The following is a 130,151-nucleotide window of genomic DNA, read 5'->3' on the forward strand; positions in this document are numbered from 1 at the left end:
CACTCGCCAGACGCGGATTATGCAATCGCCGACCGAGAATCTGAATCTGAATCTGAATCGGAAGAGTCAATATAGGCAAGGCGAAGATAGCATCGGGCTATTGTCTGTGTTTTCTGTTCGCATTTAAGGCTTTTGGCCAGACAAACAGTCGACTCCCATAAGTCGCATGCAAATTTTACAGCCGTTACGGGATATGACACACTTAACGATATCGAATTGCAGTAAAAATTCACATTAATGCTATTAAGAGTCATGCATTTAAGACATTGACTAATGATTATTATATCACCAACTTTTGGGCTTTTAATACGAGCCCCGTTTTGATAAAAAATATTATTTTAAAATTGTAACTTACCTAAGCCCATGATTGTACAATGGCATTATCTGGCCAGATGTCGAGCGAAGCTGACCAAAATATAAAAATAGCATATGGCCAACTAAAGCAGCCATGATTCATAAGTTTGTGTAATAATCGCAATACATTTTGGAATTAACCAAATAAGGCGAAAACTCAAATCGAGTTCCCCGATCCGACGATGATGATTCACAGGCGTAAACATTTCTCAAAAAAACGTCGGTGTCACTAAGAAATGTTTATTTATTTTTATGCGATTTGGCGTCACCTGCTGACCCTTCCCACCACTTGATTGCGATGCAGATATAAATAGCCCATAATTGATGACCATCAAACTACTCCAAGCCGATTCTGGCGGTTGACGTTGACCGATAAAAATGACACCTATGTTGGCACTCAATTAATTAAAAAATGCCTACATACCAATTTAAAAATCTTCTAAAATAAATAACCCATAAACTAAATAAATGTATTTCGAAAGCTATTTTTAACAAAATAATTTAGATTAAAGAAAAATGATAAATAAATGAATACAAACTAAAAAGTAATATTTTAAAATAAATAATATAGTCTTGATCTTCTTAGAGTTCTTAGTTCTTAGAGCTCGCCATATCAGTTCCAAGAGTTCAATTTATTTATGTACGTAGCGGCAAATATGTAAACAGAATCAATATAATCAAAGTCCAAATGTCGTCATTTCGTGGTATATGACTATATGGTATACAGCATAGACCGATGACGCGATAGTTGAGGGAATTTCGAGGCGGCGATTAGCCGCACTCCCATAATTACCCAAAACGGAGCCATATGAGTGGTGAGATGATAGGTGCCTCCATATGGACGCACATACATAAACTGCTAACGGGTTGCCGTTTCCGTTCGTCAGATACACCGCGAAAAATTCGGATGGTTTTCCTATTAATCATTTTTCATGTTTTATATATTTGGGAAAATTTTTACAAGGTATTTTATAGAGGTTTTAGAAATAACTAACATGAAAATGGGTCCAAAAATTGATGAACGCTAAATTGAAAATTTTTAATGCAGATTTTCAGAGAATCGAATCACAAGTCTTTAGAGGTATGCCACTTTGGAATCGGATTAAATTTGGAAAAGTTATGGACTCTAGAAGTCCAATTTTGGGTCACTGTATTACAACACATCGCAAAATTAGAAATAACTAACATGAAAATGGGTCCAAAATTTGATGAACGCTAAATTGAAAATTTTAAATGCAGATTTTCAGAGAATCGAATCACAAGTCTTTAGAGGTATGCCACTTTGGAATCGGATTAAATTTGGAAAAGTTATGGACTCTAGAAGTCCAATTTTGGGTCACTGTATTACAACACATCGCAAAATTAGAAATAACTAACATGAAAATGGGTCCAAAATTTGATGAACGCTAAATTGAAAATTTTAAATGCAGATTTTCAGAGAATCGAATCACAAGTCTTTAGAGGTATGCCACTTTGGAATCGGATTAAATTTGAAAAAGTTATGGACTCTAGAAGTCCAATTTTGGGTCACTGTATTACAACACATCGCAAAATTAGAAATAACTAACATGAAAATGGGTCCAAAATTTGATGAACGCTAAATTGAAAATTTTAAATGCAGATTTTCAGAGAATCGAATCACAAGTCTTTAGAGGTATGCCACTTTGGAATCGGATTAAATTTGGAAAAGTTATGGACTCTAGAAGTCCAATTTTGGGTCACTGTATTACAACACATCGCAAAATTAGAAATAACTAACATGAAAATGGGTCCAAAATTTGATGAACGCTAAATTGAAAATTTTGAATGCAGATTTTCAGAGAATCGAATCACAAGTCTTTAGAGGTATGCCACTTTGGAATCGGATTAAATTTGGAAAAGTTATGGACTCTAGAAGTCCAATTTTGAGTCACTGTATTACAACACATCGGAAAATTCGAAATAACTAACATGAAAATGGGTTCAAAATTTGATAAACGCTAAATTGAAAATTTTGAATGCAGATTTTCAGAGAATCGAATCACAAGTCTTTAGAGATATGCATTTTTAAAATCGGATGTCTGTAAGAAAAGTTGTGAGCTTGGAAGTGCTGTTTCTTGGCACTTTTCTGCAAGCCCATTTTTCCAAATGTTTGAAAGGGAAAACACTTTGAAGTTTTTCCCAGTGCTTTTTTGTCCACCTCCCGGAGTGCAACCAATTATTGGGCTAATCGAATTGCAATTAAATATAAAATTGATCTTTTCACAATTGTAGATTGATATCAGTAATATATCATTTAAGATAAAAAACATAAATAAATTTGTGAAAGTGGACCGAAATAAAAATGTTAAAAAATAATTAATATGGTTATACGCTTGGAACTTTGAAGATGAATTAAAATGAACAAGAAACAATTGACACAAAACAATTGGCTACCTGAAGATACACAACTTATAAAGGCCACAAATTCTTGTAACACAGCTCTATTAATATGGAAACAATTTATTGGGGGTATTTTTTGCATTTATCACATTTTTTCGTCGCCCAATTTATGTTGAATGATCTCTCATAACTCATGGGTTTTTCTGTGGTTTGGCAAGGGGGGAATTTTTATGTGGGGGACATATCGTATTGCTTATGCCTGCCAGCTGTCCGCTTAGTGGTTTTTGATCAGGTCCGGTGGGATTTGGCTAAAAATGTGAAAAATGCAACGGGTCACAGCGCATTTTGGAATTTCTTTTCGACTGCATTATGAATCATCTTGCCATTGGCACTTTCGCCGACGAAAAGGTAACCAGTTTTCCTCGCCGGCGTTCCAGTTTCCTGAAAAGCGAGAGTGAATACCGAATTATGTGGGTTTTTTTGTATTATGTAGATTTATGTAAATTTTAAAAGTATGCTTAGAAGATTTAATTATTCACTTTTATTTTAGAATAACATTATTTCAAGTTCTAAAAGAATAATGCTGCGTATAGTAATAAATGCCATTAATTTTGTTGTATAGCAAACACTACGATGATGAATATTTAAAGTATATTTTGAGACCTTATAGTACCCGAACTGACAACTTAAGTTACTTAAACGCCAAGTAATTTATTCCTTTCAACAACCATCTTTGCGTATGAGTAATAATTAATTATAATGTTACAATTAATATAAATGAAATATAGTGCAGCCAGGGAAAAGGTTCTCCATGTCTGAAGCAACGAATACAAAAACCTAGATAAACCATCGGTGGTCACATGGATCCATCCAATTGAACGCTTAATTCAAGTTGAAGGCTTTGCAGCGGCGGCTAAACAAACGCACCTTGGCTGCCAATTTCAGTGTTAATTTGTTTTTTGTTTCTGTCGTGTTTTATCAACATTGTTTTCTCTGTGGTATTTACCTTGCACAGTCGCAGCTTTTCGACACCCACAGAAATGAGGGAAAAAGCTGAAAAAAGAAGCCTAGACGCCACACGTGGGTCGCCAATGCCCCGTGGTAAAAGTTCAAGGCCTTTTCAGGTTTGGGGCTTTGCAACAGGTAAACACAAGAGGCAAACAGAGAGTGGGTTTACCTGGCATACCTAGCAGATGTGCATGGATATCACTCTTTACAATACTTACTTTTTCATTTTTTTGCAACTGATCCATCTGCACAGAAAAATGTATAAGATATAACTTAACATACAAATAGTATTTAAAATGTATCAAAAGTTAAACTGAATACAATATACATATTTAATGTTGAAAAAACATTTTGAATTTGCGGTGCCACTAGGAACCAGGGACCAGGGAATACCACCAGTTGCCTGTGAAGATTTCCCATAGATTTTAGGCGCCGTTCGTGTACGTTGTCATACTACTTTCAAAACACTGTGAATACCAGCTAAAGCGAATAAAAATTGTGTTCATATGAAAAGAGAAAGCCGCTGGTTTTTAACTTGAAATGATTAGCAAATTATCATGTATGAAATTTAACAGGATCTGACAAGTTCCATTTTTATTCAATATACCATCGCTAAGAAATCAATTTAAACATTTCTATGGACTAAATGGTGTAACGGTCTCAGGTATAGATGTTCGACTGTATCACAGAAACCATGGCTCGTGGGATGCGGAATGCGCGGCAATTTGTCTGCTGGCACTACTGATACCGCTGCAATGTTGCCGCTGTTTTGTTGCATGCAGCATGCCATGTCCACGTCCATGTATCACTTCTTACATGACGTGGGCGGCGGCATTTCCTCGATGAGGTGCACCCAACCCAAAATGCAGACCCGGAAAATGTGCAAGAAACTGCTGCACGAACCACACCAGACCGTTATGATTGCGTAATTACGGCTGAACATCGAGAAAATTGCCAAGTTCAAAAGCTTGCAACGCTATAATTGTAATTGGTGTACATGCTTTGATCACTTTCTGGGACTTAATAGTACAAAGTCTATATGTACATGGTGAGAGCGCTGGGCTGGATTAGACGTGGCCATTAACAGCAGTGCTTAATGCTTAATCCGTAATGCTTAATGCTATGCGAGTCGTACAAAACAATGTTTATGGTTAATGGCTATCGGTTAGAACGAGGGGCAAATGTAACAGGGGCTGGTCCTTGAATTGGCATCCGAAATGAATCAAGCGAAGCTGGCGCGTCGTGGAAGATATTTGTGTCTGTATCTGACTGTGTTTCTGAATCCAGATCCTGACCTGCGTATTTGGCATGACTGTTGCGCTTGAGGCCCCAGCTCCTGTTAGTTGCTGGCGGCGGTCACCGATGCAGCGGCCTGCTGCTTGAAGATCACACCAGTTATCTCGCCGTCCTTCTGGATCACACAGCGTCTAGATACAAAGAAATGGATATGTACATAAACCTTTTTCAAATTTATCATATGATATAAACTATGAAAACTTGTACCAAAGAGGTGAACCAATGGTAAATACCTTAAAAAATGTTTTCATTGGTAACAAACTTATGTTGACCGGTTCAAGAGAAGTAAAATGAACAGCTTTAAAAGAGGTAATGCTAGGCAAAGGTTCTCCAAATAGGTGCATCCACTCAGATAAGCTGAATTGCCAACTTACTTGTTGCCGCTGTACAGGCAAATTGTGGCCGGAACCGTGTTATTGGGCTCGAGTTTGGCCACCTGCTCCGAAATGGCCATTCCGATGCCGGACACGTTCGGATCGATGTCGCCCTTGGCTGCAAGAGTCCATCGGCATTATCGAAACTGATTAAGGCCCCCATATACTCACTGCCCAGACACAATCCCTGACGATTCGCCAGCAGAGCTCCCACCGTTTCCTGTCGCGCGGCGCTGCAAAAAGGGAGTATTGATTGCTAGTGGGGTTTACGGGCTGTACGGGATTCTTACATTTCCGACAAGACCTTCTCTAGTTGCTGCTCCATGGGCGAGGTTTTAAATTCACGACGAAGAACAAATCACCAGTTAAAAAAACAAAGCCAGAACCAAAACAATGACAAGTGTGACCGTTCGCGATAAAAACCATAAATACCAAATTCCGTAATACAGTGGGCATAATTTGGATACACCCAGTCAAAATGTTAAATTAAAACTGAGTGTAATAGCAAATATTATTTATTTAGATGATTTTAATTTTCCCAAATCAAATTTGTTTCCTTTTGCTTTAAAAAACTAAAATGTCTTCCAAAGTACATTTTTTAATAATAAACTGTCAATATTAATGAATTATAAAACAAAAAAAATACACCTGTTTTCAGTTTTTGAATGTATATTATATATAGTTTATTCATAGCATTTTACATAAAAATACTCCAAATGAAGGGGGTGCGACTATGCGCAAACAAAACACTGCAATTGCCAACTAATTGCCTTTAATTTATTTTATACCGTTATACGCAGCGCGTGGAGTGCTCAAAAATTAGTTTAATGATTTTCATTAGTATCAATGATTTTCCGCATTTTTGTTTTAATTACTCGCTCTGAGAAGCTGTTCGCGCCATAAATATCGAAAGTTTGAAACATATATAAAAATAATCTTTAACATGCTGCAGCAGTGGAATCAATCGTATCGAATCGAAACGCCCTGGAGAAATAAAATGGATTTCTATGTATATTTATGTACTACTTAGGTGGGCGGGGCCGGCGGCTTGGCCTACACGATCTCGTACTTCTCCACGAACAGAATGGATTCGCTCGAGTACTTGACCGCCGTCTCGCTATCCACCTGCACCACATCCTGGGCAACGACGCCCGCGTACGGCGTTTTCGAGACAAAGGACACCTGCAAGGGGAAGAAGTCGCCCGGAATAGAGGCGCTGCAGCTGAACTCCATGGAGCCGGACTTGTTGGCGGCATCGATGATGGGGATGTGCCACTGCAGAACGTGCTTGCGTGCATCGTAGTTGTAGGTGCCATCGTACTCGGCCACCGAGGGCTGCACATTCATTCTGAGGAGTTGGAAAGCAAATAAGTAATCCTCTCAATATTGATACCAATGATCTACTCACGGTAAGGGTATGACAATTGCCACGTCCTGCAGCTCCAGCTGCTGCGCCTCCAGTTCGTACTCGATGTTCACATCGCAGCCACCCTCGCCATTATCTGATGGCCAGCAATTGACTAAAAAAGAGCAAGAAACACGGACACGAAAGTGAAAGAGAAGAAAATGGTGTGGTTCGGATTAACATACTGGTCAGTGGAATGGCCGACTCGTCCTGCGAGACGAAGCGCCACTTAAGCACACCCACGTCGGTGTTGAGGGGGAACGGCTTGCCCAGGTTCTTAAGTCCAATGGTGGTGCGCGACTTGAACAGCTCCTTGTCGACGTTGGGGTGCGTCTGCAGCTGCAGGCCCTGTACGTGGTTGGGAGACAGCTTAAGCAAGATGCGTCCGTAGGCATCGTCCGAGATGCGCAACGTCAGCAGGCCGGAGTTTTCGAACTGCTGTACTCCGCCATCGCGTCCCAGGCGCACAATCAGCTTGTCCTCGATCTTCAAATGCACACTGAACGAAGGAAGAGTTTCAGCATTAGATAAGCTATCGTATGTAGTTATTAAAACCCACCTCTCCTTGTGAATATCCGCTGAGATGGCCGCCTTGGCTGCTGCACTGGCGCTGGCTGCAGCACTGGAGCTTCCTGCAGGCGCCGCCGGTGCCAAGTTGGCAATCTTTTCGCCCTCACTCTTAAGCTGGTCTACAAAGCTGTCTACGTCCTTGGACTTGCCGCCCAACTTGAGGGCATTGCGCGAGGTTGGCTTGCTGCTGATGAAATCCCCACAATCATTCAAGAAACCAGATGAATAGCAATAAGAAAAGATGACTTACGCAGCCGCCTTGGATTTCGTCTCTACATCGATAGTGGTGATGCCGATGGCGGCGCTGGAGCCCGCGGAACTGCTCACGCCACTGCTGCCGAAGCTGTCGGCGCTGAAGCCGCCGCTGCGTCCGCCCATTCCGCCAAGCGAGGGACCGCCCCGCTTGCTGGCCTCCATGCGCTGGCGCTGCAGCTCCTTGGCCTTCTCGCGCATTTTCTGGCGCGCCTCGCGCTCTTGCGTCTGCCGCACCGCCTGGTAGACCTTCTCCTCGTGCGAGTCCATCTCAACAAAAGTCTTGATCTGCGCCAGATTGACGCTCTCCCTGTAGCCCAGGGCCACGATCTCGTCGAAGGCGAAGATCAGGTTAAAAGCGTTCTCCACTATCTCTTTCTCGTCAAGGGAGTGGCTATACTCGGGGATCTGCAGATGGTGGGGTAATTAGTACTAAGTTTTCTGGGTTTTATACACTTCGGGCCTGAACACACCACTTTTGAGAAGAGGCGCAGCGTCTCCAGATCCTCCAGGATGTTGCTGGCCTTTGTGGTGATGAGCAGCATGTAGAGCTTCTCCATCGGCTGGTAGACATAGCGCACAGAGTCCGTCTCCACGTATGTGTGCTGCTTGCCAGCGGTCATGAGTTTGGGAAAGGCGGCCAGGAGTCCCTCAATGCGTGCCTTCGTCATTTCGACGAACTGACGTGAAAGGATGACTGTGCGTATACGTTATTTGTTATTTTCTGGTTTCTTTTTACAGGGTAGTACGAAGCACTTACCTTTGCCATTCTTCGTGCAGACTGCCGCAGCAATAAGTACCTACAAGTCGAAGAATAATAATGATAATTCCGGAATACCCGATTAGCCACAAAATCGCCGACGTGTATGTGTGTGTGTGTGTGTATGTTGGCCGGGAGGCTCTTACCATTTTGCAGCTGCGTTTGACGTTTAGGTCGGAAAATACTTCGCGGATCAGATGCGGGCGGAGCAGGATGGACTGCTGCTACGGATCGGATTTGCGGGACGTTAAAAAAGTCGGTTTTCAATTAATCCGCGTAGCTGACGTGTTCGGTTCTGCGACTAAATGTTTACGCTGGCTGTGTGTGAGTGCGGACCGGTGTGACCAGAGTCACAGCGCAAATGCACCGTAAAATCCCTGGCGATGGGGTGCACACCGACTAGACGATACCCTGCAACATACAAAGCTTTTTTTTTTTTTTTAACCAATCCCTTGTGAATCATAACCAAGATATACTAATTTCTGACTACGAAAAGAAAATCAAGTCGGCTTACTAGTTATACAGAGACCATTATGAATTTATGCTCATTTATCCTACGCATAACTTTTCCTATGAACAACAATACAGATTGGAGCTGTATGTTATTTATTTATTTAAATAGCCTTTACTTCTTCAATCAAAGGTCAAATTTTGTATATGTCACCCTATACTACATTAAATTTATGTTTTCCAGCGACGACTATGTATAAATGAGTTACACAACACTGACGTAAATGTCCGTTAAAGTTTTTGCGTGCTTTGCTTGTTAGAAAATAATTTAAGATCATAATTTAAAATACATTTAACAAAATATACATGTTTATTTATACATCTTATCTTTACCTTTATGTTTTTTTGTAGTAACTTAACTGATTATTAATTCATTTTAACAGAAAGATAACAATTCTAAATTTTATGAATGAGTTGGTAATAAAAATAAAAATGAAAAAATGGAAAAACTCATTGGAGAACAGTCCTTAACTGGTTGTGTCTAGATATAGCTAGTTGAGCTAATCGCTCAGAGTTAGCGTTTCCACTCGGCTGGCGATCGACGCCGCTGTCTCTCCCGTCGGCTGGACCTTCTGTTTTGCGTACTCCACGCTGAGGATGCGCATAACCTGGGCGGCGGTCATATTTTCCCGTTTGTGCTTCTGGAAGTTTTCTTTGACGAACTTTGCGAATCCCTTGGCCTCTCCCGCCGGCGTAGACACGGTGTTTCCCTGCTTGTCTTTTTTGTTCAGAAACAATGTAATGGGGCCCCTGCAGATCCTGCACCGCAGGTCCTCCACTTTCCGGGATCGGGAGTGAGCATGTGAACTGTGGGGCACAGAGGCAATTACGTTAGAGAAATATCCGTAATTTGCAATTGGCAACTTACGCTTTGTCGCAGCTCAGGCACTTGTAGGTGTACTTAAACTCTATGCTGTAGTTGTGGCAGACCTTAATCTGCGGCAGATCGGGAAACTTGTCGTTAGCCCGCTGGGCCCACATCTTCCACACCCTTCCATGGCCACCCTCTCCATTGAAAACCCATGCGGCGGCATGGCATAGTTCGTGGATCAAGGTACACCGCAGGCGATCCGCCGTGGTCAGCACTTTGACGCTTAGTTCCACCACACTGCTGCGCTGGTTAAGTCTGCAAATGGGACAGAAATTTGGTCTATTAGGCACATCCTGGCTGGCAGGGATCATTCCCACTCACTTGCGTTTGTTCATGCACCGTCCGGCTGTGTTGCGCAGCAGTTTGGACCACGTGATGGGGACATCCAGCTCGTTGTTGAACACCTGGGCGTTGAACATCTTGTAAAGATGCTGGGCCAGCAGATCCTTGTTCTTCGCGAAGTTCTCCCGATAAAAGAAGGCCTCGTTGTCCGCCCGATCCCGGCTCACCTGTCCCTCCAGTGATTTTAAGAAGCCGCACTTTCCCCCGGTCATAATGGGTGGCTGTTCCTTTTGCTTCTTGGTCTTGCGGGCAGTGGATTTGGGTGGGGCTTTGGTTTTGGGCGGAGCAAAGGCTTTGGGCGGCGCAGTTTGCGGGGTGAGCAACTTAAGGATCGGACTTTCCTGGGGTGTTGTCTGTACCTGCTGACCAATGCCAAGCTTCTTCTTTATTTCCTGCACTCGCTTATGAACAGGAGTGCCTGGTAGGTAGTCGCCCTCCAATTCATCCAGCATGTCCAAATCCAGTGCCTTGTCCACTATCGCCTTAGCCTCCGTGTCGTCCTCGAAGCCAGCGTTTGGTGTGAAGAGCTGGCGGCGAGTTGTGGCCTGGGTCGCTGGAGTGGCAGGCAGTTTAGCCTTAACGCTGGCGCGACAGGAATGCAGAATGTCGTCCAGGCGGCGATGGAACTTGGGCGCTATGAAAATGAAACGCATCTTTTGAGTACGGCAAAATATGAATAAATATTTGGTTGCTCTTACAATGCGAATCCTCATCGGGGTTGCTGACTACCTCCACCTCGTCATTGGTCAGATCCAGGTATGTAATATCACCGCCCTTCTCTTTGCCCTGCTCGTCCGAATCGCTGTTGCTATCACAGCCACTTTCGCTGAACGTGGCATCCGCATCCTCGTCGTCGGAGGCATCTGTGCCGCTTTCTGAATCTATTAGCTTCCGCCAGCGATCCTCGTCCACATGATTGGTCCGAGGCCGTGTCACTGGCTTTTGCGTCCTCGGACGCCTCTCCGTTTGGAAAGCTCTCACGGGGGGCAGACGAGTGGAGTTCAAGGGAGTATCATTTGTCCGCAGGGCACGCGTAACTGCGGAAGAAAATTGGTGTTACTTAGGGTTTTGAGGTTAATGTCTATTTCTTACAAATGCTGAAGTCACCAAGTGCACTTTCATCTGGCCTAACGGGCGGAGGACGAGGCTTCTTCTTTTTAGCGGTTGTTGCCGATGTTGGAAGAATATTCCTGGGCCGTAAAGGAGCCGTTTTACCGCCACTGCCACTAGAGCGCTTTAGGGTGCGGATCACATCAGGTGTCTGCCAGGACTTGCCATACAACTGGTTAAGCAGCTTCTCGGCATGGGTGAGGAACTGCTCATCCTCGGAAGCATCACCCGTGGACAGCATGGATTTTTGGTGCACCGATCGTTCTTTCCGTCGCTGCTCCTGGTGCTGCACCTCCTCTGAGCTGGCCAAGGACTTGATGTTCCTGGGCGAAGGATACTGCTGCTCCTCATCCGACGTCGAACTGGACTCCATAGTGGGAATGCTTATTTTTATGTTGATCTTGGCCGAGATATTAATTCTGCTCACTTGGAAAGAACCAAGCTCATTTTCGCCAGATATTGACGAAGCAGGACTGGGTTTCTTTGGCGTCGGTTCGCCCTCGCTACTGGTTTCCGGTATCTCAACTGGTTCCTCCGGAACGGGCTGCTCCTCGTCGTTCAGCGTCGAGTTGTGACTGTTGGAGCACAACGTGTTGAGTTCCGTATCATTTTCCGCCAGTCGCTTGCTGCCGTCTCTGGATTTGAGATCTTCGGATGCCAGGGTGTTCGCCTCCGTTTCGTCATCCGCCAGCCTCTTGCTGGTGTCCAGTTGAGTCACCTCCGCCGAGCAGATAGTATCCACCAGCGTTTCGTTGTCTGCCAGTCGCTTACTGCTGTCTATCGGTCTGGTAACCGGTGGCTGCCAGTCCTCGTCGTTGGGTGACATGGATTCGGTGTCGGCCTCTGCTAGCCGGGATTGGTGCTTAGTAGACGAGAGGGGGGATGGTGTTTGGGGGCCATTCTGCTCCATCTCGCGTCGCTTCATGGAGACATCGCGCAGGAAGGCCTCAATGCGCTGAACCTTCTCGTTGGTAAGTGTGGGCGGCGGTATGGCTTCCTGATCGGAATTGAGTGCTCGATCGCTAACAGCCATGCTATCGGGGGGCAGGGGCTCATCCTCGTCTTCGTCCTCGCTGGAATCGGATATTGTAATGCAGGAGGCGTTCTCGTCCGTCGTGGAGGAAATGCAAATGGAAGTCTCTTGATTGGAGGGTAGCTGCTGCTCCTTTGGCTGCATTGTCAAATTGCTAATGCCGGCGGACATTTGCTCTACATCCGGATCCGCCACATCCTGGCTACAGCCGTCGCCGCTCAGTTGCAGGGCGTCCATGTAATCAGAACTATCAAGATCCGGTTGCGTGTCCTCCGTATTTTCTGGGCAGGGCGGAGCACCAACATTTCCGCGCATGGTATGAGTTTTCTGCAGACTTTGCTCCCGAGGATTCCTCTTTTCAGTGTGCTCCTTTGGATCCAAGGATATCTGTTGTCGTTTTTTGTGGGAGGATAGCGTCAAATTGGCAAATTTCTGATTAAAGGGAACTTTTACTTTGCTGGGATCGACCGCATTGAAAAGCTTATACTTGTGATCCGCCATTTTGAGGGCGTCGTTGGTGGAATTAACGGTAAACTTATCTTTAAGAATATGCTTTTAGCAAATTCGCAATTTTGTTTGGATTTTGTGCGCGTCGATTTACTGTCATCGTTATCGATATCGTCCAAAGACTTCCGTCAGTGCTGGCAAGGATCTAGCTAAAGCCTGAAACAAGCTAATTGACTTCCAATTGCAAAACTAAACGATCTTTGAAAATGTTTCTGAAAAACATTGATTGTTGCATTGCTAGTAACAAAGTATTGAGGTCCCACAACATTTGTTTGTTGGTTGTATTAAAGCCAGTTCAAAAATAGTTTAAGAAATTAAGCAACATTGAAAATTAATTTAGAGGCAGATGGCTAACTCCTTGAGCCTGGCTTACCTTTTAAATCGGATTTAAATTTTTCAAGTTATAGGACTAAGAAGATCACTATTTTTGTCCCTTTGAGGCTGGCGTACCTTTTAAATGAGATTTAAATTCGTCAAGTTATGGGGCTGAGAAGATCCTATTTGTGTCACTTTTCTGGCAGTAATCGGCCAACGATAAGGTAATGGTACTGTTTTACGCAAGAATTTTGAAATAAAGTTCCAAGCTAATAAATCGCAGAAATAGCAGATATATTTGGATGAAGAATCTGATCAGCTCAATAAAGAATAGAAAGTGGGTTGGAATTTAATACAAAATAATAAATACTAAAATATGCAACATATTATTTGAGGCTTTTCCTTATGGCAATTTTATTTGAAAACAAATATTTTGAAATGTCCACATGTAGGTGGGGACCGACTCCAAAAAAAGTCACATTTTAAGGTGGCCACACCGATTTAAGAGTAGCCGTGTAGGTTACTACTAAGAGGAGCACTTAGGCAGTATAAAAAACCGATAGTTACCAACACTGGAGTACATAAACATAAACAAAAAGCGGAATTTGCAGCCACTACTTAAATTTCACTGCAGTTTCAAATAGTCAATTCGCAAGTCTCCTTTGCCCGCGATGAACAACCGGTTCCTGCCAAATCTAGAGTACTTGCTGCAGGGATCCATTCTGGACTCTGCCGTGGAGCACTTGATGCACAGGTGGGCTAGTAAACGTTAACCCAGATTTGAGCCATGTAATCCAATCCATCTTAATCGCCAATACACAGGCTCAAGGGACTCTGCGACAATGTAGATACATCTCCGGAGCCCTTCCACGACCTGGAGGTGTGCATGAGCCTGCGCCAGCCCAACACCCCTCAGCCATTGCTGCTCCGCGTGCGCCGGGCCCTCGGACGCGACGCTCCCTTCCAGATGCGCTACCTGGGCAACCCCGAGGTGGACCAGCGACGACCCACGCTTGTGCGCAACTGCATGGACTGTGCTTGTAGCAATGGCATTCTTGAGTTCCTCACGGAGATGGGTTTCCGCCTGGAGTTTGAGTACATAGCCAAAGGTAAAACTCGCCTGTTTCTCTCTCTTAACCGATCTTACTAACGGATCAAATCAACTCCCTCCAGGCTACATGTTCCGCAAGGGTCGCATGAAGATCACCGTCTCCAAGCTCATCAAAATCATACCCGGCAAACAGCAGGACATGGCCAACGAGCCAATCTCGCAGAGCTACATCGTGGAACTCTCCGTAGTGGCGCCCACGGGGCAGGAGGACGTCGGCGAGGAGATGCGGGTGTTTGCCGAGCAGCTGAAGCCGCTGGTGCAGCTCGAGAAGATCGACTACAAGCGGTTGGGCGGCATGCCGTAGTGCAAATAAAGGTGCACTTCGTAATTCTTCAACAGTAATTTAATTGCATAGAGATTAGGACATAGAAAAATATACAGACATCAGGAATCGAGAGGGAATGGTTACAATACCGGCGTGAAATATGTCTCAAGTTCATAGATACCACAGAAGTTTTTAATTGCTTACAGATTAAACCATAGAAAAATAAACATGACAACAAGTGGATTTCCAAACACAAGGAAGGAATAGCTGAAGCCAGTTAGTCCTTGAATGCCTCGTTAAGGGCCGCCAGATTACGATCGCTCACGTGGCCCTGGAGATCGCTGCGACCCATTAGCGAGATTACCATTTTGACGGTACTCCAAATAGACTCGGACATCTGGTTCTGTCCACTGCTGGTGGCCGCCATCGCCGCATTGGGTAGCTCCCGGGCGGCGTTGGTGTGTGCCTGCATGGTGAGCGCCGTCAGCAGGTGTTCCACCGCCTCCTTGTAGGCCTTGAGGTTCATGCAGCATACGCCCACGTTGTAGCGCACCCGGATGAAACCTGGCTGGAGCTGCAGCGCCTGCTGGTAGGCCTCCACCGCCTCCACAGAGCGCGATCCGTTGGCCAAGCTGGCGCCCAAGCGGTTCCAGGTCTTGGCATTCTGTGGATCCACCTGCAGGGCGGACTGGTAGCAGTCCACTGCCTTGTCAAACTCTCCAGAAAGATTGTAAAGCACGCCAAGGGCCTCCTGGACTTCGGCATCCACTTCCGCCGGGTGTTGGCGCACCGCCTCCAAGTATATCTGCTGCAGATCACGCAGCTTGCTTGGGCCAATCAGCGACGAGGCCAGCGAAGAGCCCTCGACCTGCAGTTCCGGATGGGCGGCGACCAGGTGCTGGTACTTGGGATGCACTGACAGCCAGCTGCACAGCATGCGCACGGCGTTGTTCTGAAGGCCCTCGTTGGTGTAGCAGACGGCCAGGGCCATCAGGACCTGCTGGTTGTCCGGTTGCAGGTCATAAGCGCGCTTCAGCGCCGCAATGCCCTGGGGATCCATTTCGTTTTCCGCTTGCGAAGTGCCAAGCAGCTGCCAGACCTCGGCGCGCTCCGGCTGCTTCTTTGCCGCCACCTCAAAGCAAAGAACGGCGCTGGGAATGTCACCCTTTGCCAAATACTCCTTGCCCTTCTCGAACGCATTTTCCAACTCCGACATGGGGTTCTCCTCGGCGAAAACGTACTCCTTGTACGCGTCCATGTTGTCGTTGTACTCCGACAGCCAAGGATGCTCGTTTTCGTCGGCCAGCTTCTGCCACTCGTCCTGCAGGCGCTGCCAAAACTTTTCGTTGAAGTTAGAGGCGGTCTGCTCCTTCTGCTCGGAACTGCGCTGGTAGTCGGTGATCCAATCCGCCAGCGACTCGCCTTGCGGCGCCTGGGGAAGGTTGTCCGTGACGATTGTCTCCATGGTTGAGTCGAAGAAGGGGTCCTGTAGCTGCTGACCGGCCGTAATGGCCATAAGGGGATGCTGCTGCAGCGGCCGGAAGTTCCGACTGCTAATCAGCGGCTCGTCGAAAAACTCCTGGGCGTGCTGCAGGTCTTGCTGCTGGGGCTGCATGTGGATCATTTTGTTCGGCAGGGCGGGTGCTAGGCCGCGTGCAAAGTCCTGGCCCCACTGCTCCGCCTGCTGCATCTGCATCTGCTGTTGGGGATTGCTGTGGATGTTGATGTCCCGCATCTCCTGGAGCAGTGTGTCCATCTGGAAGGACTGCGGCGGGGCGGCCACTTGGCCCAGAAACTCGTTGATTAACTGGTCCTCGGGTCGCGCGCCCCGCTCGAACTGGCGCTGCACATATCCCTCATCCTTGTGGGCCACATCCCGGGTGAACTGGCCGCCCAGCTGCATCAGCGGATTCACGCCGCCGCAGTCGCCCTCGACCAGCGGGCGGAACGACATGGTACTCAAAGTGGAGGTTGCTACTTAACTGTCGTAACCGGGCGATAAGATGCCAAGCCAAGGCAAGTCCACAACAAAGGTCCAAATGTCCACAGAGATTAACTGTGTTGGTATTAGTGTTGTCAATTTAGCTATTAAATAGATCAATTTCGAAACCGAAATTGTTCGCAACACTGGCCTTATCGGCTTCCTCGCAGTGTTGCACAGTGTCTTAAACAACTTGCCCTGGGGCAAACATTAAACATGGGAAACATTCAGTTCCAATTAAAATATCACAATATATTTACTTTTTTTTTTTTTAAGTAATTGCCTATATTTTTACCACCAATTTGGTCGATGTCAAATTATATACACTTAATTCAATATCACAATAAAGTCACTTTGCAACACTGGCAATTTCCGCAATGCCGCGCAACCTTTGGAAAACCGGAAAATAAACCTTAATCCCGGCCTGCGCCATGGATTACGATTTGTTCCAGTCGGATGAGGACGAGGAGATTCTGACTGCCTTTACGCAGGCTACCCAAAAGCTGCAGCAGGAATCCCTCAAAGGGCAAACGGAAGTGGACGATGCCGATGAGGAGGGACTGGATTTCCTGCCAGAGTTCTGCTGCAGCGGCCGGGACACACTGAAGACCCAGTTCCCGAGCGAGGGTTTTCTGCGGAGTGGCTATGCTCAAAAAGATCCACCTTGTTGTCGACTGGACAACCTCTGCTTCGACTTTGCCCAAGAACAATTAACGGTTATCGCGGTGAGGAACTACCTGTTTGGCGAGGCCTGGTGAGTCCTTATCTTCTCATCATCTTACATCAATGAGGTTATCCTTCCTCCCATCCCCAGCAAGAATGTGCAGAAACTCTTTGCCGCCGTGGCGGGTCAACAGCAATTGCAGGCCCCATCCGCCTCCATTAACTCTGGTTGGTATCGGTTGCGCCAGCAGGTCACCCACTTCTTCCACCTGCTGCTCCGTCTGCGCGAGAACGACCTGCTGCCGGGTGCGCTGCGGTTTCTGGAGGATCTGCGACACTTGCTCAACAATCAGCTAGACGCGGACAACTGGAAGGTTTTGTATTTTGCGGAGCACAGCAAGGGAAACGAGTGCCAGGCACCGGCCTACCACCTGTATCACGGCGTCCTGGAGTGGCGCTTCTTGGATCTGCACATGCTGTACCCCTCTGGGGAGGATCAGGGCTTCCTAGGGCAGCTGGAGCGTACGCTGGACGATCTGATAGTGTGTGCCGGCCATAATTACCGTGGAAAGCACCGCCCGGAGCTCATCCATGCCTCCCCCTTCATGTGCCGCTGCACCAAAGAGCTGTGGGTGCTGCTCAAGCATCTCATCCCCAAATGGCTGGGTGAGAGGGACCTGGACTTTTGGACGCTCTTCCACAAGGCCATGCAGAGGCATAGGACAAACTATTTCCATGGTAAACGGCTGATCTAGACCCGTTATGTAGTTTCCCTCCTTTAATTATGGACCTTTTCTCCTTCAGGTGAGAACAATTCGGTTTCCTTGGCGTACCACGAGTTCTACGCCTGGCTAAGACTCGGGTTGGTCCGCTTGAACGAATACAACAACGAGGGTCAGTACAAGCCGGGGCTTATGCTCAGCCCGCAACCTGACAACTTTCAAACCGCCAATCTGCTGAAGCAGTTTCTGGCCAGCCAGCCGGACGAGCAGCAGCGACGTGTTTACCTTTTGCTACTCTCGCCCCTGCAGCTGCAGCTTGGTCAGCCGGACACAGATGTGCTGTGCCAGCTGTGGGAGTACCTGCATCGCTCCCTTAACTGTAACTTCAGTGCGGGAACTGAACTGGATCAGCTGCCGCTTACCTGTTCCAACGGTGCTGCTTACGTGGAGCGCTACAGCAAGCTGTTGGCCAAGTCCCAGCTGGATGATCTGAATCTCAGCAGTTTCACCATGTACGCCTGGATGCTGGGCCGGACTTTGAAGATGCTCCCACAGCAGGGCCGGAGCAACCAGCGCCAAAAGCTGCTCGGTCGTATCTTCAGCAAGTTCAGTGCCGCGAAACTTTTGGCTCTTAATGAGCCCGGTATTCACCACGTGATCGAGCTTTTCCTGTGCCTGCTGCTCTGCCAGGAGGATCTCACCGAGCTGGCGCCCAAGCTGCGCGAAATGCTGCTCTGTTTGGCCCTTGATAAGCTGCCACCGGTGCGGAGGACTCTAGTGGCCAAGGGCCACATGGCTCTGCTCCTCCTGCATGCTCAGCATCGCCTGCCCATGGAGGACTATGTGGGTAAGCTTCTTAACCAGTTGGCCATCATTCGAAATGATACGGAAGTGGGCGCCATCTATGTGAGCAGCCTGCAAGCCGTCTTCGATCTGGCAGATGACTTTAATCGCGGTGAGCAGCAGCTCTTGGGACCCTGGCTAACGCACTACGTGGAGAAGAGTGGCCAGGCATCGCAGGATCGCGTGTGGCAGGCCATTCACTCGCTAATCCTCCGTCTTGGCGACCCGAGGGCTGTGACAGGCAATGCCAATGGTATCAAGGAGGCACTCCAACAACATATTCTGCCACTGCTGAAGGTGCAGTACACCAGTGGCCATAGTCCATGGCTCCCAAAGCTGGCAGCCAACTTTGTCGCACTGGACAAAGATCGGGACAAGCTGTTGCTGGGTTTTCTGCACGGACCGGAACCTATTAACATGGCCGCTTCGGCGCAGCTGATACTCCAGGTGCTGGAAGACGACGGCCGGCCTGCCAGCTCCACGATCATTCAGGTTTGGGTCAAGTCTCTGGTTCTCCTCAACGCGCAACATGAGTCTGTGCTGGCTTTAACATCCCATGTCACCCAGCTGGAGGAGTTCCGATTGCTGGCCATTGATCCTGCATCTCTGGAAGGGGGGCGTGAACCGCTCTGCGCCTTTTTCGGGGCTCTGGGAAGGCGTGCCCAGCAGGAGGAGGCTGCGGCCCACGTGCGCATGCAGATGAGCCAAAAACTACATGCCTATGTAAATCACTTCGAGATGTGGTTGCCTCCGGATCGCCTGCGTTCCGAACTGGGATCCCGATTCTACAGTTTCCTGGCCATCGTCATCTACAACTGCCCCACTCTAGCGTACGTGCGGTCCAAGCCCAGCTGCTTTTTCCACCTGGCCATGGTGCGGTTCCTGCTCACCACCCAATTGCAGGCGGGAGTGTCGCCTGAGGGTCGCCTGCCGCAGATGGTTCACAAGATCTTCCCGGTACTGCTGCAAGGGATTGGTCGAATAGCCTACCGCACGGACTCCTACGTGTCCAGGACACTGGAGCAGCTATTGCAGCACTGGACGCCGCACTTTAGCTTCTCTCCCAGCGCCAAGCTGGTGGCCCGTCCGTATGCCACACTTCTCCAGGCGGATGTGGACGGTGTGCTGGCGCAGTTTGTGCTTCAGCTCCTGGTGACCCAGTTTCTGGTGGTGCAGCGACGAAAGGCTGGGCAGCATGCGGGTCTGGTGATCACCATCATGCAGCAACTGATTGAGGGCACGGCCCCGGAGCAGGAGCAGCACCTGGTTACCCTTCTGCGCGGCGTCCACATCCCTCTGCTGGAGCACGTGATGTTCGTGGACGAACTGGACCTCAGTCGCAATCAGGTGTTTGGACTCTATCGCGTGCTGGTCTCCCACGAGGCCTTTAAGCGCTCTCGGGTTGTCCGGGAAATGTGCTCCAATCACTTGCGAACGCTGGCCGAGAAGCATCTGGCCCACTGCACTTACTTTTATTTCCAGATGCTTATCAAGCTGGCGGAGCTGGCGCCAGATCTGGTTACTCCACTCCTACCTTTTGTGAGGGAGCAGGCAAAGCAGGTGGAGCTAAAGCGCGGCGCTGGCGAGGATGTGGGCATTCGCAAGTGCCTGCAGCGGCTCCAGAAGGTTTTAGATATACTTTAAGGGTAGTATTAGCGAAAACTCATAATTTAGATATAGTGTGTAACTTTAGGTGATACTTATTAACAAATATATATCGTTTTTATAAAGATTTTGTAGGATCAAAAGATGAGCGTGCCTTTTTTTTTTTAGAAAAGTATGGTAAATAATGCTATTATCCATTTTCTTTGATTTTATTAAGAAACCTTGTATGGCATTCTATAAAAATGTTATTATTTCAGTCGGAAGTCTCGAAGATCCTCCTCCTCTTGAGATTTACTTTAAAGTGTGGCAATAATTTACATGGTAATTACAATCACTCGATCTGAGCTTACTGATTTACTTTAAGGCTTGGCAATAGATACACTAAGATTGCTTCTCATCCTGGCAGTTGGGGGGGGGCCACTTGGCTAGTAACTAGACCACGTTTTTAGCGTCCCGCGGAATACGATTGGTAAGCAGTGAGGCAGGCATAAAGCCGGAGTCGCCCAGGTACTTAATGGACACGTTGCCTGACGGACTGATGGTCAGCCATGTGATGGAGGCGTGGTTGATGCTGATGCGCAACCAGCCCTCGGCGGGGAATTGCAGGGCGCGGCAGACAAAGTACCGAATCACATTGCCGTGGCCCACGATCAGGGTGTAGTTCTCCTTCTCCTGGTCCGGATAGGCACGGTGGAAGTATCGCCGAAAAGCAGCCTCGATGCGCGTTCCGTCGCGGAGGAACTGCTGCAGGGAAATGAATACCGAAAATTAGAAAGGACTGAAATGGTCCGACTTTTTCTCGACTTACAGATGCCTCCGGCTTCCAGTGCCCCACCGGCGGCTGGGGGGGAATGGGGGCTCCCTCTCGCAGAAAGGCGCAGTTCACCACCTTCTCCTTGTCGTAGTCGATCTGCTTGAGTATAATGTCGGACGTCTCCTGGGCTCGCACCATCGTGGAAGCCACCACCTTGTCCCACTTGATGCCCAGCTCGAGAAGCCTTTTGCCGGTGAACTCCGCCTGCTTACGCCCACGCTCCGTAAGATGGTGGGTGGCATCCGAGTCGCCTGCGTCCAGGTACTCGCCGTGCCGCACCAGAATGATGTGGCGCGGCTTCTTAGCCTTGGCCTTCTCCAGCTCCGCGTTGTAGCGGTTCTCCTCCTCCGGCTGGCTGTTCCGCAGCGGGCGCACCAGTGCACGCGGCTCCCGGCAATCCCAGTTGCTGTCCCAAAGGGCCCATGGATCCACCGGCTTGTCGCTGTTCGTCCACGAGTTCTGCACCGCCGTCTGCGGGTCGCGCAGTCGCTGCAGGTAGTACGCCGCCAATCCGGCTCCTGTGCCGCACACGAAGCTGGTAAACTTTCGCATCTTATGTGGGGATCTGTTCTTTATTATATCTGTTCTTCTTTATTTGTTATTTCGCTGAATAAGAAGTGGGTATTTAAATACTGTACTTTCGGTATTTTTGCCTATGTAGTATTTAAATAGTATGTAAATACCACGTAACGGTATTTTGACTTCATTTAAAAATGCCCTCACGTATAAGAGCTAGCCAAAGCTTATATTAGTAACTATTAGTTTTCTTTTGAAAACCGTCTTACCTCTTAGAAACTCTTTAAAAAATGTACGAATTGAACCCACATTGTATTATAACAACTATCTTCCCAAGCAATTTCATTTCTAGGGCAACTATCTAACCATAAAGCATAAGGACCATCCGCGGGATTCTTAAGAGCCTGGTATAGTAAATCCAACTATCTATCTTTCGTCTTAATTTTATTGAGTTCTGTAGCGAAGAAGAAATTACTAGCTACGCAAAATTCTGAACTCAAAAATTTTCACTTCAGATAATAACATACCAGAGTTTAAAAATAGCGCGTTCATATGAATTTATAGCAAAGAATTCTTCAATAAATACTAAATGTTATAAAAATGCCAAAGCAGCCACTCCTTAAAAACAATCGAAACGACGAGTATCTGGCAACGCTATGGTGTGAAAAATTGCAATTTTTTTCATTTCACACACACAGACGCGACACGCACGCCAGCAGCGCAACGAAGGACCAAAAAAAGGCCGCAGAAAAACGCCCAACTAAGCCGAGGGTTACGGTAAAGGATATCTAAAGGATACACCCGTATCAGGACCGCCAAAAAGAGGCAGCACAGCGACGACATTCCAGCGGAGCAGCAAGAAGCAGCAGCAGAGGAGAAGAAGCAGAGGCGGGGGCAAGAAGAAGAAGAGGAAGAAGCCGATTCCATCGACTCGACGTTTATCAATTATGAATTTCCTGGGTTTCGGCCAGTCAGCGGACATTGAGATAGTCTTCGATGGAGCGGAGCACAAGACGGCGGAAGTTAAAGGGGAGGACGGCAAGGTGGAGAAGATGCTGCTCTTCTACGACGGGGAGACTGTATCCGGCAAGGTGCGTTTTGTTGATCCCAGCAGGGGGAGTTCCCCTAATCTTTGCCAGAGATAAATCCCAATCCACCCCCTATTCATTCAGGTGAACGTGACACTCAAGAAGCCCGGCAGCAAGCTGGAGCACCAGGGCATCAAGATCGAGTTCATAGGACAAATCGAGCTGTTCTACGACCGGGGAAACCACCATGAATTCAAGTGTCTAGCGAAGGCGCTGGCCCGTCCGGGCGATCTCATCCAGAACAACAGCTACCCGTTCGACTTCCCCAACGTGGAGAAGCAGTTCGAGGTGTACGCCGGGTCGAACGTGCGTCTGCGGTACTTCCTGCGCGCCACCATTGTCCGTAGGATCAGCGACATCACTAAAGAGGTGGATATCGCCGTGCACACACTGTGCAGCTACCCGGAGATGAACAACCCCATCAAGATGGAGGTAGGCATCGAGGACTGCCTGCACATCGAGTTCGAGTACAACAAAAGCAAGTACCACCTGCGGGACACGATCATCGGTAAGATTTACTTCCTGCTGGTGCGCATCAAGATCAAGCATATGGAAATCGCGATTATAAAGCGAGAGAGCACGGGCACGGGTCCAACGATGTTCAACGAGAACGAGACGATCGCCAAGTATGAGATCATGGATGGGGCGCCCGTCAAAGGCGAAAGCATACCCATCCGGGTCTTCCTCGCCGGCTACAATCTCACGCCCACTATGCGGGACATAAACAAGAAGTTCTCGGTCAAGTATTTCCTTAACCTGGTGCTAATGGATACCGAGGACCGACGCTACTTCAAGCAGCAGGAGATTACGCTGTGGCGCAAAGCGGACATTCCCCGCTACCACGGAGCCCAACAGCAGCAACATCAGCATCAGCAGCACCAGCACGTCCCGCTGCACGCTCCTCCACACCTGGTCAGCGGCCCGGCGGCGCCCACAGTGGCCCACTCGCTGATCAGCTCCAGCACGGACAGCGGCGAGGCCGGTGGAGCTCCTTCGGCAGCGCCGGGTACTGCGGGATCCGAATCCAAGATGGGGCTGTTCACCAGAGAGAGCCCCAACCAGGAGTTTAGCCAGCAACAGATGGACTCGCCGCCGCTGACGCCCACGCCGGCGACGGCTCCCGCTTCAGTTCCAGTCCCCACACCGGCGACATCGGCTCTAGAACCGGCTCCCGAAAGGGGCATGGGCGATGGAGCCGCAGCGGCCACCACAAGTGCCTCGCCCGTTGCCATGCTCTCCAGTTCGCCGCCGCCATTGCTGCCAGCATCGCCGCTCTCCCGTTCTGATGGCGATTCCTCGGAGCAGGTGCAGCCAGAGGATGATCAGGCCGAAGATGAGGTAACGGCAGCTGTGAAAAAGGCCAGCGTCACACCGTTGGCCGCCGATTGAGTGGAAATCTGGAAAGGATCTCCATCACCACAGGGGGATTAGCATTAGCTGCTGCTTAGGCAACAGCAAGAGCAACAACAGCAGGCGGAACTATTACGCATATAATCGTATACAGCAGCAGGAGGGCAGAGAAGCAGCAGCAGCAGCAGCAACAAATATGCATATATCTATTTTTTTAAAGTTAATTTAAAATTGTTACAAAATGTTTTATTGAGGTTATGCGCATCATTTACCAAAAGCAAGCAAAACGCAAATGATAGTATCGAAAAACAAAACGAAACCTAGGACAAATGAGACAGGAGGTGACCTCTTAGCTATAACCAATCTCTAGGCGTTTCCAATAGTATTGTTGCTAAAGAAAACAAGGAGATGGCGAAGACCCCGAATCACAATCCAAATCCTAATCTCTACCCCCTCCCCCTACCCAAAAAACAAAAAATAGTTAAACCCCCTAGTATTCAGAAGACCATTCCCTATCCTCGGGGCGTTTGGAAAATATGATTTTTCAATTTGAAAAATATTGAAATTGCTTTCTAAAAGTGAGAATCCCTGAAATTGAAATCAAAGTGTGCATTAAACTAAACAAACTCCAATACAGATAAAAACAAGACAAAACACCCATTAAATAATAAAGTTTTAGTCTATAGCGTACTAACGAATCGATGCTGGGACAGTTCTGATTATGGCCGGACTCCGGACAATCGGAAGTGGAGACGAAGAAACATGTTACATGCCTTGCATATGTACATATACATAAAATACACGAAATATTGAAATATATATACACTTAGAAACGCAATTAAACGAATAAAAGCGACGTGAACGCCAAACACGAAACAAACAGAGAGAGAAATAAGTTTGAGTTGAGCCAAGTACAGTGCGTTTCAGATGTGTAAGCGGGTCGGGTTTAAAATAACTTCTCCGATCTTGCAATTCTTAAGTGCAATAACAGATATTTGCTTTTCATGAATCAATAATTGTAATGGTTTTGAACAAACCTTGTTATCTTAGAAAGAAAACTAAACTGTGCCAATTCTTTTCAATCGATCTTATAACTGGATATTAGATAGAAAGATTTGATCAGTGTCATGGTTTTAAGTAAGAATCAAACAAATATATATCGACGTCTGGTGTTGAAGAATATATATTCTGATTAATGCAAGTAGAAAGTTTGAAGTATACCAAGATACTCAGATGAATCAGGGCGACCACTAAGTGACGAGGCTTAAAAGTCAATCTTTACAGATTATAGCGAAAGATATAGAAAATCTGAATCAAAATGTATGTAAAGGCTTTCATGGAGAATACTTAAGCTAATGAAAAGATAGAGACAATCTAAATCAGGGTGTTCACCAAGTGACGGGCTGACATGCACTTATCCAGTGGACATTACATAATTTATATAAAATCTATATTTATTTAACAAGTAACGCGGGTTCAACGAGCGGAGCAGAAGCTAGTCCCAAGCTTCCTTGATCTTCAGCTGGTTCAGCCGTTCCTCGATGGTCACGTGCGGCTTCATCTTACGCAGCGTCTGCTCGTCCGTCCACTTGGCCACCAGTTTCTCGCGCTTCTGCAGCTCCTTTGCGTGTCCGGCGGACTGTTCCTAAGGGCGGAAAGGATGCGATCAGCTCTGGCTATCAATATATATTCCAGGGACACTCACCAGGGTCAGATAGGGATGCCGGAGGAGCAGCATCACCTGCTCCTGGCGCTCGTACTCTCGGGTCAGCGTGTCCATCGCCCGCTGGCTGACCGGCTTTACCAGGCGCCGCTTGCCACGGAATATGTGACCCGGCACGGTCTTCTTAAACAGGTTAATTAGCGTCAGATGCATTTTATTCTCTTATTTCGTAAAAACAATACAATAAATCTCGGCTATTTATTTAATTCGGAGTTGCACAAGATTGGCCAAGAGTGACCGTGGTTCGGCGAAATACCAAAGTAAACACTGCGCCGGAAAGAGCGAACCCTCCAAATAATACATTTATTTCTTTTTTACAAATGTGACAACCATTTAAATATTATTTTTGAAGGAAAACAAACATAGAACCGTCTAACTCACTGCCGCATACTATCATTTTAAAACCGGTGAATTCAGGATATTCCCCTTAAAACAGATAATAACCGTTAGGACCGTGGGCATCTTTGAACTTGCGCACATTGGCCACACCTCGGCAAACCGCGCACGTGTAAACTTAAAATAAAAACACCGGGAATTAAGCAACTTTTTGGAGCAAAAATGGGAGACGCCGTGGAGGCCTTGTTCATCAGCACGGCCAGCGAGGACAACACGACCTGCAGCGTACAGGACCTGCGTACGGGCACCGACCTGATGCGCTACAAAGGCGGCGGATGTGCCCAACACAACGGCCTGGCGATGATCCATCTTAACTACGTTTTTGCCGCCAACTCGGCGAAACCCCTGCTCCACGTCTGGCCCATTAACAAGCAGGAGCAGATGGCCGGCCTGCGGTTCGTGGTGCCCGGCAAGGTGAACGCCATGGCCCTAACGCCAGATGGTAACTTCCTGGTGGCCGCCATCCAGGAGACCATCTATCTGTGGCACCTGAACTCCGGCCGCATGCTGAACACCCTGTCAAAGCACTACCAGGCGGTCACCTGTCTGCGCTTCACGGATAACGGCGAGCACTTCATCAGTGGCGGCAAAGACGGAGCCGTGTTCGTCTGGGACCTGACCTTCTCGGCCGCTCCACTGGACACGGGCGGCGGCAAGGACAGCACGGAGCCGCTGTACAGCTTCAATGATCACGGACTGGCTGTCACGGATCTGTACTCGGGCATCGGCGGTATACGCTCCTACCTATACACAGTTTCGCTGGACCGCTGTTGCAAGGTGTACGACTTGTGCGGAGGCGTCCTGCTGCTCAGTGTGGTGTTCCCGGTGGCCCTGCACAGCGTAATCGTCAACAAGATGGAGACCAAGGTGTACGTGGGCTCAAGCGACGGCAAGGTGTTTGCCTTTCACATGGAGAAGGCGCCGCGCATGAAGGTGGGCTTTCCTCTTGCATATCCTCCCCTTAGCAAACTAATTCCCTTGCTTTCCTAGGAATACCACTTGGAGGAGGAGGAGATCCAGGCCTTTGTGGGCCACACCAGCGGCAAGGCCATAACCTGCCTGGCATTGAATTTAAGCGCTACGGCGCTAGTCTCCGGCGGCGAGGACAACCAGGTGTGCGTCTGGGACGTGGGCAGCCGGCAGCTGATCAAGAGCCTGCCCCAGAACGGTTCGGTGACAAACCTGCGCATCCGCCTGCTCAGTCCGAGCATATTTCTGCCCGAGCACAAGCAGCCGCAGCTGTTCGCCGACAGTCTTAGGCGGATGATCAGTCCGCGGGACGAGAACGATGGCATCGAACTGCTGATCGATGAGGAGTACTCCAAGGGACGCAAGACTCCAGAGTTGGACCTTACCCAGAGTTATCCGGGTACGGATGAGGAGATCATACGCAAACTAATAGCGTCCATGAGTACGGGAAATGATGAGGAGGAAGAAGATCAGGAAGCTGAATCTGAAGCGGAGGAAGATCAATCAGAGCCAGAGGAAGCCGAATCTGGAGCGGAGGAAGAGGTTGAATCCGATGCGGATGAAATCCCCGATGTCGACGTGTCGTTGGAGGACTTGCAGTCCGCATTAGCGGATGACGACGACAGGCCAAGCACCTCCAAGGAAAACGGCATAGATGTACAAAAGCTGCTGGCCGAGAATGCCCGCCTAAAGGAGGAGTCCAATCGCATGATGGAGATCATGTTCAGGTACATCTCCAGCAATGCCGTCGCCCAGGGCGAAGTCTCGGAAAAGCCGAAGCGCAAAAAGGCGCGCCAGAACCAGTGACCCTTAATCTGCCTTCAATTACGTTTACTTAGGTTAAGAATCAATAGTACATGATAATAGACAAAAAAAAAAACAAAACACGGACAGTGTGTATAAACGATTATGTGTTCAAAACAATAACTGGTTGCATGTGGTATCTACTTGGATGCATTCTCGCTGGCCGACTGGCCGTCCATGTTGTCGTCGCCCGATTCCGGAGCGTTGTCCTTCTCCTCGGCCAGCAGGCGACGGATCTCCCGGTTGGAGTTGAGCAACTCCCTCAACTGGGACATGATGTCGTCCGTGCGCTGCTCCACGGCGTCCAAGGCGCAGCTGAGAGCGTCTAGGCTGTTGTTCACGTCCTCCATCTCTGCAGGGGTCATGCCATTAGAGCCAATCCCCACGAGAATCGAAGTGCAACGAATCGCCAGTGCAACTCACCTTGGAGATCCGCCTCCTGGACCTTCGCATTGCCCGAGTCGCCAGACGACGACGGGTCGTGGTTATTTTTGGGTGACATTCTCCCCGGACTTTTCACCGGATTTTCCCCGTTTGTTTTTTCCAGTTGGATTTATTGTCACGGGATAGCTATTAATGCTGGAGATGGACGATTGCAGTGTTGCAAAGGGAACGATAGTTATTTCCAATTGGATAAATCACTTATCATAGAATAATAGGGGAATTCCTGAAATTTAGAGTACAAGTTTTGTAATTTTTGTGTCTTACATTATACAAGTGACAAAGCTCTGACTCTTGCAAGAAAACAGCGCGATTTCCCATTTATAATCTGCATTGAGGTTTAAATGAACGGTCGCCTTCTACAGAGCTATAGATATTGGACAAATTGTGACTGGAGGCATGCTAAATGTTGCTGACTACGCCCCTGTGTGCTTGAATGCAAGTAACGGTGGATTTTAATAATAATGGAGCTGAGTTCTTATTGGCTGTCCAATCAGAATCGGTTGAGTGGCGGCCATCTTAAAAAAAACAACTGATCGTTCAACACTTGCCTAGGGCGCTGGCTACTTGCTATGCATTTCTGTTCGGCTGGTATTTCAAAATGGGATGTTTCCATAGGAAAAATTTGGCTCGGTCGGTATATTTTGATGATTTATCGGTTTAAAAAACTCCGATTTAATATGAATGCTGTTTTTAAATATGGATGTTAAGCTTGGTAGTGAGTTTGAGAATATTTTTTTAAAATAAGAATAAATATTTTTTTTTTTGAGTGCCCATAATGTTTTTTTGAATATACTGGGTATATTTCAGCATTCCAAGCGGTCACACTGCTCACCTGACATAACATAACAACATTAGACAAATCGAAATGAACAAATGTTTTAAATACCAGCCCCGCATATTGCTTTCCCAACTCAGCGTGAGTCAATAGTTCACCCTAGGGTATATTGGTATATTTGATTTACGAATTCTCTATATACACAGCTACCGCGATGCTATGCCGCCGTCCAAACGGAGCCACCGCCTCCGGGACAAAAGAGGACCGTTGTGGTGGGTCTGGCCCACAAACCCGATCCGAAGTCGGTCAAGTGCGACTACATAGGGCCACCGGACGCCGAGTCCAATCTGCGGCCATATGTGCGGCACTACGACGACGATGAGACGCGGCTGGCACGGAGTCTGCGGCTCAAGCGGATCGAGGTGGAGGCGTGGAACACGGACTTCTGGACGCGGCACAACAAGCGCTTCTACGAGGTGAGATCAGAGATCAGGGCGCGTGCCAAGATCCCCTCTGCCATCTCTTTCTAATTTGCCATCTCTTTCGTTTTCGGTGCCCAGGAGAAGGAGGACTTCATCCGCCTGCACAAGGAGAGCGGAACCGCCGAAGTCTCGGCGGATCAGATGAGCCACTTCTACAAGGCGTTCCTTGACAAGAATTGGCGCATCCACATGATGTACAACTTGTCGTGGTACCTCAAGAACTTCGACATCCTCTCCATGGCGGCCGGTGTCCAACTCCAGAGGCTTCTTGTGCTGGTCAAGCGGCGGAGAACCTGAGTTCCAAATTCGTAGAGTGCTGTCCCCATTATCCTTAATTTTCTTTTTGCAATAAGTTGAAATAAAACATTTTTTGTGTAAAATGGTGGCATAAAATTTACTTAGTTATTAAAGGGGATGAAAAATACACGTTGCTCGGAGTTGGATAATGTACTTAAAGTTAATTGCAAAACTAGTTAAATAAAATAAAATAAAAATAGGTATTTATATCCTTATTGGCGTATATGTATATTCAAAGAAGATAGTACATGTATGCGAATATCGAAAATAGCCACTACAAATATGATAATAATGATAATGGTAAACAGAGGGGAAGGCACACACGCATTAAGTCAAGTTTTGGGTTGGCCATCGGGGAATCTGTCCTCATGATGGGTGTGGATGTGGAGATGGTGCTAAAACAAAAAAAATAAGATGCTCCTGCGGCTGTGTGAGGGGGGATTGGGGGTCAGAAATACATTACAGGGGCGTGGTCATGTCCTAGCATTAACATTTATATTCTCTCTATATAGAAACGAATGAATGATTGCTAATTCAATTTAAACTATGAAACACTCCACTCCCTCCACTTCTCCACCTACGAGCGATATTTGTGGGATACGAATTAGCTACAGTGGGCACATATACATAACTTACAGGGTTCTATGCTCGCCTCGAGCATATCGGCATATATATATATATAATTGTATATATGTACACGGTCTATACTGCTTAGCGATTCTATCTATTTGATCAGATATAACAATTCCTATTCCGATTCCGATTCATCTTCCTCTTCCTCTTCCTGTTCTTGTTCCGGTTCACTGGGAGCGACGTGGACGCCGCTTCTTTCGCCTCTTCTGCTTCTCCGGCAGAGGCTCCGGCTCCTCCCGACTCTAGTTCATCCATTTGCGGCAGTTGGGCGCCCCGCAGGCACAAGGTATTTTGTGCGACTCGTCCTCGATGTCGAACTTGTAGTCGTACGATAGCTGCAATATACACAAGACACACAAGATTACAATCCGATACGGTCGTATTAATCCAAATGCGAAACCCACCTCTTCGCCGCGATAGATCTTCCGCTTGGCGAATATTATGATCCGCACATCGCGATCCACCTCCACGATCTCCGTTACGCAATTGGGATTGCAAGAGTGGTTGATGTAGCGCGCCAGGCCGCCGCTCAGTGTGGCGTCCACCACGCGATCCTCGTCCAACCGGAACATGTAGATGCCGCGGTTCTGTATGATTAACGATTAGTCATACCCCTAGATAATCAAGTGATCAAACCCACCTTGGACTCGTACTGCTTCTCGCGTATCTCGGAGACCTCGGTGCGGATGACTTCCCCGATGTACTCGATGATCATGGTGTGCTTCTCAATGTCCCGAGCGGCATACAGCCCCAATCCCTGGATCTTGGACCTGGAAGAGGGGAACTTGAGCAATCGGCGGGCTTGAGAGAGTGAATAGTATAGCTGACCTGGCCAGGTAGACGTTGTTGCGCCACTCCTGCTTCATTTTCTTGTACTGCGAGCTCTTGGAGTGGACGAACTGCTTGCTGTACGGACAGGCCACCTCCCCGGCGATCGCCGCAGAGTTGGCCATCCGCTGGGTGCTGCAGCTGCCGGCCGTGCGCTGGGTGTGCGGCTTCCGCCAGACGAGCAGCTGGCGCTGCTTCGGCTCCGTGCGCGCCGCTCCGGACGGATTGATGGCCAGCGGGAACTCCAGCAGCGGGTTGCGGCCGTACTTGAAGCGGTAGTCGGTGAGCGTCTCTATGCCCGGCAGGCTTTCCAGGATCCGGACGATGGCCGGTTCCGTCAGGCCGAACAGATCCTCGCCGCTGATGTGCTGCGGGAAGAGCTGCAGCCACTTGTGCACCTTGCGCAGCCGCGTGATCGGCTGCAGGATCTGCTGCCACACCGCCGAGGGCGTGCTGTCGCGGAACTCGCGTTCCGGCTCCTTGTCGCCGGCGTCCTGCACCAGGATGCGGAACTCGGGTTTGCAGCCGGCCTCCGCGATGCTGCAGATGTAGCGACACCTGCGATTCGGTCGTCGTACGCACCAGTAGTAGCGACTCTGAGGGAATAGGGGGATCGTTGGTTGCATTTGCAGGATAGTCGGACGCACAGGGATACTTACCACCTTGTAGCCAATGGGATATATGTAGTGGGGCGTGTGAAAGGCCTCCAGCTGGTGGGGCAGTAGCTGACCCACGTTCAGGAACGTCATGTTGCCCACGCGGAGCAGGTTGCTCAGCTCCGAGTAGTGCATGACGGTGGCCACCTGCCGGTTCTCATCCCGATCGACGAAAACCCTCCGATGGACGACCAGCGAGCCCAGTTCGTTTTCCGCCACAGATCCCGCCACTCCAGCGCCAGCCGTCGAGCCCGCCCCCGCTCCCATGGCTATGCCGGCATGCGCGTGGGCGTGGCCATGGGCGCTGCAGTGGACGGACTTGTTCTTGTAGAAGACGCACTCCTCACGGATGGCGCAGGGCAGGTGGTACAGGCTGTTGCAACGCGACTTGAAGCACTTGATGGTGGCGCCCAGTTGGTGGCAGGCGCTGCACACCTGGTTCAGTCCCGCCTGCAGAGCCGTCTGAAAGTTCATCAGCGCCCCTGACACCGTCTCGTAGACGCCGTTGGACCAGAGGGCACAGTTCAGGTGAACCTAAGGGCGAATTGAAATTAGTCTGGGATGCCAGGGATCCGCTTGAGTCCGGCACGGCACACTCACCCATTTGTCCACATCAAAGTTGAGGAGTCGCGACGGCCCATCCGCCTGGCCATCGCCCCGCTGATTGCAGAACACGCACTGCCTGGTGTCCTCCAGCTGCAGTCCGCTAGCCTCCGATTCCCACACCGTATTGTTGGCTGCTCCCGTTCCAGTTCCCGATCCCGATCCCGCTGCTCCGTCGAACTCCAGTTTGATGGCCGGCGAGTCCGTCGCGAAGCAATCGGCACTAAAGCACTTGACGATGCACTTGCGCTGCACGGGGAGATTGGTGGGGGTGCCAGTGGCCTGCTTGTGGTCTGCCTCGTCCTCCGGTTCCTGTTTGACCACCGTTTCCGCAAGCGCTGTGGAGCTAGTGCCAGAGCTGCTTGGCGAATCGCCCGTGGAGCTGGCGGTCGAGGTGGAGCCGCACGCCGGCTGCAGCAACAGACTGGCCGCCTCCGACTGGCCCTCCTTGCCGCTCCACTTGAATTTCGCGAAGCAGGCGCGATCGCAGAAGAAGACGAACGGCGGGGGAGCCGACTTCCTGGGCAGCATGGCCATCAGTTGGGCCAAGCGGGGCTGCTGCTCCTCGAGCGCAGGAACACTGTGCCGGGGCACTCGCAGGCCAGTGGCTTGGACCACGTTGCCGCAGCTGCGGCACAGCTTACGGCGTCCGTTGAGGATCTTCATCAGGTGGCTGTGGCTCACGGTCAGCGGTCGCTTGAAGGAGTCCCGGTGCTTCTCCTCGTCCTGGTCCATCGACACTGAATGATCCTCCAGCTTGTCACCCATCTTATCCTCGATGATCTTGCAGGTGAGGGCGGGTGCCAGGTGCAGCAGATTGGCCAGATCCCGCAGCACGCCGGCTATATTCTCAGAGGCCGAGGCGGGCAGTGCGAGTATCACGTTCTGGTTCTTCTGCTGGTAATTGTTGTTGTTGTTGTTATTGCCGAGGGATCCCATACCCAGTTCCAGCTGCTGGGCCTTGCGCAGCTCCTCGCCGCAGGAGCGGAGCAGCGGCGACACGGGCACCCGCATGGTCAGCGGATCCTCCGGCAGCGCCACTGGCGACATTCGTCCGTGGCACCGGCTGTTCCCATTCAGGAGTATCAGTCCTGGATAGCGGGTTAGTCGCGGCAGGGCCGCCCACGCAGCCACGGCCTCGCTTTCCACCAGATCTATGGTCTCCAGATTGCAGTCCTTGACGGCGCCAATGTGTCTAAGCAGGCGCTCCCGCGGATTACGCTCCATATGTGTGGAGAACTCCTGGTCGTAGAAATCGTTCTGGATGCTGGACATTGGTAGCGCCTTCTCAGCACCATCTCCCGGCGAAACGGACGACGGCGAGGGTGAGCGGGTGGCAGCAGAGCCTCCCACCAGACCCCCGCTTCCGCCGAAGCGTTCGCTGTCGTACAACGAGGGAATCCCCGGCAGACGCACACGCCCGAAGCGGCCGAGGATGGCGCCATCGCAGTCCTCCAGTCCCTCCAAGTGCCTGCTCAGCGGCCATCCCCGGGTTCCCAGCGATCCTCCCTTAAGTTTACCACCTCCGGCCGAAGATGAGCCGCTGGCCGATGCCGTGCAGCTGCTGGACGATGGCGAACCACCACCAGACGCCTCGTTGCTTCCGATGAGGAAGTGAAAGTTGCGATTCAGGTGCGGCTCCAGCACTTGGAGCGGCTGCATCTGGCGGATGTGCGTCAGCAGTTTCTCGGTAAATGCATCGTAGTCCTCCTCCACCTTGGAGAACTTGCGCACTCGCTTCTTGAGCATGGGCGAGGAGCCGGCTCCCATTCCGCCAAGGCTCACTCCTCCTTGTCCGGTGCTGGTGATCACATGACCAGTGCCCGGTGCCGCCCCTTGGATGTACTGCGTCCCCGGCGGCATCCCTGCCAGCTGGACCATGGCACCTGCTGGTAGCGTACCTGTTAGATCCTTGAGAGCTCCAGCCGCATGTCCGGCGTTCAGATTCGTGCGCCTGGGCTTCTGCACCTCCCGTTTGCGGCGCTTTCTTTGGTCCCCCGCCTTGGTTTCCATGGTTGGCACGGGGATGGGCACGGGGCCTTGTCCTGCAATTGGAACCGGAATCGTCGGCGGCTGCTGCTGCTGCTGTTGTGGTTGTTGTTGTTGGTGGTGGTAGTGCTGCTGCTGCTGCTGCTGCTGCTGCTGATGCTGCTGCGGATGCACGGCCACGTGGAGCTGATGCTGTTGCACCTGCAAATGCATCTGCGCGGGTATCTGCCCGGGGATGTGTCCAGCGACTTGTCCGGGAATCTGCCCAGCCAACTGACCCTGCATGGCCGCCTGCATTTGCGCCTGCATCTGTACCTGTCCCTGGCTTTGGATCTGGTTTTGGTTCTGGTTCTGAATGGGTTGGGCCTCGCCAGGTGCTCCGGATTTCTTTACATAACTGGCAATCGCAGAAATGAGCTGTACTTTGTCCGATCCAGTTTGTCCGGTGGGAGTGGCTGGTAGGGGGGCACTGATGGGCATCTCCACCTGTTGCTGCAGCTGCTTCTCGTCCAGCTGGGGATGCATGGGCAGCTTACGTTTCTGGGCCTCGCCAGGCTTAAATGGTATCTTCGTGGCACCCACGCCCGCCTCAACGTGATTGCTATTGCTCCATTGCGCGGCCACAATTGCTCCGCCAGTGTGAGATAATCCTCCCGCTACAGTGACTCCCTGTTCCGGATGAGGTGGCGGTTCCGCTTGCTCCGGCAGCGATTCCTCGCCCTGCTCCATGGGCAGCGACATGGCAACCGCCTTGGGCTTCATCTGCAGCTCCTTCGGCGCCGCCTGCTTGGTGGAGATGGATATGGTCACGTTCGATATGGGCGCAGTGGCCAGTTCGTATGGCGGCGGAGGCAGCAGTTCGGCCGGCTTTGCAGTGGCTTCCGTCACGAGTTTATTGGTCGCCACAGGCCCTGAGATAAAGGATGTTTCCTTGGACACAATCTGCACGGTCTGCTTGACTTGGTGGGGTGTCAGTTGCAGCTGTTGCGATTGCTGCGGCTGTTGCTGCGACTGTTGCTGCTGCTGCTGCAGAGCAGGCGCAGGTGGCGGTTGGGGAGTCTGGTTTTGATTTTGGTTCTGGTTCTGGCTCGTAATGGTTGCAACCACTAAAGGCTGGTCGGTCTTCTGCTCCAGCTTCGGTTCTCCTCCCACGCCAGGTGTGGAGACTGCTACTGCCGTAACTGGGGTTCCGGTCGCCGAGGCAGTGGCCACCACCTGCTGGCTGCTGGACCCGCTGGCCACCGTTGTGGTGGTGGTGGACGTGGCCACGGATCCGCCGCTACTGCTGCTGCCCGCCGCCTGCGTGGCCGTGGGCACCGGAGGGATCACTGGACGCGCCAGTTGCGCCTCCAAGCTACTGACCATTCCCATGCTGGGCGCCCGCACATTGATCACCTTGCGGGCGGAGAGGGGCGCCGTCGTGTTTGCGGAGCCGACGTGGGCCGAGGGGATGCTGATCGTGTTGAGACTGTGGCCGTGGTTGCTGCTGCTGTTCTGCAGGAGCTTCTTCAGCAGTGCATTATTCGAGTCCTCCGTGCCCGAGCGCTGGTTGTTGGTCGGTGTGGCCGTGACTGTGGCGCTGGCCGGAGGATTGGGCGTGCTGGGATTCGAGGCGGTTGAGGTAGGAGTGGCCACCTGAACTTGGTTTGCAGTCTGATTCTGCACCTGGCCAATGGGCGTCATTGTAGTATTGGCGTTTAAACGCTTCTCCGTCGTGCTTGTCTCCTCGCTCCGCTCCTGTTCGCTGGACGGAGTCCCAGCTGCATCCTTTACGGCCGCCTCCTGTTTGAGCAGTAGCTTTGCTTTCGGTTCGGCGGCAATCTCCTCGATCTTGGCCACTTCAGGGGCCAGACTGACGTTGAGTTTGGCGGGCGTGGTGGTCACGGTGGTCAGCTTCAGCTGCATGGATCCCGCAACTGCTGCGGCTGCTCCCACGGAAGCTGATCCAGAGGTTGCAGAGGGGACCGATCCCGATCCCGAACCCGCTTTGTCCGCATTCGAGTCCTGGACTAGGGCATGATGCATCTGCAGCGCCGAGTGGCTGGCCAGCGTGGTGGTGGTGATCATTTTGGGCTTTTGCTGGGCCATCGTCGTCTTGGACAGCACCAGGGATATGTTCTTGTTCCCAATGGAGATGATGGGCCGCGAGCCCATAGTCATCGGACTATTGATGCAGATGGTGGCCGCCGACACGGAGACGGTCGAGGTGGTGGCCAGATCAGAGCCACTCCCCGAGGCCGGCGTCATGGTCAACGTCACGGGTGTGCCTGCTCCACTGCCCACAGTGGAGTGCGTTTGGTTTTGGGCGGCCTGCGAGTGCTGCTGCTTGAAGAAGTTGAAGGCGGACGGGCAGTTGAGCGTGTTCTTTTCCAGCGGTTTGATCACCACGCTGTTGATGTTGGGGAATTCGTCGGATCCTCCGCTCTCCTGCGCCTTGCTTTTGTTAAGGATCTTCTGCAGGTTCTCGGTGTAGGTGATCTTCCGAGGCGCCGGCGCATCTTCATCTTTAGAATGGGAGGCTGCTCCCACGGCCGTGGCATCCTGGACCATTGCGTAAGTTTGGCTGGGATTGGCGGTGGTGATGGTTACTATGCCGGTGGGCGGGGCCAAGCCCGCGCCGCTGGTCACCTGCAGCTGTTGCTGAAGCTGCTGCTGCTGGAGCTGCTGCTGAAGCTGGAGCGACATCTTCTTGCCAACCACCTTGGTGGCCACGATCTTGGTCGTCGCCGGCTTAATCTGCAGCCCCGAGAAAGAGACAATTGTGCCAGAGTTCTTGGGCACCCGCTTGATCAGCTTGGTGAAGCTGTGATGTGCATGTGGATTAGCGTGCGTATGAACGTGTTGGTGCACCTGCTGCCCTCCGCCCGGCTGCGCGGCACTCATCACGGTGGTCACCTGGCCACCCTGCTGCAGCAACTGCTTGCTCTCCACAATCGTGGCTCCTCCGGCGGTGGCCGCTCCACTCATCAGCGGCTTGAGCAGCGGCACCGATATCGTCTTGTTGCCAATGGACACCTTGGCCGTGGTCTGCGTGACCTCCGTCAGCTTCTTGGCGTTCACCACCAGCTGCGTCTTCATCTTGGTCGGCAAATTCACCCGGTTCAGCAACGTGGTGGGCGTTTGGCTGCCTGTGGCCGTGGTGTTGAAGATATTGTAGTTTGCGTGGCCGGGCTTCTGGGTGAGGATGGTGGTGGTGCCGGCTCCACTGGCTCCTGTGGCCCCGTTGTTGGTGTTCAGAATGATGGTGGAGGTGGTTTGAACGGGCGTTCCCGTGGCGTTTCCCACGGATACGGTGCTATCCGCCACGGCGGCCGGCATCAGCACGAAGTCGAGGAGGTCGTCTGCCTTGCCGGGATTGTTTGCCTGCTCATGGACTGAGCCGCTGGGTTCGATGGAGATAATGGAGGCGGTGGATGAGGAGGACGAGGCCGACGAGGAGGCGCCCTCCTTTTTGGTAAAGCTGGCAAAGGCTGTGTTTCGAGGTGGAGGTGCATTAAGTGGACTGTTCCTGGGAGGAGGACTTGCTGTGCACTTACTCTGCTTGTCCGCGTCCTCCGCCTTAATCTCGGCGCCGGAGCCGAAGTTGCGCACTATGATCTGCTGGTCACGGGCGTCCCAGGCGACGTCCTCCGACTGGGCGTCCTGCGGATCCGACGCACCCTTTACCTGCGCCTTGACCTGCTGGCCAACACGCTGGTAGAGGAGCTGCTGCGGCGGGGCGGCCGATGCTTTGGCGGGCAAACTAGGCAAACTGGGCAAACTGGGCGTTCCGAGCTGCAGCTCCGTCTTGGCCTTCTTGCGCGTGGGATCCTCCGCCGCTGTGGCCGGGTCGTCGGCGCCGCTGCGCTTTTGCAGGTTGACCGCATTGAAGGCTGCGGCGGCCACGGATGCCACACGTTCGGGTTTCGCCTTTTCGGCGGCACCAAGCGATGTTGTCACCTTCGGTATATTCATAACAAACACACAAGTGGGAGCGCTGGTCGCGGGATGCGATGCGCTGCGATTCGTGGGACGGGAAGGGCGGCGGTCTAGCTAGCTAGGGCTCGCGCGGCCTGCGTTGTGCATACGGATTGCGAGCGAAAACATGCACGATTTTGTCAAAAAAAATTTTTATTTTCGTGTATGCAGTACAGTGTGGCCGTTGCGCTGGCGATTCGGTTCGTTTAAAAATGTCAGAGCACACTGGAAAAATATACTGAAATACTGCGAGTATACCGGAAAAAAGGGCAGGTCGAGGTGCAGAACTCGGCTACCTTCCGATAGTATCGATGGCCAGGGAAAGATAAGAAGTTATCGAAGAAACAGACATCTCAAAAGACTGTTGGCGTAGAACCTGACTATGATAAGCATCTGGCAACGCTATTTCTTGTTGATGCAACACATTTTCGGAAAAACTTATAAAATATCTCTATAGTTAAGTGAAAACCTGCAATGCTGGGCCTAAAATCAGTCTCACAGCTTTTCAAGCAAACCCTGACAGGTGAGTGAGGCGTCTCCACGCCAGACCTCACAGAGGATAAAGCATTTCTAGCGACTTTTTCTAACTTTTAGCGGGCAACATAGCAGCAGTCAACACAGCCGGCCTGAAATACTTCGCCCCGCCCATTAAATATCAGAGTAAGTACCTCCAACTCTGCAAGGATAAATACAAGCTAACCACACAATCGCACCTTCCACAGATGTGGAGCAGCCGGAGCGACCCAAGCTGAGGATCATGGAGCGCCAGCCGCAGTTGCCGCCGAACATTCGTCCGCCCAAGATGCAGAAAAGGCTGCGCTACATGCGCGGTCCGGAGAAGGTGCACAATACCCTGCTCCACAAACAGTACGCGATCGTGGCCACCGGCGGCGGCCGCCTGCGCTGGGGCCACTACGAGATGATGCGCCTGACCATTGGACGGAAGATGAACGTGGCCACCATGTTCGCCACCTGGCGCGTTCCGGCTCCTTGGCAGCCGATTACCAAGAAGGGCCAGGGCCAGCGCATGGGCGGCGGCAAGGGGGCCATCGACCACTACGTGACCCCCATCAAGGCCGGCCGCGTCATTGTCGAAATCGCCGGCAAGTGCGAGTTCGTCGAGGTCAAGCAGTTCCTGCAGCAGGTGGCCAACCAGCTGCCCTTCCAGGCCGCCGTCGTCTCCCAGGAAATGCTCGACGAGCAGCGGGTCGCCGACGAGGAGCACGCCCTCCAAAACGAGAACCCTTTCACCATGAAGTACGTCATCCAGAACAACCTCAGCGGCTGCCATCGGTGGCTCTCACCCGTGGACCACAAGTGGTTTGGCAAACACCTGTAAATGAACACTTCCCCCGCAAATAAAGCAATACCTGTTAATCTGTTACAAAACTAATTTTAATTGGAGGGGGACCTGTACTTGTCTTCTTATTACCATCCCAATCTAAGCCCCATTTCGAAATAGTACTTTAACAAGAAAGGAAAGCTAACTTCGGACGGAGCCGAAGTTGATATACCCTTGCAGAATATTCTGTAAATTATATTCTTCAAAATTATTAATTTGATGCATTCTTAATACTCATAAAAACTCCAAATTTCATCATTTTAAAAACACCAAAGTTATGGCATTTCCAATCGTTCAGTTATATGACAGCTATAAGATATTGTCGGCCGATCACTATGACATTTGGTATGTCGGATTTATTGGCCAAAAATAAAACCCAGGTATAGAAAATCCCAACTTCTTAACTTTACAAACATCAAAGTTATGACACTTCCGATCAATCAGCTATATGGCGGCTATAGGATATAGTCGTCCTTATGAAATTTGGTAGGTCGGATTAATTGGCCAAAAATAAAGCTCATAGAAAATCCCAACTTCCTAACTTTAAAAACACCAAAGTTATGGCTTTTCCGATTGTTCAGTTATATGGCAGCTATATGATATAGTCGCCCGATCCGGCTCGTTCCGACTTATATACTACCTGCAATAGAAATTCAACTTTTGGGAAAGTTTCAAGCAGATAGTTTTAAAACTGAGGGACTAGTTTGCGTAGAAACGGACGGACGGACATGGCTAGATCGACTCTCCTGGTGATGCTGATCAAGAATATATATACTTTATAGGGTCGGAAATGTCTCCTTCACTGCGTTGCAAACTTTTGACTGAAATTATAATACCCTCTGCAAGGGTATAATTAAGGACGTTAGCTGTCCGGCCATGGACCCCCTTCAACAAAAAAGGGCCTACGAAGAAATGCTGCACAGCCGCCATTTTGTTTTCGATTTATTCGAAAAAAATTTATTTTGTACTTCGCATCTAATATTATAAAACCTACTTTACAAATTTTTGATTGGCTTTTTCATTTGGCCAAAAAAAAATTCCAGAAAATCCGTTTTTTTTCCAGTTTTTCAGATGTCCACCCTTAAACGAATTTTGAGTCCCAAAATCAGCACATGGAATCACAAATGAAAGGCTTTGGAAATGCAATTTTATATAAGTAATTTTGTGCTCTTAGTTTTACTTACAAAACATTACAGAACTGTAATGAACTGGCCTTCCGATTCCCATGACAACAAATAAAAAGAACACCATGTAAAGGGAAATGTACGAGTTCTATTGCAAACATTTGTTTAATTTTCCATGTCGTTTATGTGGATAATATGTAATGCATCATATAATATGGTTTTCTCGCCGCTGCGTCGCATTATAATTAATATATAATATTATTTTTGGGGTCGAATGGAATCTCGACCCTTACCCTTAGCTCGGCTCGTATCGTCTAACAGTCGGTATCGTACCAGGCAGCCAAATTGTTGTTGTCATTGGGTGGCGTCGGCATGGCGTCCAAATCAAAGTTCAATGCACCGGCATCAATCTCGCCGACGTCCATGTCCATGGAATAGGGCGATGTGGGTGCCCCGCTGGACGGAATGGAGCCGATGTTGCCACCTCCGCCGCCAGCTCCACCCACCGCTCCACCATTGCCGGCAGCACCGCCAGCACCGCCGCCGCCCACCGGGCTGCTGATCTCCAGACCCTGCATCGAATCTATTGGTAGAGTATCATATCCTGCGGACAAAAAAGAATGGGAAAGAATATCGGGAAGAATTGTGATTAGTAAACAGGATTCCTCAGGCCAGTGTCCAACTAATAGATGGTGCACCATCATGGGGACCTGCACAAGTGGATTCATCGTCTTTCGTTGGAATCGAGCTCATATTTTATCTATCTACATAACTCTATCGGTGTTATATAATCCTCAAAAGTTAAACAATAAACTTAAGCCAAACGTTATAACTTAGCAGTCCTGTAGTATTTAAGCTCTATTTTGTTCATTTTTGACAATCTAGTTTTTTTTTGTTTAACCCAATTCAAACAAAACGTAGATTCCACTTATACACGGCCGTATTTTCACATTAAACTAAAGTATCAAACAACAAAAACCGATCGTTGAATGCCGCTTTAATATTCTAAAACTAAATACGGCACGACAAGATCAGTTGATTTCGATTGGAATTCGTCCTTTCAAATCTGCATGCACACACGTCTTATAAACTATAAATATATACAGGATAATTTATATGAATATATATGACTAGGTCTATGCGTTTATCGCAGGCTACGAGACATGCAAACTGAACCGAACTGAACTAAAGTTTCTTCGTTGATGGATAACTTGAATCGTAAAAGCATTCTAATGAAATCAAACTCAAGAGATGTATAACAAAGGATAAATATTCAAAATTATTAACGAAACGTATGTGTTGCTCCATCATTCTTGGTCCAATCGATGATTTTTTCCGGCTATGAATGCAATAGTATGAAAAAGAGAACGTAACCTTTTGGCGTTGGTATCCTTTATTCACATGTTTGCTTTCGTTGTTATTTGTGGTTGATGATTTTTAGGTGTTCTTTGTTTGTGTGTGTGGTGCTAAGATTTTTAAACTACTTATTAAGTCCACAATGTTTTTCGCTTAGGGCTAACAGGGTCAGACACTTGAGAGAAATCTGAGAAAAGGGACCAAAAACATTATGCTACATAACGTGGAGTCACTGCTATTTCATGTTAATGTTATAAGTTAGTATTACAAAAAAAAAATCACTCAACAGGGGGTCTTAAACATAAACATAAACATAGAAAAATAATTATTAAAGAAAATTGTTATAGATATTTATATGCTATTTATGAATTTATAAATTCCATTCAGAATAAATCATATAAATAACACTTTTATATCTATAATAATTTTTAATTAAAATATTTTATATAAAAATATTGTAATACAAATTATTTATATAAGCCATGGACCCTTAAAAATAAAACATCTTTCAATAAGTACTGCACACAACAGCCGCCATTTTGAAATTAAATTATCGAAAAATTTTTATTTTGCACATCAATACCCACAAAATAAAACTTAAAGATTTGTGATGGTCCATTGAGCCAAAAAAATCTAAAGACGGTTTTTTCTTCAGTTAATTAGGTGTCTCCTAGCATAACTGGCGCCCAACGTGGGACGTTATTTATGTAAGCTTCATCCTAGTTAACCGAAAGGGGCTTTTAAGGGACGTCGGGCTTCCTCGGAAATCATTTAATTACATAAATGTCTTATAACAATTTCTTAAAGATTTTATTTCTCAAAAAATGAATACCATATTGAAGAGTTGCAAGTGGAAAGGGGCGAGGGTATGGTTAAATAACCATTCAACACGCACAAAAACTAAAGTCAATTACTTATGTCCTTTGCATGCAGCAGTGGAAATTAAGGGGTAACGAAATCAGGGGGATATCGAGCATGGATACAGAGTAACAAAGAGATCTAGCGAGGTGGCAGGGGTAAAAGGGTTTAGCTCACACTGGAGAAATTGATGTGATCTTAACGTTTTAGCTTCGATTATTTTGTGCTTATTTAAAAGATGAACAGACACGAAAACGATTATATGTATGCGGGGTATGGGGGGGCGGGGCCCAAGGAGTTATCAAATTGTCTGAACCTGTAAACGATCCCTTTTAGTTATTTTTTTAGTGGGGCTATGCGGGAATTCTTCTTCTTGGGGCCGAGGTTCGAGGGTCAGGGGTCAAGGTCTCTTCTTATGCATATGACATACATACCTTGCTGATGGAATGCGCGACCTCCGTGCGAACTATGCACGCTGGGCGGACCTTGTCCGTACAGGCCCTCATATGCTTCTTCGGGTCCAAGCATATCCTGTGATCGATCGATTTCGGGTTTGTTTATCGGTTTATCGGTCGGTGTGCGTATACATGTGTGTTTATGTGTGTGTATGTGCGAGATCGTACGTGTTTGATGTATTTTTTACAGTTTCGTTTTTATTTATTTGTTGGGATGGATCAGAAGTGAAAAGTTGTTAGGAAAGAAGAAGACACACGCAAACGCCAGTTTGCAAGTGAATGTGAGAGACAGGGTGAGAGAGAGGGTGTTGTTGTGGGGGGAGCGGTGTGGCGGAAGTAAGGCAGAGAGAGACAGTCGCGTTGTTTGATTGTTGTTGGTGAGATTTTGGTGCAGTGATTATCCGTCATTGATTGTTTCATTTACCGTTGCAGTTGTGTTTATAGTGATTTTTGGTTTTGTTTTTGGTTTTACACACACAAAGTAAACATAAAGGAAAAAAAGAAAAGAACGAAAAGTAAATAAAAAACGTGAATTAATTACAAAATCAAAATTAAACATAAACAAAGTTCGAGATGTCGCAGCGTATACAAATTTAAATTCATGTAAGTATGTTTCCGGTGGAGATGTTTTCGGGGGGATAAGTGGAGAGGGTTGGGGGTGTGGTTAGAGATTAAATACGATGATAAATAATCGGAATCGGTATTCGTAATCGATGGTCTTCTACAGCTACCTACTTAAAGACTAACATTAACGATCTATCGATTCGTGGGTTACAAGAAAAGCAAATAACTGAACAAAAAAATTAAAATCATATTGAAATTCAATAATAGGGTATCGAAATTGTACGCAAGCGATATATAGGTCGATACTTAATATGGATACCATTATATAATGCTTGACTAGAGTAAGTGTTCTACAAATTTACAATTTTATGTACAGAGCGCGTTCACTTCTCGCGCGAGATTTCAAATCATCAGAACACAAAAGGGGGCGTTTAAAAGGCCGGAAAACCGAGGACCTCGTATTTCCTTAGCCTACTTGGCACGCACCTGCAGATCGGGACCCATGCCCAGGTCGGCGTTGGCCCAAATGTTGTTGTCTTCGCGCAACAACGAGTTGGTCAGCTCGATGGACAGACGCTTCTTGTAGTCCTGCGGCTTATCCTCGCTCATCCGGAAGAGCACTGCGGCGGCGTACGTGGCCACGCCTTCATTGCGCGAGTGCAGTAGGTCGGTGAGCGGCCCGGTGGCGCCCTCCTGCTCGATAATTTCGGCGCCCTCCTTGTCGGCGGCCAGCTCACAAAGAACGCCAGCAGCCACGCGCTAAAATCATAAATCGTTTAGTATTCTACGTTACTACTCTTACAAAAACAGCTTTGGTCCCACCTGAATATTCTCAATTTCGTTGAACAGCAAACGCACAAAGATCGGTATCACCGACTGCTGGCGGATGAGCGCCCGGTTGTGGGACTCACGGGCCAGGATATGTAAAGCCCCCACCGTGCCCTCGACAATCTCTTCCATGCGTACTCCGTCGGCGTAGGCGGAAGGCTGCTGCGAGCCCGTGGTGGCAATCGAGGAGCGTTGCTGCAAATACACACGAATAGTGAGAATCATTATAGATACTTGTATAGCTAGTTTGGTAACTCACCCTCTCTGTGTCCTGGAAGGCGCGCATTAGAAGACGCACCAGGTGGTGGATGGCCCCATGCTCCCGCAACGGGGCGTGGTTGGCCGGACAGAGGGCCAAATTGCGGATAAGCCCGATGACGGCCTTGATCAACGGCCAGCGGGATGGTGGATGCAGTAGCTTCACAATCACCGACAACCCGTAGTTAAGACGCACGGCATTCTGGGCCAGCTCAGAGTCAACGTGACGCGAGGTCAAGTGACGCAGAGCGCAGACGGCCGGCTCGGTAATCTCCTCGCGATCCCCAGCATTGATAATAGTACGGACGAGGGCGTCAACACCGCCCACCTGGCAAACGGTGGCCTTGTTGCGCTGATTGTTGCATGTCAAATTCGAGAGAATGCCGGCGGCACAGGTGACCACGTTGACATCGGTGGAGCCCAGAACCTGGACAAGCGATTGGAGCAGGGCTTCGAGGCCCTCCACCTTGGTTGCCGCATCCGATAGATTGCGGAGCGTCCACAAGCAGTTTTGCACGAGACGCGGCGACATGTTGCCTAAATGCATGGCCAGCGCCTGCATGCCGCCGGCGTCCACGATAGCCGGCTTGTTGCTGGAGCAAACGGATAGCACTTTGAGCACCCGCGAGGTGGTCCACAGTAGCTTCTCATAGTCGTAAGAGCGCATGATGCGCACCAGTTCGTTCGGCCCGCCAGAGGCCAGGATTATTAGCTTGCTCTCCTGGTTTCCATAGGCAAGAATCTGCAGGCAGTCGGTGACGATGGCCAGAAACTTTACGTTGTTCCTCTGCAGTAGCGTAACCATCTTCTGGAGGCCACCGGCCAAGCGCACGGCCATCTTGGAGCCGTCCTGGTGCAGCAGCAAGTTGTGCAATGTGGTAATCGCATAGAAGAGCACGCTCTCCACTGGCGAGGAAAGCAACTTGACGAGTGCCGGAATTCCGCCGCTCTTAAAGATGGCCAGGAGACCTTGGCGATGGTGCGACAAGTTGTGCAGAGTGCCCACCGCGGCCTTAGTGCTCTCCAGATCGTTGCTGTTAGAGATTGCGCGCACCAAGGCGGCCACCATTTGAGGGCTGTTCATGATGGCGTGCCGCGAGGCCTCCTTCTTGGACAGCTGGTGGACCATCATGGCGGCCTGGGAAACGACCACCTGATCCTCATCGTTCAGCAGCTTGATCAACTCCGGAATGGCCCTGGTGGCCAGCTCGGCATCGTCCTGGTAGTTGATCAGATTTACCACCGCGTGTTTCAACATTTGCGACGGTTCCGAGAGACGTTGCACTGCCGTCGGCTGCTGGGGATCGAACTGAGTGGAGGGAATCTCAATGCCTTCCTCCAGGGTTTCCGGGAACATGGCAGCACGGACACGTTGGGAGCGCGTCTGGCTTAGCTGCTGATTCATATCATCCACTTGGTCCTGTGTGAAGTTTTGTGGGAAACCGGTGTCTAGGTCGAACATAAGCGGATCTCCTTCCATCTCCTCGTCCTCCTTACCGGACAGAGATGGAACCTGGGTGACGGCACCCGAGTGGATTCCGGAGTCGCCCAGATACGAGTTCTGCTGCCACATGAGAGTCTGCTCCTTAGCGGACACCATCGGCGGCAGATCCGGCGGATTGTATTGATTATTATGGGACACTGCAAGACGGGTAAAGAGTGTTTTAAAATGGTTCGGGAAATATATGTTTGGTGGGAGAAGGTTTTTTAGAATTTCCATCAGTAGATTAGAAACGTCCTAATGGATTAAAAGCCAAGGTAAGGTACAATGTCGAGGTAAACCCTTAACAGAGGGTGTCAACTTGAAAAGAAGGTTGTCATGGCTTAAAATAAAAATTTGTACTCAAAATCTCATATTTAAAGGCACCTGTATTTAAATTTCTGATGTCTTTTTGGCTCCCAATATAAAAAGCAAAGTACAAGAGCATTCCCAGTTCCGATTTTCGTTTATTTTCTGTTCAACGTATACATACATTTATTTTTGTAAACCTCTTGAAGCGCAAGAGTAGCGTAGGACAACGGAGAACATGGCCATCAGACTGAGTGCAGTACAGCATCTATATCTGGCTTCGGATTTGGATTTGAGTTATGTTTCAATGAACTCCCTTTAACCCTCACCGAACCATTTTTTTCCTTGAAGGATGGCCAAATGGGAAACGACAGCGACTGACAGCAAAGTGAGCAGCAGCATCCCAGCGTAAAGCGCAAAAAAAAATTGCAAAAGGAAAACTTTGAAGCGTGACAAATTGAACGCTGCAGGATATTCCCACAAAGTTTAGAGCTCATGGTGCTCACACATGAGAGGGTCCTGGCAAAAGGATTCGTGGGGCGTTTTGTTTGCCACTTCTGTCTTAATTATGCCGTTTCAGGCCCCGTTTTTTTGCGTTTGTTGTTTTACTTATGCGCGGACACAGAGCGGCCACGCCCCTTTTGTATGCATTTGCATTCGCAATTTCAAATTCCCTCTTTTGTTCCTTTAATACAGGCAAACCTTAATAAATCGAACTTCCGAACGAATAATAAGGGACGGATCATAAAAATATATGTTGATGTAAATTTTATAATTAAATCTGCAGTTTGTAATCGAAAAGAATTAATTTATTGGTTTACATTTACCTTTACTTTTTTAAGTCATATTTACTTTTATTTATTATTTAACGACAAAAAATGTAATTTTCTTCCTCGAGATCAGGGATAAAACCCTAATAGAATGGAATGTAATGTTTTGAATCTTCGAGTTTTGGAAGTAATTTGGCGCTGAATGTAACCACCAATAAATCTTGTTCTATAATTGTTTAATTTTGTTCACTACCAGCAAATAGGATTGTAATCCCATTTCGTTTTATTTCCCATATCGATTAGGCGCTTTTTTTTGCACTTCGAGTGGGTAATGCTCTTTGATGGAGTACAGCAAGAATGGATGGAATGGAAGAGGGGCGGAGCCTTTAAGTGGAAGTTGTCGCTTACTAATTAAATTCTGCACAGCAGTAGCACCAAAAAAAAAACAAAAGCTGAAGATGTGCAGCCAAGTCGAAAATGAGATCGTTGGACAGAGAGGGAGGACAAGGTCCCGGGAAGGGGAAACCGGGGGCGAGTGGGTGGTAGTGGGATGCCACGTGCACGTATACGAGTTCTCGAGTGTGCGTATGGCAGTGTGTATGCCCGAGTGGAACTGGGAGGGAATCAAGTTTCAAAGGGTACCAAACAGAGGCGTTTGAAGGGAGTTAATGGTATATACAGTTTGCATTAGGATAAAGTTACATACATTGAAATGGGAACAATTCTTTGAAATGTAGTTTCATTACCGGACAATGTTAAATAAAAGAAATTATGATTTCGTTGCACAGAATAAATGATAGGAATATTTATAGTCACTTGAAATGTAGTTTCATTACCGGGCAATGTTAAATAACAGAAATTATAATTTCTTTGCACAGAATAAATGATAGGATTATTTATGGTCACACTTGATTAACACAACATATTAAGCAACTTACTATTCCTTATACCCCCTTTGCAGATTTATGTGTACGCCACTGTTACCCACCAACGCACACAACGCAAATGAAGTGGCAAAAGGAGCACGGTAGAGAGAAGGAGGGAAGCATTTTCCTTCCTTCTTCATTTAGCTGCGTCGTCAAAAAAAAAAATGGTAAATTGCAAAATCCAAAAGGAGCAGGAACATTTATTATTTGGGGTAAGGGTAAAGACACAGGATACTTTGGTGGTTGCTTGTCACACAGAAAAAAAGATCATCCGAAATGGTGTATGCTCAAGCATTAACAAGTATGTAAATGTGTAATAGAACAGACATAAATTATTCATCTGGGGTGGATGGATAGGATAGTTACCCTATATATTTCACAATGTAAACAAAGGGAGCATCAAAAACAAATGACACAAGCAAATACTTTATGTCACATTTGGCAAACTTTTTAAAAACAAGCTTGGCATCTTTCATTTATTATAGAAAAAGGGGTTGTTATCGTATTTAGATACAGGAGATAATTGTTTCTGAGAAATAAAACAAATGTGTGTTGCATCCCTTTTTTATGAGATGCGTATTTTAACTTGTATTTAAAATCGTACTTATAATTGCAACTAGATTTTTCCTCACTAACATTTTTGATTTTACCAGATTTTATTTAATAAGCTAACATTTCCCGCGGTTTGAATGAATATATTAAAAATAAACGAGAAAGGAAGCTGACTTTGGCAATGCGAAGTTGATATACCCTTAATAAAAAAAAAGTTGGTAAACAAATAGGAATTCAACATATGACGCGATTAGCATCGTTTTTAATCTTGATCTCCTGCACATCAAAGATGACGATTGCCAAAGTTTTAAACGAAGCGAAAAAGTAGAAATACGGATTTTAACTCTCCTGGTGTTGTCGATCAAAAATCTAACTATGTACATACATGTATATGTATGTATATACTTCAAAGAGTCGCCTAATCTGCGTAAGAAATATCCTACCAAAATTAAAATACCTATTGCAAGGGTAAAAAATAGAAAATTCCCCAACAGTGCTTTGACTTGATTTCTTTTTTTCAGTGTCTACCATGGATCCCTTTTTTCGTACTTTCTTGGAAGTGGAGTTCAATACGAAAGGGGGACGAATTGTAGGTTTAGGGGAAGGGGAAAGTAAAGTGGAAGTACTTACTGGTTCGATTCTGGGCTGGCATGTAACTCATCTTGGTGATTAAGGCGCTTTACACCACACCTGCAAGAAAGAGACGGTGAATATGTGTATGAGTAATTTGCTTAACGGTTAGCTCGATGTTTGTTAGTGTTAGTGTGCGAACAACAAGCAGAAGGAAAACTCTAGTCAAAACTCCATGTTTCTGCAGACATTTCACAGACTTAGTAATCACCCGCTAGTCGGTTATTTTATTTGTTTTCTTTTCCCAGCTCCCCATTTCCGTTTTGGGATGCCACAGCAAAATACGAAATATGCTGCGTATAGGAAACAAGCGCTCACACATTCGAACGCAGGTAGATGTGTGTGTGTGTCTACCTGCCGAAGACTTTGGTCACAAACCTTGAGTTATTTAATTACTATGTTTGGCACTTCTTCAAATTTTATACACTCCAAAAAAAAACACAGACAAACAAAAAGAATTTATTTTTCACTGCAGCTTCTGGAAAAAGGCGCAGCAAAAAAAATTCGACCGACCAGCACGCCCGTTAAAACAGAACAGAATGGATAGCGGAGAACGAAGCACTTGCAACACGGCGCTTGAGAGAGACTGCGAGTGCGAGGGAGAGACAGAAAAGGGCCGCAGTGCAGCACACAAATGCAATGCTGCGCAGAGTTGCCACACTTCTCCCAGGTTGTGCATACACATACACAGGAAGGATTCAGGCTCCAATTCCGAATCTAGAATTTCAGATTAGATGAAATACTTGCTCCCACCGCCGATAATAAGCCTGTAATTCGGACAAACATGATTTCCTGTCTGCAGCATTGTTTACATTCCAGCGAGGAACAAAACAAGCTCACGATTTACAGGGGAGAATACATAAAAATGCCGTTTGTGTGTATCCAGCTCCAACGCACACACACATAGGCGCACGCTCTTCACCCACCTCCCACCCCCGCACCTACTTGTTTGCCCTTTCTTTCCAGCTTTCTTAGCCATACACATAACTCAATTTTCCAAACGGATTTTATCTCATCTAGGATTACTTACCACGTCCAAGGAATTTAAGTCTGCTTTAGAGCAGGATTTATTTATTTAAAACGCACTGGGACACAAATTAACAGCGAACCTCTCTCCACGAAAAAAAACTGTGTATATGGCGACCCAACTAGTGATGAGCTGCTGCTGTTCCGATAACTCTATAAGTCGATAGGTCAATGAAATTTTCAAATATTTGTATTTCTAAACAAAAAACTCCTTCGCCACACAATACAAATATCTCTTTGGAAAACTGAAATTTTTGAACTATTTCCTCGGACCACAATTTACTTTTTTCATCCTTATTTTTACACACAATAGGTTTTGTTTATTTACGGAAAGCGAAGTAATTTTTAGTCCAAGCCGTAATCTTGTTCATACCGTTTATCTTGTATAAACATTAACCCACACTATCGTCTGCATGTATGTGTGTAGGTTGTTTGGCAACTTCAGTTAATATAGAAAATACTGTTTTTTGCCTCAAACTGTGAAAACTTCTAATACTTCGAGCTACTTACCACGTCAAAAGTAATTTTGTCTGCTCAAAGGCAGGTTTCTGTTGTTTGAGCGCACTTAAATCGTAAAATTCGACCAAAAATTCCGACTGTGAAAACTGTGTATATAGGCGTTTAGCCGATAACCGATTACTTTTCCACCGCAGGTGTTTAACCTGCCAACTTGTTAAAAAATATAATGTAAGGGCGCGATTTTTTAATTGAGGAAGTATTTCATATTATTCACAAAGTTAAGTCGCAAGCCATTGTACAAACGCTTTTTCAAATTTGCTTTACATAACAACTTTTTCTTCATAAAAAGTCACCATTTCGACTGCAACTAACATTTCGGACTAGTTCTTTTTTTCTTTATTTGGCAAGACTGTTGGTGACATCTGGGGGTAATTTCATGTCAATGTCAGTATCAGTACAGCTCTACTATATTTACGCTTCTGTTTACCAAACTAGCAAGAGTGCGCTTTTCGATTTTTACAATGTCTGATTTAATTGAGCAGAGAAGTGCCATCAAATTTTGTTTGCGGAATGAAATTTCGGCTGCGGAAACGTTCGAGGATGTTGAGGAAGGCCTTTGGTGATTCTACCATGTCCCAGAAAAATGTTTATAAGTGGTACAAAAACTTCAAAGAGGGTCGGGAACGTGTTGATGACCTGGAGCGCTCCGGACGACCATCGACGTCAACAGATGACCAACACGTCAATGAAGTGAAGGAATTAGTGCTCAAAAATCGTCGGTTGACTGTAAGAGACCTTACTGTTATGATCAGAATAACAGAAGGATCTGTGAAAACCATTTTGAAAGACCATTTGGGCCCACGAAAAGTCAAAATCAAGACGACACGCTCACACTGCACTCGTTCTTCGTGACCATTTCGCATATCGTTCCGCAAGCACCGTATTCTCCTGATTTGGCTCCTTGTGACTTCTGGCTATTCCCAAAACTCAAGAGACCGCTCCGGGAACAGGTTCGAGTCGATTGAGGAGATAAAATCTGAATCGAAGAGGCGCTAATGGCTATACCGGAAAGGGACTATTTGGCATGTTTCGAGGATTTCAAAAAACCTTGGCATAAGTATATTTTATCGATGATCGATGAGGGGATTACTTTGAAGGGGATGAAATTGATTTAGAAGAATAAATAAAGATTTTTTATTTTACAAACAAATTCACCAGTACATCTACGCACTGGTCTTTTATTTTTTAATAACTATCTTTGTTGGGCAAGTAATGCTTATGAAGTCGATGTGGGTTCCTCGGAAAAGCTTACAGGAGGTGGGGGAGGATCATAGGTTTTTCTTTGATCCCTTACAAACTTAACAAGAGCGCTCTTGTGCCGCTCAATGCCATCGTAAAGCCCGTACACCTGGGCAAAACCAAAGTAGGCAGCCACAGCTGCGACACCAAAAAGAGGAACAATGATTGCGAATCCTGCCAGGCAGGCGAAGAAAACCATGGAAACTATGGTGAGAAGAGTGCCTGAAAGACGACCACTTTAAAGTGAGATTCCAATCAAAAAATAGAGGGACCCACCTTCTAGCACCAGCAGACCCGTAAAAGTCATCACCATGGTGGCTATTCCGAACCCGAAGATTATGAGAAAGGGTAGCATGAAGACGAGACCACCGGCCAACAGGCAGATGGCAATATGCGGATTCCGGGCGCACCAAGCAGCTATGGCCTCCAGAAACTCATTTCCACCCAGTTCGTACATCACAAACTCCGCAAAGCGACGCAACTGAAGCCCTGCAAGATTTTAAGGGATTATTATAATGCAACTTATGGTAAAATGTGGTTTTAAACAAAGTCTCTTCAAAGCGCACATTTTTCAGAATGATTTAAAATAATAAAAAAATAAAGTATCTTCGACAATATTTAAATAACTAAACAAACTGTACAGCCCGGATTATAAGGTTATTATGGAAGTTACACTCTAAGCCCTTAACATACATGACTTGTAGAGGGTCTGGAGCAAACTCTCCAGGAACTGGTCGCCTGTGGTTGATCCTACGTTATGATCGCCTCGCTTTTGGGCACCTTTGGCCTCCGGTTTGCTCTCCGTTTTCGTTTCCGCAGACTTCTGGGCATTCGCTTCTCTGGCGGCTTTGCGCTCCTTTTTCGAGTGAGCCTGTAGAATCGAACATTTCAATAAATATGTTATTTTATAGCGTGAAAATCGAAAGTGATTAATCGCCGGCTGCAACGCGACCTTTGGCTTCGTTGCCCGCCACTCCGGCCTTATATTCTATTCTTCCAGATCCGGTGAGCTGCATCCACAACCACACTAACCATGTTGTGCGGCTACTGCGACAATATCAGGCGATTTCTGCGGTCATTACACTTTCAGGTGAAAATACGAGTTCTCCAAGTAGTTAATTCGCCTAATTAAAAGCAACAGTAATGAAAAACAAAATAAATAAACAAAAAAATATCGATATCACAACCCTGAAATCAGAATAATCGAGGCAGAGATGCCATCCTGTCAAAGCAGTTTCAATTAACCCTCAAACGACAGCAAAATAAATTAAAATTAGGGGAATCGTTACAAACATCTAAGAATATAAAATAATTAAAAATGTTTTATGACATTTCTTTTTTTAATTGGAAGCCAATTTATAAAATTTTTATCCAAATATTCATTAAGCCTTAGTAAAATATTTCGATAATGTTAGTGCTTTTAAAGGTATTATAAAGAAACTACATAGTAGTTGTACTAAGTATATTACTTTTATTTTATTTGACAAATAATAATACCGTTAAAAAAATTTTTAAGCAAATATTTGATCATAAACAATTTGTAATATCGCCTATAGAAATAACGATAATTTTAAGATGGAACAGCCAAGTCCTTAAATTTAAAATAAACTAAGGATCATCATGCGAGGTCTTTATTCAGCCGAAAGATTAGTGGAGCAGGAACCTGAGCCCGTTAAAAGGGGGTCGCTCCGTAATTCTCTCCGCGATCAATCGCTCTCCGTGAACAGTCATTCCGCTGCGGAGTTTTGGAGCATTTAAAAAATTCAGACCGGCGGACCGCTCTTCACTTTGGAGCGGCAGCCAGCCGTAAACCTGGGACTCCAGCAGCGGAACCGCCTTTACCAGTTTCCTCTGGCGCTCCAACTGCTTCTCCGGATAAGTGTGACGCAGGTAACGCAAAGGATCCGGCGGTTGACGTTGTTCGAACTGGGCGTAAAACTTCCGGGTCAGTGGATAAACTGGAAATCAAGAGGTGGTCATCATCTCGGGACAGTGACATGAGTCTGTAGTTAAGCCCCACTTAGCTTACTCACTGCAACATTTTTAACCTTATCTTAAGGCACAGTACACTCCATTGAATTGTATGAAAATGGGAGTGCACATAACTTTTTTTTTTAAATAGTTTTTTTTTTTGTATGTTGTGACTATATAATTCATGGTAATGAGTTTAATTTAAACATTTTAAATTGAAAAAAAAGGAAGATTTTTATGGATTCAAGTTTCATAAGATTTTCTACAAAATAGTTCCCGTTTAAAAATTCAAAATTTGTCGAAATTTTTTTTGTTTACTATTTGTAATATTTTGAATTCAAATCAATCGGGTTCCTTATTGTGATCACAAAACTATCAATTAATTTAGCTTCTGACACCCTTCACTTACTACTTTTAATAACCAAGCTACTATGAGTTTGGTTTTAAATTGGTACTGCACCTTGGCTCACTGGAACAAATGTTTCGTAGAGTCGGATGTGTCGGTTGGAGCGTTCGATCAGCTCCTTTTCGAAGTCGTAGGGCAATGGTCGGGGATCCCCCTCGTGATGATCCCGCCCCTCGCCATCCTCCTCGGCCTCGTCGCTGGTTTCGAGTCCCGGTTTCATGGTGACCACGCTTCTCCTTACACTCTAGCTATACTATCCAAGGAATCCGTCCGCAGCCCGTGGCGTGCTCGGTTCGTTTGACTTGGCTGCGGACTACGCTGCAGCAAGGACACCTGTCCGTCTGTCCGACAATCCGTTTGTCGGCCGCCTGTCTTTCCGTTTCGGCAGCAACTTGTACTCATTAAAGTTTTCCCATTGTTGCCGGATGACAGGCAATGTTACCAATACTGCACACGCATCCCCACGACGCACCCACCGCCCAAGGAGTTCCCAATGGGGGTCTCCAGTGGGGGTGGGTGTGGGGGTGGGTGTGGGTGTGGGTGTCAGTGTCGGTGGTGGTGTGACCCACAATCACAGTTTCGTCAACGTCAAAGGCGCCTGTCGGGCGAATTTTCCCAAAAGTTGCTGCGGGGTGTCTACGATGGGTGCGATTGGTTCAGGAGAAAGCGAAAGGAATCCAGCCAGTGAAGCGAAATGGCTAGTGGTTGCTTTGTACCGTGGTATTTTAGAAGCTGGTGCTCTTGTGATGTCCAAAAATTTAAAGAAAAATATATATTTTTTGTTTTTTTAATTTTCACCCATATACCAAATTTTATATCGATCGGACTAATATCTTGGTCAACTTAAGAACTCAACTTCCTAAGCCGAAGAAACATTTTGTTGAGAGGGGTACAAATGTTTCTCTTTAAATTTTAAAAGGTTTTCATACCTTTCGCATCACTGTTCCCATCCTGCCAAATATTGGCTCCATTTCATGTCGTTGTCGTAATTTGGTACAAGCCAAAAAACCGAATCCTTGAAGTAAACAGCGATTTCCGAAAATAACCCATTGAAGCGATTGCCGTTGCGTGTCCAAACAATCGCAGCCGCAATCCTCTGGAGCCGGAGGATGAGGTGGCAACCACATCCGCCACTTGGCTGCCGTAATTTTTTATATCCTTTTCGGGTTGTACAACTGGCTCGAAGTCATCAATTTCAGCTTAATCGAATCTAATTGAATCCATAAATACGGAAATAAATCAATTTAATTACAATACAGCCAACAACATTCATTGCAAATATTATAGTTACCATGCACACTCAAACATACGATTATTATAGGTATATAGCCTTAGATGTCTTGAATATACCACCGCAAATGGGGATATATTAATAAATTAATTGCTGGAACAAGAAGAGCCGCTTGACTTTTGGCACTCCTAGCTGAAGGGGTATTCGCACTTGGTTCTTGCATAGTTTTTTTCTTGGTGGATGATCTTAAGTATTCCTACGTCAATTCCCGGAGGTTAATGTAAAAGTACAATAATTCCATCAAAATTACATTTGTGTTAATTAAGGTATTGAGATATACATTTTAAAAACCATAATTTAATATAAACATTTTTTAAAGGCAGTCCCTTTAATAGTATCTTATTACAATTATGGTTAATATGAAAAAGTATCATCGTTTTCAAGAACCATTTTAATTTTTCTGTTAAATATTAAAATTGTATCAGAGCTAAAAATAAAACAAAAAAATCTTTATACATTTAAAAAATGCATATCCAGTTTTGAATCATAATAAATATGTCTCGTTCTAAAACTATAATGATCGGTAGCATTCTGGGAGAATGATAGATCTCTTTCGAGATTGAGGTATATACAAATGCTCCAAAAACTTTCTTCAATCGCTATTCAATTGAACCTCGAAGGGCTAAGATCTAGTACGATCGGAAATGAAAGCTCAGTGAGAATTATATTTGTGGTTGCAGCCACCAGAGCGAATACCCCCTAACTGACTAAATATATATCTACAGATCAGTCGTGTTTAGTTGTCGTAGTGGATGGGAAACTACAGCGGCTCCGGATAGAAGTCCCGATAGGCAAAGCCCTCAATGTACTCCGGCCGGTGGCAGGCGAACAGGTGGTGGGGTAGCTCCTTGTGGGCGTGCTTCTCCAACGCCTTGCGCGTCTTCTCCAGAAGCACGGCCTCGTCGAACTTGACCCGCTGCACTGTGGTCTTCCGCAGGATGGTCTGCACGAACTGCGACCAGACCGAGCCGGACTCCTCTTGTCCCGATCCCGAGTCATCTTCCGTCAGCTTCTCCTTTCTAATCTGAGTTGGCTGCTTTGTCTCCAACTTCTGCTCCTGCTGCCCTGCCTTTTCCACCGCCTTGGCTTCGGTTTGGGCGTAAACAGTGGACGCATCCGCCTTGCTCGGTTGAGGATCTGCACCGGCCCCTTTACTCTTGGCCGGCGGACTGTCCTGCATGAGCGTCTGCAGTCGGTCCACTGTCTCTGCCATTCGTTTCCGAAAGTCCACAATTCGCCGGGCGTAGCTGAAGAGCGCCCGCTCCTCCGCCAGCTTTAGTGGTCTCATCCGTTCCTCCTGTCTTAGCTCGGTGGGTTCCAGCAGTGGGTGAATGCGTACGCCGGCCTCCGCAGTGCCACTAAGGTAGATGCGGATGGCGAACTCCTGCATCGCCGTGGTATTGACCATGGCAATGGCATAGGCATTGCGCACCTTTAAAATAACTTCTCTTATGTTGCGTAGCTGGGGCGATGAGGCATTGACCACTCTCGGCTGAAGATCCTGCGGATCTTGCTCCTCCAAGTGGGCCGGCCTATCCAGGCTGTCCAACACCTCCGCTAAGTGGCTGCGCATCCGCTCACCGTCCGCCTGAAAAGTGAGCAAGCCTAGTCCCTGGATAAGCCGTATGTTGGCCGCAAACTGCTGCTCTAGTTCGTACAGCTGCCAAAGGGATCTCATTCGAGACTCATACTCTTTTTGGGCACCTGTTCCCAGGACACTACTGATGTTGGCATCGTACAATTGCAGGCCTCGGATGAAGGCCACATCCATGGTGTAGTTGCCCATGAAGGCCAGCACATAGTTAAGAGCCTCGGAGGCGCTGCCAAAATTCTCCCGCCGCTGGGCGAAGAATTCGTCAAGATCGCTAACGGTCAATTGATTACGTGGCACCTCGCTTCTTTGCAAGCTTTCGTTCAGCTCCCGCTCTTCCCGTATTCGCTCGAAGTTGCTCACTAGCAGATCCCCGGCGGGCTGCTGAAACTCATCGAACACTTCAATGTCCACGGCCATGGTGGTGCTTGCGCCGGATTGCTCTCGTCCCGGCTCTCCAGCTCTTGCTGCTTCCTGCGCATGCACGTTGTCCTGCTCCTTGTAGAAATACTCGTAGTTCTCCGGTTGACACTGCGGCACCCACTGCTCCTGCGCTGTCACCTGGCGTTCCCTGCTTCTCTCGAAGATCGCCCGCGGACTGAAGCGCTGCAGATCCAACGATGAGTATATGTCCTCCTTGTGGGCGTGACAGCAGTGGATGGCTGACATGTCCATGGGGTGGGCCTCTGTGTTAAAAATGTAGGCACCAGCCTGCACCACGCACACATCATCCTCGGTGGACAGTAGCTCCCCTCCAGAGCCATCGTTGTGCAGGAAGTTGTCCTCGTCGAACAGGAGATACAGGTACTTGCTCGTCTCCGCCAGGAAGAACGACTCCATGCGGTTTTCCTTTTCATGGGTGACCACATTCCGGATCTGGAAGAGATGAGCAGCACGGAAATTACTATTTGAAAACCTTTAAGCGCGAGTCCAGACAACTTCTCACCGTTGCATATCCGCACTTGGTTTTGGCACTAAACTCGAGGGTCTCCAGCATGTGCTCTCCCAGCTCCAGAAGGTACTCATTCCTCGTGGCCCGATAGAGATACATGGCCGATTCGATTAGCTCCGGTCGCAGTGGATACACCTCCCGATTCGGTGAAGCCTCTCCCGCAGCGATGTTGTAGAACTCCGGCAGGAAGCCGTATTTCTTCCAGACTCCAATGTACCTCGAAATGGTGCGCAATGCCGGCTCTGTGTCTCCAACGATGCTGAGAATGCCGGGCCAAAAGGCCTCAAGGGACTGAAAAACGGGCAGGGTGACGTGGCCCTTGTTCATGCCGACCCACACGTACCAGTCCTCCTTGCGCATGTACTTGTCGATCGCCGAGCGGGCTTCGTGAAATAGCTCCAATAGTTCCGGGCGGTTAAGCAGCACAGATGCCTTTACCAGGTACTCGAACAGGGAGTCCACTCCGGCACCAATGCCCGAGTCCAGGGCTGTCCAGCGGCCACTCTGCACGTCGATGTGATTGCCGAAGAGCCCAATGGGCGAGCGATAGGCCCAGAGTGCGTGAACCGCCTGCATGGCCACCTCCTCGTATATGCTGTTGCCGGTTAACCGACTCAGGGTGCCGAATTCGATGAGGAAGGTACCCACGCCCGCCGTACATGTCACGGAGGTCTCGCCTTTGGGCACGCCGTAGCGCAGGTTCACCGTTCCGTAGGGCATGCCCGTGTTCGTGTCGAAGGCGGGCAGCAATCGCCGGGCCACGTCCTCTGCCAGCCGCAGCAGGGGCCCCTTGCAGGGCCATCCCTGCTCCAAGTCAATGCCAGCCCTTTTGGAGAGCAGATGCGCGGACAGCAGGCCGCCAACGATGCGGATGTTTGTCTCGAATACGGATACATTGATGTCCCGGTCGAAGTTCATCTTCTCCTCAAGCAGCTGGGCAACACGTCGGAACTCCGAGAAGTTTCCCATGGTGGCCAGCGTGTCCAGGGCGTCGATCAGGGTCAGGGAGTAGCTGCCCCAGGTATCGTGGCCGTCACAGGTCAGCGGGCGCAGCTCGTCGTAGTTGGAGGCGTGGCGCAGGTAACCCTCGTAAGCGTGCTGAAACATTCGGCGCACATCCTCCCTAGAGGTTGCCATTGGGAATTACTATATAAAGGTGATCCGCAAGCGATTGACCCACCTCAGTTCCAGCTTCCTCGCCTTGGAGTACTGCTTCTGGCCGCTAGCGCCGGTGGCCAGCAGAAGGATCAGGATCCGGACAAGTGGACTTGCGGCCATCTGCTGCATCGTGGAACAGTCAATCAATCAGAGCCGCTAATTCAATTATGGGCATGGTCAGTGCCCTATAGCTAGCGTGGATGTGGATGTCAAATGCGGCTACGTTGTCGCGAAATCAAAACAAGGCAAAAACAAAACAGTCGCGTCGGTTTATGAATACTCTTAACTTTTATTTGTGGCTATCTCTAACTATTTATTTGAGTTCATTTAATTTATGAAAATAAAAAAAAATTCTGGTAGACATGTCAATACAAAAAATAAATGGTAAAACCAATTAAAACAGGAAGAACTAAGCACTAAACTAAACCGGTAAGGAATCGGCTATGCTCCGTGGTAGAGTGCAATCAGCTGTTGCTGCACAAAAACTATCGAAAGGGCAGGGTGGTCAATTCGCATGAGGATAATGGTTAGCCACGGCAAATCACTGTAACATCTTAAATCAGCCACGAATAGCAAATATATTAGCCAACATGTATTTCTAAAATTTAAACGCATGTAATCCACAGTTTTAAACCTAATTTAGTGCTGAAAACCATACCGATTAATCGAGGTTGCCTTACACTGCACGCGCGCCTTTTATTCTTCTACTCGCAGCAAGTTGGCAGCACGGATCTGTGTTTTTTTTTGCCCATTCAAAAGTGTGTGTTCGTACGGGTAAAAAGTGTTTTAAATTCAAAATATTCAGCGAAACAGGCTGCCGACAGTAGAAGCAACTGCACCCAGCGGTGAGTAACTGTCCTCCGTATTTGTTTTAATCCCGGAGATCCTCCGGATGAGTTGGCGAAATGATTCGCAGCCTTTGTTGCGCCTGCGATACAACGAATCACTTTCCTGCCCATGGGCAGCGTTCGTCCTCCTCGGGGAAAAACCACCATCGGGATATCCGTAATCCTGTGGAGGAGGCAATTTATCATGGTCTAGGTGCTCTTTTATATACCCTTGCAGGGGATCCCACCAAATGCAATTGCGTACGGTTAATTGTCCGTTGGGCGAAAAGTAACAACATTGTGAGACAAAACATGTGGGATTGCCCCAGGCTGACCAGAAACCCCATTAAAACAATCCCCTGACCGTTAGACATAAGCATATATCAGTCCGGGGCCTGATTTCAGGCCCCCCGCGAGTTATCTGCAAAATTACTAAGAATTGGAGAAAAATATTAAATTTTTGGAGCAGGGCTGTCGCTGTTCGCATGGCATCGATAGCAGATCGCCCTGACCGACGGTGGCAACCCTACGCGCACACGCAAATCTATCGAAAATTTTTACCCCACGGTCGATAAAACACTTTCGTTGCTTTTTTCCACAGTCGTGTACAAAAAAAGAAGAAAAAGTGCGATTAAAACGAAAATACATAGGGCAGAGTGTACCCAGCGGAGTGATTCGATTCCCGTGGAGTGCGGATTAAAGGTGCAAATATGCCCAGTTTGGAAAAGTGGCCAGCAAAAGCAATAACAAAATAGCAAAAGCAACAGCAACGTGTGTGTGTTGTAAGGTGCTCGAGTGTTCGTGTGTTGGTGTGCTCGGGGGGTGGTGTGTATGTGTTCGCCCGTCAGAACACCCGTGTCCATAAATTAGAATCCAAATCGACATTGAAGCTCCGCCACCGCGATGTCCGTCGCCCAGGATTAATAAGCACCATCATCAGCGGACCATTAAGTTTTCCATATCGAGAGGAAACGGAATCTGAATCGGAATCGGAGGAATCACGCGCCATAGCTACCCCAATACGGAAAACGGCTGAAAAATGTTAGCTAAATGCCAAGTTATCTACAATTATTATGGTTTGTCCCTGTGTGCGTGCCTGTGCTTTAATGTGTGTGTGCGTGCGATAGCAAAAGCAAAATCCGCTCGAATTGCGATGCCAAATTGTCGCCCAATTAATTGATCTTTCAATTGGCGAGGGGGAGCAACTCCCACTCCCACTCCCCGTATTCCCTGCTCCACATGCCATACGGTGTATCCGTTCCTGGATCTCCCATCTCCGATTTTGCTACTGCCGCCGCCGCACATATTGTATAACCCTTGTTTATCTTTGGACATTCCGATTCCGAGGTGGAGTACAAGTACAGTGGAGGCTGCTTGAGGTGGACGCGCAGATAAGGGTTCGAGTGCCGCTTGTTTTGCGGCCTTATCGGCAGAGCTTTACAGGCCACTCCGATTGACATGCTCACATAAACATTGGGACGGGAAAAACCTGACAAGAAATCACCAACACGATAAAGTTCGCTTCTTAAAAGATTGATTTATCAATACGTATTATAAAATACATCAGTCAGTACAAAAAACCTACTTACCCAATACTTTCAGTTAAGAAAACCTTGGTATACCTTGTAAAAGTCCTGAGGCAGCTGCTATACTTCAGTTTATTGTCAAATCCTGTTATTGTTCATTAAATTTATTTGTTCTCATTAAAGTAGTCTTGCTATAAGAACTACGAAGCACATTTTACTTTTCCAAGAATTCAAAGTTTAGAATCCATTTATACCTTACGTAAATATTGATCAAAAAGGAGACTGTTTTTTCCTATAAACTTTCTTTATAATGCTCACAGACTCAATAGGCTTTTATTACAGACTATTTGTCTGTTAAAAAAGATATTTAATTTCAAACCTTTCTAAAGAAATAGAATTCGGAAACTGAAATTTGTTCCTTCACATGTAATTAGGTAATTAGTCTTAGAAGTCTTCCTTTCTACGGTTCTTCATATTGTAGATCTTATTCCAATAAGAATTCCTTTTCATTCTGTTTTAAACAGATATTATAAGGCCTTTTAGGCTGTAATGCACTCACAACCTTCGCTACCTGCTTGGAATACAAATTAATTGAAACAAAACAATCGAAAAACCCGAAAAACCTTAGGTGAGTCACTGATTAGCAGCTTTCACTGTACCACAGAGGCACTCGAACCCGATTTCAATCTCGATTTTTCACGCACACAGTGGTTCGCCATCCACATCCACCCTGTGGCCGTAGGCAAATGTTTACTCAAGAACCATTCTTACAGAGCCCGCAGTAGCAGCACATCGATTTACCAACTCCAGCAGGAGGAAGAGGAAGGCGGCGGAGGAGGAGAAGGAGAGGCAGCCACCGTTCAGATTGGGTGAAGCGCCACCATGGTGAGTACCAATCTGGTGGTGCCAGTGGTGCTGTGGGGACCCACGGCGCCCACTCACTGCATTTCGAGCGTGTTCCTCTCGGACGACCAGTTCACCCTGGTTACCGGCTGCTACGATGGACAGATCTGCCTGTGGCAGGTGGAGCCTACCACCCTGAAGATGTCGCCTCGCTGCTTGCTGGTGGGCCACTCGGCTCCGGTCTTGTGCCTGGTGCGGGCCTCACTCCTGCCGGAGAACAACTTTCTGGTCAGCTCGTCCGAGAACGGCGAGATGTGCACCTGGGACCTCACGGATGGCAAGTGCATGGAGGCGGTTAAGCTGCCGCAGGTGCACACCCAGATCCAGAGCTATCACACGGCCAACAGCGAGGATGTGCGCCTCTTCTGCATTGGTTACTACGCCGAGATCATGGTCATGGATCCCTTCAGTCTGGAGGTGATCTATGTGCTCAGCTCGAAGGTCAAACCGGATTGGATTTCCGCCATTCACGTGCTGCGTCCAATGCGCCGCAAGGATGACGTAGTGCTGGCCATCACCACCACCGGAACCGTGAAGGTGTGGACTCTGACAGGCAACGAGAACAAGCACGCGGAGCCCATTTACGAGAACGAGTCCAAGGAGATCCGCTGCCTGAATGCCATCACCATGAATTGCTGCGCTCAGAACCAGCGCACCGTCCTCCTTGTTTGCACCAAATACTGGCAGATCTACGATGCCGGCGACTTCACCGTGCTCTGCTCCGTGATTGCACCGGCAAGGGAACGATGGCAGGGCGGGGACTTCATCACCTCGGACCGGGTCATGCTCTGGACGGACGAGGGCAAGGGCTATCTGTACAAACTGCCCGCCAACTGCATTCCGGACAACAAGGAGTTCCACTCGAAGAGTGTGGTTAGAGATGCCCCGTATCTGTATTATGTATTGCAGCATGCGGGAGACAAGGTGTTGTCGTGCCCGCCAGCCATGAAGCTGCTCCAGGGCGCCGGGGGTCAGCACAATCTCTTGCGCGGCGACTCCGAGGGCTACATCTCAGTGTGGAATGTGCCGGAAGTGCCGCTGGACAACATTAGCATACTGCAGGCCAAGCAGATGCCGCCGCGCGTCCTCAAACCGCACGTGTGCACCTCCCTGGTGGAGGCGTGGTCCATAATGGACCCACCGCCTGTGGGCATCCTGGATCAGCTGTCCCGCATCACGGAGTCGCCGGTGAAGCTCACCTCGAGCATTTATCTGCCGCAGCAGAGTCGCCTGGTGATCGGGCGCGAGGATGGCAGCATAGTCATAGTGCCAGCCACTCAGACGGTGATGATGCAGCTGCTGGTGGGGATCAAGCAGAACTTCAGCGACTGGCCCTCGCATCAGATCCTGTACGGACATCGTGGGAGGGTCAACTGCCTGCTCTGCCCCTCAATGATTCACTCAAGGTACGAGAAGTCCCATCTGCTCTCCGGTGGAATCGATTTCGCCGTGTGCCTGTGGGATCTGTACAGCGGCAGCTTGCTGCATCGGTTTTGCGTTCATGCCGGCGAGATCACCCAACTGCTGGTGCCGCCGGAGAGCTGTAGTCCAAGAATCCTGAAGTGCATCTGTTCGGTGGCCTCGGATCACTCGGTTACCCTGGTTTCCCTGCAGGAGCGCAAGTGTGTGACCCTGGCCAGCAGACACCTGTTCCCGGTGGTCACCATCAAGTGGCGCCCCTTGGACGACTTCCTCATCGTGGGCTGCTCCGATGGCAGTGTGTACGTGTGGCAAATGGAAACGGGTCACCTGGATCGCGTGCTTCACGGAATGCTGGCGGAGGAAGTGCTTTCCGCTTGCGACGAGCAGGCAGAGGACGGCGGCTCGGGAGGCGGCGGTGGTGGATCTAATGGTGCATCCGCCAGCGAGATGGGCATGGCCAATCCGGCAGTGCACTTCTTCCGCGGCCTGAAGTCGCGCAACATGAATGCTATCCGTCATGCCACCCAGCGTGGCATTAACCAACTCCAGCAGCTTCAGGGCCACAACCAGGGAAACTTCGATTTCCTGATGAAGCACCGCAGCAATCCGCTGGTCATCCAGGGACTGCGCACTAACCCCAAGGACGCTGAGAGCCACATCCTTTTCTTTGACATAGAGGGATTGATTTTTGAACTGCACAGCGAGGAATACGCACAGATGACACCAGCTACTTTAGAATCTCTTGGTGTCCACCTGCAGAATCCCAAGGATGGCAAATCCATGCATCTGGATGCCAGCAAGAAGATCGGTGACTTCTTCAGCAAGGTCAAGAACAAGGCGGTGGATGTGGAGAAGATCTTGAAGGACAAGGACAAGCATGGACTGGTGCAGAAGTTCAAGGAGAAGACGGAGATCGTGGAGAAGAAGGTGCAGGCCAAGGTGGAGAGCCTGCAAAAGGCAGTGGAGCCGCACGAGGAGCAGCAGGACCTGAAAAGCAAGATCGCCTCCAAGATGGAGGTCACGCACGTGATGGAGGTGGCCCAGCTACTGCTCTCGCTACTCCATTCCTGGGGCCTGGATCCGCATCTGGACAAGATGTGCGAGACGCGCCTGGGCCTGCTGCGACCCATTGTGCCCATCTCGTACGGTGTGCTGTCCAAGGCCGGTTACATGTCCCTACTGCTGCCCACGTGGCAAAACAACTATGCCATACCGCCGGGCGTTCACCTTCCTTCCAGCTCCAAGAAGCGACCGCTGCCGGAAGAGCTGCAGCGTTTGGAGCACCTCACCGCCGTCTTTACATCCCGTCTGCACTGGGAGCTGAGCACCACCTTGACCACCAATCACATTCTCGCCCTGGTGGCCATGTCCAACACTCTGCTGTCGATGAGCGCAGCTTCCTTTTTGCCCGACAGCGAGAAGCACAAGAAGCTGCAGCGCTTGGCCCAGCGCACGGACTCCACGTTGAGCAACGAGGAGGAGCGCGAGGAGCTGATGGCCCACCACGTCTCCCAGATCAAGCACGCCTGGAGTCTGCTGGCCACTCACCACTGCTTCTTGCTGCCGGATAAAATTGAGGCCCTGGAGCCAAAGAAATTCAAGCGTCCGCAGGTGGAGATGATGGTCAAGCGCTGGCAGCATCACTGCATCGAGATCAGGGAGGCGGCGCAGCAAATTCTCCTGGGAGAGCTTACCCGCATGGGCAAAAAGGGCCGGAAGCAGCTGGTCGAGAGCTGGGCGCAGTATCTTCCGCTCTACACGCACACGGAGCCCATAGTGGGTGCCCAGCAACAGTTGGCCCTGATCAGTCAGCCGGCCGGAGGAGGCGCTGGATCCGGATCGGGGGGCAATGGAGGAGTAGGCGTCGGAGGTTCCGGCGGCGGTGGCGGAACCGGAAGTGGAGGCGGAGTGGGCGGCAACGTATCGGGAGGAGATGCCCACCAAGATGAAGACTACGAAGAGGAAGAGGAGGAGATCATACGCAAACCATCCAGCTTGTCGGAGCTAAAACGCAAGCAAACCACAGCAGTAATACTTTTAGGTGTCATAGGAGCTGAATTCGGCCAGGATATATCCCAGGATTCGCCGAATCACCGGGGAAGCATTAGTCTGGCCACGGGAGCCAATCTAACCAGTGGCGGAACCGGCGGAGAGCGCAGGAAATCCAGTGTGGTGGAGGGTTTTGGCATAGCCAACAACCTGGCCCGCCTTACCTCGATGGCCCTGGCCCACCTGTTGTACGCCCCACCGTCTCCGAAGTTGCCGCAGTACACGCCCCTGCGGCGGGCGGCCATCGATCTGCTGGGACGTGGGTTCACCGTCTGGGAGCCGTACCTGGATGTGTCCAAGGTGTTGCTGGGCCTGCTGGAGATCTCATGCGAGGGCAAGGCTGTGCCGAATCTAAACTACAAACTCCCACTGACCCCGCAGGCGGACGCCTGCCGGACGGCCAGGCACGCCCTGCGCTTGATAGCCACCGCACGGCCGGCGGCCTTCATCACCACGATGGCCCGCGAGGTGGCCAGGTACAACACCATGCAGCAGAACGCCCAGTCCATCAACACGCCGCTCACCCAGTCCGTGCTGCACAAGGCCAAGGGTGAGATCCTGCAGTGCGTGGAGATGCTGATCGACAAGATGCAGTCGGAGATCGCCGGCCTGCTGGTGGAGGTGATGGACATAGCCCTGCACTGCGTGGACAGCAACGAGCTGAAGAGCCGCGGCCTGGCGGAGCTGTGCCCGGCCATCTGCAAGTTCAACCAGATCTCGCACTGCGCCCAGACGCGCCGCATCGCCGTGGGCGCGAACAGTGGCAACCTGGCCATCTACGAGCTGCGGCAGAACAAGTGCCAGATGATTCCGGCGCACACGCACCCGATCACCTCGCTGGCCTTCTCGCCGGACGGCAAGTACCTGGTTTCGTACTCCTGCGCGGAGAACCGCCTCTCCTTCTGGCAGACCTCCACGGGGATGTTCGGATTGGGTCAGTCGCAGACGCGCTGCACCAAGGGCTACTCCACGGCCCCCATTCCGGATGTGTCGCGCCTGAATCCGATGCGACTGGCCAAGCTGGTGTGGATCAATAATCGCACGGTGACCCTAATGCTGGCCGATGGCTCCGAGACGCGATTCAACGTCTAAGTTGGAAGGAGGAGGCAGGTGGTCGTAGAGAGTCCTGCGGGACATGTAGCATGTTATTAGGCAATCAGCGCGGGCTTCAAAAGCAGCGAGTTGGAGGAGGAGGTGGGGTAGGAGGAGCAGAAACGACAAAACAATAATTATTCAAAAATACAACAAAAAACAGAAACGTCTGGCGTTTCGTTAAAAATAATTAAGGCAAGGGAAACCAAGACAAGCGATGCAACATTAAGTCAAAAACGAAAAACAAAACAAAATTAAGGCAAACGAAATGCTAAGCAAAATTAATGCAAACAAAAATCCACAACACATTTTTTTTATTTATTTATATACTATCCTATATATCTGTATCTGTATGTATTTTAATGTGTTAAACGATTTTAATGTGCCCTTTATTTGCTCCTTGCTACGTCCATTTTATTTTTTAGTGCTAAACTTTTACCCCTACTCTTTGAACACGTGTTTCTGTTTATTGTTACTTTCCAATGCGGAAAAAACAAAAAACTAAATCCAAATATTATCAAAGTAAACAACAATTAACCAGATGCAAGCAAAACAACCACACGAGAAACAACAAAGGAAATGAAAAACGATAAAAAAAAACAAAGAATGAAAAGCTGTTATTATTATTACACAACTATTATTATTACTACTGTATGCTACTATTATTATTATTAATATTTGTTATGCCTAATGTATTGTTATATTATATATCTAAAAGAAACCTAAACAAATGTATTGAGCAAAGTTACGAAACAAATGCGAAACAGCAAAAAGAAAAACAAACACTAAATAATTAGAAAGCGAAAAGTTTTTTTTTAACATATAATTATTGTAATTCCTATATATCTTCTTCTTTCGATGTAAAATTTCTGCTTAAGCATGTGTAAAAAGTCTTTGTTGTTCTGTGAAATTGTATAGGAAAATATGCTTATAAAATACAAAACACCATACATACACATAATTTATTTGCGGCGGTAATATGCATCAAGCGAATAATGGTATTTGGGGGCCTGAGAAGTCAACTGTTAAACCCAGAAATGCCTACAACTTTACTAGAAAAACTATTTATCCTAATTATATCCATATACCCAACTGAATTTGCAGTATGTGTTCGTTTACGTATTCAATACAACACAAGCAAACACACGTGTACTATGTGAGAGAGTTAATTGAGAAATGTATTTGTGCTTAATTTCAATTACGAATTATATATATATATTTACAAGCAGAAGATACATGCATACTTATATACGAGATCCTTCAATCAAAGTATTACACAAACAAAACGAAACGAAGCAACTAAAACAATTATGTACGGAGTATACAACAAATAAAGTCAACCAAACATGAGCAAATTTGTATTTTCTATTGGGCTTTTATTTAGTGCGACCAACGCCTGGATTGAAGCACATCCGACGGTGTGACCATATTTTTATCAAAAGTTAAGTACAGTCATCCACTGTTTCCAGATCTCTGCAAGAGTGGAGTTAAAGTACCCTTTGGCTCTCATTTTAAACACAAGATTCGAGTAAATCATGTTGGAAATAGTTTAGCCGAACAGCATATGGGGCTAATGACACCCACATATCAAGTTAAAAACAAATTATACCTTCGGGGACTCATAGATCAGATCATAAACAAAACAAGTTTTACAATTTTGGCAATGCGCAAAGGACAGTTTGTTCGGAATTCGCGTTTCTTGTCTTTTCCTTAAAGTCAAACCACAAGCCGCGAATTCTTCAGCACATAAAAACATAGTCATGCTTGTATCTTACAATGATAGATAAATAATGAATTGAAAAAGAAGGGAACTATGACTTCACTCTTGCAACTGTAACTATGAATTTCACTAAATTTATTTGCATTACTTACACATAAGACATTCTTTCGATTCCTTCTTCATTCTTCCTCATTTGACCAATTGTTTGCTCTTTGGATTCCAGCTCTTTGCTCGACCAGTGAGAATGCCCGTCGCAGAAGCCCAGAAAGGCCGGGGCAGGAAGGCAACCGCTTCCGTATCCGCAGCCGCCGCCCGAAGGCAATCCGCTCTCAGCGAGGAGGAGGATGAGGCCAGCATCGTCCAACGAATGGACCAGGACGACGAAAGCAACCGCGACGATCCCGATTTTGACGAGGGCGAAGAGGAGGAGGAGCACATTGACGATGAGGACGAAGACGAGGATCCGGACAGCAACGCGACCAGCGAACCGGAGGAGCAGATTGAGCCGCCGTCTTTCAGCCTGGCCACGCTGGGCCTCCAACGCGTGGGCAGCGCTCCGCCGCCCAAGCCCAAGGTGCAGAAGGCCCCGATCCTGACTCTAAACGCGCGCGGCATGCCCGCCCGCATACGGAAGAGGAACAAGCTCTTCTACGACGACAACATAATCAACGACGACAAGCCGCTGCGCATGAGCTTGGCGCCCAAGAAAATGCCCGGCAGACCGCCGCTCTCCGCCGGCGGAGGCTCTGCCCAGAAGAGCCCACTCACGCCATCCAAGGTGCTGAAGAAGCGCAAGGGCGTGGTCTCCCGCTACATGCGTTCCAATGAACAGGGATCCAGCCCCAACTCGGCCAGCAGTCAGTCGCAGCAGGTGGGCAAGCACAAGAAGACGCCAACGAAGGCCCAGTCAGTGGGCAAGCTGCCTTCAGCCAGCAAGCTAGGCTCCGGGGCACTGAAGTCGGGCAGAGGTGCCCATCTGATTGGCAAGGGTGCGGCTGCAGCGGCAGCAGCGGCCGCCGAGGAGGAGGCCAGTCAGGCGGAAGCCACGGCCCTGGCCAACAAGCGCTTGGGCCAGTCCATTGGCCTGCGACTGCGCAATCTCCTCAAGCTGCCCAAGGCGCACAAGTGGGCCATAGCCGAGTGGTTCTACTCGTACATCGACAAGCCACTCTTCGACTGCCGGGATGAGTTTATGAACCATGTGAACGAGCTGGCCCCTCGGCTAAACACCCGGAGCCTCAATCGCCACGAGTGGGTGAACATCAGGCGGCGGATGGGAAGACCCCGGCGCTGCTCCGCCAACTTCTTCAGTGAGGAGCGCAAGGAGCTGGACAGGAAACGCCAGTTGATGCGCACCCTGCAATCGCGTAAGCCAGGCGAGTTCAAGGACTCCATGCTGCTGTCGGATATGCCGGAAAAGATACCGATGCCCCTGCCGCTGGGTACCAAGGTAACCGCCAGATTGAGAACGCCCCAGGATGGAATATTCGCCGGCACAGTGGCAGCCTACGATTCCATGAACTCCATGTATCGGGTGACCTTCGAGCGACCCGGCCTGGGCACCCATGCCATCCCAGACTACGAGATTGTGTCGGAGAACTTTCACGAGATGCTGCCGCTGCACAGCTTCACCAAGGACTTCCGGCCGAACTTGATGAGCATCTATCAAACGAACAACCTGGGCTTCACCACCAATCTGGGATTCACCGCCAATCTTACGAGCAACTATCTGCAGAAGAAGGAAAAGGCAGCCGGCGGCGGAGGAGCGGGATCAAACTACTCGAGGCCGCAAAAGCATCTGGCCAGCAACAATGCGGCTGCGCGGAATGCGCTCAGCATGAAGCTGAACAAGAGTGATCCCCTGCTGGGACAGGATTCCGTGGGCGAGAGTCCCATCCGGCAGCAGTTGGCCCGGCATCACGCCTACTCCAGCACGCTGCTGGAGCACCTGGTGCACCTGGAGAAGCACATTGCGGTGAAGGCGGACCGCATCCAGCGCCTGAACAAGATGAACGCCACCGCCGAGCTGGCTATGGGCGAGATGATCAGCCAGGACGAGAACGGGGATCGCCATCGCCGCCAGATTGCCGACAACTTCCAGCGGCAGTATGCCTTCAACATTGTGTCCATCGAGCGCATCAATGGCGAGCTAATGTTCGAACTGACCAAGGTGCAGGAGATGTCCACCAGCCTGACGCGCAATCCCAACGTGCAGGCCATGATCTCGCCGACATATCTGCGCGAAGAGTGCCGCGCCAAGGCCTCGCAAACGGTGGACGACATCAACAAGGGAATGGTCAAGAATCCGCGAATGATACGGCTGCTCAAGAACCTCACCACGCTGCTGATCGTCACCCAGAATCTCGGGGGCGACTGCGACGTGAGCGAGGTCAACAAGGTGCTCGAAGGCTGCCTCGAGGAAGTGCGCAGCAACCTCTTTTGCAGCGACAACAGCGAGGTGTTCCAGAAGAGTGTTCAGGTGCGACTGGAGTACATAGCCATGGACATAAGCAGGAGCCTCGAGGAGCACAGTCGCACGGCGGAGAACAACGATGATGTCAAATCGCCGCTCAAGTCGGAGGAACACGATGACGAGGACGACATGGACGAAAATCGCGTGCAGGATCACGAGCAGGAGCCGGAGGAAGCCGCAGCAGACACCTCAAAAACGAGAACGAAAGGCAGACCCAAGAAGGTGGATAAGAAAGATCAGGCCGAAGCTGGCAAGAAAGTCCAGAAAGATCAGCACATGGACACGGACGCCGAGGAGGAGGAGAAGCTGGACTCCGACGAGTCGGACAATGCAGAGCATCTGAATCAGCAGCAGCAGGACGACGAGCACGACACGGAGGAGCAGCACCTGGAGCCGGAGGAGCAGTCGCCCATTCCGGCTGCCACCGAGGACACGCAGATCACCATTGAGTCGATGAAGGAGTCCGACGATGAGTTCCAATCGACCGCTGAAACGGAGGAGGAGGACGATATGGCCGGCCTAGAGCAGCTGAAAATGGAAGGGGAAGAAGGGGAGGAGGATGAGGACTATGTCTACGCGAAGTAGCCTCCTGAGGATTGACCGAGCTCCATCTTTTCGCTTTTCGAATACCTACACTTTCCTATTAGTTTATTTTCCTTCGTTCGGTGGTTCCATTCTATGGCCCCCTGGACGAAGGTTTAAACGCAAGTGAAAGTGGAAAAATTCGAAGAAAGCGTTGCAATAAAATCTGTAACAAAATTACCCACACGGCATTGGGATTCTTTAACGTTTTTTTTTATATATAGCACAGAGTTTGTAAAAATGTGTATTTACAATTTCAAAGAATAAAAAAAGTATAAAACAATATGTTTTTTAATTTCCACCTACTTCCTATATTGGTCCCTTCTTTTCCACTATTGGGCGATGTAAACCTACATTTTGGATAAGTTCTTCAATTTCTAAGACTTTAACCAACTCATGATAAATTTGCATTAATTACATTTTTTATTTATTTGTTTTGGTGAACCATTTCATGGTTCGCACTTTAACAACTAGAAGAGGAGAGTCGCTGGATTAAAAAAAGTGAAAAATGGGGGCCGTCATTTCTTAATCCTCCTCATCGTCGTCGTCCTCCTCCTCTTCACTGGACTGATCCAGCCAAGCCACGAGCTTTGCCAGGCTCTGGCGCAGATGCGCATGCTCCTCCTCGTCCAACTGCTCGAACCAGGCCTGGATGGCATCCTCGGACACGAAGTCTTTGTCGTACAGGTAGTGGACAATCTGCGAAATCTTCTCCCGCACCAGAGCATTTTCCTCGTACACATCCTGTGGGTAATGGGGAACGTTAAATGGCTTTTAGGGCAACCAGGATAAAGGAATCACCTCCAGCGCCTTGAGGCAATCCAGCATGGAATCCTCGCTCTTAATGTAGTTGGAGACAACCGGTCCCAGTTGCTTAAAAGCGGCACTTATGGCCACTAGAACGTTGTTGTTCGCCGGTTCCAGGATGCTCTGCATGCCGAATACTGCCTTGACCACATTAAAGTTAACCTCCTTGAGGGACATGTTGTACGCGTAGCGCGAGGAGTTAATTTCGAGGATGAGGAAGTCGGGATTCGACTTCTCCCGGAAGCCCCGCGTCAAGGAATCGATCACCTCGCCCAGGAAAACTGAGATATGCGATGGTTAATTAGGTTGATTAGACTGTCATTTCTGTTGCACTCACTGTTTGTGTCATCGGGCAGGGGCGTCACCGCTCGGGAGCCATCCTCGTCGTCCTCGCTGAGGTCGCTGCAGTAACTGATCTCGTCCAGCGGCGCCAGCAGGTCGCCCATTTTGGGTATGCTTAGTGGTTGCTGTGGCAAGAGATCCTCGCCATCCGAGTCCTCGGGATCACCAGTTGTCAAATCGCTGACAATGAAGGCATGTGGCCCAATAGACTCCAGTTCCACTGCAATCTCCTCCTCACTGCGCTGTGTGCTGGGCGTGCTGGTGACGAGAGTCTTTGTCAGCGTTGTCTTGGCAGGCAGCACGCTCTTCGCCCCCAGCACACAGCCCGCGCTCACGTCGCAGTTCTCGTTAATGGTGGCGCCCGCACCCACCACGCAATGCTCCAGCCGGCAGTTGTCCTTCACGGTGACATCGGCCATAAGGAACACATTGGTCAGCCGGCAGTTCTTCCCGACGCGGCAGTTGGCCCCGATCACGCTGTCACTGATCACCGACCCACTGTCCACATGACTGCCCGCCTGGATGACCACGTTCTGCTGGAGCGCCACCTTCGACACCTGCGCCCCGTGGCTCTTATATATGTTGTCCTTGTGGAAGACGTACTGCTGCTGCAGCTTGTAGACGCCCATGTCAGGAACGAGCGGGTAGGCCCACCGGTTGATTATGTCCCGGCTGACCAGCTGGTAGGACGGCCAGTTGTTCACCTTGTGCGCGTACTGGGCGGTCGGCAGCAGGGCCACGTATATCCTGCTATCCAGCAGCTCCTCGTTGATCAGCAGGCCTCGCACAAAGTCATCCCGCGTCTGGAAATCGAAGTTGTCGCTGAACAGCGACAGCATGGAAGGCGAGCCAATGGCAATCTGCGGATCGAGAAGGTTGTGGTGCAGCGCCACACACGAGTTGCCCAGAAAGACGTCCAGCGGTATTTGGTAGCGCGGCTCCTTCTGGTGCATCCTCAGCCGCTGGTGGTAGTGCAGCCTATCGTTGCGGCGATCCACGGCGATCAGTACCTCGTTGCCGGTCCGTAGGTTGTTGGAGCACTCCTTGAACACCAGAGTGGCGGCGGTGCCCTTGTCGAACTTGGCCTGACGCTTGTGCTGCTCCAGCACTGGACGCAGATCGGCATTCGTCACCGTATCAGCGCCCAGAAGAATAAAGTTGCCACGAATGAGTGCCTTGGCGTCCAGGTCACGCATGGCATCGCCGAAACAGCGACAGCCCTCGCCGCCGATTACATGGACGGTCATCTTAAAGGACCAGGAGGCGTACGTGGCAATGCCTGCCCTGCAAAAACGAGAAACCAGCGTTAATGCCACAATTGCATCATCCTGCCGGCAACTCACTTGATGTGATCCCGGATGTCCTGAAGGTAGAGGCTGGCGTACACAAACACCTCCTCCACCCCGCTGCGATTGAGGGCGATGAGTGCGTAGTCCAGCATCCTTACATTAACCAGGGGCAGCAGAGCCTGCAGAGAAACGGGCGCAATTAAACGATCGCTGTTCGAATGCGACTCCCAAAGGAAACACCTACCGTGGAGCCCTCGTCGGAGAGGGGCTTGAAGTTCCACACATTGTTGTCGGCTATCAGCACCGCCTGCACAATTTCCTTCTCGAATTGGGCCATTTCTTTCGGTTTGGTCTTGTTTTTGGGGAGTAGTTTCCCCCACACCACGCTCGTTGTTGTTGTTTTATTGCTGCGGCAATCTGTGTGACCGGGTGTGGTCGGTACAAAAATCCATGTTGATATTTAGCAAAGTTATCAACCATTTGTTATATCTTTATGAAGATGTAAAGCGTTCACACTTTCCGGAATGCAGCTTAAAATAACATATAGCCTGATTTTAATTTGTAACATTTTGTATGTACCTGATTCCATTGGCACATCTCTTTAATGTTTAATATACACAATTTGAGCGGCACCCCCGGTCGGCTTGCTTCGGTAAGTGTAAGCAGTCTATTAGCCGCTATCGAAACTAAACCTTCGATAGTGTGTCGCACATTCGCCATATCGATAACATGGTCAGTGATTAAGCCAGCTCTATCAGAAAACAACAACAAAAACGGCTGGCGCACAGATAGCCCGGAAAATAAATCGAAACAAATAATGAGCCGTAATTAGCGCGCGTGCCAGTTTGTCTGTGAGCAGCGCAACCCCGCATCACCCGGGTGAGGAAAGGAGAGATTCGCTGAAGCGGAGTGGAGTGGAGTGGCAATTATTGTCATCGCATTACCGATGAATAAGTGCCTCTGCGAGTGTGAGCGTGTGTGTGTTTAAGATACACCCACCTTGAGGGACAACAACAATAAATCAAGCGAGAAAACAAACAAGCGGCTGCGATTACCCACGATTACGGCCACGGTTACAGTTACGCAGCCCAAGAGCAGGGTCACCCGCCCAGTTGCTCCCGTGGCTCGCCCTTGGCACCAGAAATAAGAAGCCCCCAAGAGAACAGACAATTCCAATCCGATCCGATCCGATCCCATACGAATTCCAATAGCTGGGCGTTCGCGCCAACTATAAATAGAAATAACAACAACGCAGCAGCAAACAACTGTCCATATCCATATCTACATACAAATATTGACGCAGAGGAAGAAGCCCTCAAGTATTACTCTTCATTCCGAGATTAAAGCAGCAGACATTTGCATTCACCAGCAAATAGGCAAATAGAAGGAAGAGGGGGAAAGAAGGCCTTCCAGCAACACGATACCATATCAGAACGAAATGGACACGGTAGGGGAAAATGTCCCCAATGGAACCGCTCCTGCAGCCCCAAAAACAACCATGGATATTGTCAAGGAGCGATTTAAGGAAGACGAAACCATAGAATACGTAAGCGAATATTAGAAATCCAAACAAGAGCTTTAAAGATGATAATTAACTACAGATTCTAGGTAAAAAAATCATAGATTTAGAAAGCCACACTATTATAATCATGTGATAACAATTCTAATTTTAAATAGTTTTTAACAAATTATGAAAATGACTTGTTATCTAAAAGGTGAATAAACGCATACAGCTTCTCTTTGCAATATTTATATTATAAATAAATAAAGGTCAATGCCGTAAAATCATAATTGATGCAATAAATTCATTGGGAAATCCTCCTTTCAATTTATCAATGACTAATGTCTTTAAACATATTGCTTAAACATTTCTCAAACATATCGATAAAAAGGCAAGTCTACTGGGGGACATACCTTTTTTCATATATATATGCTCGGTCGCCGATAACAGAGCTTTAATTAATGGATTCCATCTTTTACAGATATTCGAGGCTTATCAGATCAAGGGTCCCGAGTATACTAATCGACTACTGGCGCTTGTGTCCTCGAAATCGGGCGGAACATTCGCCATCATCGCCTTCTCCTACCTGCGCACTCCGCTGACCTCCGTGAACGAGCTGATCATCAACAAGGTGTTCGCTATCGACCACAATTTCCAGCTGCGGCAGGGTAAGAAGTCCCTTTGGCTCAAGGATTGGGCTAAGTTGAAGATTCCATTACCCCCTTTCTAAAAAAATAAACGGCTGTCAAAAGCTTAACAACTTAATGTATATATACGGCTAATTATAATTGAATTTGCAGTTGTAACGCCTGTTTACCATTTTAAATAGTTGACAAATATTTAACTCACAGCTTTGCACTGAATAGTAACTATTTGCAAAGTAGGCACCTAATCAATAATAGTCCGCATCTAATTATCGGCAAGTAACTTAATAGCTGTGCATTTACGTAAAAAAAATATTAGAAATATTTGTCTTGTTTAGATTAAAACTAATAGATCTGAATAACAAAGAAGCTAGTAATAAAAAGTTCAGTTTACCACCGCTTTGTTTGTCATATTTATCATTCTCCTGGTTCTATTGCAGATAGCAAAAGCTCGATCACCACACAGCAGTTTGACTTGTCCACCGCCGAAGATGGCCCCATCAAGTACTACTACTATGCCACGGAAGGCGACCACTACGAGGAGTTTGTGGCCAAGGTGATCTCCTTTAAGAGCACCATGGCACAGCACGATCCCGAAACGGTGCTCAACTTCAGGTGGCTCAACGACTATCGTCAGATCGGCGAGGTGAAGCAAGAGCTGAAGAAGCGCGAGAGCGAGTACATTGTTTACAAGGATATTATGTGAGTTCTTGCTTCCCTGTCAAGCAAAAGTCCCCCCTCACTGGTTCATTCCTTGCAGCATCTACTGTGCCACTTGGAACGTGAACAACAAGACCTGCAGCGACAGCAGCAATCCGCTGCGACCCTGGCTGGCGTGCAGCGAACAGCCGCCGGATATCTACGCCATTGGACTGCAGGAGCTGGACACTCCCACAAAGGCCATGCTGAACTCAACCCAGGTGCAGGCCATCGAGAAGCAGTGGATGTGAGTGTTCGTGCGATTGTCTGGCCCCACAAGCGTCAAAATTGTCTTTCCCTTGGCAGCGATAAGATGATGGACAGTGTCCACCCAGGCGTAGAGTACGAGATCCTGATGTCCCACCGCCTTGTGGCCACCATGCTGACGGTCATCGTGCGCAAGCAGCTGCGACAGCACATCATTCGGTGTCGCCCCAAGTCGGTGGCCCGCGGCATCTTCAACACACTGGGCAACAAAGGGGGTGTGGCCATCAGCCTGCAGCTCAACGAGGGCAACATCTGCTTCGTCAACTCCCACCTGGCCGCCCACATGGGCTACGTGGAGGAGCGGAATCAAGACTACAACGCCATCGTGGAGGGAATTCGCTTCGATGACGGACGCACTATCAGCGATCATGAGTGAGTTCGTGAGATTTATGTTTAATTGTTGTCTTAAACCACATAAAATCATAGAAGTTTATTGATTATTGATTATACTTATAAATACTTATAAATATTAGAGAGAAGGAAAGGACACAAATGCAACCACCTTAACATTAAAGAAGCAATTTATGAACTGAACTTACTTGATTTGGCATCTCTCTCTTTTCCAGTCACATCTTCTGGCTGGGCGATTTAAACTATCGCATTCAGGAGCCACCCGGACAGCAGAGACCAGGACCGCTGAGCGATGCCCAGACCTACGAGCTCCTCCTGCAGTACGACCAGCTGCGCCAGGAGATGCGCCGCGGCAAGTGCTTCGAGGGCTACACCGAGGGCGAGATCAAATTCCGACCGACGTACAAGTACGACCCAGGCACGGACAACTACGACAGCAGCGAAAAGCAGCGTGCGCCGGCCTACTGCGACCGCGTCCTCTGGAAGGGAACGCGCATCGAGCAGCTGGCCTACAACAGCATCATGGAGATCCGCCAGAGTGACCACAAGCCCGTGTACGCCGTATTTCGGGTGAAGATCAAGACGCGCGACGAGGTCAAGTACAAGCGGGTACAGGAGGAGGTGCTCAAGGCGGTGGACAAGCGGGAGAACGACAACCAGCCGCAGATCAATGTGGAGAAGACGGTGATCGATTTTGGAACAGTGCGATTCAACGAGCCAAGCACACGGGACTTCAACGTCTACAACAACTGTCCGCTGCCCGTTGACTTCAGCTTCAAGGAGAAGGACATCCACGCCATCTGTGAGCCTTGGCTACATGTTGATCCTCGCCAGGACTCGCTGCTGATCGACTCCGCCCGCAGCATTCGGCTGAAGATGCACGTCAATGTCCGCACCATTGCCGGTTTGCTACGCAAGATCCGCGTCAGCGATAACTTTGACATTCTCATCCTGGACGTGGAGAATGGTCGGGACATCTTTATCACGGTGACCGGCGACTACCAGCCCAGTTGCTTCGGTCTCTCTATGGAGACGATGTGTCGCACCGATCGCCCCTTGAGCGAGTACTCCCAGGATCAGATCAAGCAGCTAGTGAGTATTTTTAATTTGTAAATATGTATTTTCAAAACCAGTTAGGTTTTTAACGAAAGCCAATACAAATTAATACAGGCTTATACACATCGTAGTTAAATCAAATAACAAACTATTTAAAATGTTCGCATTCACTTATTTCGAAAACTTTAAAATGAATGGCTGACTTACAACCACTATCAATCAAGTGCAAATATTAAACGTCAACACAACTTCCCTTGCAGATGAATAACGAATCCCCGGAGTATCGCGTGACCATGCCGCGGGAGTTCTTCCTACTGATCGATTATCTGTACAGGCAGGGTTCCCAGCAGGAGGGTGCTTTTCCCTCCTACGACTCGCGACTTTCGCTCGGCGCTCAGTTCAACTCGGTGCGCGACTGGCTGGATACCTGGTCGGATGAGCCATTTCGTAAGTGTATTTTATACAGTGTCCTTATACAAGCATTCATATTTTCTGTTTACGATTTGCAGCTGCTAATGCGGAGACTGCTGCGCAGGCGCTGCTGCTTTTGCTGGATCTGCCGGACCAGGCACTGTTGGAACCGGTGGTCGAGAACCTGCTAGAGTGCACCAACAAGTCGCAGGCCATGGACTACATATCGCTGCTCAGTCCGCCAAAGAGGAACGTCTTTATGCACCTGTGCATGTTCCTGCGCGCAGGCATCGAGAGCCAGTATTACGATCTACATCAAGTCGGTGCGTAGAAGTGATCATTGATTGTTTATCCTTGAATTATCTAAGCAACTTGCTATCCTTGCGCCCGGACAGCCTCCACCTTTGGCCGTATCCTGCTGCGCAGCACCGAGCGGGCCGCCTGGATGGACTACCACAGCCGCTGCATCCAGTTCATGCGGCTCTTCATCGACTCCGACGTCGAGACAATGGGCAACAGCAATGAGGGCGCCGGAACTGGGACGGGATCCGGATCCGGGGCCAGGGCCGGACTGCAGGCATAGTCGCCGGACCCTAGTCCCGACACTGTTGATAGTTATCTGAACACATAGTGTTAGGCTATTTATTTTACTAGTTGGTACTTTGTTGGCACTTAGCATTTATGTATATTTCTCTGTTTTACCTGTTAATTGTTTGTGCCCGCCTTCCGTTCATTCCAACTCGGTTGCCCCCGTCTCGCATCCCGGAATCACCTGGTTTTTGTTATAATCACATACATGCATCACCAAATCTCGAAGAAAAAGTCGACACTGCGGATCCATCTATGAACGATAAAGTGCAGAGGCTTGTGTAGTAGAAGGCCACCGTAAAAATGAATCTATTGTATAAATAGGTAATACGAAACGTTCTGCACACCCGTTTAATCAATGTTAAGTTGAACACGATTGCTTGTTAATTTAGAATAATATTGCGTGACCCCCAAAAACCCGGTTTCAGTTCCAACTGAAAATAAATAACACATACAGTTTCAAATTTGTTCACTTTTTTTTAATATGTACAATGTTTATTGTACATCCCCTTCTCTTCCCTCTCTAATAACGAGTCCTGAAAAAAGTCGGTTGTGAAATTTATTTCTGTGCTCACGACCAAAATTTAAAAGAAAATGAAGACTTCCTAGAATTAACAAAATTCCACAAAACGATCTTTTAATTGTTTCCAATGTTCGAAGAGTTTTACCTAAAGACATTATAACTATTGCAGAAAGTATTATAATTTCAGTGAAGGAGACATTTCCGACCATTTACATATATATATTCTTGATCAGCATAAGCATCAGAAATAAACTAGCCATGTCCGTCTGGCTGTCCCAAAAGCTTTACCCATACATTATTCAAAACTGAAGAGATCCATTACCAATAAAATCTACAAAAATCCGTATATAAGTAAAGTATCATTTAGATTTTTGCCAATCAAAAACCAAATTCACATTTTCTCCCGAATCAGATTTAATTCAATTGTTAAGTTTATAAACATTTAAAAAAAAGCGCCCAAGGTAGATTGAGGTCGAAAACGATCGATTTTTGCAGATATCGATGATTTTGACAAACAACATCGATGTTACAAATTTGAACAACAAATTAGCATTTCGTTTTTTTCACATATATATAAAATAAATTATTGGCTGTACTTCCTGAAAGCTCCTTCAATCTCTTTCAAATTTCTGGAATTTTTTTGGGGACGAATAATTATTTTTGGTTTAAAAAAATTGTTCAAACAAATATTTAATTTCGGATAAAAAAAGCCCTGACAATCCATTTTTAAATTTAAATTAGAATCGATGTATTTTTTGGTTACGAATAATTAGGTTGAAAAAACGGAGCTTGGCCATAACTCGATAGCAACATAATTTGACGCAGTGTGGACCCAGCCTTAGAGATGATGCCCGCCAAACATCGATATTACCGATGTTAGCATCGATGTTTCTCCACCTCTACCTTGGCTCCAAAATAAAGAGACTAAAAATAAAAAAAAGCATGCAAAGGACAGAGTTTTGGACACAACTAGTTTAAATTTTCGTTGACTCCGTCGCAGAAGCGCCCAGATGAGCACCATGGACTGCGGCATGTTCCCCATGCATCCCAAAATGGACGAGCAGCTCTCCAAAGCATTCACCGCCAATGAAGAGGAGGAGGAAAAGCACATCCAGAAGGTGCAGAACGCCTTCCTCTACTACGGGTGGGTATTTTTGTTGCTGCTTTGGGGAAAATGCCGCCTCCACCGGCTAACGGTCAATGGTGACGGGGGCGTGGCAGAGGCCGGGTGAAGCGGGAGCAGCAACATGTGCAGACAAGTTGTCGACAAACTTGAGTTTCGTGCGTGCATGTCAGTGCTGTCAGTGCGGGTGGATTCACGCTGGTAGCTTTTTTAAATGTTGGCGCTAATATCCGTTAATAGTAGAAAAAAGTCTTGCTAATTTTTCTATTAGATTTTCGGTTAAGGATAGTGTCAATAAATAGTGGTGTGAAAATTCTATAGAATGTGTACTATTATTTAATATTTTGTTGTAGAGTTTTTTATTTGACATTATATTTTATAAAAAAAAATTATTTTTGACACAGCATTGCAAAGTTAAATTATATTTTTATCGTTTTAAACAATTATTTGTTTATGCCTAGTCGACAAAATCTAGAACTCCAGCTTTCGTTTTCAGTTACCCCGCTTTGTTTGAGTTAGGTCTGAAATCCCGTCATCGCTGGTGATAAGCGTCCTTGTCGGCATTAAGTGGCATCGACTGATAACGAAAATCAATTAATTCTCCCGTTTAGGCCATATGCGTGCCAGCGGCTAAGGCGCTCCATGGATTACCTGGACAGCCTGTCTGGAGAGGATCAGCACATGCTGGCCAAGTATCGAGGGCATCTGGAGTGTGTGCGCACGTGTATTGATCGCAACCAGGCGGTCATCCGGGAAATTCTGCGGGAGCGCGTCCTCTATCCGGCAGAAGAATCGACCACCAATCCATCGGCGGACCGGTGGGAGTTTGACGAGCCGCCGCCAAACGTGAGGCACGGTGATATGGACCAGGTAAACGGCTGAAGCTCTACAATCTAGAGTCTAAATCTTTGGGGAACCCAAAACACACTTCTTAAAACCCAAACACCAATCCACCAAACATTCATTTTCATCTAAGCACTACATACCAAATAGTTTTCCTAACGTTTTGTAAAATGTTTCCAAAATTAAAAAGTAAATCATGCGTTTTCGTCAACAACTATCTATCTTTTTGGCTTAAATTCCTTTAAATTATATACTCAATAACAAATAGTCAATATATCTATATTTTTATAAGAGAAAATTACAAAAATCAATTTTTTCCAATTAAGTACACATGTCATTGGATGTTTATTATATCCTTCACATTTAATTATAAACTGTAGTGTTAATTAAAAAACGGCTGAAATTATTCGTATGTGCTTATTTTTCCACCATTATATTCAAAAAACCTAAATCCTTTAGTTCTTCTTTTCGGCAATCATATTCCTATTCTTTACGTTTATCTTCCTTATCTGTACACGACTCCCGCACCCTGTATCTCGCACCCGCTCTTATTCAACTCGCAGAATGATATTCCATTCGATGAAGCTGACGTTGAACCTCTCAAAATTTTAAAGGCCCAGTCGACGTTGAAGTTGATTGCGCGCGACTGGAGCACCGATGGCGCCCTAGAGCGGGAGCAGTCCTACAAGCCGATCATAGACAGCATCGTGGAGTACTACAAGCCCGGCGATTAGTGAGTAATTCAGCCGCAGAGTCTTCATGTTTAATTATTTTAATATTAATTTCCTTTGAACAGCGAGTTGAAGGAGATTAAGATCCTGGTGCCGGGAGCGGGATTGGGACGTCTGACCTACGAACTGGCATGCTTGGGATACTCGTGCGAAGGCAACGAGTTCTCTTACTTTATGCTGATCGCCTCCAATTTTGTCCTCAATCTGTGAGTCAACTTCAGTTTCGGTACTGAAATCCGCTCTTTTTTTTATCTAAAGCTAATTATTTAATATGTTCTGGAATTGGTAGCTGCGACTACGAGAACAAATACGTGCTGTACCCGTGGGTGCATCAGTATGTGAACAACCTGAGGCGCGAGGATCAAGTGGCCGCCGTTCGCTTCCCCGACGTCTGCCCCCTGAAGAATCCGCCCAAGGGCCACTTTGAAATAGCCGCAGGGGACTTCCTGGAGGTTTACAAGACGCCGCACAGCTACAACTGCGTGGCCACGTGCTTCTTTATCGATTGCGCCAATAACGTGATCGACTTTATACGCACCATTTACAGGTGTGGCAAAGGTCCATTTATTGCATTATAGTTTTAACTAACACATTTTCCCTTTGCAGAATTCTCGTGCCTGGTGGCATATGGGTGAATCTCGGACCGCTTCTGTATCACTATAGCGACGTCAGCGGACAGAACAGCATTGAGCCGACGTTCGAGGACCTTTGCATCATTATGGAGAGCGTGGGCTTCGTGATCGAGAAATCGCGCACGGGCATTCGCACCAAGTACGCCCAGAACCCTTCCTCGATGAAGCAAAGCGAGTATGAGAGCCTATTCTGGGTCTGTCGCAAGCCGGATCCGTTTGAGGAGCAGCGGGGCAAGCGCAAGGCCTCCAGGGAGCCACACGATCTCATTGTGCGAGAGGACAGCGTGGAGGAGACGCCACCGCAACAGCAGAAGCAGCAACCCACGGCCAACGATGAGACTGAGATGGCCCAGCCAACGTGATAGCCATTGACCAAACCCAAAACCACACCCGAACCCACCTACGGATGCCATCACCAACACCCTAATCATCAAGCCACAGGCTAGACAGGGAACTCGAATTAACACTATAATGATTCGATGTTGTAGATTACATGTTATACCTCTATTCTTTTTTTTGTAAACCGATTTTTGAATTTATCATGATTATGGAAAAGTAAAATTATCTAATTAGGACAACCAAATATACCGACACAAAACATTAAAAAAATAATTGCTCAATTAGTTTATTTAATTTACTAACTTAAACGTGGAATTGGAACTGAGATTTGTAAATACTATTTCTGCAAATGCTAAATTACTGTGAAGTCTTTTATTTAATAATGAAATATGTAAAAATCAATATGTATATCAGTCACGCACTTAATTTCTGATTCATATGTTAACTTTAAACAACACTAATACTATACAATTTTTTAGTAAAAATAGGTCAGCAGTGATGTTGGAACTTTAATCTCTAAAATGGTCCAAGCAAACATCCCTGCCCTTGCTATTTGCCCCGCCCAATAACAGAGTTCCACTCCAGCTGCGCATCCGTAATATTTGGATCAGCTTTCTGTGCCGGTAAGAAAGGTACGCCAATTGTCCGACCGCCACTGGCAGCGTGTGTCCAGGTGGCGCAGCTTGATCTCCGCATAGATCTTTTCGAAATGGGGGGCACCCTTGCGGGCGCTTTCTGCCAGGATCTCGAACCAGATGGCCTCGCTTAGCTCGGTGCTGGTGTGGCACATGGAGACGCGCATGGATCCGAGGACACGCTCCCGAAACTGACGAACCAGTTCGCCCAGGCCAGCGTGAAAAGCGGTGGCTCCATTACCGCTCACTTCCGGTAGCAGAAAGGTGTTTATACAGCGTGCCTCCCCTCTGCCCCGGTAGATGGGCAATCCCGTGGGCCCGTATAGATACGCCAGCTTCTTGTCAAGTCGTTCCCGCTGCTGCGGCTCGAAATCCAGCCGCTGGGCACGTGTGCGCACGAACAGCACCTGCGGCAGGTGGTCCCGTACATAGCCTTTGCAGGGAAACGTCGGTCTCAGTCGAAGGGCAGCATTTATGATACGCAGCTGCTCCACGGCCAAGCCGTCAATGGCCAAAATCAGGACGTGACATACGCTCAAAAGTTGCGCCATTGCCGCCAGGGAATGCAGGTCCTGATGGTCCGGTTCCTTGCCCACCGGCAGCAGCGGTGGCGTGTCGAGCAGAATATGACGTTCCCGGGTGATAAAGAACTGCAAGGTCTCGGTGCGAGGACGCAAAATAGTCTTCTGTCCATTATTTGGCTTAGCCCTGTGCCGGGTGGCGAAGACGCACTCATCCGCCTCTGCCGAGAACAGGTGTTGGTAGTAGTCGTAGTCCAGAGACCGCTCAGCGGCCAGAAGATTGAGCAGCGTGCTTTTTCCGGAACACTGCCCTCCCAAGACGCCAATGACGGTGAAATCCGTGTTGGTTTTGTGGAACAGCTTGCGGGCATTGGCATTAAAGACCCCGTTGGCCACAATAAGGGGCGTGGGGCGGTTCATGCGCGGCGGGTGCTGCTCAAGAAGGGCACTTGTGGATCCGGCCGGGGTGCCTGCTGCTCCTGCGCCACCACTGCAGTTATTTTTGTCCCGCCCATTCGGTGCAGAGCTAGCTAAGGCAGCACAAACGGAGGTCGAAGGCACGGCGGAAAGTTGCCCACTTCCAAGGGAAAGTGCTCCGCCTCCCATACCCCCTGCAATCATGGACATCTGGCACCTGTCCGCCGGTCGCAGCTCGCTCGTTCGATTGATTATAATCGTTTTGATGGCCGCCGGTGCATCAGGGTAACTGCTACCGCTGGTGGGACTCGGCTCCGCCTCCTTATCTTTCTCAACGTCCCGATCCCTTTCCCACTCCTTGTCCCGGTCGCGGTCTTTCTTCAGCAGAATCTTTGGCTGCACCAATCGGGAATCCTCGCGCCGGGCAATGGTCACGGGTGCCAGGAGACCGGAGGAGGTGTCATCCCTCTTCTTGTTGCGGAAACGGCGTCGCTGCTCGGCCATTCCGTTCTCCGGTTTTTTGGGGCTTAATGTTTGAGCTTACACGTTTGTGGAGGTCAACGTCAAGTCTTAAGCGTTTTCCAACACTGCTCGACACATAGCAGCTGTGCTGTGACTATGAAAAAAATAGCTAAAAATGAAACCTAAAAAAAATGCTATATTCCAACAAAAAATATTTGGATATTTTCCTTCCTTAAGATTAATTAAATAATTTATTAAGATAATCCTAAAAGTGATACTTACTCCGTTATGCTCTTGATGCGCTGCATCCTTGACCCCAGTTTAAGTAAGATGATATCGCAATAAATCTTCAACAGCCACTCCCATATTACACACACACACCCAAGACCTGAAATTATAATTAAAACAAGAAAGGAAAACTAACTTCAGGCGGAGCCTGAATATTATGTGAATATTATGTACATTATATTCTCCAAATTATTCATATGATGCATTCTTAATACTTATAAAAAAATCGCAAATTCCTAACTTTACAAACACCAAAGTTATGGCATTTCCGATCAATCAGTTATATGGCAGCTATAGGATATAGTCGGTCGATCTTTATGAAATTTGGTAGGTCGGATTGATTAACAAAATATAAAACCCATAGAAAATCCCAGCTTCCTAACTTTACAAACACCAAAGTTATTGCATTTCCGATCAATCAGTTATATGGCATATATATAGGATATAGTCGGCCGATCCCGGCCGTTCCGACATATATACTGCGTGCAAAGGAAAGAAAGGTGTGTGCAAAGTTTCAATTCGCTATCTTTAAAGCTGAGATACTAGTTCGCGTAGAAACAGACAGACAGACGGACAGACAGACGGACAGACAGACAGACGGACGGACAGACAGACAGACAGACAGGCAGACGGACGGACAGACAGACAGACGGACGGACAGACAGACGGACAGACAGACGGACAGACAGACGGACAGACAGACGGACAGACAGACGGACAGACAGACGGACATGCTTATATCAACTCAGGAGGTGATCCTGATCAAGAATATATATACTTTATAGGGTCGGAGATGTCTCCTTCACTGCGTTGCACACTGTTGACCAAAATTATAATACCCTCTGCAAGGGTATAATAAATAATTAAAAGATACATATAAAAAATAATTAATTTTAAAAATACATTCGAAGGATTACTGCATACCTATATCCTGCATCCTGGTGTCCAATTTAAGTAAGATAGTATCACCACACATCATTTGCAGCTCCTCGAGAAACACACGCACTGACTTTTGGTCATCCGGGTCAACTAATTTTCGGCTGCCACAGCCCCTAGGTCGTGAATTTTTGACTAGAACTTATTGGGAATTATAAGTATCAGCAAGCGAAATAATTTGTAATTAACATTAAAGATGTCGTGGCCTTAAAATGAATAACATGGATGTTATCTAACATGGTACAAGTGGTATCTTATTATGTTTCACATTGCATGTTGTTAGTTAAATGTAGTAAGTTGCATGTTGAGTGTTGAATATAACATGCAACATACAACATACACAACATACATACAACAAGCATAAGCAACATGCAACATGCAACATGCAACATGCAACATGCAACATGCAACATGAAACATACACAACATACAACATTAAGCAAGCATGCAACATGAAACAAGAAACATGAACATGCAACATTATACAATAATTTTTAACGATAATTTAATAAATTTTTTTTTTAAGACCAGTCCAGTTGTATCGGTTTAAATAGCCAGATTTGGCTAGAAATAAGCTTCTCAAACAAGCAGGTGGTCGTTAATCAACACTGCCGCCAGTGCAGCGTGTTTGTTTGGCCATCACTTTATTTATTTATTGTCGTTTAAGGAGAGGAAAGCATGCCAATTGTAGTAATTACTGGTCTGCCGGCCAGCGGAAAGTCCACCCGTGCCCGCCAGCTTCGGGATCACTTCGTGGAGCGCGGCAGGAAGGTGCACCTGATCAGCGAAAATGAAGCAGTCCCAAAGGCTCTGTTCGGCAAGAATTCGCATGCCGGCGATTCGCAAAAGGAGAAGGTCGTACGCAGCGATCTCAAGTCGGAGGCTTCCCGCCACCTCAACAAGGAAGACCTGGTCATCCTGGACGCCGGCAACTACATCAAGGGTAAGCTCAGGGCAAGTTCCAGACGCTGAAAGAAATCGAAGGCTAACCGGAATCGAAATGCAAATCTCTTCCAGGCTATCGCTACGAATTGTACTGCATGACCAAGGCGTCCAGGACCAATCAGTGCACCCTGTTCTGCTGCATTCCACAGAAGCAGGCGTGGACCTTCAATGATCAGCGAACGGCGGCGGATGAGCTGTCCGGAGACAGCGAGGCGGAGCAGCCGGTGGACAACTCGAACGTTCCCTACACCCGCGAGACATTCGACGCCCTGTGCATGCGATACGAGGAGCCGCAGAGCAACAACCGCTGGGACAGTCCTCTGGTGGTGGCCCTGCCCGAGGACACGCTCGATGTGGAGGCCATTTACAAGTCTCTTTACGAGACACAGCCCCTGCCGCCCAACCAGAGCACCCAGAATGTAAGTAATAGTAAGCAGCTTTCCCAGCACTAGCTTAAAATCATAAGTTCTTGTCTTGCAGCCACCGCTAGGAGCCACCAACTACCTCTTCGAACTGGATAACATCATGCAGTCGATCATCAAAGAGATCCTCGGCGCCATCAAGATCAAGGCCTTCGGACAGCTGCGCATCCCGGGTAGCAGCAGCCCTGTTAAGGTCGCCACCTCGATGAACGCCCTCCAGCTGAACCGCCTGCGCCAGAAGTTTATTACAAGCACGTGTCGCGCCAGCCAAACGGCTCCCACTCCGCTAGAGCAGGTGCCGCAACTGTTCGTTCAGTTCATCAACGCCAACACGATCGGCTGCTAGCACTGTGATTATGGATTTTAACAAATGCCGGAATGGAGTCTTCAGTAGAATAATGTTTTGAGGTTGAACCCAACATAAGAAATATATGAAACTCTAAATTTTATACTGGTATTTGTATAGTTTTTTTTTTTGTGTTTGCCTTTTTTAATTAAATGGCAATAAAACCCCTAGAATAAAGCAAATATTATGATACTAGTTGGTTTATATGGACCACTTTACTGTAATTTACATTGTATTCTTTTGATTTTTGTGATAAGAATGTTAGATTTGAAGTTTTTTACTATGAAATGGCAATTTCGAAGTGTTATTTTCAAGAGATTTTGTATTTTAATTTATAAAATTATCATGCCACATGCCAAGAAAACACGTCTCTTGAAATAAAATGGCTTTTGACCGCGTCTTAAAAAATAAATAAGAAACTTTAAAATTTGAATCGAAAAAATATGCAATTTTGTTTGATTTCTTATTGTTTTTATTTTGGTTCCACGCTTTTAACTTCAGTGTACTAAGGAAATTCTTAGTCAGGACTTACTCCGCAGATAGCGGGGACTTCCACAATCAACGATTACATCCATAATTTTCTTTTCTTTTAACTAATAGAAAACCATCGATATTACCGATGTATTGAAAACATTGTTGACATCGATGTAGTCATCGATGATTCCCCACCTCTAAAAAGGAGCGCAAAAGTAAAGATTAACGTGAAAAAGTGATAAATAAAAAGAGTGATCAAAACGCGATAAAGGTAAACCTTAAAAGTGTTTATATAATAATTAAAGAGGATAATAAACAAATTACTACAACAAGTTGTTGCATGTATCTGTGTGTGGACAAATGCATTTGTGTATGTGGCTGTTTTTTGGTTTTGTTTTCTGTTGTTGACCTTCATCGAAGATAATTGAAAAATTGAACTTTGCCAATGTCAGAGACTCCAAGAAAAAACTTTAGCAATTGTGCGGAAATGCTTTAAAATATGAATAATATGTACATGTATGTACTATTTTTCACACCTATTGCGCGCGCTTTCTCTGCAAAATCTATTACTTAACTGCCGCTCTTTCTCTCTCTTAAAACAATATAAACTATATATTTTACTTTCTTTTTCCCCGGCTTTTTGTTGTTTCGGCTCTTGCTATTACGTTTTGTGTATGTGTGTTTTGTTCCGTTTTATTTTCGCAACCTGTTTCCACATTCTAATTAGAATTCCAATCAGAGTCTTTCACTTTCCGTAAAACAAAAAAAACAAGGCCAGCTGCTATTTAAATACTATATTTATAGTTTTTATCTCTAATAGGCTCTTTATCTAATTTGTTCTGTTTTCATGCTCAATTTCGCACAAGTACAGTTTGTTATTTTTCGCAACAAGAGGCTGGCGTCGCTTACACACAATCACATTTACAAATTACATATACACACATACATATATACGACTTGCAATTTGTTTTGATTACAAAAACAACAGCAACAAGCGACCTAGTTTATTTTTGGGTTTTTTGTATTACTTTATTTCGGCACGTAGACCGCTGTACGCACACATTTGTGCGTATGGATGTATGTATGTATATGGAAATGTAAAACATGTTGTTGTTGCCCCTTTTTCGACTTTTTTGGCCACTTTCGCCGCATGAAGAAGAAGAGGAAGAGAATGCAAACCAAAACAACAACAACAAAAGAGCAGAACACTTACAGTGTTGTAAAGCAGATGGTTGTAAGAGACAGAGTTGCCACCTCGCAGTTGTGGGGGTGTCTGTCACGTATTACAAAAAATAAAAAAATATGGGGAGGAAATGTGGGTGCTCCAATAAAACGCTATAAATAGCTCTTAAAAGAATCCACAACAGCTGCATTGCACGTTTTTAGCTTTATCTTTATCAGTCGCCTTGCTTTGCAAACAAAGAATATCAACAAAAGACGTTGAATATTTGCATATTTCTTAATTTGCATTCTTTTGTTGTTATGTCAGATGGCAACCCTGTTGTTGCCAGTGGCGGATGTGGAGAACCTTTATAGAGGCTCCTGTTAATGTATGTATTTATCTAAACGTTTGAAAGGTTGCAGAAATAAGGTAATCAATTGAATGTGTTTTCTTACAAAAAGTACATTTAATTTTACTTAGAGCCCCGGTTGCGACCCCTTTTAGATCCTTCTCTGCTTGTAACGTCCGATTTTTTGTTTTTTTTTTCACAACAACCGGAATTTTTCGCTGTTGCTTTTGCTGCGCGCATTCTCACGTACACACACACGTACGCACCGTGTGTGCGAGCGAGATGGCATGCTCAGCTGCTCGCGTTATCGCTGCATTCGCTTTGTTCACCATTTTCGTACATGCGTCGATTTTCGTCAGTTTTCTTAATTCGCCTTTGTGTTTCTCGCGTGCAGACGTGATTCGTCGTTCTCCGCCGATTTTCTGTAAATTTTAAACATAATAAAGTGCTTAAATAAGTCTAAACGAAAGTGTGTGTTTATTAAAGGTAAATGCTTATGAATTTGTCGCAAAACGTGCTAATAGTAGAAGAGGCAGCTAAATTAGTCGCATTTTCACTTTGTCCCAAACAAAAAACTGTAGTGAATTTCGAGACAACTTATACATACGCAAAATGCAGCCGGTGCATAAAATACATATTTGTATGTACACACACAAATGTAATTAAAACTGAAAAATCAGTGTCCCCAAAAAAAAACACAAAAAATGATATAAAGAAACGACATCAACGCACCTGGAAGAAAAAATTAAACAGCGGCTCTCTTGTTCTCCTTGTTGCGAATGAGGGGGAATAATACAAATACCAACACAAATGTAGCAAAAGAGCGCGCTTTTAAATGTATTAATTCCTTTTATGCATTTTGTTTATTAAATCCCCCCAAAAAAGAACAACAAAAAGTCACACACACAGGCAACAAAAAAAAAATTGCGCATATATTTGTGAGGCGCGCGCGTGGCTTAACTAGCTATCTCGCTCTCACACCCCCCATTGATCCCCCGTTTTCATTGTTGTTGGTTTTTTGGAACTGTATTTAAAACATGTTTGCTACATTTAATTGCACCACTTGCTTTTGATAAGATATTTTTTGTGGGTAATGGCAAAAATTGAAGATTGTCGTTTGCTTCGTGGTTTTTGATAGCGTTCTTATCTATTACTGTCAGCTACCAGTAAAACTTAAACGACTATCAACACAACTCACTAAAACAGCTGTTCAAATATCTGTAATTATTTTTTTAAATTTTTAGATTTTTATGTAGATATTCTGAACAATGCTTCAGCAAGGACAGCAGAAAACTGTTGTTGAGGGTATCCTAAAATGTTGTATAGATTAATAACTAATTATTATAATTTTCCTTTTTACAGCACAAATGCAGTCAACTACAGTGAAGCCCGGGCAATGGATGTTGGCAATGCATGCGCTCAGAACGAAAACGAATAGAATGTCCGCGCACAAATAACACTAGCACAATCACAGTGAACACTGCCGCAGCACACAGCCAAACACAAACACTCAAACAAACAAACTTTACCCGCTCAAAACAGTTGAAAAAACGTTCAAAAATCAAACAATCAAAACACTAAGCATTAAAAAGTCTCCGTAGAACTTGTGTAGTTTCCACCAGAAATCCAACAACCCAAAATAAAACAACATGTTTAATTTTCATAAGCCGCGCGTTTATCGCTCCGCAGATGGATGCTGCATTTGCCGGGCTAAATCGAGCAGTTCCCGATTTACGGCCTCCCGGAAATATGAGAAGGAGTCGATGCAGTGCTTCAATCTCCACGAGCCACGAAACGGCGAGATCTGCAACGCCTGCGTCCTTTTGGTCAAGCGGTACAAGCGACTTCCCGTCGGAAGCAAGCGCCACTGGGGTCATGTGAGTATTGCTCCGAGGGCCATAGGATAATGCCTTAGGGAAAGCCAAAGATAATTGTTCCATCTTTTATACTTTTATTAGTCTCTATATCTATTATTTATATCCCTGGGATAAAGTATAATGCAATGCCCAATATTTCAAGAATTTCTGTTTTAGGGGGATTTGGAATTAGTCTTTAGAAACCAAAGAATGCTATTCAGTTTAATTGTCACAGTAATTTGTGGCTTAATCAAAAAGATCCTAACAATTTTTATATACTAACATTGAAACTATAATTTCAGGTACCAAAATCAGTACTTAAGTTAGCAGCTTAAGCAATTATATTCTATTCCTCCTTATGATTTCGATTTGTTTTGAAATACAAAATGATAGAGAAAGTAAAGTAAAGTGTTAAATATATAAATAACAGCAATCGACATGCTTAACACATCTTGAAAATATTAAGAATTTGGGCAAATTCACGAATTAAAATAAAATAATGTAACTTACTTCGCAAGTAGTCACTGAAGTTAAAGAAATCGGTGTACTTGGTTTGTTATGAAATAGAAAGTAGGATGTGAAGAACACAACAGATATTTTCCCTTCAAAGCAAAACCATTCCCAACTAATCCTCTTACTTTTTACATTTAACAGGTGGTTGATGCCCGTGCTGGACCCGGAACCAAATCCCTGGCGAAACAGAAGAAGCGTGACAACGCAGAGGCGGAGGGCAAGGCCAGCGGCAACTCATCATTTTTGCCCGAAAAGTTTGCCAAGATCTTTAAGAAAAATCGCAAAGGCAAGATCACAGCGGCAGCGGCGACACAATCAGTAGCAGCTACATCCGTTTCCAGTACTAATCGTCCCAGCAGCACTTCACCTACCTCCGAGCATCAGCCCAGCGATTCAAACGAGAGCTACGATGATGAACATATGTCAGGATCCTTTGGAGCTTCTGGAGCTCCCTATCAAACACGCAAGCGGACTGCGGCCGCAGCATTGGCCATTTCTGGCACCCCGGAGGTCAGCAAAAGACCCAAGCTGACTGGGAGCAAGCGACGTCGCCAATTGCCACCGCAAAAACATCGGCGGGCCGTCGATAATGTGCCCTTTTTCGAGGACAGCGATCTCTTACGCCTGGAGGTCTGTTGCGGTGTTGTCTTCCAAAGTTTATCCCTCGGCAGCTGCTGCTACATAATAGATCCAGAGCTGTACAAACCCTGCGAGAAGCACCAGCGTCTGCGGCACCAGCAGTTTCAGCTCCAGCAGCAGCAGAACAATCAAGAGCAGCAAATGGAGGCCATGCCCATTTCTATACCACCGCCAACGACTCAAGTTCAAAGCCAGGGACCAAAGATTGGGCCCTTCAAGAAGCACCATTTGTACTTCAAGCGACAATCGGAGTTATTTCCGCAGGGTGATATCCATAGAATAAGTCCAATTCCATTGAGCAAGACTGAAACGAACAGCCAGCAGCAGCCACATTCCAATCTGTCGCTGATCCTCAAGTCCAATCCTATTGCCCAATCGCAATCCCAAGTGGTTTCCGTGGGCGCCGCTTCACCCTCGTCACTGTCCTCCTCATCCAACTGCTCCACTTCATCCTCAGTGGCCACCAAGTTCAACGACAACTCATCGGATTCGGGGTTCGATGAGCATGTGCTGGAGCGCAAGTCTGTTAGTCCACCAACGGTAGGTTTTCTTGTTGATTGTTTAATGCATTTCACTAACTCTGATTTTATTTAAACAGCAGGATGAGTGGAAACTGCGTGGAGCAACTGGGGGCATGCAGCTGATCCTGGCCAGCGGGCTGCCACTGGCTGGTCAACCGCAAAATCTGGTGCTAGCGGGGAACGAGTTTACGGCACGGATTGTGCAGCAAAGGGAATCTGGTGGGGCACCTCTCAAAATCAACGTACTAGGCGGATCTCAGGGAAATGGCAATAAATTGCGTGCAATATTCAATAGCGCCAGCAGCATTCAGCATGAGAACGGAGTGACCACCATTTTGCCAGCCTCCTCACTGGCGGCCACCAACCAAACGGCTGCCATGAATGCCATTGCGCCCAGCACGGTGACCATAACGCCATCAACCGTGGGCAAGAAGGTGACGGCGGTGCCAAATCCCAAGTTCATACTGGTGAAGCCCGCCAAATTCGTGGGCCAAACGGCGTCGACGACGACGGAGCCACCTGTTCCTCCTCCTCCAGAAGCCAAAATCTTATAAGCGAAACGAAAAAGAAAGAGAGAGATAGATAGGAGATGCCAAGCGTCTCGCAGGGATTTCCCAAGACCCTGTTACAATTGTTATACACCCAAGCTCCCTTTAATTTTTTTGTATTCATCATTTTTTATCTCAAAGTTTATATTTAATCTAAGATGTGCCCCAAGGCAGTGAATTTTGTATATATACAACGCAAATTACTTGTATCCATCTCCCCACCCCCTACAAACATTATTTTGTAGAATACTCAGCCGAAGCAGCAGCTCCCATATCATTATAGAGTAATATTTAACATTTCGTAAAAAACACCTTATATCTTAGAAGTTAGTTTATGTACATACGATTTAAGCCAGCCTAATGACTTGTTTTTGTCTAGTTGCCCAACTTAGTCATCGTCTGCAATCCTTACATTACCATGTTAAGCTGAATAAAACGGATAATCGAAACGGAGAGCATTTTTAAGAGCGGTTTATCGCAGTAGTTGGACGTGTAGTAGTTCAGTGCCCTAGTAGTATGTAGTTGAACACAAAGCTCGCTCTTTTTTAACCGAGGTTTTCAGATCAGGCCTGCGGAAAGAGCGAATAAAGCCACCCAACACACACAAAATGTAGCCTTAGGAATGCCTAAACAAACAAACAGCAAACAAAAAACAACCACAGTGTGTTACAAGAAAATGTTTTTTAAATCTAAGTACAAATAAAATTTTTGAAAATAAAGTTAAACGTCTTTTTTAATTCGGGTACTTTAATAAAAAAAAAATGGATTTTTTAAATGAGACTGCAAATTTGTCCTATTTGTAATATTATTTATTTTAACCTAAAATGTGATTTCTAAATTTACTTTCCTATTATTAACAGCAAAATTAAGCCTTGAATCAATAATCCACAACGTGTTTTTATTTGTGCACTAATTTATTTTTGATGATAATTTGCGTTCTTAAAACGATAAAAATTCGGAATTAATGTTATACAATACTAAACATTTCTTATGGTTTTTGTGCTTTGACTGCAAAAAAACAGTAAAAATCACACTATATACAAACGCTAATTTATTTGGCAATTGAATTGTGCATATGGATATTATTGAAAGCCCTACAGACTGTAGTAGAACTCCTGGGCGTCCAGATACAGGGCGATGCCCACCCAAAGGAGGGTGTTCCACGTGGCCTCCAGCAGGCGCATGAAGTGCGTGTTCATCTCTCCGATATGCCAATGCCAGGGTAGCATCGAGTGCAGCACCGAATGTCCCACATACATCACGATGGCATTCATGCCGCATTGAGTGAAGGGAAAGCCCGACCAGCTCCAGGATTCCCGCACATCGATGAAGTAGTAGAGCAGCGACAGGATCACCAGGGCCAAGCTAACTGTAACGCAAACATAGGACAACGACCAGAGGTTCTTGTTCACGGGAATAGCGCCGCCTTCACGCGAGAACCCACACAAGGCGCCGCCAATGAGGCCCAGAAGGACGCTGAGGAGTAGCCAGCGACGGATCCTCGATTGCCAGGTGGGATGCACCAACAGAGTTACGCCCGCAAAGCCGCCAAGGAGCACCTGCACCACACTTAAAATGCAGCCTGTAAATGGAAAAATTGCGAAGGAGGTTTCAGCGAGTTAATCTTAGATTGTAATCGATGGATTGACAAACAAAAATAACTATGGGTCTTAACCGAAAAAGTATTGTTCATTTTCATATGATTGTAATAATAGGCACAAAATGTAAATTATTTTTTTCATTTGCCCGCTCTGAATATCAAAGCCATTAGAAGATAAATAAAGATCTTAGAAAGTTCTCAAGTTCACAATAATGCATAGAAGGCCTTCCAGAAATCTATTTTTTGATTACTTTAGCTTACGTTTTTAAATTGAAAAAGAGAAAACAAATAAATACATTAAAAATGTATTTCTTCCCCTATAACGCGAGTTCTTCCCCTTTAAATGGTCTAGTCCAGCCCAGAATATCTAAGACATTGAGTTACTTAGCTGCCGCTGTTTTGTTTACAACCAACTTTAAGAGCCCAACTTACCGAATACTCCCTCCGGATCGAAGGCAGTGGAGTCGTAGACGTGTTTCGCAGTGGGATGTTGAAAGATGTGCGTATTGCCCAGCACCTGGAGATCCACATAGCCCGCTGCACCACCAATACATTTGGGATGGGCGACATAATCGTGCTTGCCTCCAGGTCCCAGATAGCCTCGCGGACATCCCGGCACTTGCAGGCCGAAAGTTAGACCCAGATAGGTGGCCACCAAGGCCAGCAACACGGCCAGTTCTCCACTAAAGAGGCACACATCATGGACGGCCCGCTGCCAGGACCTCTGGGGACTTATGGGCTCCCTGCGGCTGCACAACGTGTGCAGTACACCCACAACCAGAAAAGCCACTCCGAATCGCTGCAGGACGCCCATTAGACGCAGGTGCTCGAGCTTCGTTCCACCCATCGAGTTAAGGCACAGTCCGATGGCAAAGAGTTTTATCGATCGCCACAGAATTCGCAGGCAGATACTGGTCTTGCTGTTCCCCCGGGACAGTTGTGATTTTACCGAGAGCGGAATGCACACACCCATAATCCAGAGGAACGAGGGAAATACCAGGTCGGCCAGGTGCAATCCGTTCCAGGCTGCGTGCTCGATCCACGCAAATCCGCCGCCGCCGCTGTTCACGAAGATCATCAGCACGATGGAGAGGCTGTGGGGGAAAAAGATCCGGGTTAGTTGAGTTATTCTACCTCTTTCATTGCAGAATTTGTCTCTGTATGTTATGCTTAAAATGATTCATTAAGTTAAATAGAAATAAATTATTATTATTAATACCTATACCTGTACCTATAGAAAAAGTAAGGTATCTTAAGCTTAAGCCGAGATAAACTTAAACAACATGTATTCTCAATGATTTTTCTATTAACATGAGTCTAATAAGTGATTATCTCAAGTTTTATAGGCTCTATATAAATAATAAATAATTAATAAAAAGAGATATATGTTATAAGTATCTAACTCTAACAGATGATACAGAAACTATCTGTCCAATTGAAAATGTCAGTACTATATCTAGTTACAAGCTCCTTTAACATAAAATTAACTGACTTCTCCATAGGTAGATTTTCCAATCTTATAAAATGGTTCTGTCGAAATGAGTATTTTTAGTTTAATCTTAAGTTTAAGGATCTAACATTTCTGGGTTCTTTCATTTCTACTTTTAACTCTAGTACTTAAATATAGATTGTATAGCATTTAATTTTGTAATTTTTTGTGGATACAAGGGGATCGTCTAGATCGTTTAGTTACCCCCGGAAGGTGTCCAGGCTCCTGAGGCGCTTCCTTTGGGTGGCCTTTGTGGCGGCTGCTCCGATACTATCGGCTGCGGCAGCGGCCTCATCGTAGCGATAGCATCGCCAGGCACAGCTCACGAGTTTCAAAGCGATTAGCAGGGCGGCAACCAGAACGAAAACGGCAAGGAAAGCTGCGGATAAGGGTAGTACCGATAAGTAATATACATATATCTGAAGTGGCAAAATCAAGTGCTTTGGGGCACTTGCGGATTACGGACTGCGGATTACGAACTAGCGGATTAATTGAGCACTTACCGTAATTAATGGGCACTCCGGGCTTGTCCACCGCAAAGGTACAGGTTCCATTCGCTTGGAGGGTCAGGTTATAGACGCCAAATTCCTGCAGATCGGTGCGACGCAACCAACAAAGTGACGAACTGCGGGGAAATCGATTAAACTTGAAAAGGTGTATTTGCAATTGGCATGCATAGTTAAGCAGTTTCGCTCAAACTAGTTAACACACATACGCAAATCACTTGAATGTACGGTGATACTCACACATTATCGTAGGCATAATGACCCTGATCGTTTTCGAATATTTTAAAATTGAGACCAAATGCCGAATTCAAATTTAACGGTTCAGCGACGCCGGCAGAGGGCAGAGCTTTCACTCTTGTATACGGACACTAAAATGAAATACAAATAAGCTATTGAATAAATCGAATTAAAAGTAAAAGTAATTGGAAGTGAAACCGATTGCGTATTTTGGTTGCACATTATTTGTTATTATATATTACCGTGTAGCATTCATCGGAGAGTGAGTACAGGTAACTCTCTTTGTGATAACCCGATTGCAGATACAGGTAAAATTCGTCGACGGACAACGCGCGCATATCCAAATTTCGCCATATGGGCTCTGTATATTCCACAAAAAGTGACATTTCGTAGTTTATATCTTAAAATGAATACACTATTCTGTGGTGTTTTCGTTCACATTAACAAAATAAAAAGATACAAGTGTGATGAGCGACCAACTTAAACTAAACTTGAATGCGCTCAATATTCCCCCATTTCTAGCCCTTTTTTAGTTTTTTATCTTGACTAAATAACAAAACAATTTCGAGTGCGCAATAAAATAAAAACAAAATTCCAAGTGGAAATAGCACTAACAACAAGACAAAAGCAACAACCAACAGTGACAACAAAGAGCAGTGCTGCAAAACGACCGAAGAAATGGAGTTGCCAGATGTCACGTATTTAAATAGATTCTTTGAAATCATTTTATAAACAATTAAAATGTATATAGTTAATAATTATTCTAAATAAAATATTCAAGTATTACTTGAATTCCAAGGCTTTTACATGTAGTAAAATGATATAAAATATCTTACACTTAAACAAAATTTTTTAAATAATATTAGGTAGGGATTAAGTAAAAATTATGTAAATAATTGATTGTCATATAATGTAAATCTTAACTTTAAATGTCAAGATGCAAAAACAAATTTAAAAATATTGTTTTACTTTCTTTAAATGTAATGTTTTTATTGAAAACCCTACAACATAATTTGTTTAAGTACTTGTGTGCACGAGGTTATTTACTTAATTTGGCTACAAGTGTTAGCTTTGAAGGACGTTTTAAATTATTAATTTAACATTTATTTTAACGTGCTTTATGTAAAGAATTATGAATTGAACGTTTGAGTAAACAATCAATAAAAACCCAAATGCACATTTGAAATAATCTATAAATCGTAGGAAAATAAAGTTTTCAATGGATGAAACTTTTGATTGTGTTGATAGTTAAAAAAAAACAATTTTAATAACAATTTTATGAACCTTTTTGCCAATAAGAAATAATCATATAATCATATAAATAATCAACTTGCTGGCAACGCCACCAATAGTTAACCCTTATTGAGCGCTCTCAACTGTTGCTTATATATCCACATATAACTAAATATTAAGGGGATATTAATTTAAGGTAAATTTTAATCAATAAATTAGTAGAAAATACGTGACTTTAACCATTTAAGTAACGACTTTTACATTTTTAGCAGCGTGCACAATTGGGGGCGTTGCACTTGGCACGGTCTGGCAATGCTATCAGCTGTTTCTGCAAAACAACAAAAAATTGTTGCTGATGTTGTCGTGAATTTTTGAAATTTCCACTGATTTCTGATCGCCGATCGGTGATTATCTTGGATTATCTGGGATAATGGAGCGGGAAAGGGATAGCCGCCTATGCGCCGTCACCTTCTTCGCGAAATTGCATCCTGGCGACGTTTGCGGCACAAATGGACTTCCTTTGACGCCAAATTCCATTGCGATCCTGGGACGCGCCCAAAAACTCAAGGAACTGCAGGACGAACATCTGTGCCAGTATCTGGATGTGATTCGCGGCAAGCATGGTGTGTAGTTTGGTTCCTGGAAGCCACAAACCGGATGTAATGTCCAACACGAAGTACCATCCAAAACCATATAAAACACCCACTAATTCCATGGGTTAAAGTGGTGCAGATAAATTTAACATCTCAAAAAAATATCATATCGCAAATCTCTTCATGATTGTACACTTATTACAATTAAAGGCCATCTAAAACTCAAATAAATCCTTCTTTAACGGGCATAAAACTTTGCAGATAGATATATTGCCCTATATGTTTGCCACATCCTCACTGTCTCACAAATTACTAAGAAAATACCGTTAAACACACCCTCAAATTTCATTACAACTATGGGTTTAACTTATCTGCAAATAAATTTAGAAATAAACCGACTAAATTCGCAAAAAACACAACTATCCCAAGTTAAGCTTCATTATCCCTTAAAGCAATAAATTCGCGACCATTATATGAATCATACATTGTACATATCTACCAACGTCGACTGATAAATATTATATCATTAAAAAGCGAGGCATTAAATTTGTATCAATCTGCCACCAAATTAATCCCGAAAATCCTCGCTTGCAGAACGCACCATCGTCGTTTCGGAATATTTGGGACTCTCCCTGGAGGACTATGCCAAACGTCATCCTCCGCTGGCCATCGCCCAGATACTGAGGATTTTCTATCAAGTGGCCAGCGGCATTGGAGTCCTAAGCCAACACCATCTGGTGGCCCACAATCTGGAGCCTAGGCACATCCTAATCTCCGGCGACGGTCAGCGGGTGAAGCTCTTCAACTATGGACTGCACCACATGACCAAGGGCGGTGCCCATGTTCCTTTTCCCATTGGCAATATTCGCTATATGGCGCCGGAGCGATTGTTAGGACTAAATGGCAATGTCAAGAGCGACATTTGGTCCTTGGCCCTGGTGATCGTCGAGCTGGTATTCCAAATCGAACTGTGGCCCAAGTTGAAACTCTCGAATGTGGTTAGGAAAATCCTGGCCTTTGGCCGGAGCAACGGAGTGCTGGAGAAGATTGCGCGGGAGCATCATTGCCATGAACGCTATGTGGAAATGGACAAGGGCCTGCGACAGCTGCTGGAAAGCTGTTTGAGCGTTCTACCGAAGAGGCGACCACTGCCCGCGGAGCTCTTGAGTCATCCCATCTTCGAGGGAGTCCTTCTGGATTTGCAAAAGGAGAAGATCCAGAAGAAGGTGCAGCAAACCGAGCATTTACCTCTACTGCTGCGTTGTCCTTTGGCCCAAATCTATCACCTTTGGCAACTGGCAGGCGGAGATGTCCAGGCGGAGCTGAAAAAAGAGGGTCTCATTCGTAGTGAGGCGCCCATTTTGGGCCTGCCGCAGATCGTCCGGCTGAGCGGAGCGAGCGTTTGTCCAGGACGAAGTCAGGCGCAGCTGATGGACGATCGAGTGGTGCCGCTGCGCCTGAAGGCGCTGCTCCAGCGATTAAGTCGATTGCCAGCCGGCGTCTACTTTCCGCTGCTCCATTCGCCGCGCTTTCCCGCCCATTTCGCCCGCGAACTGCAGGAACTACCGCTGGTAATTCGCGAAAAGGACATCGAGTATCAGTTCCAGCGGGTGCGACTGTTCACGCGAATTCTTCAGGGCTATCCGCACACAGCGGAGCAGCTGCAGCGCGAGGCGGCCGTGGATGTGCCGCCGCTTTTGCGGGGTCCAATTTGGGCCGCCCTTCTGGAGGTGGTGCCGAATGGTAGTTACTGCAAGATTGACAAGTTCACGGCCACCAGTACTGATCGGCAGATCGAGGTGGACATACCGCGCTGCCATCAGTACGACGAGCTGCTCTCCTCGCCGGACGGACATCGCAAACTGAGGCGGCTGCTCAAGGCCTGGGTCACCGCCCACCCGCAGTATGTCTACTGGCAGGGATTGGACTCACTAACGGCGCCGTTTCTCTTTCTCAACTTTAACAACGAAGGTGGGTTGAGCCATCATTGATTTGTTTATGGGATCTCAACTTGCTAACCCATTTTTTGGTTTGTTTCTCCTTAGAATTGGCTTTCCTCAGCCTGTTCAAGTTCATTCCGAAGTATTTGCAGTGGTTCTTCCTTAAGGACAACTCGGCGGTGATCAAGGAGTACCTAAGCAAGTTCTCCCAGCTGACCGCCTTCCACGAACCGCTCCTCGCTCAGCATTTGGCCAGCATTTGCTTTATACCCGAGCTGTTTGCCATCCCCTGGTTCCTAACCATGTTCTCTCGTGAGTTTTTTGTACAGATAGAAGAATAATCTATGAGTTAATGAATAATTCCTGTTGCAGATGTTTTCCCGCTGCACAAGATCCTGCATTTGTGGGATAAACTTATGTTGGGCGACAGTTCGTATCCGCTGTTCATTGGCATAGCGATACTGCGCCAGCTGAGGAGCACGCTGCTCACCTCCGGTTTCAATGAGTGCATCCTGCTCTTCTCGGATCTGCCGGACATTGTGATGGACGGGTGTGTGCTGGAGTCGCAGAAGATGTACGAGGCCACGCCGAAGAGTATTACTCACCGGCAGCACGCCCTGCGATTCCAACCGCCGCAAGCGCTGGTTAGTTAGTTATTAAACGCCTGAAATTACACATATGTTTCAAGCCGTATCTCCTTCCAGGACATTGGCGTGGCGGACGTGGAACTGAAGCACCTGCAGCAAGAGCAATGCCCACGTATCAGCGCCAAGGATGTGCAATTCCTGCTGGACAACTCGCCGGCGGAGCTGGCCCTCGTCGATCTGCGCAGTGTGGTGGAGTTTGGACGCGTTCATGTGCCGCATAGCATCAACATTCCGTTCGCCACCGTCCAGCTGGGCGAGCAGCGACTGGAGGCCCTGCAGGTGCCTCAATTGGAGGCGACACTGCGGGGCAGGATCGTGGTATGCGTGAGCAACATCCATCAGCACTCTGTGGAGGTACGTAAAACACGCTGCGTGCTTTGTTAACTCTCCAATGTGGAGATAGTTATATCTGGGCTGATCCATCGTCACCTCCGGCTTTAGGAACCAAAATAATCCCTCAACTCCCTTACCTTTCAGTTCTCGCACTTTTTGGTGGCCTGTGGCGTCCAGCGCACCTGCATTCTCCACAAAGGATTCAACGTCCTGCACTCCATCGAGCCAAATATACTCATCTCAAATTGAGCCCCGAGTGGCCGATAGTTTCTCGTTAGCCTCATCGCTTCTGCTCGTCTAGCCTAAGCTCCATGTAAATTTATTATCTTTTTTAAATGGAATGTATTTGCAAATAAATGATATGTGTCTTACATATATATTATAACTGATCAATTGTGCTAATTTTATCTGGATTTTTCCAGATAAATTTGTTCACCCTGTTCAAACAAAGAGAGCTATGTAAATGTGGCTTGAAATATGAATTTAAAAGGTTTTGTTAGACATTTTCAGTCACCCATATGCACACGCAATAAAAAACATTCCTTTCTGCCTTTACTTGTTTCTTTTCTTTAGATTATTTTTTGTAATGATTTATTAAAAAAAAAATAAAAACACTTAAACTAATGCTTAACATAAATACATACCAAATTTAATCGCATTTTCGTTACTTCTTGTTTTTGTTGCTCTTCTCTAAGCATAATTACTTTTAATCGTAGGTGATTTGTATTTGCTTTCTGATTTTTTCAAAATTTTAATTTCTGTTTCGCTGTGCCTTACCATTACATTAAAATTTTAATTCGATTTAAGTTTCAGATTTCTCAACCTGATCTCATGTATATATAATATATATTTATATATATATATGTGTGTTTATGTGCATACATTAAAGTCAGTTGTTTTTTTGTCTGTCCATCTGGTGCTGCTCTTCGTTTTAAGATGTTATACATAGCTTTATAGTTTTTTAAATGTATTTTAGGGACATTTGGTTTGTCTATTGCTTTGGTTGGAAAATTGAAAAAATGAAACAAATGGAGACAGACACCAAACTGAACCAGCAGCTTGCCGCCGACTCTTAATTCGGGATGTTCTGCAAATCTCTATGACGATTTCAAAATTAATTTGTTGTGCCAAAATGTATGTCAAATGATGGTGTATTAAAACACCTGATTAAAACTTCCTTTTTCTATCATTTCTAATACTCAAAATGTTGTTCTTTAAATCTCGTCTTATTTTGAAGTGTATTAAAATACAGATTTATGACTGAACCCTTCTTTTTAGAGAGTAACATATTTTATATCCTTTGAAGTGTATAAAATATTTCATTTAAATTAACCGCAGTTTAAAGGATAATACAGTTATGGATGTACAGGGATTTTAATAGTACACTTGTGAAAATCATAGCATACGTTCTTCCTGTGTCAACAACAAACATTATAATATCCCTAAAAAATATAGGTTTATGAAAATCAATAAAAAATCTAATAAAAACAATAGTATTGAAATCCTAACCTTTTTTTCTTTTTAGTCCGCCGAAAACAATTTTTAACCATGTTTTAAGTTTAAAGATCTAATTAATTTCCTTTTTAAAAAAAGAAACTGGCAAGAGTTTGAAATTTCGACAATCATCAAAGAGTTCAATAAACATTATGGTTAGGAAAGCCTAATACATATATTATTATATGTTTTATTGCATTTAAGGCACCCAAAACTATTTCGAGATCTTTAGAGATTTCAGAACCATCCGCTTTATCATATCTTGCGAGGGTATATAGTGTGTGGGGGCTGGATGTGATGCTACTTTGGCTATGGCTAGGCTAATCATGGAGTTTAGCTGCTGATCGATCCGGGCTTAAGCTTAGAGAGACCTTTCCATCCTTAACTATCCTACTTAGTGGGTATGAAGCGTGCTTTAACCGCCTGACCCATCGGCAGGTGCAGGAGTTGCTGCTGCTGCGCCTGCTGCTGTTGCGCCTGTTGTTGCGCCGCCTGCTGCTGCATGTGCTGGTTGATCTGCTGCTGGATGGACAGGCCACTTACGCTGCTGATATGCTGGCTGTGGAGTGGTTCGTTGATCTCGATCTTGATGGCCGTGGCGGCCAGCGTAGTCGCCTTGTTCTTGTTCTTCGGCGGACGTCCCCCTGCAAATAGTGGAAAAAGTTGCTATTAGATATTGAGATTAGGACTATTTTATCACATATGCATTGACCAATCATGTAACAACACCTAATCACTAGACGTCATTATCTTAACATTTTATTCTTTGCGATCTTTGATTAAAACGTTTTGTTTTATAAAATCGTAATTTGATTCAATTATTAATAAAATCGAAATATTATTTTCCGAAATCTATAGTCCGGAATTGATCACTGATTCACTCCTTTACAAGTCATCGGAAACTTAAAAATAACTAACATGAAAATGGGTAACAATATTGATAAACACTAAATAAAACATTTTGAATGCAGATTTTTAGAGAATTGAATCACAAGTCTTTAGAGGTATCCCACTTTGAAATCGGATTAAATTTGGTAAAGCTATGGACTCTAGAAGTCCAATTTTGGGTCACTCTATTACAACACATCGGAAACTTCAAAAATATCCAACATGAAAATGGGTCAAAAACTTAATAAACGCTAAATTGAAAATTTTGAATGCAGATTTTTAGAGAATCGAATCACAAGTCTTTAGAGGTATGCCACTTTGGAATCTGAACAGATTTGGTAAAGTATTTGAGAAAGCACCAATATATCAATAAAACCAGGTAGAATGTATAACATCCCAATGAAAATAGATAAGGACACGATCTCTTGCACAAGGAAGGTTCTTGAAGGCTCTGTAGAAATGAAGCCAAATCACTCCAAAGAGGACTTACGCTGCCCCGTCGTGTGCTGCAAGGACAACGGCTGGCCGATCATCGCCAGCGGCTGTTGTGGCGTCTGCAGCGAGACCGTCTTCTTGGAGCGCTTCGGGGGCGGCAGCTCGTGGTGGGCGTGGTTGGTGAGCAGGTGCTTGGACAGATGCTGGCGCACCGCAAAGGACTCGGCGCAGTTGGCCACCGGACAGGAAAGGTAGCGTCCCTCGACGTGACGCTGCACGTGCTTTTTCAGCAGCGACTCCTGGTTGAAGCTGCTCGGGCAAATGTCGCACTTGAACTTGAACTCGTCGTGCATCTTGAGGTGCTGGTCGAGGTGCGCCTGCTGCAGGAACTTCTCGTCGCACTTGTCGCACTCGTACGGAAAGGCCAGTCCGTGGGTCTTCATGTGCGTGTGCAGCTGCGACTGCAGCTTGAAGTTCTTCTCCGGACAGCGGGGACAGTAGTAGCCAGTGACCCCGGCGTGTGCCTGCAGGTGCTGGTTGAGTGAGGTCACCTGCGTAAACTTCTTGTTGCACACGTTGCAGCAGTACTGCTGCACCTTGTGGTGCGACTTCATGTGGTTGTTCAGGTTCGTCACCTGAAATTTAAAGATCTTTGTGTTAATTGGCAATTTAAATGTTTATTAAGAGCAATAAATTTTCATAAAATACCGGACCCCTTATCATTTGAATTTTAGTTGATTTGCAATATTTTTGAAATTTGTTCAAAGGTCTTAGATATTTGAGCATTTTATATTACGTTGCAATTTTTCATATCAAAATAGTCTTCGAATATTTTCTATAATTATGGGTAAACAAAGCTATCTATTATTGGGTTTCAGTATTGGACTGTTGAGACCTTTTTAATTGAGGTTTCTTAAATGATATCTTTACTCGAGATGTCTCATAGTTTAAGGGCAAACATAGCTATATTTTGGTAATCATAGAACTCGGGAAAACTTCCCGATTGCTTTAACCCCCTATCATTAACCCATGGACCTGACCTGGGCGAAACTGCGACCACACTCGGGTTCATTGCAGACGAAGGGCCGTTCGCCGGTGTGTAATCTGCGGTGATTGTTCAGGTTGGTAATCTGCGTGAAGGTCTTGCCACAATCCACGCACTGATATGGCCGATCGTTCGTGTGGATGCGCTCGTGGTTCCGCAAGTTAGCCGCCTGCGTGAAGCCTGGGAATCGAGGGTCACACAGATCATTAGGGAATATATGGATATGTATGTATTAACTCACCTTTGTGGCAGTAGGTGCACACAAACTTACGCTCCGCCGAGTGATTTCGTATGTGCGTCATGAGCGAGGATTTGCGCGAGAAAGTTTTGTTGCATAGCGGGCAGGAGCCCTCCTCGTTGAATATCAGATCCACCTTGATTATAAATAGAGCATCGGTTTAAATGGGTGGATTTTTAGTAACTATTGGTGACTATTGGTGATTTTCTCTATAGTAGAAAATAGTTAATAAAACTATTTGAGTTAGTATGAAAAATATTTAATTTCAAGGATGTTTTCTATTGGCGTTTTAAACGTATTAAAAAAATGCTTTAAAGGCCTATTTTTTGTAAATTTTTTTAAAACAAAATCTTTAAAATAGAAGACGTTACTTTCAATTTCAATCGTAATATAAATATCCCCGGCTTTCCTTTAAATCTATCTGCGATTTTATAATAAAAATACCACATTTTTGAAAGTTTAACCGAATTTTGTTAAACTTGAATCTTAAAAACATTTCTGGTACTTTTTGAAACCGAATTTTAAACTTGAAGTCTTTTTTTGACGGTAAAATAGCTGAATAAACAACACTCACGCTCAACAAGCTGGCGGCCAAAAGAACGGATTGCAAATTCCCGTGCGAATTCAGTTTGTTTATTGCGGAATCACTCAGATTATACTTAATATTTTTCACTATTTTTATTTATTGCTTTTTATTATTTTTTTGCGTGCCACGCACACCCACACACGGAAAAGCGTCAACTGAAAATGAATTTTTTCCGCTTTACACAGCGCACAAAAAACGCCGACGTCGACGTCAACAGAGCAGATATTAATGGAAAAAGAAGCAAAAGATATATATGTATATACATATATATAAATATAAAGGAAAACAAGAAAATGAGCAGTGCGAAAATAGCAAGGGAAATAGAAAATACTCTACAATTTACATTTTTTCTATCATTAAATTTTCAATTCTACAATTTAATTTTAATATTTTTTTCAAGACATGATCACTTCCCTTGCAAAATCATTGCAAATTTTTGTGACACCACCAAAGGCTCTTAAGCCAAAAATTATTTAAAGAAATTCTTTTTAATTTTTAAATTACAAATACAAACAAATTAATGAATGATAAATTTCCATTAATTGTTAAATAAACTAATCTGTTCCACTTTAACTTTAATCATAGCTCCACAGCATAAAATCACGCCTCTAAAACCAATTTCCTAGTAAATTGAAGCGATAAATAGTGGAGTATTAAAGTTTATTTTCCGAAACTTTTATGAAACTATAAATTGATAGACTACGAAAAATTGGAAATTACAATAAATAGAAAATATTATGATACAATGATGATACAAAGACCCTAAAATGACATCTAAATCCCCAGTATTCAAATATAGAATTGTTTTATTACATTAAGAAATAGAGTATTTTTCACAGTCGACAATGCCGATTCTTAATGTTATTTATACTTTTTTTGCAGCTCTCTGTTGCATGATGGAAAAAGAAAGGCAACAAGAACATGCAAAGAAACGGCGAAATAAGAAGTGAAAGAAGAAGCAGCTATGAATGTGCAGTATGTATGTATGTATTTATGTATTCTTGTTGTAAGTGGGGGAGTAGTAAAAAGTAAAAAAGAGGAAAAAATAGCACAGCAATAATAAACAAGTGCAAGAAGGAACTAGGAGTCGAATTCCCAGGAAAGTACCTCCCAAAAACAGGGTGGAAGGGTCTTTAAAGCCCCCACGAATCCTATTGGAATAAATCGAAAGGGGCTTACAGTAAACCTGGACCTAGTAATTAGTTTTAAATTGGTCATATTTGGCATCATTCATATTTTAAAAGGTAATTTCAATAATTGGGTTTTTATAAAAGTTTAAGTTTTAGATCTGTTCTTATGAAAATGAAAGTGGGATTATTATTGATATTGCTTTTAGTTTCAAAACCAAGTTTTAGTTTCTAAAAAATAAAATGTAGGTCTTGAAAATCTACTATACTTAAATCTTTAACATGAATATTTATATAATTATTTCCATTATTAATTATTGATTATTATATTATTTTGGCATTAATAATGAATTTGAGCTACCGTTTTGAAATTATTTGTATTTCCTCTACTGATAAAAGGAAATTATAACCTTTAAAACTGTTTATAAATAAAAAATAAAGTGTTAGAAAATTAGAACTAAATAAAATGAAAACTTAGTTCTCGTTTTTCAAACACTGTATCTGTATCTTTCAATCTAATCACTTTTGTCACTTTTTAGCACTGTTTACAAGTACCAGATACAAATATGCATCTACAAGACTTACGTCTTCGGAATCGTCCTGCGACTGGAGGTTCTCGGAAGAACTGGATGATTGCATTTGTTGCTGCTGCTGCGCTTGCTGTGAGTGCTGCTGTTGCGGATTCTGATGCTGCAGCGCGACGGCATCACTATCGCTGGAGGAGGCAGTCGAGGAGGAGGTGGCCGCCGCTGCAGCCGAGGCGGCGACTGCGGCAGAGGCTGAGGCTGCGACTGCGGCCGCCGCTGCTGCCGACTGATGGAAGTTGGAATTATTTGTCAACTGCTCCGAGCAGCGGACGCACGTGGGTATGCTGTAGCCAGGCACCTGGAATAACTGAAGAACAGGACGATATTGAATAATCCGATTTATTTATTTAATTTATGAAACAATTTTTGTTTATATGTATGTATATAAAAACTTATTAAAACTTGTTTAAATTGTCTCAAAATTGTACCATAAGATCCTTGAAATTTGTGTAAAAATTCGATACTCCCTTTTAGTATATCGCAAAAATTGATAATATGATTGATTTGGCGCTGAGAACACAGTTTGGTTTTTTGTAACGATACGGAATTTTCGATATACATATGTATGTAACTTTCTTTTTGATAATATCTCTAGTCAGAATTAAAGAGCGTTTTCCAATTGGAGTTTTTGATCAAGGAAAACAAAAGCAAAACAACGTTTTTGTTTATTATGGCAACCTCATTTCAACTCCCCCTCTCTCGTTTTAACCAACTGGAAATAACCAAGAAGATAAACCCACACACTCGTATGGAGAATAAAAAAAAAGAAAGAAAAGAAAATACAGAAACAGCTTGTTGTTGTTTTCATTTCGTGTTATTTTTTTTCGGTACAAAGTTTTGTTATTCTTTCGCTTTTTGTTTTGTTTTTGCCGCCGCTCCACCAACACACGAAGCAGAGGCATCCCCAAAAAAGGGGTCAAGATTTTAGAAATTCCAATTAAAAAAAATTGCGGATGAATGAGAGGAAAAATAAGTTTAAAAAAGTTCATTTTGTAAAGCTTGTACTGTTAAGATACTTTCACGTTTTAAAAACACAATTTTAGATTTTACTAATCGAATAACTTAATATTAATTTTAACCCCTTTTTTACGCAATTTTATTTAAAAAAAACCCTCTTCCAACTTATGCCTCCCGCAGCCACTGTTTTTTGGCTGCCTTGGCGCAATTTCTGTCATTTTGTTTTATTATGTATTTCTTTTTGTATGGTTCATGGGTGGGGGGGCAATGGGGGATGACGTAGGGGAAGGGGGGAAGGTTGAAAAGGAGTCAAAGTGAAAAGCGAGCGGCAAGCGTAAGCAAAATGTAAAAATAATATTTTTTCAAGTTGTCGGCTTGAACAACTTTTCGGGCTGAGTTGGCTAAAAATAAAAATTGTTCAGCAATAGTTTTGGGGCCACATGTGTGTGTATTTGATATTTTAAGGAGGGGGATTCAGGGGGCAGTGCGCGCGCTTTTCAACCCCCTTTACAAAAAAAAAAACAGTAGCGCCAATTGAATTGTTTAAACTCTCCCCACGGACCCCCACCAAAAAAAAATCAATAGAAACAACAAAATACACAACTGATACATATGTATGCACCTAAATACATGTATATCATATTTTTGTATATATCATATTTACCGTTGCCGTTTGGAAGCACAATCTACAGATGGTGTCCATTATAACCGTAAATCGGGAAGAATTCGGGAAGGATGAGAAGGAAAGGGAAGATGCACTGGAAGTCCCTCGTTGTTGTTGTTGCTTGCCCCCACTGCAATTGTTGTTGTTGTTGTCCTTCTCCCCCGAAATTTACCGCTATTTTTACCGGTTTGCATTCAGCTCCTTCTTTTTTTCTTTTTGTTGCTATTTATTTGTTGCTCGTTTAAATCTTGGATTATTTTGAACAATGCAACGGGTGCCTGGTTTTTATTAACTAACTTTTGTGTTGCCTTTTCAGTGATCACACACTAGGGCAAAATAAAAAAACAAAAAAAAAACTTTATATATAAATTTGATTTATACAATATTTTCGTTGTACACACACACGCACACACACACACCGTTGTTTATGTTTGCCTTGCACTTGCACGTACATATACATATGTACGCGGTGTTGGTGTTGCTGTTTAATTCCTTTGCGTTTTTGTTTTTTTTTTTTTGTTTTTCGGTGAGTTACACGTGAAAAAAAACAAACCAGCGCGTTTGAGTGCGTTTTTTTTTGTATTTTACAATTCACGACGAAGTTTTCGTCTTTTTTTTGGGGCCCGATGTTATTGTTGCGCAGTCTGTGTGTGCAAGGGGGACATCTAAAAGGTGTCATATATAGCTGTGCTGCTCTAAGATTAAGGTTTTCACTACTCAGCTGTTATATCGATACTTGTATCGATACTTATATCCGATTACGCGGCGGATAAGTATTCTAATACGAAATATGGTATCTCTATTTTTACCAATTTATAATTGCTCTTCATAATATGGTTTATATAAAATAAACATCTAACAACATCTCTAAAAGGAGCAAGTGCACGTACTGGAGGGCGGCCAAATAATTCCACGGCAATTATCACACTAAATTATATTGTTTCTTTTGACCATAACATATATTGTCCAATTTCAGAGATGGAGTCGTCAATACATCATGTAAGCCTGGAGTGTAAACAAAACCAGATCAATAGACTAGAAGCCACACAGGAACTGGGGGCTCCCATTGCGCAAGTGATTTCTCAATGGAGTGGACATCCAGTTGAGAGGGAGAATCCCCTTTCCACATCCATATGCACGTCCTGCCTGCTGAACGAGTCGAGCCATCTGCTCCTCCATCAAAGATCTGCGTCAGAAGGACCAAGGGAGTGAGGGATATCATTGCTCCAAGGAAAGGACCGTCGGAGACGTAGAATCATATGTACACAAGCTCCATAGCCCAGAAAAGAACGGCGGAATGGATAAGTCCGATCCCCAAGCGAGGATCGAAACGCGGGAGATGATTCCGATGTAAATGATGATATAGACTGATACTTCAGTTTAGTTGTTCCCGTTGTCTGAAGACTTTTAAAACGAAACGAAGACTTCCGCGCCCATGCAGGAGAATTATCTTTCAACTCGGAGTTTCTATCTTTAAAGACCATTAAAAACTCGCACAGGAGAATGACCATTTACATGTTCCCAATGCTCAAAGAGGTTTACCCGGAATCTAGATCTTCAAAGACACAGGAGAATTCAGGAATTCTTATCTTCAGAGTTACTTTTGAGTATACACACAGAATGCCCATAGAAGTGAGCCCAAAAGTTTTAAGGACACACACACACACCTCAAAATTGAGTCAAATTAACTGAAAAACCAGAAAGGAAAGCATAAGCCTAAGTATATATGCTTTTGCGGTTTAAGTCAATACACTTTTTTCACCAGTTCCAATTAATAAAATTGTATAATACTCCTTTGCATTTATGTATGCTTATACAAAAATATTCATGGTACCTAGATTGAATTCGAATCGTCCCTATGGCAGCTATATGAAATACTCGTCCGATTTTTATAAAATTTAAAATGTATTAAAACACATCAAAGTTATCCAGATTTTTCTATTAGTTTTCCGATCATTTTTATGTTAACTATTTGATAAAGTCGTTCGATCTCTTAAAACTGAGAGCTCAGTTTGAGTAGACGGTCGTGGCTGATCAGAATATGTGCTAAATGGTCGGTAATGTTCCCATCACTGCGTTTGAAACATCAGCATAACATTTTAATACCATGGTATAAAAATTAAATAAAATTGAATTCAAATTTAATGTCAATAATAAAGGATCAAATACAAAACAAAGCAATACTAAAGCAACTAAATGTTTCTTATATTCCTAAATGAGAAACTATTAATCTATTTACCTGAAAATGTTTATGCTAATGTCGTTGTTATAGTATTATTTTAACACTAAATAACGAAAATAATACATTGAAGGTTAGTTTCTTAATGGACGAGTTTAATTGGTGTTATTTGAAAATCAAAAGTATTCATTTAACACACATCTTGTTAAGAACTTCTTTACTTTATGGTTTAGAATTCATGTAACAAAAGTCTCGCTTCCATGGCTGTTTTTTTCGGTGCACGCTTTGAACACGCGCACAATTAATCCAATTGCAAATGAAAATAAATAGAAATGGGGATCACTCGCATTAACAATCGGGCCAGGACGATGATGAATGAGCGGGAGGATGCGGTGGTTGTGGATCATAAAAGCGACAGCTTCCTTCCTTTTGTCTGTGGCTTACATATTTTATTGTTTACCCACTCGCTTTTCCCTTTTTTGCATACTTGTGCTCAGGTGTCGAGGACAAAAGCGCCGAAATTGAATTTAATGAAAAGCGAAAGCAAAACAAAACAGGAGAATAGCAAAAAGTACGAGGAAGCGGGACAAGGATCACCCACTTCCGTTTGCCGGCAGGTAAGTCCTGTGAAATACAGGTAGCTGCTTTGCATATTCCAGATCCACGGATTCTGAGCCCCGAGTCCTTTCATCCTGCTCACTTCCGCAGGAAGCGTGTGAATTGAAGGTTTAGAGACAGTGGACACATTCACTTTCCCTTAAAACAGTGCCTAGTTAGCCTTAGTTTCTAGTATGAACTTCTTTCAAAAAGTACAAATTAATGTAATTAAATTAATTCTTAAAAACCAAAAATATTAAAGGTGAGCAATCAAAATATTTTGCTCAAGGTAATATTAAAATATTAAATTTTTAACTAAACATAAACTACTTTTGATATTTTCCTAAAAAAAAAAAACTTAAAGAAACACCTTTCTTTTTCTCCAGAACTCCATGTTCTTGAAAACGCACTTCATAGAGTGTGAATAATTGAATACATTTTGGAAGACCCAATGTCAAAGGGACTACTTTAAACTACTTTGATGACCGAGTAAATGGAACCAGAAAGACCAGAATGACGCAGTGTAGCCATTGGCTCCAAAGGTTCCAAAGGTTCCCCGTTGAGTACGTGACTTGGATTTGGTTTGCTAATCGAAGGGGACTGCGAATCGAAATGGGTATAGCATATACTTGACACCAAGTGGTAACCTCCCCGGACCCTTGCAACCGTATAAAACATTCGACTGGAACGATGGCGATTCACAGTTGAGCACTGGCGGCTGAAATAGCAACAGTGCCATCTTCAGAAGACAACGAGGAGTTCAGGATCAGGATCAGGAGTTGAGAACCAGGAGCAACCATGGCATTGGAAACGGTGCAGGAGACGCTGCAACAGTCGTCGTCGTCGTCGACTGTTTTGGGATTCAGTCCCATGTTGACCACCTTGGTGGGCACCCTGGTGGCCATGGCCTTGTACGAGTACTGGCGCAGGAATAGCCGGGAGTACCGGATGGTGGCCAACATCCCATCGCCGCCGGAGTTGCCCATTTTGGGACAGGCTCACGTGGCCGCCGGTCTGAGCAATGCCGAAATCCTGGCCGTCGGCTTGGGTTACCTCAACAAGTATGGCGAGACGATGAAGGCCTGGCTGGGCAATGTCCTGCTCGTCTTCCTCACCAATCCCAGCGACATCGAGCTCATCCTCAGTGGCCACCAGCACTTGACCAAGGCGGAGGAGTATCGCTACTTCAAGCCCTGGTTCGGCAATGGTCTGCTGATCAGCAATGGACACCACTGGCGCCACCATCGCAAGATGATCGCACCCACCTTCCACCAGAGCATCCTGAAGAGCTTCGTGCCCACCTTCGTCGATCACTCCAAGTCGGTGGTGGCCAGGATGGGACTGGAGCAGGGCAAGTCCTTCGACGTCCACGACTACATGTCGCAGACCACCGTCGACATCCTTCTGTCCACCGCCATGGGGGTGAAGAAGCTGCCGGAGGGCAACAAGAGTTTCGAGTATGCCCAGGCCGTCGTCGACATGTGCGACATTATCCACAAGCGACAGGTCAAACTGCTGTACCGCCTGGATTCCATCTACAAGTTCACCAAGCTCCGTGAGAAGGGCGACCGCATGATGAACATCATTTTGGGCATGACCAGCAAGGTGGTGAAGGATCGCAAGGAGAACTTCCAGGAGGAGTCGCGTGCGATTGTGGAGGAGATCTCCACCCCGGTATCCAGTTCTCCGGCCTCGAAAAAGGAGGGTCTTCGCGACGATCTGGATGACATCGATGAGAACGATGTGGGCGCCAAGAGGCGGTTGGCTCTGCTCGATGCCATGGTCGAGATGGCCAAGAACCCGGACATCGAATGGAACGAGAAGGACATTATGGATGAGGTGAACACGATTATGTTCGAGGGCCACGACACCACATCGGCCGGCTCCAGCTTCGCCCTCTGCATGATGGGCATCCACAAGGACATTCAGGCCAAGGTCTTTGCCGAGCAGAAGGCCATTTTCGGTGACAACATGCTGCGCGACTGCACCTTCGCCGACACCATGGAGATGAAGTATCTGGAACGTGTGATCCTGGAGACCTTGAGGTTGTACCCTCCAGTACCGCTGATCGCCAGGCGTCTGGACTACGATCTGAAGTTGGCCAGTGGACCGTACACGGTGCCCAAGGGCACCACGGTCATCGTGCTGCAGTACTGCGTCCACCGTCGTCCCGACATCTACCCCAACCCGACCAAGTTCGATCCGGACAACTTCCTGCCCGAGCGGATGGCCAACAGGCATTACTACTCCTTCATTCCGTTCAGCGCCGGACCGAGGAGCTGTGTGGGTCGCAAGTACGCCATGCTGAAGCTGAAGGTCCTGCTGTCCACCATCGTGAGGAACTACATCGTCCACTCCACGGACACGGAGGCGGACTTCAAGCTGCAGGCTGACATCATCCTGAAGCTGGAGAACGGCTTCAACGTTTCGCTGGAGAAGCGGCAGTACGCCACGGTGGCCTAGGAACCTAGGAACCTAGGAACAAAATCCGTATCCGTATCCGCATCCGACATCCCCTGTATATAGATATATATGAACCCTGAGATCCTGCGAACCCAATACCATGAGACGACGAACTGAGATATACCGAAACACCGATGAAGAAGACCCCAACAACACACAAGTTAGCCAGAGAGTCAACCAATTTTTCTTTTTCTTTCCTTATAATTAATACCCTACCCTTTTTTATTGTTGGTCTTTAGCGGGTGGTGCCCCTATATACGTATATATATATACTCTTTAACCAATTATTCAACGCAACTGTTTGTGCTCTTCACGTTTTTCCTGTCTACACTTTTTTTTCTTAGCCATGTAGTGTGATTTTTTTTTTCTTCTATTCTAGTATTTATTAAGTCACATGGTTTGAATGAAACCCAAAAAATATGAAAAATATATGTACAACATAGCAAGCAGACAATGGAGCTGCAAAAAATGTTTTAATTGCACATCTTGTGGTTTTATTTTTTTGGGATATAAAATGGGGTTTAATTATGAAGTCAAAAAACGATGACACTATGTTCTAATTCCCATATTTATCTAGCAGGTTGTGCGCCGATTTGAATGACTATAACTTAATAGATTAGAAAAAGTTATAAGGGAATTACTCATTAAAAGTATTTGTCTTAGAAAAATATTATAATATATAATATAGATATATTAATAATATAAAGATAAAATATAAGTTATAATGGAATTTCCCACTGAAAACATTTTTGAAGGGTATCTTAGTATTTGTCTTAGAAAAGTATTATAATATATATATATTATATAATATAAAAATAAAATATAAGTTATAATGGAATTTCCCATTGAAAACATTTTTGAAGTGTATTTTAGTATTTGCTATAGAAAAATATTATTAATACAAATAAAGGAATTGAATTGGATAGATATGCATTGAAATGTAAGCAAGTCTTTTATAAATATATGTAGATTATTATCTTAAAATATAATTTTCCTTTTAAAATTTGTATTATATTATTGCATACTTTTTCTTCGAGTGCATGTTATACAATAGCCATAAGCGATCTGAATGACCGTCGAAGACCTTGTTGGTGTTTTGCAATCATCGGGTTAATGCGCTAATGCGAGGCAATCGGCAGTTTGCAAACCGCTGGCAATGTCAAAATATTTATGCCGACCCTCTGTCCTTGGCAAGGTATTCATATTCCATATTTCGTTTATTTCACTTTTTGACCACGTTTCAGGTGTACCTGTTCGTATTTGTTAGCATTATGCTGATCTTAAGTCGACACTTCATTCGCTGGGCGATTTGTAATGCGATTAATCAGATGCCGATTGCGATGCTGACAAATGCAAATGCTATTGTGAGAAAATCGGTAGCAGTTTATCGCGAGTTTTTTTTAATGAAAAAATAAGAAGGGGTATACCCTCGTTTTTTTCTTTTTTTTTGTTGATTAGCTGAATTCCGCCTTGGGAGTCGGCTTTCACTTTTGGTCTTTGGCAATTTTCCGTCCGATTTTCGTTCGATTAACGAGCATCGGATTACGACACACGGAACGAAACGGAAATCCTTTCGGTTTCTTCCGCATTTCCTGATTAATGGAACCCTTCTCCAGCATCCGCAGAAAGTAAAAAAAAAGGACATGCAGCAGGTCCCCGAAAAAACCAAGCGATACACATCGATTCTGTTTGGTCATTGTCCTTTTTTGCGCTAGGCAAATAGCGGCGTTACCTGTGCATCTGTAAATCGGTAAATTGGTATTCCCATCCAGTGTTTTTCTCGGCCTCCGGATGTTTGTGCACATTCAATGCGTTTTTTATGGCGGAATCCTTTCGAGACGCTGGCTATAAATGTCCTTCCTTTGATGACAGCCGATGGTTGCTTGGCAAGGACGACATTCCACGTGGTGGCCATAAAATTGAGGTTTTTATACTTTTCCTTTGGGATTGGCATGGTTTGATTGGCCTTTTCGGGCTGATCTCATTCTTTTGGCATGTGCTGAGGAGGAAATCGTTAATAAATTGTATATAATGTTTTCGGGATTTTTAGGATTTTCAGAATCCCATTTGACATTTCACCGGGGAGAACACCTGGTGAATGTTTTTGGTTTTAAAATCGCGTATGTAAAGTCCTTGAAAATTTAGTTACTTTGATTGTAAATATCTATATATTTGTATTTATTTTTGTATATTGTCTTCATAAATGATGGTAGATAAATGCAGTCTTCTCTGTTCTGCAGGAAATGCTTTAGAAAGGGAGCTGTTTTCTGATGGAACTGCATTGATTGAGCTGTTTCCGGGATGTCTTCGTGTGGTCCTTCCCTGAAGGACCCCACAGTTGGCAAGGACTAGAGAAATCCTGGGGTCCCAGAATCACAGGAGCATTGTCGACTTCAAGTTGCATACAAATAAGGCTTCAGTGGAATGGAGAGTAAGAGATCATTGGACAAAGAGCTCGGGGAATTGTCGAACAAGGACCTGTGTGCAAGGACATCTCAATCATCAATATCAATGCAAAACGCTTCCTGGAGTGCGCCGCCCATTGAATTTGGCCAACAGAAAGTGTCAAAATTGTGTGTTGTCATACAATCGTTCGTCTGATGACTCAATGCCGAGTACTCTACTTTGTCCTGGAAATAATACCAGTGGCCACCCTGTGTGCCAACAGTCAAAACATGGCAGTATTGTACAAGGAATGCCAGGGTACGAGGTCCATGTGGATTCGGTGACTTGCGACATCGGGAAAATGTCCTGGAAAACATATGCAATCAGGCCTGGGGAGCAGTTTCAATTAATGCATCTAAAACTGGAATCCACATGTGTTGTCCTTATGCGTTTCGTTTTGGAGCTGCACTCACAGAAAAATCCTGGAGAATGGACAGAAATTAAAAATGTACCATATATATAGTTATACATATTATCTGTGAAGTAGATTTCTTTTAATGTATAGAATTATTTTTTTGAAAATTTAAATTTAGAGGTTTATTAAAATATACATACATATACTTAAAGTGGCACTCATAAATTGTGCTTTAAGTCATAAACAAAAATGTATATGCAAATGTAGGTGCATTTCTTCTTATTTAATACTTATTTAATGTATATGCGAATGTAAGTGCATTTCTTCTTATTTAATACATTTTCTAAGTGAAATCCTGGTACTATTTTTCTAAGTGCATGGCATAACATACTTTGAATGAGTACAATATGGAACCAGGACGAGCGTCATGAATGAAATTAACTCGGATCTGTCAGCCGCAGCCATACGCAAGATCATCTCTGGTTGAAGTGGAAAATAGGAAAATGAGATCGAAAAATGTGAAATAAATAATGGACGGGGGCTTAGGTAAACCACAGGCGATTTCTGAAAGTTTTAACCTGTTTTTTTTTCTGAACTGATGGCCAGCGTTATCCTCTTGACCTGGATTCCTAAATCGCTGGATTAACCGATTATGGTTTTTAGGTACAAAGCGCACACTTAAGTGCCTCATTGTGAATTGAAGTGCGACCACTCGAAGATATAGAAAAAACTGGAAACTACAGATGCTAAACAAAGCCACAAGAAGCTGCTTAAGTTTAAGTAGCTCGGCTTATGCTGCGGTTAATTTCGTAAGTCACAGCAAGTAGTATTTGTCTGGGGGAAATATCTATAGTTCAGAGAACTGGGTTGAGAAATCAGAGCTGAATGAAGCTGGGTAAATGAAATCCCTGAATGAAACTAGACCACAAAGGATCAGCGTGGATTGGTGGATTAGCCACTGAGGAACGTGGTCAAATCCGTTAAGCACTTAACTAAACCGAACTCAATGAATCTCGGAATGAATGGGTCAGAAATCTTCTTATTTTCCGTTCAATCAGTCAACTTATCTTGCAGAAATCTCTCGCGTCGACTTTATTCCTTATCTTGATATATATTTTGCATTTTTCTAGTACGAAATCCTTTTGAAATGTTTCCAGTGAAACAACACAAAGTTTATATACCATTTCCTATATAGAGAATATATATAGATAATCAAACTACGATCTTTTTGAGGTATGCCACTTTGAAATCGGATGTCTGTAAGAAAAGTTATGGGCTTAAAAGTGCAGTTTTGGGACACTTTTTTGCGAAGCCATTTTTCCAAAATTTGGAAAGGGGTAACGTCATTAAAAAAGGACGAAAAATCGACCCAAAAAAAAAAATTTAACTAAAAATACAGATTTTTAGGGAATCTAATTACGATCAATTGGAAGTATGCCACTTTAAAATTGGATGTCTGTAAGAAAAGTTATGAGAGTAGAAGTGCAGTTTTTGGACACTTTTCTGCAAACCCATTTTTCAAAAATGTGGAAAATTAAGAAAAATCGACTCAAAAATAAAAAAAATATTTTCGTATAAAAGAAAGATGCACAAGTCTAGATCGACTCGGCTGGTGATGGCGATATTTCTCAGTATATAATCAATATATACTATAACCTTTATAGGGTCGTAAAAGTTTTGACTGAAATTATAATAGCCTCTGCAATGGTGTAAAAAGAACCCCACTCTTCTTCTGAACTTGTGTCATCTGTCGCAACTGCAATCGATTTTACCCACCAACCAGCTCGTGTTCGATCGGGTCAGAGATCGGCACCTGGCTGTTCGGATAATGGTAATGCAATATGCCCAGAAATCGGAGGATAGGGGATTGGAGTCTCAGGGGTCGGGGATCGGGGGAGAAGCCAATCAAGTGAACGGTATACGCATGCGCACACGCTAAAATGAACCGAAAAACATACGGTACCCAGTAATAACTCATTATTGCACGCAGTGATTTATGAATATTCAATGGTGACATGTGGGGGCGTGACCCCGAAAAGGCATAATGACGGGGAAAATCAAAAGAGCTATGAAACCAAATCCCACGATCGAAGGACACGAGCGGCTTTATATCCCTTTGAGATTTCATCTGTCCTCTAAGCCTTTCGAATTCACAAAAAAAAAAAAAAACAGAAACCAAACTAACGGCAATGATTTCCGAATTCAAAACGGGAAAAATGCGAAATACGATCCAAAATCGAAGGTGTACGGTAAAGAGGCGTGTCACATTACCAATATTTAATAATTATAACGGTGCGTGAAAAAGATTTTCACTGCTAACGGTGAACGGGGCACCCACCACACTCACACACACAAACACACAGAAAAAGAAAAGGTAGGAAAATACCTTTGCACCTGGATCAGGAATTGGAAACTGCTCAAAAAAGGGGGTTGTAGGCGATCTCAGGAGCTCGGAATGCATGAAAACTCGGGATCAGACCAACACAGACAACTACACTTAGCGAAAAATTGGAAAATGTTGCGTTTCGTTTTATTAAAATAATATTTCTTAAGCCAAAAAAAATGTTAAAAGGCATTTAAAGTTAATCAACCTTAATAAAAAGGGAAAATATTTAATAAGTGTAGTCCCTAAATTAGGAGGAAAATTATTCTTATTTTTTGTCCTATCATTCGTGTTCCTTATTGATTTATTCATCGGTTAACTTTTAATGCATTTTTTCCTTCCCCAACTTTGTAATAGTTTTGTTCTGTGTATCAGAGTAATAATGAATTGGGTTCTTCGGTTTCTCCGGCTCAGCAGATGCACTTCTTAACGGCAGATCCTTTGGCACAGGCCATCTTTTCTTAATGGCCAAATGATTTTCAATTGATTTTCCTCATTGTTCGGGCCGTCTTGGATAATTTTGCATCATCTATATCCTTTGCATTGGCGCGTTTTTTCTGTTTATTCTCCCGTTTTTGTCCTGTTTGGGCAGATGTCCTGGGAGAATGGAACACGTAGGCACAGGACAATGAGGTCCTGCATACAATTAGCCTGGAGAGTGTAGCGCCAAGTCAGCGTGAGGGTGAGAAAATATCCTGTAAATAATGAGGAGAGCAGTCAAGATTTGCTACTTTAAATGCTAAAAGTATATGCCTAACATATATACTCCATATATGCATAGTTCCTAGGAGATTATAAATATTTTTAGGAAGGTGATTAAAGAATGAGCGAACAATATATATTTTCGTCTGTTGGTGAATACGTTTATGTATTTCCTTTTTTTTTTTACCAAATTATGCATTTCATAAGCTTTTCTTTTGTAATTGTGTTAACAATACATTCAACTTAAAAATTTTTTCGGCCAGGAGATCCTTCAATCATGTATGCAAATCCCAAAATATAACTCAAACGCTTTTAATAGATCGCTAATCGATCAAAGATTTCATCTAAACATCGACAATTTTGAGATCAGGACATTTAAGACCCTGTTTTTTTAGCGTTTGCGGTTGCCCTGTTAAATCCCTTATTAATATGCAGTCCTTTCCTCCCTTTTTTCCCAAGCTCCCTGGTATTTTTCCACCTCCTGCATCCTTTTTTTAGTTCATTTTTAATTACTTATGTCATTAGAATCGGGCACATGTTTAAACAGACCGTTACAAACGAATCCTGAACACTTGCAGCATAATTCCCAGTTCCCGTTTTTTATTCCCACGTTGCAGGGTTACGGCATTCGAAATTCGAATATCTTTCGTTTGCCACTGTCATTTATCAGGACATGCGGACATGAGGCTCATTTGAATATCGGGGCACTGAAGCGCGGAGCACTGCAGGATCTGCTACCCTCTATGCTACACTTAAAAAAAGTTTATAAATATTAGCCTTTAAGATGGCCCAACTGCGGTACTATTCACATTAAAGAAAGGTGTCGATCTTTTCTTAAAATGAACACAGAAAATGTTATTCTATAAGAAAGAAACTTATACAATGCTGAAAAATGTTTATTTTCCCCACAAAATTTTTTTTTTCATTTTCTTTTAAATTTTTTTTTATACTAAATTTTACTTGTTACGTAAGTAAGTTTAGTACACCTTATATTTAAAAATTTTCCCGTTTTCTATATATGTACGTAAAAACATATTTTGATAACGGCTTCATTTGTCAGCACAACTTTTTAGTTGTTTTCTTAAAAAATCGTGTTATGTGTTATAGACAAAAACGCAAATTAATTGAATTTTTTAATGCTAAAGAAAATAATTTCTTGAGTGCACATGCAAATATATTCCCTGTATCCTTGTTTTGCTCTCTATCTATCCGTCAGGCGGCGAGTCCTTTTGCATGCTTGGACGCTTATGAAAATGGAAATGAACATGATATTCCGATTCCATTCCACGTTTTTTTTGATCCAATGAATGTGCATGTTTGCCAGCTATTAAAAATTATTTTTGAAACCCTATATGGTAGGCAAAGCCGTTAGATATCGGATCAGGGCTATGGGAACTCATTTCGATCTCATGGGGATTAATTTTTCTTCATTTTTGTTATTACAAATCTTCTCAAAGCTGTAGATTATTTTAATATTTGTATAATCAAATATAATTCCATATATCTTACCCAGTTCCTTCCTATTGACAAGACCCAAAATAACAACGATTAATTTGATTTTCACAAATTTTCATATATATTTGCTTTATATTCTCGCTTATCAACTCAACATTCGTACAATTAAATCTATGAAAAAAATGGGGTTCTTAAGTAAGCACATTGAAAAAAAATACATTAAAGTGGGTAAAATATTATAAACTAGGACTGGCTCAACATTTAGCTCTTTATCAGGTTAACTATTTGGTGGTTGGGTCTTTAGGGGCTTTCGATTTGGTTTTTATCACTAGATGACTTTCATATTCGCTTTTGTTCTTAGATTCCTTTTTGTTTTTTTATAGTTGCTATTTACACAATGACTCAGTCAAGGCTTGATTTAAAAAAAACTGTGGATATACACTTGGGGTGTCACAGAAATCTTTAGAGTTTTGAAATCACTTAAAAGGTGTCTAAAAGTAGGCTAAATACTATTTTGAAACCTTAAGTTTGGTGGGTGTTTTTCAATTAATTATATGACTTTTTTAGATCATATTTTAGATTAACAGGTTTCGATACAATTTTTGATATAAAAGGTGCCACAGAAATTGAAAATAGCTTTTTACACTATTTGTACAGTTGTTTCAATAACTCTAGAGATTTCGATTAGAACTTTGGACTTAAGTGGTGCCACGAAACTTTCCAGACTCTTGAATCACTTTGAAAGATGTCTAAAAGTAGTCTATAAATGATCAAAATATAAGACACCTTTTTTGAGGTCCTTCAAAAGCTCTAGTTTGGTGAGTGGACTACATGGACAGATTGGTGGATGCACCATCGGACTTGGGCGTATGTGCCTCCCACCAATCAATGGCATCGATCATGCTCTCGTCGGAGAGGCAGCCACCAGCGGTGTTGTTGTTGGGCTGCTCCTGCTGCAGGATATCGCTGAACTCCTTCTTGAAACCGGGCAGTCCTACATTGTCGTAGAAGCTCACGGGTTCCTGGTCGTAGAAAGCGGGCAAAATGGGTGAGGATCCGAGGATTTGGACCTGCTGTTGCTGCGGGGAGCTCAATGTGTTGCTGGTGTTGCTGTTGATGTTGCTGCTGTTGCTGCTGATGTTGTTGCTGTTAATGTTGATGTTGCTGTTGCTGCTGGTGGAGTATTCCTGTTTGATCAGTTGCTGTTGCAGCTGGGCGGCACACGCCTGCAAGAGCAACTCATTCGAGGCGACAGGTGAAACTGGCGATGAGCAGGGACTTCGTGCCCCCTTTTGTGGCACGGGCGAAGCGGCAGCTGCTTGTTCCTGCTGACTACTCAAATCGCCCAATAACTCAGCCGTTAGCAGTTGATAGGTATTCGTGCCCGGTATCCTGATGTACTGCATCCCATTTAGGGTAGTCAAACTGGGCAGAAGATCGGAGGGATTCTGATTCTGATTATGATTCTGATTCTGGCTGTGATCTTCGACTGACAAAGTGGGGGCCTGCTGCTGCTCCTCCATTTCGTAGTTGCTCAGGGAGTCATCGAAGTGCTCGTCCAGGCCGTCGAACTCGTCCTTGATGAACATGAAGCTGTCGTCGCCGGAGCCGGAACTATTGCCACCCCGACTGTTCAGCGGTGGGAAGTCGAAGCCGAGCAGCTTCTCCAGACTCCTGATGTACTCCACGGCCATGCGGAGGGTCTCCACCTTGGACAGCTTCTTGCTGGCCCCCCGTCCCGCCCCCTGCGCCTCGAAGGCCTCGGACACCTCCTCGGGTATCTTCTCGCGGAGCAGGGCGAATCCATTGTTGACCTGCTTGACGCGATTGCGTTCCCGGGCATTTCTGCGTGCCACCGCCTGTGGCAGGGGCAACCCCTTCCTTCCCGGCGTGCCCAAGGTTGGCTCGCCTAGGCTGGACTTACTGGCGTTCTGCGATATAACTGGTGGCTTTGGACTGGCCTTCTCCAGCGTCGACTTCTTGGCCACTTTGCTTTTCTTGGCCGGCACAGCTGAACCTTTACTTGGCTGCTGATTCTGCTGATTCTGCTGGTTCTGTTTGGACTCTCCGAGGGGTCTCTTCCTTTGACTGGGAATCGGTGTGGTGCTGGCCGAATTGGCCACCGCACTTTGAACCGCACCCAACATGCCAAAGTCACGGATCTTGCGGATGATCGTGTTCTGATTGGCGATGTGTTGCTGCAACGCATTGGCGCCACTCTCACTCAACACATTGTGGACGGTGATCTTGCCGAAGGGCTTCAGGGTGCCCTTGAGTCCTGCGGCGGGGGGTTCTCCTTGGTGTCCTTGGGCGGTGGGCTGAAACTCAAGGCAGCCATTTCGTGGGGGTTTGTGCTTTGGACTCTCGTAGGTGGATCGAAACTTGTGGGTGTCCTTTCAGCCCGAATGTTTAAAGGTGACTGGATGCAATGTGGTATGGTAGTCTGGTAGTCTGGTGGTCTGGTTTGGTTTTCGCTTTAGGACAGCTGCTGGCGTTCTGTGTCGCGTGCCCCGAAACTCCGAACTCGAACTAAAACGAAAAACTCAACGGAAGTGACTTCGTTGACTGACGAGGCATTTGAGGTCCTGCGTATCCCTTATGTAAAAGGCCTGACTTTTCATCCCCTACACTGGGGTGTCCTTCGCTCGATCGCTCGAACACACACACACACACAGGCATACCTCCAATATATATAGGTGTTTCATACAGAGTGCGGCTTTTGGGAAAACTAACATCTGATCAGGGGACTCGAGCCAAAAACTCCACCTGGCTTAAGGGTGGATTTCGCCCCGCTCTCTCTCACTTTTTGTTGTATTTATTATCGGGCACAAAAACAGCGTGTTTATATACCGCCCCTCTCGAGGCATATGCATATAATAATAACCATATATAGGTATAATCATAATGGCATATAGCCAGGGGAGCTTTGGCAGCCCTGGTCGCGAAGGTAAGTGTACCTGGGAGTCCAAAGGGGAAGTGGTTTCGGCAGTCAGCACCTTGGATTCCCACACACACAGTCCTCATAGATCAACTTGGTCCACCAAACCAAAAAAAAATATTAAATAATGAGAAACAGTAAGAGAATGCAGCTACGTGGACTAGATTTAATATTGAAAGTATATATTTTAGTGGGAAATCAACCAAGTATTGCTCACAAGCAATTCAGGACCTTTGAAAATGCCATAAGAAAACCAAATCGATTAGTCAGTTAGTTTAGAATATGTCATTTAAAAAAGATCAGTACTAAGAAAAGATCTGCCTTCTTTTCCAGCACCAAATCATTTAAGATGTTCAGGACCCACAGAACTAATTCCTAGTTAATAACGAAGATATGTCCAATCAATTGAAACTCAAATCGTAACTGCCATACATCATCGAATCAACGACTTGTCAGATTCACTTAACTTTCCACTTAATCGAAAGGCTGGCTCAAGTCTATCTTGTGTGGAATTTTCCAGAGGTCCTGTAAAACCAGAGGGAAAAGTAAAACCAATCAGGATCGGCATTGTGCAAAATCATTGCCAATTGTCGGGGCTAATTAAGGTAAATTAAAGAAGGCGAGAAAAGCAAGATCCAGGCGATTATTTTCGGCCATAAATCCTAATTAAAATTGACAAGATGCGAGAGCGCCGATCTTAAGATCCTTTGAGGGGTGAAAAAACTCCCATCCTTTCTCTAGCTACTTATTTATTTGGTTCGCTGTGACGAGCTGAAAAAATCTGTGGCAATTAGTCTGGTGGGAAAATAATTTTACCAGTAGTCTAGTTTTTTCTTTTCTAATTTTTTTTTTTTTTCGGTTGGAAGCTTAGGTCTGTCTGTAGAAACTAGTTTTCGGTGTGTGTGCTACAATAAACTTTTTTCGGTCGGGGCTCTCAGGTAGTTTCAAACAGACCTGAGTATATAGAGAAGTATATGTGTGTGGTACTTGCTGCACAATTTATAAACTTGAGTTCACTTGAAAGGTTCAAGGAAACGACTGTGTCGACTACCGGTTTTTGATCCAGGATCCCGACGATCCTCGATCCTCGGTCCTCGATCCTCCATCCTTCATCCTCGTTGCTTTGAGAACTCAAAGAAAAAGGAGTCAACGTCAACGGTTGTTGCGTACTGAGGAGTTTTATTCAAGTACTGAGGAGTCCTTGCTGCTCGGTGTCCTTTGTTGTCCTTCGAGGCTTTGACTCGGTTGCGTCCCACTTTGACGACGCGACACGACACGCCCCTCAAGAGGCCGCCCCCTGCCCCCTGCCCCCTGCCACGCCCCTCGCGCACTGCGAGAAAATAGAATAGACAAACAGGAAAGTAGATAAGAGAAAAATCAAGTTCCCGGAAGCTATCTCAGATAGTCAGTAAAGTGGAACCCAGACTTTCATTCTTTATCTTCAACAATTGAGCAAATTTTTAAGTACTATTTAAAGCCTTAAAAAGAGGTGTTTAAGATATGTTATTTTTGAACAAAAACAAGGACATACATATATTTAAAAGCCTTACAGGCTTAACAATGCAAGATATTTTTTTAAAATTGCATTCCAATTTAAAATCAGCATTATCACAGTTAATCATGAATTAATTATTTCTCATCATGTACCCAACTGAGCTTTACAATAAAAATAAAAATAACAATCATAAATAAATAACAAGAAATATTTTTTGTTGCCTTTTCAACAGCAACCCCTGATGGAAAATTAACTTGACTGAATTCCAATGGGGTAGGAAAGTCTCATTAATGCAGCTCGGTTCTCCCTATAATTCTCTGTTTTTCTCATTCCAGCAAATATAGAGAAATCTGACATTATCACCAAGGGAATTTCAGTTATGACAAAATATAAGGGGTATATTCCATATTCGGGAACATGCTAGTTAAATAATAGTGCGTGTACACTTTAAAGGGCGACAAGTAGAACACTTTTCAAGTTGCTTACATTTCATTTAAATAAAATATTATAAAATCCCAAGGATGCCAAATAAATCTCACAAATTGTCGCCCACTCCCTAAAAGAACTAACATCCTGTCC

At 45.7% G+C, this 130,151-nt stretch overlaps 31 protein-coding genes and 1 pseudogene across 43 annotated transcripts; 15 read left to right on the forward strand and 17 right to left on the reverse strand.

Annotated features, from left to right (window-relative positions):
- Positions 1–4,674: 4,674 nt before the first annotated feature.
- On the reverse strand, positions 4,675–5,801 carry LOC108046871. The gene is made up of 4 exons (XM_017126815.1): positions 5,684–5,801; positions 5,565–5,626; positions 5,394–5,511; positions 4,675–5,150 (listed from the first exon to the last, which is right to left on the reverse strand). Exons 1-4 carry the CDS (start codon positions 5,716–5,718, stop codon positions 5,063–5,065), a joined length of 303 nt encoding a protein of 100 aa, XP_016982304.1. The 5' UTR covers positions 5,719–5,801; the 3' UTR covers positions 4,675–5,062.
- Positions 5,802–6,044: 243 nt separating this feature from the next.
- Positions 6,045–8,721, reverse strand: LOC108047016 (coatomer subunit delta). 2 transcript variants are annotated; one of them, XM_017127042.2, is made up of 8 exons: positions 8,527–8,721; positions 8,381–8,420; positions 8,094–8,317; positions 7,619–8,028; positions 7,358–7,552; positions 6,984–7,297; positions 6,802–6,913; positions 6,045–6,741 (listed from the first exon to the last, which is right to left on the reverse strand). In XM_017127042.2, exons 1-8 carry the CDS (start codon positions 8,527–8,529, stop codon positions 6,447–6,449), a joined length of 1,593 nt encoding a protein of 530 aa, XP_016982531.1. In that variant the 5' UTR covers positions 8,530–8,721; the 3' UTR covers positions 6,045–6,446. The 2 variants fall into 2 exon arrangements, with proteins under 2 accessions (XP_016982531.1, XP_016982530.1); XM_017127041.2 differs by having other exon boundaries at positions 7,358–7,555.
- Positions 8,722–9,313: 592 nt separating this feature from the next.
- On the reverse strand, positions 9,314–12,829 carry LOC108046995. 2 transcript variants are annotated; one of them, XM_017127015.2, is made up of 6 exons: positions 12,700–12,829; positions 11,196–12,633; positions 10,802–11,140; positions 10,083–10,737; positions 9,759–10,016; positions 9,314–9,697 (listed from the first exon to the last, which is right to left on the reverse strand). In XM_017127015.2, exons 1-6 carry the CDS (start codon positions 12,745–12,747, stop codon positions 9,391–9,393), a joined length of 3,045 nt encoding a protein of 1,014 aa, XP_016982504.1. In that variant the 5' UTR covers positions 12,748–12,829; the 3' UTR covers positions 9,314–9,390. The 2 variants fall into 2 exon arrangements, with proteins under 2 accessions (XP_016982504.1, XP_016982502.1); XM_017127013.2 differs by having other exon boundaries at positions 11,196–12,829.
- Positions 12,830–13,611: 782 nt separating this feature from the next.
- LOC108046999 (mediator of RNA polymerase II transcription subunit 18) lies at positions 13,612–14,576 on the forward strand. The gene is made up of 3 exons (XM_017127019.2): positions 13,612–13,822; positions 13,891–14,177; positions 14,242–14,576. The coding sequence occupies exons 1-3, from the start codon at positions 13,740–13,742 to the stop codon at positions 14,481–14,483; spliced, it is 612 nt and encodes a 203-aa protein (XP_016982508.1). The 5' UTR covers positions 13,612–13,739; the 3' UTR covers positions 14,484–14,576.
- Positions 14,577–14,618: 42 nt separating this feature from the next.
- Positions 14,619–16,507, reverse strand: LOC108046998 (peroxisomal targeting signal 1 receptor). Its single transcript, XM_017127018.2, has one exon. The coding sequence runs from the start codon at positions 16,396–16,398 to the stop codon at positions 14,722–14,724; it is 1,677 nt and encodes a 558-aa protein (XP_016982507.1). The 5' UTR covers positions 16,399–16,507; the 3' UTR covers positions 14,619–14,721.
- Positions 16,508–16,774: 267 nt separating this feature from the next.
- LOC108046980 (protein MMS22-like) lies at positions 16,775–20,401 on the forward strand. Its single transcript, XM_017126984.2, has 3 exons — positions 16,775–17,179; positions 17,240–17,826; positions 17,893–20,401. Exons 1-3 carry the CDS (start codon positions 16,857–16,859, stop codon positions 20,295–20,297), a joined length of 3,315 nt encoding a protein of 1,104 aa, XP_016982473.1. The 5' UTR covers positions 16,775–16,856; the 3' UTR covers positions 20,298–20,401.
- A 39-nt stretch (positions 20,402–20,440) lies between these two features.
- LOC108046981 (serine/threonine-protein phosphatase Pgam5, mitochondrial) lies at positions 20,441–21,681 on the reverse strand. Of its 2 annotated transcripts, none has more exons than XM_017126986.2 (2): positions 21,067–21,681; positions 20,441–20,999 (listed from the first exon to the last, which is right to left on the reverse strand). In XM_017126986.2, exons 1-2 carry the CDS (start codon positions 21,622–21,624, stop codon positions 20,691–20,693), a joined length of 867 nt encoding a protein of 288 aa, XP_016982475.1. In that variant the 5' UTR covers positions 21,625–21,681; the 3' UTR covers positions 20,441–20,690. The 2 variants fall into 2 exon arrangements, with proteins under 2 accessions (XP_016982475.1, XP_016982474.1); XM_017126985.2 differs by having other exon boundaries at positions 20,441–21,002; positions 21,067–21,679.
- Positions 21,682–22,222: 541 nt separating this feature from the next.
- Positions 22,223–24,914, forward strand: LOC108046963 (vacuolar protein sorting-associated protein 26). The gene is made up of 2 exons (XM_017126961.1): positions 22,223–22,679; positions 22,761–24,914. Exons 1-2 carry the CDS (start codon positions 22,536–22,538, stop codon positions 24,063–24,065), a joined length of 1,449 nt encoding a protein of 482 aa, XP_016982450.1. The 5' UTR covers positions 22,223–22,535; the 3' UTR covers positions 24,066–24,914.
- Positions 24,915–25,191: 277 nt separating this feature from the next.
- Positions 25,192–26,021, reverse strand: LOC108046964 (ribosomal protein 63, mitochondrial). The gene is made up of 2 exons (XM_017126963.2): positions 25,732–26,021; positions 25,192–25,671 (listed from the first exon to the last, which is right to left on the reverse strand). Exons 1-2 carry the CDS (start codon positions 25,900–25,902, stop codon positions 25,522–25,524), a joined length of 321 nt encoding a protein of 106 aa, XP_016982452.1. The 5' UTR covers positions 25,903–26,021; the 3' UTR covers positions 25,192–25,521.
- Positions 26,022–26,204: 183 nt separating this feature from the next.
- On the forward strand, positions 26,205–28,018 carry LOC108046962 (WD repeat-containing protein 18). The gene is made up of 2 exons (XM_017126960.2): positions 26,205–27,078; positions 27,136–28,018. Exons 1-2 carry the CDS (start codon positions 26,308–26,310, stop codon positions 27,919–27,921), a joined length of 1,557 nt encoding a protein of 518 aa, XP_016982449.1. The 5' UTR covers positions 26,205–26,307; the 3' UTR covers positions 27,922–28,018.
- Positions 27,929–28,510, reverse strand: LOC108046965 (UPF0184 protein CG14818). The gene is made up of 2 exons (XM_017126964.2): positions 28,342–28,510; positions 27,929–28,270 (listed from the first exon to the last, which is right to left on the reverse strand). Exons 1-2 carry the CDS (start codon positions 28,418–28,420, stop codon positions 28,059–28,061), a joined length of 291 nt encoding a protein of 96 aa, XP_016982453.1. The 5' UTR covers positions 28,421–28,510; the 3' UTR covers positions 27,929–28,058.
- A 659-nt stretch (positions 28,511–29,169) lies between these two features.
- Positions 29,170–29,999, forward strand: LOC108046948 (COA8 family protein CG14806, mitochondrial). Its single transcript, XM_017126930.1, has 3 exons — positions 29,170–29,278; positions 29,344–29,613; positions 29,698–29,999. Exons 1-3 carry the CDS (start codon positions 29,228–29,230, stop codon positions 29,914–29,916), a joined length of 540 nt encoding a protein of 179 aa, XP_016982419.1. The 5' UTR covers positions 29,170–29,227; the 3' UTR covers positions 29,917–29,999.
- Positions 30,000–30,119: 120 nt separating this feature from the next.
- LOC108046946 (histone-lysine N-methyltransferase trr) lies at positions 30,120–38,773 on the reverse strand. Of its 2 annotated transcripts, XM_017126929.2 has the most exons (7): positions 38,162–38,773; positions 32,634–38,095; positions 32,037–32,567; positions 31,378–31,973; positions 31,190–31,319; positions 30,954–31,136; positions 30,120–30,884 (listed from the first exon to the last, which is right to left on the reverse strand). In XM_017126929.2, the coding sequence occupies exons 1-7, from the start codon at positions 38,577–38,579 to the stop codon at positions 30,792–30,794; spliced, it is 7,413 nt and encodes a 2,470-aa protein (XP_016982418.1). In that variant the 5' UTR covers positions 38,580–38,773; the 3' UTR covers positions 30,120–30,791. The 2 variants fall into 2 exon arrangements, with proteins under 2 accessions (XP_016982418.1, XP_016982417.1); XM_017126928.2 differs by having other exon boundaries at positions 32,634–38,773.
- Positions 38,774–38,932: 159 nt separating this feature from the next.
- LOC108046874 (39S ribosomal protein L16, mitochondrial) lies at positions 38,933–39,966 on the forward strand. The gene is made up of 3 exons (XM_017126820.2): positions 38,933–39,105; positions 39,177–39,242; positions 39,305–39,966. The coding sequence occupies exons 1-3, from the start codon at positions 39,057–39,059 to the stop codon at positions 39,919–39,921; spliced, it is 732 nt and encodes a 243-aa protein (XP_016982309.1). The 5' UTR covers positions 38,933–39,056; the 3' UTR covers positions 39,922–39,966.
- Positions 39,967–41,176: 1,210 nt separating this feature from the next.
- Positions 41,177–51,699, reverse strand: LOC108046959 (armadillo segment polarity protein). 4 transcript variants are annotated; one of them, XM_017126954.2, is made up of 7 exons: positions 51,571–51,699; positions 50,035–50,094; positions 45,369–47,008; positions 45,104–45,304; positions 44,768–45,040; positions 43,697–43,793; positions 41,177–41,652 (listed from the first exon to the last, which is right to left on the reverse strand). In XM_017126954.2, the coding sequence occupies exons 2-7, from the start codon at positions 50,063–50,065 to the stop codon at positions 41,363–41,365; spliced, it is 2,532 nt and encodes an 843-aa protein (XP_016982443.1). In that variant the 5' UTR covers positions 50,066–50,094; positions 51,571–51,699; the 3' UTR covers positions 41,177–41,362. The 4 variants fall into 4 exon arrangements, with proteins under 4 accessions (XP_016982443.1, XP_016982441.1, XP_016982444.1 ...); XM_017126952.2 differs by lacking the exon at positions 51,571–51,699 and adding an exon at positions 51,065–51,198; XM_017126955.2 differs by lacking the exon at positions 51,571–51,699 and adding an exon at positions 50,413–50,576.
- A 1,021-nt stretch (positions 51,700–52,720) lies between these two features.
- Positions 52,721–53,986, reverse strand: LOC108046876. The gene is made up of 4 exons (XM_017126822.1): positions 53,851–53,986; positions 53,512–53,689; positions 53,095–53,307; positions 52,721–53,040 (listed from the first exon to the last, which is right to left on the reverse strand). The coding sequence occupies exons 1-4, from the start codon at positions 53,851–53,853 to the stop codon at positions 52,796–52,798; spliced, it is 639 nt and encodes a 212-aa protein (XP_016982311.1). The 5' UTR covers positions 53,854–53,986; the 3' UTR covers positions 52,721–52,795.
- Positions 53,987–54,293: 307 nt separating this feature from the next.
- On the reverse strand, positions 54,294–55,609 carry LOC108046923. Its single transcript, XM_017126892.2, has 2 exons — positions 55,250–55,609; positions 54,294–54,776 (listed from the first exon to the last, which is right to left on the reverse strand). Exons 1-2 carry the CDS (start codon positions 55,413–55,415, stop codon positions 54,466–54,468), a joined length of 477 nt encoding a protein of 158 aa, XP_016982381.1. The 5' UTR covers positions 55,416–55,609; the 3' UTR covers positions 54,294–54,465.
- Positions 55,451–56,342, forward strand: LOC108046924 (annotated as a pseudogene).
- LOC108046921 (ER degradation-enhancing alpha-mannosidase-like protein 2) lies at positions 55,929–60,654 on the reverse strand. Of its 2 annotated transcripts, XR_006417707.1 has the most exons (4): positions 60,210–60,654; positions 59,024–60,152; positions 56,487–58,953; positions 55,929–56,405 (listed from the first exon to the last, which is right to left on the reverse strand). XR_006417707.1 is itself a non-coding variant. In XM_017126889.2 (3 exons), the coding sequence occupies exons 1-3, from the start codon at positions 60,314–60,316 to the stop codon at positions 57,247–57,249; spliced, it is 2,943 nt and encodes a 980-aa protein (XP_016982378.1). In that variant the 5' UTR covers positions 60,317–60,654; the 3' UTR covers positions 56,423–57,246. The 2 variants fall into 2 exon arrangements, 1 of the variants encoding a protein (XP_016982378.1); XM_017126889.2 differs by lacking the exon at positions 55,929–56,405 and having other exon boundaries at positions 56,423–58,953.
- An 862-nt stretch (positions 60,655–61,516) lies between these two features.
- LOC108046920 (WD repeat-containing protein 7) lies at positions 61,517–69,361 on the forward strand. The gene is made up of 2 exons (XM_017126888.2): positions 61,517–62,055; positions 63,314–69,361. The coding sequence occupies exon 2, from the start codon at positions 63,423–63,425 to the stop codon at positions 68,004–68,006; it is 4,584 nt and encodes a 1,527-aa protein (XP_016982377.1). The 5' UTR covers positions 61,517–62,055; positions 63,314–63,422; the 3' UTR covers positions 68,007–69,361.
- Positions 68,057–73,064, forward strand: LOC108046858 (protein lin-9 homolog). The gene is made up of 2 exons (XM_017126780.1): positions 68,057–68,113; positions 69,950–73,064. Exons 1-2 carry the CDS (start codon positions 68,057–68,059, stop codon positions 72,782–72,784), a joined length of 2,892 nt encoding a protein of 963 aa, XP_016982269.1. The 3' UTR covers positions 72,785–73,064.
- A 121-nt stretch (positions 73,065–73,185) lies between these two features.
- On the reverse strand, positions 73,186–75,630 carry LOC108046922 (translation initiation factor eIF-2B subunit epsilon). The gene is made up of 5 exons (XM_017126891.1): positions 75,464–75,630; positions 75,274–75,398; positions 73,926–75,214; positions 73,583–73,869; positions 73,186–73,525 (listed from the first exon to the last, which is right to left on the reverse strand). Exons 1-5 carry the CDS (start codon positions 75,554–75,556, stop codon positions 73,307–73,309), a joined length of 2,013 nt encoding a protein of 670 aa, XP_016982380.1. The 5' UTR covers positions 75,557–75,630; the 3' UTR covers positions 73,186–73,306.
- Positions 75,631–75,980: 350 nt separating this feature from the next.
- LOC108046988 (type II inositol 1,4,5-trisphosphate 5-phosphatase) lies at positions 75,981–81,200 on the forward strand. Its single transcript, XM_017127000.1, has 9 exons — positions 75,981–76,765; positions 77,202–77,388; positions 77,805–78,066; positions 78,125–78,310; positions 78,370–78,702; positions 78,897–79,773; positions 79,998–80,184; positions 80,247–80,471; positions 80,544–81,200. Exons 1-9 carry the CDS (start codon positions 76,658–76,660, stop codon positions 80,729–80,731), a joined length of 2,553 nt encoding a protein of 850 aa, XP_016982489.1. The 5' UTR covers positions 75,981–76,657; the 3' UTR covers positions 80,732–81,200.
- A 942-nt stretch (positions 81,201–82,142) lies between these two features.
- LOC108046992 (carnosine N-methyltransferase) lies at positions 82,143–85,055 on the forward strand. 2 transcript variants are annotated; one of them, XM_017127007.2, is made up of 6 exons: positions 82,143–82,403; positions 82,994–83,252; positions 83,789–83,958; positions 84,022–84,162; positions 84,246–84,503; positions 84,563–85,055. In XM_017127007.2, exons 1-6 carry the CDS (start codon positions 82,270–82,272, stop codon positions 84,948–84,950), a joined length of 1,350 nt encoding a protein of 449 aa, XP_016982496.1. In that variant the 5' UTR covers positions 82,143–82,269; the 3' UTR covers positions 84,951–85,055. The 2 variants fall into 2 exon arrangements, with proteins under 2 accessions (XP_016982496.1, XP_016982497.1); XM_017127008.2 differs by having other exon boundaries at positions 83,840–83,958.
- Positions 85,056–85,284: 229 nt separating this feature from the next.
- LOC108046991 (protein SMG9) lies at positions 85,285–87,094 on the reverse strand. Its single transcript, XM_017127006.2, has one exon. The coding sequence runs from the start codon at positions 87,002–87,004 to the stop codon at positions 85,535–85,537; it is 1,470 nt and encodes a 489-aa protein (XP_016982495.1). The 5' UTR covers positions 87,005–87,094; the 3' UTR covers positions 85,285–85,534.
- A 1,705-nt stretch (positions 87,095–88,799) lies between these two features.
- Positions 88,800–90,002, forward strand: LOC108046872 (protein KTI12 homolog). The gene is made up of 3 exons (XM_017126816.1): positions 88,800–89,129; positions 89,204–89,550; positions 89,612–90,002. The coding sequence occupies exons 1-3, from the start codon at positions 88,865–88,867 to the stop codon at positions 89,897–89,899; spliced, it is 900 nt and encodes a 299-aa protein (XP_016982305.1). The 5' UTR covers positions 88,800–88,864; the 3' UTR covers positions 89,900–90,002.
- A 553-nt stretch (positions 90,003–90,555) lies between these two features.
- On the forward strand, positions 90,556–96,410 carry LOC108046994. 2 transcript variants are annotated; one of them, XM_017127011.1, is made up of 4 exons: positions 90,556–90,644; positions 93,247–93,761; positions 94,395–95,432; positions 95,491–96,410. In XM_017127011.1, the coding sequence occupies exons 2-4, from the start codon at positions 93,534–93,536 to the stop codon at positions 95,965–95,967; spliced, it is 1,743 nt and encodes a 580-aa protein (XP_016982500.1). In that variant the 5' UTR covers positions 90,556–90,644; positions 93,247–93,533; the 3' UTR covers positions 95,968–96,410. The 2 variants fall into 2 exon arrangements, with proteins under 2 accessions (XP_016982500.1, XP_016982501.1); XM_017127012.2 differs by lacking the exon at positions 90,556–90,644 and adding an exon at positions 92,248–92,370.
- A 579-nt stretch (positions 96,411–96,989) lies between these two features.
- Positions 96,990–100,432, reverse strand: LOC108047022 (heparan-alpha-glucosaminide N-acetyltransferase). Its single transcript, XM_017127051.1, has 6 exons — positions 100,036–100,432; positions 99,797–99,924; positions 99,554–99,675; positions 99,255–99,429; positions 97,994–98,655; positions 96,990–97,543 (listed from the first exon to the last, which is right to left on the reverse strand). The coding sequence occupies exons 1-6, from the start codon at positions 100,177–100,179 to the stop codon at positions 97,056–97,058; spliced, it is 1,719 nt and encodes a 572-aa protein (XP_016982540.1). The 5' UTR covers positions 100,180–100,432; the 3' UTR covers positions 96,990–97,055.
- A 706-nt stretch (positions 100,433–101,138) lies between these two features.
- Positions 101,139–104,928, forward strand: LOC108046952 (TBC domain-containing protein kinase-like protein). The gene is made up of 7 exons (XM_017126938.1): positions 101,139–101,222; positions 101,296–101,649; positions 102,214–103,590; positions 103,665–103,871; positions 103,932–104,203; positions 104,264–104,560; positions 104,684–104,928. Exons 2-7 carry the CDS (start codon positions 101,457–101,459, stop codon positions 104,786–104,788), a joined length of 2,451 nt encoding a protein of 816 aa, XP_016982427.1. The 5' UTR covers positions 101,139–101,222; positions 101,296–101,456; the 3' UTR covers positions 104,789–104,928.
- Positions 104,929–105,113: 185 nt separating this feature from the next.
- On the reverse strand, positions 105,114–113,231 carry LOC108046953 (gastrula zinc finger protein XlCGF8.2DB). Of its 3 annotated transcripts, none has more exons than XM_017126939.2 (7): positions 112,980–113,231; positions 112,561–112,886; positions 110,938–111,246; positions 108,643–108,775; positions 108,397–108,581; positions 107,412–107,991; positions 105,114–106,677 (listed from the first exon to the last, which is right to left on the reverse strand). In XM_017126939.2, the coding sequence occupies exons 2-7, from the start codon at positions 112,597–112,599 to the stop codon at positions 106,424–106,426; spliced, it is 1,500 nt and encodes a 499-aa protein (XP_016982428.1). In that variant the 5' UTR covers positions 112,600–112,886; positions 112,980–113,231; the 3' UTR covers positions 105,114–106,423. The 3 variants fall into 3 exon arrangements, with proteins under 3 accessions (XP_016982428.1, XP_016982429.1, XP_016982430.1); XM_017126940.2 differs by having other exon boundaries at positions 113,114–113,227; XM_017126941.2 differs by lacking the exons at positions 110,938–111,246; positions 112,561–112,886; positions 112,980–113,231 and adding an exon at positions 109,214–109,378.
- Positions 113,232–116,033: 2,802 nt separating this feature from the next.
- On the forward strand, positions 116,034–118,281 carry LOC108046976 (cytochrome P450 4g1). Its single transcript, XM_017126981.2, has one exon. The coding sequence runs from the start codon at positions 116,135–116,137 to the stop codon at positions 117,797–117,799; it is 1,665 nt and encodes a 554-aa protein (XP_016982470.1). The 5' UTR covers positions 116,034–116,134; the 3' UTR covers positions 117,800–118,281.
- Positions 118,282–125,284: 7,003 nt separating this feature from the next.
- Positions 125,285–127,663, reverse strand: LOC108046867 (achaete-scute complex protein T8). The gene is given in 2 exon segments (XM_017126791.2): positions 125,285–127,418; positions 127,421–127,663. Coding segments are annotated over 2 exon segments (1,509 nt in total). The 5' UTR covers positions 127,478–127,663; the 3' UTR covers positions 125,285–125,966.
- Between the last annotated feature and the right edge of the window lie 2,488 nt (positions 127,664–130,151).

The sequence above is a fragment of the Drosophila rhopaloa genome, unplaced genomic scaffold, assembly GCF_018152115.1.
Source record: "Drosophila rhopaloa isolate 14029-0021.01 unplaced genomic scaffold, ASM1815211v1 contig_3, whole genome shotgun sequence".
In the NCBI taxonomy this organism is placed as follows: domain Eukaryota; kingdom Metazoa; phylum Arthropoda; class Insecta; order Diptera; family Drosophilidae; genus Drosophila; species Drosophila rhopaloa.

Bases quoted from the DNA above. Each gene is read 5' to 3' on its own strand.
- LOC108046871 (XM_017126815.1), bottom strand. From the start codon at position 5,718: ATGGAGCAGCAACTAGAGAAGGTCTTGTCGGAAAT. The intron at 5,512-5,564 runs GTGAGTATATGG...GGACTCTTGCAG, and splicing joins TCAGGGATTGTGTCTGGGCA to CCAAGGGCGACATCGATCCG. The intron at 5,151-5,393 runs GTAAGTTGGCAA...CTTTGTATCTAG, and splicing joins TGCCTGTACAGCGGCAACAA to ACGCTGTGTGATCCAGAAGG.
- LOC108047016 (XM_017127041.2), bottom strand. The intron at 7,556-7,618 runs GTAAGTCATCTT...GGATTTCATCAG, and splicing joins ACGAAATCCAAGGCGGCTGC to CAGCAAGCCAACCTCGCGCA. The intron at 6,742-6,801 runs GTGAGTAGATCA...CCAACTCCTCAG, and splicing joins GCAATTGTCATACCCTTACC to AATGAATGTGCAGCCCTCGG.
- LOC108046995 (XM_017127013.2), bottom strand. From the start codon at position 12,747: ATGGCGGATCACAAGTATAAGCTTTTCAATGCGGTCGATCCCAGCAAA. The intron at 10,738-10,801 runs GTAAGAGCAACC...TCATTTTCATAG, and splicing joins CCCCGATGAGGATTCGCATT to CGCCCAAGTTCCATCGCCGC. The intron at 9,698-9,758 runs GTAAGTTGCCAA...TGTGCCCCACAG, and splicing joins TGCCTGAGCTGCGACAAAGC to TTCACATGCTCACTCCCGAT.
- LOC108046999 (XM_017127019.2), top strand. From the start codon at position 13,740: ATGAACAACCGGTTCCTGCCAAATCTAGAGTACTTGCTGCAGGGATCC. The intron at 13,823-13,890 runs GTGGGCTAGTAA...GCCAATACACAG, and splicing joins GTGGAGCACTTGATGCACAG to GCTCAAGGGACTCTGCGACA. The intron at 14,178-14,241 runs GTAAAACTCGCC...AACTCCCTCCAG, and splicing joins GTTTGAGTACATAGCCAAAG to GCTACATGTTCCGCAAGGGT.
- LOC108046998 (XM_017127018.2), bottom strand. From the start codon at position 16,398: ATGTCGTTCCGCCCGCTGGTCGAGGGCGACTGCGGCGGCGTGAATCCG.
- LOC108046980 (XM_017126984.2), top strand. From the start codon at position 16,857: ATGGATTACGATTTGTTCCAGTCGGATGAGGACGAGGAGATTCTGACT. The intron at 17,180-17,239 runs GTGAGTCCTTAT...TCCCATCCCCAG, and splicing joins TACCTGTTTGGCGAGGCCTG to CAAGAATGTGCAGAAACTCT. The intron at 17,827-17,892 runs GTAAACGGCTGA...TTTCTCCTTCAG, and splicing joins TAGGACAAACTATTTCCATG to GTGAGAACAATTCGGTTTCC.
- LOC108046981 (XM_017126985.2), bottom strand. From the start codon at position 21,624: ATGCGAAAGTTTACCAGCTTCGTGTGCGGCACAGGAGCCGGATTGGCG. The intron at 21,003-21,066 runs GTAAGTCGAGAA...ATTTCCCTGCAG, and splicing joins ACTGGAAGCCGGAGGCATCT to CAGTTCCTCCGCGACGGAAC.
- LOC108046963 (XM_017126961.1), top strand. From the start codon at position 22,536: ATGAATTTCCTGGGTTTCGGCCAGTCAGCGGACATTGAGATAGTCTTC. The intron at 22,680-22,760 runs GTGCGTTTTGTT...CTATTCATTCAG, and splicing joins GGGAGACTGTATCCGGCAAG to GTGAACGTGACACTCAAGAA.
- LOC108046964 (XM_017126963.2), bottom strand. From the start codon at position 25,902: ATGCATCTGACGCTAATTAACCTGTTTAAGAAGACCGTGCCGGGTCAC. The intron at 25,672-25,731 runs GTGAGTGTCCCT...TTCCGCCCTTAG, and splicing joins GGCATCCCTATCTGACCCTG to GAACAGTCCGCCGGACACGC.
- LOC108046962 (XM_017126960.2), top strand. From the start codon at position 26,308: ATGGGAGACGCCGTGGAGGCCTTGTTCATCAGCACGGCCAGCGAGGAC. The intron at 27,079-27,135 runs GTGGGCTTTCCT...TTGCTTTCCTAG, and splicing joins AGAAGGCGCCGCGCATGAAG to GAATACCACTTGGAGGAGGA.
- LOC108046965 (XM_017126964.2), bottom strand. From the start codon at position 28,420: ATGTCACCCAAAAATAACCACGACCCGTCGTCGTCTGGCGACTCGGGC. The intron at 28,271-28,341 runs GTGAGTTGCACT...TGACCCCTGCAG, and splicing joins CCAGGAGGCGGATCTCCAAG to AGATGGAGGACGTGAACAAC.
- LOC108046948 (XM_017126930.1), top strand. From the start codon at position 29,228: ATGAACAAATGTTTTAAATACCAGCCCCGCATATTGCTTTCCCAACTC. The intron at 29,279-29,343 runs GTGAGTCAATAG...CTATATACACAG, and splicing joins TATTGCTTTCCCAACTCAGC to CTACCGCGATGCTATGCCGC. The intron at 29,614-29,697 runs GTGAGATCAGAG...TTCGGTGCCCAG, and splicing joins ACAACAAGCGCTTCTACGAG to GAGAAGGAGGACTTCATCCG.
- LOC108046946 (XM_017126928.2), bottom strand. From the start codon at position 38,579: ATGAATATACCGAAGGTGACAACATCGCTTGGTGCCGCCGAAAAGGCG. The intron at 32,568-32,633 runs GTGAGTGTGCCG...ATTCGCCCTTAG, and splicing joins ACTTTGATGTGGACAAATGG to GTTCACCTGAACTGTGCCCT. The intron at 31,137-31,189 runs GTGGGTTTGATC...TTAATCATACAG, and splicing joins AGAAGCAGTACGAGTCCAAG to AACCGCGGCATCTACATGTT.
- LOC108046874 (XM_017126820.2), top strand. From the start codon at position 39,057: ATGCTGGGCCTAAAATCAGTCTCACAGCTTTTCAAGCAAACCCTGACA. The intron at 39,106-39,176 runs GTGAGTGAGGCG...TCTAACTTTTAG, and splicing joins TTTCAAGCAAACCCTGACAG to CGGGCAACATAGCAGCAGTC. The intron at 39,243-39,304 runs GTAAGTACCTCC...CACCTTCCACAG, and splicing joins CCCGCCCATTAAATATCAGA to ATGTGGAGCAGCCGGAGCGA.
- LOC108046959 (XM_017126954.2), bottom strand. From the start codon at position 50,065: ATGAGTTACATGCCAGCCCAGAATCGAACCA. The intron at 47,009-50,034 runs GTAAGTACTTCC...CCCGTCTTGCAG, and splicing joins GCCAGCCCAGAATCGAACCA to TGTCCCATAATAATCAATAC. The intron at 43,794-44,767 runs GTGCGTGCCAAG...GATCGATCACAG, and splicing joins GCATGGGTCCCGATCTGCAG to GATATGCTTGGACCCGAAGA.
- LOC108046876 (XM_017126822.1), bottom strand. The intron at 53,308-53,511 runs GTATGTTAAGGG...AAAATCTTGCAG, and splicing joins CCAGACCCTCTACAAGTCAT to GGCTTCAGTTGCGTCGCTTT. The intron at 53,041-53,094 runs GTGGGTCCCTCT...GTCGTCTTTCAG, and splicing joins GGGTCTGCTGGTGCTAGAAG to GCACTCTTCTCACCATAGTT.
- LOC108046923 (XM_017126892.2), bottom strand. From the start codon at position 55,415: ATGAAACCGGGACTCGAAACCAGCGACGAGGCCGAGGAGGATGGCGAG. The intron at 54,777-55,249 runs GTGCAGTACCAA...CTTGATTTCCAG, and splicing joins ATTTGTTCCAGTGAGCCAAG to TTTATCCACTGACCCGGAAG.
- LOC108046921 (XM_017126889.2), bottom strand. From the start codon at position 60,316: ATGCAGCAGATGGCCGCAAGTCCACTTGTCCGGATCCTGATCCTTCTG. The intron at 60,153-60,209 runs GTGGGTCAATCG...GGCAACCTCTAG, and splicing joins GCGAGGAAGCTGGAACTGAG to GGAGGATGTGCGCCGAATGT. The intron at 58,954-59,023 runs GTGAGAAGTTGT...CATCTCTTCCAG, and splicing joins CCAAGTGCGGATATGCAACG to ATCCGGAATGTGGTCACCCA.
- LOC108046920 (XM_017126888.2), top strand. From the start codon at position 63,423: ATGGTGAGTACCAATCTGGTGGTGCCAGTGGTGCTGTGGGGACCCACG.
- LOC108046858 (XM_017126780.1), top strand. From the start codon at position 68,057: ATGTTATTAGGCAATCAGCGCGGGCTTCAAAAGCAGCGAGTTGGAGGA. The intron at 68,114-69,949 runs GTAGGAGGAGCA...TTTGGATTCCAG, and splicing joins GAGTTGGAGGAGGAGGTGGG to CTCTTTGCTCGACCAGTGAG.
- LOC108046922 (XM_017126891.1), bottom strand. From the start codon at position 75,556: ATGGCCCAATTCGAGAAGGAAATTGTGCAGGCGGTGCTGATAGCCGAC. The intron at 75,215-75,273 runs GTGAGTTGCCGG...TCGTTTTTGCAG, and splicing joins GACATCCGGGATCACATCAA to GGCAGGCATTGCCACGTACG. The intron at 73,870-73,925 runs GTGAGTGCAACA...CGCATATCTCAG, and splicing joins CCTGCCCGATGACACAAACA to TTTTCCTGGGCGAGGTGATC.
- LOC108046988 (XM_017127000.1), top strand. From the start codon at position 76,658: ATGGACACGGTAGGGGAAAATGTCCCCAATGGAACCGCTCCTGCAGCC. The intron at 76,766-77,201 runs GTAAGCGAATAT...CATCTTTTACAG, and splicing joins AAGACGAAACCATAGAATAC to ATATTCGAGGCTTATCAGAT. The intron at 79,774-79,997 runs GTGAGTATTTTT...CTTCCCTTGCAG, and splicing joins AGGATCAGATCAAGCAGCTA to ATGAATAACGAATCCCCGGA.
- LOC108046992 (XM_017127007.2), top strand. From the start codon at position 82,270: ATGAGCACCATGGACTGCGGCATGTTCCCCATGCATCCCAAAATGGAC. The intron at 82,404-82,993 runs GTGGGTATTTTT...TCTCCCGTTTAG, and splicing joins AACGCCTTCCTCTACTACGG to GCCATATGCGTGCCAGCGGC. The intron at 83,959-84,021 runs GTGAGTAATTCA...TCCTTTGAACAG, and splicing joins TACTACAAGCCCGGCGATTA to CGAGTTGAAGGAGATTAAGA.
- LOC108046991 (XM_017127006.2), bottom strand. From the start codon at position 87,004: ATGGCCGAGCAGCGACGCCGTTTCCGCAACAAGAAGAGGGATGACACC.
- LOC108046872 (XM_017126816.1), top strand. From the start codon at position 88,865: ATGCCAATTGTAGTAATTACTGGTCTGCCGGCCAGCGGAAAGTCCACC. The intron at 89,130-89,203 runs GTAAGCTCAGGG...AATCTCTTCCAG, and splicing joins CGCCGGCAACTACATCAAGG to GCTATCGCTACGAATTGTAC. The intron at 89,551-89,611 runs GTAAGTAATAGT...CTTGTCTTGCAG, and splicing joins CCAACCAGAGCACCCAGAAT to CCACCGCTAGGAGCCACCAA.
- LOC108046994 (XM_017127011.1), top strand. From the start codon at position 93,534: ATGTTTAATTTTCATAAGCCGCGCGTTTATCGCTCCGCAGATGGATGC. The intron at 93,762-94,394 runs GTGAGTATTGCT...TACATTTAACAG, and splicing joins GCAAGCGCCACTGGGGTCAT to GTGGTTGATGCCCGTGCTGG. The intron at 95,433-95,490 runs GTAGGTTTTCTT...TTATTTAAACAG, and splicing joins AGTCTGTTAGTCCACCAACG to CAGGATGAGTGGAAACTGCG.
- LOC108047022 (XM_017127051.1), bottom strand. From the start codon at position 100,179: ATGTCACTTTTTGTGGAATATACAGAGCCCATATGGCGAAATTTGGAT. The intron at 99,925-100,035 runs GTAATATATAAT...ATTTCATTTTAG, and splicing joins TCTCCGATGAATGCTACACG to TGTCCGTATACAAGAGTGAA. The intron at 99,676-99,796 runs GTGAGTATCACC...ATTTCCCCGCAG, and splicing joins CATTATGCCTACGATAATGT to TTCGTCACTTTGTTGGTTGC.
- LOC108046952 (XM_017126938.1), top strand. From the start codon at position 101,457: ATGGAGCGGGAAAGGGATAGCCGCCTATGCGCCGTCACCTTCTTCGCG. The intron at 103,872-103,931 runs GTGAGTTTTTTG...TTCCTGTTGCAG, and splicing joins GTTCCTAACCATGTTCTCTC to ATGTTTTCCCGCTGCACAAG. The intron at 104,204-104,263 runs GTTAGTTAGTTA...ATCTCCTTCCAG, and splicing joins TCCAACCGCCGCAAGCGCTG to GACATTGGCGTGGCGGACGT.
- LOC108046953 (XM_017126939.2), bottom strand. From the start codon at position 112,599: ATGGACACCATCTGTAGATTGTGCTTCCAAACGGCAACG. The intron at 108,776-110,937 runs GTAAGTCTTGTA...TTTATAATCAAG, and splicing joins CGCAGGACGATTCCGAAGAC to GTGGATCTGATATTCAACGA. The intron at 108,582-108,642 runs GTGAGTTAATAC...CTCGATTCCCAG, and splicing joins GTGCACCTACTGCCACAAAG to GCTTCACGCAGGCGGCTAAC.
- LOC108046976 (XM_017126981.2), top strand. From the start codon at position 116,135: ATGGCATTGGAAACGGTGCAGGAGACGCTGCAACAGTCGTCGTCGTCG.